Source organism: Prionailurus viverrinus, chromosome B3 (genome assembly GCF_022837055.1).
Source record: "Prionailurus viverrinus isolate Anna chromosome B3, UM_Priviv_1.0, whole genome shotgun sequence".
Classification (NCBI taxonomy): Eukaryota; Metazoa; Chordata; class Mammalia; order Carnivora; family Felidae; genus Prionailurus; species Prionailurus viverrinus.
In genome coordinates, this window is record NC_062566.1 from 130,749,429 (window position 1) to 130,893,607 (window position 144,179).

The 144,179-nt window shown below is 44.7% G+C and overlaps 2 protein-coding genes across 11 annotated transcripts in view; both read right to left on the bottom strand.

The window, feature by feature from the left end:
• Window positions 1-252: 252 nt before the first annotated feature.
• FBLN5 (fibulin 5) lies at window positions 253-84,846 on the bottom strand. 7 transcript variants are annotated; one of them, XR_007153264.1, is made up of 12 exons: window positions 84,672-84,846; window positions 80,035-80,089; window positions 78,026-78,077; window positions 73,867-74,121; window positions 27,760-27,882; window positions 24,563-24,679; window positions 21,187-21,306; window positions 16,660-16,782; window positions 15,614-15,740; window positions 12,397-12,592; window positions 4,022-4,634; window positions 253-265 (listed from the first exon to the last, which is right to left on the bottom strand). XR_007153264.1 is itself a non-coding variant. In XM_047863979.1 (12 exons), the coding sequence occupies exons 2-12, from the start codon at window positions 83,871-83,873 to the stop codon at window positions 4,473-4,475; spliced, it is 1,347 nt and encodes a 448-aa protein (XP_047719935.1). In that variant the 5' UTR covers window positions 83,874-84,058; window positions 84,672-84,747; the 3' UTR covers window positions 3,662-4,472. The 7 variants fall into 7 exon arrangements, 5 of the variants coding, with proteins under 5 accessions (XP_047719935.1, XP_047719936.1, XP_047719932.1 ...); XR_007153263.1 differs by having other exon boundaries at window positions 3,734-4,634; XM_047863979.1 differs by lacking the exon at window positions 253-265 and adding an exon at window positions 83,857-84,058 and having other exon boundaries at window positions 3,662-4,634; window positions 84,672-84,747.
• Window positions 84,847-98,381: 13,535 nt separating this feature from the next.
• TRIP11 (thyroid hormone receptor interactor 11) overlaps window positions 98,382-144,179 on the bottom strand; it is a 66,059-nt gene continuing 20,261 nt past the window's right edge. For 2 of the 4 annotated variants that reach the window (XM_047862053.1, XM_047862052.1), the window contains exons 7-21: window positions 142,690-143,055; window positions 139,499-139,539; window positions 138,833-138,919; window positions 135,325-135,537; window positions 131,768-134,788; window positions 130,746-130,886; window positions 129,296-129,489; window positions 124,979-125,142; window positions 123,361-123,464; window positions 118,729-118,828; window positions 107,180-107,261; window positions 106,257-106,371; window positions 105,727-105,843; window positions 104,279-104,423; window positions 98,382-101,869 (exon numbers count right to left, since the gene is read on the bottom strand). In XM_047862053.1, the coding sequence (XP_047718009.1) occupies window positions 101,649-101,869; window positions 104,279-104,423; window positions 105,727-105,843; window positions 106,257-106,371; window positions 107,180-107,261; window positions 118,729-118,828; window positions 123,361-123,464; window positions 124,979-125,142; window positions 129,296-129,489; window positions 130,746-130,886; window positions 131,768-134,788; window positions 135,325-135,537; window positions 138,833-138,919; window positions 139,499-139,539; window positions 142,690-143,055 (5,111 nt within the window). In that variant the 3' untranslated portion in view covers window positions 98,382-101,648. Of the gene's footprint in view, window positions 101,870-104,278; window positions 104,424-104,459; window positions 105,444-105,726; window positions 105,844-106,256; window positions 106,372-107,179; window positions 107,262-118,728; window positions 118,829-123,360; window positions 123,465-124,978; window positions 125,143-129,295; window positions 129,490-130,745; window positions 130,887-131,767; window positions 134,789-135,324; window positions 135,538-138,832; window positions 138,920-139,498; window positions 139,540-142,689; window positions 143,056-144,179 lie in introns of those variants that run through there. The other 2 variants (XM_047862054.1, XM_047862055.1) reach the window with 2 other exon arrangements.

The window sequence follows — 144,179 nt, forward strand, 5'->3', positions numbered from 1 at the left end:
GAACTTCAAGAACAAAAATATCAGTAAGAAGGAACAATCTGTGTATTTGTTTGTGGTTGATGAACATTGGCCAATTCCAAAATAATGAAAAGCTTTAAAAAATGTTTGCTTTTTTTTCTCTTCTAGAAAAGAAAACATTGTGTTTCAAAGTACAAAGCGTATCAAAAAGAAAGAATATTTTCACCCAACATTGATTCTGTGTTTTCTTGCCATGTATGTAACAGTTGTAAGCAGAGGCATTTTATGCTAAATGTCAAATGTGTATCTATAGATGTTCATAAGAACTTTTGTTGTGTAATCAAAAAGAATGAAACCTTGCCATTTGCAACTACGCGGATGGAACTGGAGGGTATTATGCTAAGTGAAATTAGTCAGAGAAAGACAAATATCACGTGACTTCACTCATATGAGGAATTTAAGAGACAAAACAGATGAACATAAGGGAAGCAAAAATACTATAAAAACAGGGAGGGGGACAAAACGTAAGAGACTCTTAAATATAGAGAACAAACAGAGGGTTACTGGAGGGGATGTGGGAGAGGGGATGGGCTAAATGGGCCAGGGGCACCAAGGAATCTCCTCCTGAAATCATTGTTGCACCATATGCTAACTTGGAAGTAAATTTCAAAATTAATTAACTAATTAACTCATTTTAAAAAGAAGACTTTTTGTTGTGTAAAGTAGATATGTCTTAGTAATTATTACATTCTAATCAAAATCATTTTGTTGACACCGCTAAAAGGTACCTAGCACATTGTATTCCAGTTTTGTTCCACAGGCTGCGTAACCCTGGGGACACTCTCTTATCCATGGACCGGACCGGATCTGTCTTGTTCACCTCTCTGAATCTAGAAACTAGAGGAGCCGAAGTTGGGTGGCTCGCCCAGATGAAGAATTTGTACCCATTACAGTAAACAATCAGGTCACAGAAACACACCTAAAACCACCGCAAATGAAGTAATCAGACCTCCTTAAATGTTTTCACCATCTGGAAAAATCACACCCCAAGGGCCAAGACAGTTACCTAAGAACATTTCTAAGTACATTACCCAGGCCTAGAGGCAACAGGTAGGTGGATTCCATGCCAATTAGAAAATGTTATGATTGGCAAGCCACGATGAAACTCTAAAATTGCAGTTTAATGGAAATGCTGGCTGTCATCCCCAAAGTACATTTCAAGGAATCACCAAGCTTTAGAATTAGAGGCAGCTAAATGGAAGTTTTCATCCATATCGAGCCCAGAAGATTAGGAGGTAACACAAAGATTGGTGCAGGTGTCTCCGCTCTTAATCCGGTGCCGCTCCCACCACAGAACCCTTCATCCTTCAGGATCCGACGGAGCGGTCCGGAGCGGGGCTCATATAACAAGTTCTCAGCACCGCTCGGGGATGGGTCAAAGCTGACGATCGACCCCGATGGAGAGCCCAGGTATCTGAGCCGGAGGGAACAGCCAGCCCCATCAGACTCCAGAGAAGCACAATGCTGTGATTCAAAGAGCAAGCTTATCCCCAATCTTGTGAAAATAAGATTTCCCAAGGGGTGGGTGAAACCGACAGCTTTTCAGGTTCTGGGAGCCTCTAGAACGGTTTCCCAAATGTTTGGGGTTGGGCCTTACAGTCAATACACACCTTGCCCCGGGGCGTTTTTTTGTCCCTTAATTTTTAGGCCCCGGTGTATTTGAAGGTAAATTGATCCCACATGCTTCTGATTCATTTACACTGAACTCATCAGGCCATGTTTGGAAAGAGCGATCTGAGGTCCAAGAAGCTCTTTCAGCCTGCTTTTATGAGTCTCTCCGTGCCTTTTTTTTTCTCAGAAGCAGGAAGCCACGTTTTGACGTGGACAAATAAAATGCGAGCCCCGGAGACTCGGGTCCGGTTCCAAATGTGGCACCTTTGACACCAATGGGTCCTCGAATCACCAAGAGACAGCCTTCCTGCCTTCTTTTTCTGACATTAAGGAAACCTTACCCTTGTGCTGTGTCGAGCCGAAGCGGGTAATTGAGAGCTGCCCGGTGCCGAGCTCACATAAACTGTCAGTGTTCTACACACACCTTTTCCTCGTCACCTAGGCCGCCCACACGAGGGGAGTCCCAGGCTCGGGGCCACCTCCTGCTCTGTGCTCTGCAGGGAGCTGAGCCGGGCCTGCATGCTGGCACGTCTTTAGGAACCTGTCCTGATTCTTCCGAGCTCTGCACCCGAGGCATCGATGTTGTTAGTTAACGTCACTGGAAACCGGCTGCCCAATGGGAAGGTTCGTTTTAATTAAAAAATAACCACAGCTGGGCGGCGACTGGGTCGCTCAGTCGGTTAAGTGTCCGACTTCAGCTCACGGTTCATGAGTTCGAGCCCCACATCAGGCTCTCTACTGCCAGCACAGAGCCTGCTTCGGCTCCTCTGCCCCACCGCCCACCTCTCTGCCCCTTCCCTGTTGGATCTCTCTCTCTCAAAATAAATAAACTTTGAAATTAAAAAAAAACACAGCTGGGAGCAAAGTCAGGTGCGCAGTACGGGTGAGAGAAATGCTCTCTGGGCAAGGGAGCCAAATATACTATTTCCTCTGCTAAAGAAACTTTCAGCTAATCCTAGGAACAGGCACAGTTCCTGGCACCCAGTAGTTCTTTAATAAATATGCTCCCAACGAGTAGAATGGGAATATCTGTCCATCTGTGTTGTAGACTGAACCTCATCAGGGAGTACATGCCCTCCTCCGGAAGCCTCAGGTCAACCCCTGGGACGGGACACAAAGGCAGCTGTCCCCACCTGTTCTCTAACCCGTGACTTGCACTGTTGACTCTCTCTGTCCCCTGCCTGGGGTTCTGACTCTTGAAAGAAAGCCGTGATCAGGAGTCCCTGATCAGGAAATGGGCAATGAGCCCTGCAAATAGCTGAAAAGATGTTGAGGGCAAGGTGACCAAGGTTGGGCCATATTTGTCCCCCTCTCTTTATAGGGTTTATAACAGTGCACTCTGAACTCTGGCTGTTTACTACAGTTTTTAAAAGTATCGATGCCGGGCGGCGCCTGGGTGGCTCAGTGGGTTAAGTGCCTGGCTCTTGATTTCAGCTCAGGTCAGGTTTTGATCTCACGGTTTGTGAGTTCAAGCTCTGAGTTGGGCTCTGCACTGACTGTGAGGAGCCTGCTTGGGATTCTCTTGCCCTCTCTCTCTGTCCCTCCCCTGCTCTCTGTCTCTCAAAATAAATAAGTAAACATTAAAAAAAAAAAAAAAAAAAAGTCAGTGCCCGGGCCCTACCAAAGACCAGTGAAACCAGAATTTCTGGGGGCAAAGCCTGAGACATCAGGTTTTTCTCTTAAAAGTTCCACGAGTCATCCTACTACACGGCCAGGGTTGAGGGCCACTGATTATAAAGTAAGGTGACTACATTTCGGCTCTGGAAGGGTACCTGGAAATAATCTACATGACAGAGGGAACAGTTAAAGAACAACTGTTCTCAAATGAACGAAACAGGATTCAGGTTGACGCTTCCTCTTACCTTCCCCACCTCCGATTCTCTGCCCCCTACTCACCATCAGGTACCTGAGTTATAAAGGACCACGGAGCTCTCCAGGGAGTTTTCAAACCAGTGCACAATAAACGGGTTCAAAGAAGAGCCAGCCCCACACGCTGAATCATCTACGATGTCAGAATGAACCAAACACAAGATCTCTTCAAATATTTAATCAGTTTAGAGACCTCTGCCTTCCAGCCCAGTTGGGTAAAAATTCTAAAGAAAACATGAGTAGGGGGTCCTCGAAGAAAACACCGGGGTAGAGAATGGAGAGGAGACTGGGTTTGGGAAGTCAGAACATAACATGTGTCTGAAGGCCTTCTTAAGGAATTCTACCACTTATTTAAAAAAAAAAATACTCAAAATGCACAAGAAAGGATTAGACAGTTATACAAATGTAAGGACAACTAAACCTTCTCTCGTGGCTGAAAATACCACACATGGTTTTGAAATAGACTCTGTGAAAACCCTTAGATCCTGCTGTGGTTTCTTTCCGCAGCCTTCTCTGTGCATACAAGAAGCAGCTAGCTACACCCCGCGTCCCCGTGAGCAATCCGGGCCTCGGCAAAGAAGCAATCAGCGACAGACAGCAAGAAGGCGTGGAAGAGGTGACAGGAAGCCGTTCACAGTCTTTGAACGCGGACTCAGACCCCAGCGAAGCTAATCTATTTCCTTCGAAAAATATGAAAATAAACTGACAGGCCTTGAAAAATCACCGTCGATCTCAGGTCAGGGCGCTGATAATACTTTTCGATAACTGCGTCGTAAGAACTGGGGAAGCATGTCCTTCAGAGCGACGGGTCTACAAGGGGACAGGCAGCGTCAGGACATTCGGGGCCGACTCCTCGGGAGGCGGTCAGCAAGAAAAGCGTAACATCTGTCCCACGTCACCCTCCCTCTCGTTTCTTCTCTTCTCCTGTCCCTGGGTGCTGCTGAGAGGCAGTGTCACAGACCCCAGCCCGGGGCTCAGAACGGGTACTGGGACACATATATCCGCAGTCGGATCACGGAGCTGCCTCTGAAGTTGATGACCGTGTTGACCGTGATCATTTCCAAGTCCAGCTGTATGTCCCGCGGCCCTTTGATGGGGCGTGTCATCACCAGGGTGGCACTGATGGGGCCCGTTTGCTGTGGACAGAACCGGGGATACTGGTTAGAGAAAGGCTGGCCGGCGTTAACAGGGCAGGTGAGCCGGACTCCAGAAGCTGTCGAGCAACAGCAGAGAGGGTTGGGGACAGCTGTGGGTCGGTCGGGAGGCGGGGTGCCCCACACGACCACCAGGGCAGAGGGCCGGGTGGTCCGGCGGCAGCCTCCACCGGGGCTCCCCCCCCCCCCCCCCAGAGCACTGCAGTCGGACTGGCATCCCCTGACGCCACGCTCTCCCCTGGCCTCTGCCCACGTCCCACCCGGCTTTTTCCTGCCGACCCTTCAGGTCCCACCCGAAATGTCACTTCCTGAAGGAGCCTTCTCTGCTTCCCCCAACTGCACCCACTCTACTTTCCATCACCGTCCACCCTACTTGGTCTACGTCTGCTGTCTGAGTCCCTGCCAGACTGCGAGCTCTGTAAGAGCGAGGACGGGGGTCAGGTTTTTCACCACTGAGTGTCCCCAGAACCTGGCACGGTTCCTGGCACACGGTCAGTGCTCAGTGAATAGATCTGGAATGAAAGAAGGAATAATTGATGGAACTAACTGCTTGTCACAGGGCTGTCACTTCGCTTCTCCGGGCCTCATCCTCTAAAATGAGGATTTGTAGGGGCACGTGCGTGGCTGTCGGTCAAGCATCTGCCTTTGGCTCAGGTCATGATCTCACAGTCCGTGGGTTTGAGCCCCGCGTCGGGCTCTGTGCTAACAGCTCAGAGCCTGGAGCCTGCTTTGGATTAGGTGTGTGTGTGTGTGTGTGTGTGTGTGTGTGTGTGTGTGTGTGTGTCTGCCCCTCCCCCACTTGCACTCTGTCTCTGTCTCTCTCAAAAATAAATAAACATTTAAAAAAATTAAAATGAGGGTTTGTACCAGATCAGTAGTTCTCCAGTCAACACCTGCCAATGCACCCAGAACACTTTTTCTTAAACTAACAATTCCAGGGACCCATTCCAAGATTTGCTGCTCAAGTGGGTGCTTGGATGAAGCCTGGGGAAACTGGTTCTGATGTACAGTCCGTGCTGGAGCTCCCATTAGACACTCTAGTCCCTTCCAGCTTCAGCACTCTGTGACCCTACTGCTGTAGTCCTAACGATTCCCTCCACTGAATCTCTCTCTAAAACTTTTGAGCAGCTAGGGAAGGAGGACTGACATCCACTGAGCATCTACCACGTGGGAGGCACAGTTTTCAGCAATGCACCTATTTAATCCTTATAAACGTGCTGAAAGGTTCTATTACTCAAAGGGTGGTCCCTGGACCAGTACCACAAACATCACCAGGGAGCAGGTTAGAAATGCAGGATCTCAAGCCCCACCTCTGGCTTACTGAGCCAGAATCTGTATGGTAACACAATCCCCAGGTGATTTGCGGGTACATTAATAATTGAGAATGGCTGGGACTCCTGATGGCTCAGTCGGTTGGTTAACTGTCTGACTTCAGCTCGGATCATGATCTCACGGTTCGTGAGTTTGAGCCCCTCATCGGGCTCTGTGCTGACAGCTCAGAGCCTGGAGCCTGCTTGGGATTCTGTGTCTCCCTCTCTCTCTGCCCCTCCCTGCTTGCACTCTGTCTCTCTCTCTCTCAAAAATCAATAAAAGTTAAAAAAATTGTTTTAATAAATAAATAAATAATTGAGAAGTGCTGATCTAAAAGCACAGGACCCAGTCTGGGGACCCTGCCTGTCCTACTAAAGGTATGTCTCATTATTTCCCCATTTTATAACTAAGCCAACCAAGGCCCAGTGAGGTTAAGTCATGACATGGGGTCACCCATGACAGGTAAGGGGAGGGCTGCGGCTTGACCCCAAATCCCAGGCCTCTTTCACTGCACAACAATTATCAGAAGAGACTGCTGTGTGTTTCATTTCTTCTCCCTGGAACCATCTTTTAGGAGAGATGCTCATGGGTCAGTGCAGTGGACAGAGAGTGGGCTCCTGGGGAGGAAGTAGCATGAGAGAGCATGGAGCGGCCGGACAATCGCTCCCTATAAGCCGCAGAGCCCAGCGCTGTGCCCAGAAACTGAAAGCAACAGGCTTGCAAAATCAAGCAACTTGGCCTAGTTCAAGCCACACCAGGTATTTTATCTGTCTCCATAAAGGGAGGGCTCCCCATAAAGATCTGACATCCCCAAGAGTATGACAAGGGCGGGACGGGCAGGCAGGTGCCAGCCAGGTACCGGGACCTCCCCTGTCCCCTGGACTATCAATAGCCTGACAGCCATGCAATTTCCTCTTGGCATCCGCTCCCTCTGTTCCCGTCAGCATCAGCGCAAGTGGTGCGTCCTTACACAGAGGATCGCTCAGACTTCCTTGTCAACTCTTGCAAAACTTGAGAGCACTGGGCCAGCAGTGCTGGCCACACAGGAACAGCCACACAGGGAAAGCCACACAGGGAAATGCCCATGGCATTTACGTATACGAATATCTCACCAGCTTTCACTGTTTGCATGAACAAAGGCCAAGGACTGAAGACCTTGAGCCGTGGGCAGCCCTTGGGAGGGAGGCCTGCAAGGCTCGTGGTCATTGGTACGAAGCAATGACAGGGGCAGTGGGTATGAAAGCAGGCACTGGGCTATTTTGTACATCTCTTATTTAATCCCCATACCCTACAGTGTGAGTAGGTGACATACATTACATCAGGTCACCAAACTAGCACACTGGCCCCCAATCCTGCTCTGACCGCTAGATCCTATGACAAGGTCTCAGTACATCTGAATTTCCGGACGATTCCGCTGCACTTACTCCAAGGAAGAATCGCCACTTTGCATTGTCAATGTTTGCCTGGTTGTTTGTCCCCTCTCCCCACCAGGGTGGGCTCCTCAAGGGCAGAGGTCACATCCTGTTTGTTCCTGAACTCTCGGCGCCTGGCCCAAGGCTGCATACGTCCTGGTGCTGAATTTATGTTTGGTGACGGAAGAAGAACGAATGCCCAGCACCCGTGCAGCCGACCGCAACGGCGGCAGGGTGCAAACGGACCACCGGATGTGTGTTTCCTTGGCCTTCCTCGGACACGTGCGGGGGTCTGTTCTAAGTCAGCCTGTGGGACAGCACCGTCTGACTCGCGGCCAGCAGGTCAGCTGCCCGGGGACCTGCCACCTGATCCACACATGTCTCATGGAGTAAATATGCTCCTCCTTCTGGCCCTAATTGCATCCTCGAGTCACCTGGCCAAGGCCAGTCACCAGTCCAGGGCTCAGGGTGAGGCAGGCTGCCGACTGTGTTTGTGAAAGGCACATGTGTGTAAGCACACGTGCCTGTGTGTGCACGGGGCCACGTGTGGCTTGCCCGCTGTGTGCTCGCGACACAATCAGTGACCTTCCGTGTGGAAGAACCTGAATTCTGGCCGCCAAGCCGCACCTCCTGCATGATGCTCCTGTCACCAGCTCCAGAGCCCAGGAGCTCACAGCGTCCTGAAAACAGCGGCCGTCACAGCAGAAACAATGCTATCAGCCCAAAGTAACTAACCCTTCCTGAACACCATCTACTATTACTAGATGTTAGAGCAGACCTTTCCTGTTATCTCAATTTCTGACCCCACATCCTAAAGAGAAGGTAAGTGTATGCATGGATTTCGATACCGGCCTGCCCAGGTTCGAATCCTGCTTGGCTGCTTCCTGGCTGTGAGACCATGGGCACGTCCCTCAGCCTCTCTGTGCCTCGGTGCCCACGTTTATAAAATTGAGACGGTCACGCAGGCGCTGCATCACAGGACTGTTAGAAGGATGAAGGGAGCGATATATGGAAAGCACTTGGTACATGCCGAGCGCTGTATAGGATTTGCTGCCTTCCAGGTGGTTCCTGTAGCTGCCATATTGGATTTGCAGAGCGGTGGCCCAGCCAGACCTGTTTCTCTCACCTTCAACATCATGGGGCATTCAAGACACTCACCAGCCCCCACCTCAAGCAAGAGGGCGGTTTGAGAGAACCGTTCAGGGATGTGGGTCCTTTAAGAGTGCAGAGAGAGAGAGAGAGTGGGGCGCCTGGGTGGCTCAGTCGGTTAAACATCCGACTTGGGCTCAGGTCACGATCTCATGGTCTGTGAGTTCGAGCCCCGCGTCGGGCCCTGTGCTGACAGCTCAGAGCCTGGAACCTGCTTCAGATTCTGCATCTTCCTCTCTCTGCCCTTTCTCTGCTCACACTCTGTCCCTCTCTCCCTCTCTCAAAAATAAACAAACAGTAAGAAGAAAGAGTGCAGAGAGCAGTGGAGAAGTCTAGAGACGACAGCCAGCCCGGATACCTTGAACCATGGTGATGTAAGGAGCTGCTGGGGACCTGCCTGTTGGTGCATCTGCTCCGCTGAGGCCACAGTGGCCCCTCCCCACCCGCAGAAAGTCTGTGTGAGACACAGCACTGGAAAGAGGGTGCAAAGGTTTGGGGCGGCTTGTAGCCAACAAGGGGCCCTACTGGCAACAATCCAGTAAGACCCCGGTCCCGTCACCCTAACGCTCCCCTCCGTTATCTGCACCCCCCGCACCCAGTCCTGGAGAAGGAGCCTAAAACAGCACGGTCAGTGTGGGGAGGGGAAGAGGAAGCTGGCATAGGGGCCACCCCCACCCCACCCCTAAGCAGAGGAAGGGGAGAAACATTAAACACTGAGTGAGGGACAGAAAGGTGGACATTTCCACTGAAACCAGCTTATTAGACTTGATATGAGAAGGAGACAATTCAACAGTAACTCAAAGAACCTGTCAGTCCGAGGGATTAACCTAGATATCACCCAGGTGTGCACAGGTTGGAGCCAGCAAGGTGAGAAAAAGGTTACTGAATGTTTCACCTCTGCCAAATCCTACCTGTTTGATCAAAACAGTCATTCTGTGTTCCAGGCACTGAGCTAAGCAGATGATCTCATCTAATCCCAAGGTAAATACTATTGTTATCCCCTGTTTACAGATGTGGAAATTGAGGCCCAGAGAGGTTAGGTAATGGGCCCAAGGTCACACAGCTGGTGAGTTGGTGAGTTGTAGAACCCGAATGAAGTGGACCAGCCTGGCCCTGGAGCCCACAGAGAACAACGACGTGCGGCCTCCTGATGATGGGGCCGTGCCTTGGAGGCTGGACGTGTGGAAGGCCCACCTTGTCCAGCAGATTTCTCCTTGTCTTCCTGCCCCATGCCCGTGGCTTCACAGGGCACCCAGACGGAACCTGTTTTCTCTTCCCGGGTGCAGCCAGGAGAGATGCCAGGAACCACTTCCCTGCCCCTAAGTTCCTTCAGCCTCAGAGTCCTGACATCCTCTTCTGAATAAATAGTAAAGAATTAGGGCCCAACTCAATGTCCTGAGAGGGCGCAAGCATACAGCTCGGCTTTGTGGGTTTCAGGGGTCCCCCAGGGGCTGTGTCAACCTGAGTCCCAGAGGAAGCCTCCAGGAACGATCCTCCCTCCCATCCACGCCACCTGTAGGACAATCTTCTTCCCCCGCCATCACTGGCTTTTACAAGCCAGCCACCCGGGGAACATTTGGGTCTATAGGGATTTTAGCAGGTGGTGTTCCAGTGAGCGACACCTCACTCAGGCAAGGCCACCTTCTGAGGATCTTGTTTTCTGCGTGGGAGAAGGGAAAACGCGAGGCAGGTGGAATCAGTGATGGAATTTTAAATCCCCCAAAGGGACATCTCTGTGCCCTATGATTGGGACCCGCTGTGTCTGTACAAATGACAGAGGCCAAACTGCAGGAGGCCGCTGGGCTAGGCTTGTGCTCCCGAGGGCAGCAAGACCACAGCAGCTCACAGATATGGGTTTCTGCTGGACAGCGGAGAAAGGACAGACATAAACACAGCTCTGTCTTTCTCATCTCACAGAAGTTCCTCTGCCTTCAACTCAGTCCATCTTTTTCCAAAGCCTCTGACCCTGTTGCATTGGCCTACAGATGCTGGCTCCGTTGACTGAGTTACACATGTGACCCGGTCCCACTGGGGTCTTGCCAAAAACTATCAGTGAGGATACAGGCATGATACCAGCCCCTGGAACCTTTTCTAAACTGTTCTCACCGCTGCTTCTGAGACGTCCCTGTTTTTAGACAGTCCCAGCCCCAGAAGCAAGGACTGGAAGGTTCGGCCAGGATGTAGGGAGAGGGAGGTAGAGACCTCAGATACAGGGTCCTTTCACAGGACTGCGACCGGCTCCCTTCAAAGTGGGTAAACTTCCATGGGCCCGTGGCTCCCCACGATGCCCCTGGAGGACCACAAGCTGCATTTGTTTCAAATGCAGATTCCTGGGCATAGTGGGCTGAAGGCTCCCAAAGGTATCAGGCCCCAATCCCTGGAACCTGTACTTGTTACCTTATAAGGAAAAGGGACCTTTGCTGAGGAGATTAAGTTAAGGATCTTGCCATGGGGAGATTATCCCGGATTATGTGGGCTGGCCTTAAATCCGATCACATGTGACACACAGAGCGAGACAGGGAGGGTTGACACCCACAGAACCTGAGGCAGTGTGACCACTGGAGGCAGAGACTAAAGTGACGTGGCCACAAGTCAGGAAATGCTGGCAGGTGCCGGGAGCTGGTGGAAGCAAGGAATGGCTTCTCCCCTGGAGGGGAGATGGCTCTGTGACACCTTGGTTTCAGCTCGGTGAACGTGATTACAGGCTTCTGGCTCCCAGAACCCTGTGAAAATAAATTTCTGTTGGGTTAAGCCACCGAGTTGGAGTAATTTGTCATAGTAACCACAGGAAGTGGATACCCTAGGCCTCAACCACGGTCTTCTGAGATAGATTCTCCGGAGAGGAAGCTCTGGAATCCACTTTTTGGACAAGTGCCCACATTCACACTGAAATGTAAAAAACATTGCTCTAAACCGGGGGTATCCAAAGAGGTACATTCACCCCAGGGCTGCAGGAGATGGAGTGCAATAGCATAAGGGTGCGGGATTATACGTGTATAACACAGAAGTGAGGGGCGCCTGGGTGGCTCGGTCAGGTGAGCGTCTGACTCTTGATTGTGGCTCAGGTCATGATTTCGCAGTTCGTGAGTTTGAGACCCACGTTGGGTTCTGTGCTGACAGCGTGGAGCCCGCTCGGGATGCTTTCCCTACCCCTCCCCGGCTCGAGCTTGTGCTCTCTCTCAAAATAATGAACTTAAAAAAAGAAGGGGCAAATACATTTTAGGATGTGTATTCTAAAATTTTCTCCTGATGTGGATAAGTCAGTGCTATCCAATCAAACTTTCTACGATGATAGAAAGGTTCTCTATCTGCGCCGATACAGCAGTCACAGGTGACCACTGAGCCCTTGAAATGTGGCTTGTGCTACTTTTTAATCTTATTTCATCATAATTCATTTAAATGTAAAGAGCCACAGTTGCACAACACAGGTGGGGGGGGCCCCACTTCCGTGAGGCACGTTTTCATATTCACCACAACATAAGTGCCGGGAGGGCAGAGATCTGGGGAAGCTGTGCTCACTGCTATATTCTCAGTTTCTGGAAGTGCGAAGTAGGTAATAAATACCTTCAGATGAGTGGATGGATAACTGGCTATGTGAGTGACTCCTCCAGGCAGGAAAACGAGGGAAGACTGCATCTTGGCCTAACTTCTCATTGCACTGACGAGGGTCCTGAGGCCCACGGGGGGAAAGCAGCTTTTACAAAGCCATCTAGAAAGTAACAGGAATCTGGACCTTGAAGTCCTGACTCCCACCCACCCCCTCTTCTCTCTTCATACCCGCCCCTCCTGGCTGCTCTCCGAACTGTTTCTAGAAGCACGTGCCAGGTGAGACAACACAAGCATCGTTAAAGACGGTGACGGTGCCCTCTTACCCGCATGTAGAATTCTCGGCCCTCATTCCCAGACTTGATCTGGAAAATGTAATAAGCCCCAGGGTAGCGGGTCGTTGCTTGCATTTGGAAGATGTCAGCAGGAACGGAGCGTCCCGATACCACATCCATATCCCGGTACAAGATGGTAAAGGGCTGGTCTCTGCAGCCAGGATTCTCAGCAGGACACATACAGCGGCTGTTGGGGAGGGAAATCATTTGAGAACGCGATAAATCCTTTCCAGATGCTCGTTAAAACGTTGAAAAGAGGCCACCCCATTTTTATCATCTGAATGCTGTCACTGGAGATCCTCTCTGCTCCTGGGTCTGGTGTAAAAACTCACCAGCGTGTACGTGAGCTGTTTCCTAGAGAATGGCCTATTCTGACCAATCAGATCTTGTGGCTTCCAGAATATAAACCTTAGATGTCTGCCTTTCAGAACACTGGCACGTTCTCTAATGCGCTTCACATTTGTCATGTATTTATTTGGCAAAATGCGTCCCTGGTCACATAGCCCTTCACTTCCCCAGACGTACACACTCGTGAAGAAATTTTAAAAAGTGAGAAATGCCATTTAGCTTGACAGGATTTGGGGGGTCCTTGTACATTCTCGATGGCACTTAACACAGTCTGGGTAGAACGTGACTTAATCTTTCCATTTGACAAACAAGTTAGAACTCACTATGTTTAAGGCACAACATCAGACATTTTGGAACTGCAATAATAAATACGATCCTGACCTCAAATGGTTCACCTTCTAGTAGGAGAAATAAATCACGGGCACAAATATCTCTAATACAGAGCAGCTAATTTGAAAGACTAGTAACAGTGTTGTCATCATATGAAATCATGGACTCTCTTTACCAAGGAATGCCTGTTGTAGACACCCCGTTGATTTCTCCCTAACCACCCCCATCTCTCACCTCATCCCTGAGACTTCCCCTCTAGGAGTCAGAGCTGAGGAGAATGGGGAGGTCTATAGATATGTGCCTTGCTGGGCGGAACCGGGAGTCAGTCTTGTCTTGTTTCTGCTGCTCTCCCCAAACTTCTGATCTATCTTCAAAACTTACTGGTTGGTTCGATCTCCAAAATATAGTCCAGATCCAACCACCTTTCACCATCTCCTCTGTCACAGAACTGTCATTCAGGCCACCACCGTGTCTCTCCTGGACCTCTGTGATGGCCTCCTAATAGGTCCGTCTCCCTTCAATCCATTACACAGCAGCCAGAGTGCCCATCATCGAACAAAGATCAGATTCTGTCTCTGTCCTGCTTGAAGATCCTCCAGGGGCCACCCCTTCTAACTTAAGTAAAAACTGAACAAAGTCTGGGGCGCCTGGGTGGCTCAGTCTGTTAAGCGTCTGACTTCAGTTCAGGTCATGATTTCACCGTCCATGAGTTCGAGCCCTGTGTCAGGCTCTGTGCTGACAGCTCAGAGCCTGGAGCCTGCTTTGGGTTCTGTGTCTCCCTCTCTCTCTGCCCCTCCCCTGCTCGTGCTCTGTCTCTCTCTCTCAAAAATATATAAACAATAAAAAAAAATTTTTTTTTAAACTGAACAAAGTCTGGCCTCTGTCAATTTCCCTCAGATCACTGCCCACTTCACTCACTAGGCTGCAGCCACTGAAGACGTTCCCTGAAGACGTCAAGTTCACCACTGCCTTGTGGCCTTTGCACATGCTGTTCCCTCTGCTCTTCCAGTCTCTGCCAACATCGACTCATTTTCCCATCCCAGCCCAAATGGCGTTTCCTCAGAGGAGCTTTTGGACTCCCCAGTCTAGACCAGCTCCAGCCCTAATGTTCCTTTTATAAATTCCCGTTCCTCCTGCTCACAGCACCCATCCCAATCTACGATTATGCATTCATTTACGCGACAACCGGCTGAATGCCTTTCTCCTCCACTAGCATAAGAGCAAAACCATCATGCCTGGTACTGTTTGCCACATGATAAGAGCTCGACTAACGTTTGATAAAGGGGTGTATAAAAATCATTTGTAAAGTTTGGTTTTCTGAAGGCTGATCCAAATAGCCAAGTCAAACTGTCCCGGGTGCCCGAATGGCCCCTGAAAATGTCACGTGTCACACAGAAAAGAACTGCCTCCTAAATTAAGAGGCCTGGAGGAGGGCGTGATGGCTGGCAGCTGAGGAGGATCACAGACAGCTGGGGGGAGATGGCACTAGAGCTGAGATCTGGAAGATGGGGCGGATCTGTCCCTGTGGCGGTGGAAGAAATGCCTTCCATATGGCAGAAAATGGGTGCGTGAGAGGCGGGAGGCTGGACGTTCCAGGATGTGGCTAAAGGTGAGGGCGAGTCCTGCTCAGGTTGGCAGGAGCACAGGACCATGAACGAGGAAATGAGCTGGAAGGGGGTGGCTGGAGTCAGCCGAAATGGGTCCTGGAGGCAGGCAGCTTGCAGCGGCACGCCAGGGACCTCACGGGCAACACGAGCTCAGTGCTGTCATTGAAGCCGTCGACTCCCTGGCTCCAGACAAGCGCGGCCTGGAGGACCCCAGAGAGAACCAGAGAGAGTGGACACTTTGCTCCGCCACGTAGGACCCTGGAACCAGACACCAAAGGGTTGCTAGAAGCACGGCTCTGAGCAACAAGCCGAACTGTCCGTAACGGACCCGCCTGCCCCTGCTTCGTCCTCTTGGTCCGGTTTTTGTTCAGAGCAGGAAGCGCACGGGTAAGCCACGAATTGCTCTTAGATGCTGTCTTCCTAGAGGCCACGGCAGGTGTGTCTGACCCATCCCTTTGTCTCCAGCGCAAGGAGTGGGTGTTGCTCAGGGGGGAAACTGTGTGACTGAATGAGAGGAGGGCCCGGGGCATCTGGGTGGCTCAGTCGGCTGAGGTCACGGTCTCATGGCTCGTGAGTTCCAGCCCCACGTCGGGCTCCGTGCTGACAGCCGGGAGCCTGGAGCCTGCTTCGGATTCTGGGTCTCCCTCTCTCTCTGCCCCTCCCCTGCTCACGCTCTGTCTCTCTTTCTTAAAAAAAATAGGAAAAAAAAAAAAAAGGAAGAGAGAAGGACAGAAGGGGTGTGTGTGTGTGTGTGTGTGTGTGTGTGTGTCTGTGTGTGTCTGTGTGTGTCTGTGTGTGTCTGTGTGTGTCCAGCAGGCAAGAGGCTAAGTATCCTGATTCCCTGGCAGGGGCACCCTCCTTTCCCACCACACAGGCAGCTGAACCAGACCCCTCATCACATTCCCATTTCCCAAATGACTTACTTATCGCTGATCCGAAGATAAGGCTCCTCACAGCGGATGGGGTCAATGCACTTGAAGCCCCCTTGCAGATTGTAGCAAGTCTGCTGAAGGTTACACGTGTGGTTTCTGTGCTCACACTCGTTGATATCTGAAATGAGGGGTAGACAAGGGGCTGAAGCAGGACAGTGCTTCCAAGGTGCTGGGCTCCTGGCCAGGTGTCGGGGGTGGGGCGGCCTGGGTCTTTACTAGAGAACCGCTCTGTCCACCACGATAGCGACCGGCCACGTGTGGCTACTGGGCCCTTGAAAGGTGGCTAGTCCGAACTGAGATGCTGGAAGTGGAAAATACACACAGGCTTTGACAACGCAGTACCAAAAAGAAAGTGATAGCTCTTCAAAAGTTCTTACATGGAGTACATGTTGGAATGATAATATTGTAGATGTATTGCATTAAATAAAATACATTCTTATAAGTAATTTTTCCTATTTTCTCTTGCTGTATGGCTCCTCTTTGTAGCTGACTTTATATTTCCATTGCCCAGGCCTGGCCATGGAGAATTCTTGCCTGGTGTTCCAGTAAGGTAGATTCAAGAAGCTGAAATGGGTCAACGGCTCAGCCACCAGCCTCTCCATTGGCCCCACAGGGTGACCATGAGCCTGGGAATCAGCCCAAGTGGCCAATCTGAAGAGTAAGACCTACCCCTTCACCATCTGGGGGTCCTGACCCTTTGGGGGACACAGCAGTCTGATGTGTGAAGGTCCCCTGCCATCCATTTTCTAGGAAATCAGTAGAGAAACACTAACTGGGCTGCCCTCCAGGGCCCATGAGAAGGGCTGGACCGTGGTCCGTGAAGGGGGCCAGGCCACAAGGAGTCTTGGGGATGCAGAGATCTGCCTGGGGGTGGGGGTGGGCCACACAGCCTGGCCACAGCCTGCCACTCTGGGAGCCACCGGAACCTACTCCTGCCCTCATCCCTGCCACCTCCCCCAGGTGAAGACCTCCAGGTGACCCCTTGAGCCAGCCCCACCTGACACCTCCCCCAGCCAGGCCCCCCTGGACAGCCTTACCCTGGCAACTCCGGTTGTCATCCAACAGAATGTAACCAGGGGGACAGGAGCAGAAGTACGTGCCGGGCTGATTCACACACTCATGCTGGCAGAGGAACTCAGAGAAGCTGCATTCGTCCATGTCTGGGGGTGACAAGTCACACCTGCTGTTTATAATTAGACCACCTGGGCGTGGGGGCTCAGCGGTTGTCTCCTCCGACTCCCACACGCTCCTGATGCATATGACAGCTTTGTGGCTACCAGGTTGCCATTTTACTTCTCGCACACTCAGGTGACAGGGAGCTCACTACCTACTGAGGAAGCCTACCAACAACGGGACAGCTCTAGCTGCTAGAAGATTCTTTCCCCCAGGGAGCTGAAATCTGTCTCCCTCAAGCTTCCATCACTCCTCCCTCTGGCTCAGCTGCGTCATCTACTCACGACCGACTTGTTTTGCCCAACAGGCACATGTAACTTTCACTTCTGAAGGGGGGATTCTTTTGCCCATCGGAGTTTTCTACGGGCAGAGCTCTTCCCCCAGAGCCCCCAAAACCCCACATTCCCTGGCCCCCAGCCTTCTGCAAGGGCAACCTTACCAGCGCTGATCGCCCTCTAATCACCCCGAAGTTGAGAAGCAATATGCTTCCGAAAATCCCAACTCAAAGGGACACATCCAGGAGGCCGGGGGATGCGCATTGCGGCGAAAGTTCATTGTGTTCAAAGACCTCCTTGAAAGAGAAAGCTCTGGAGGGGCGTGGGGTGGGCCAGCGTATGGCCCCTGGCTGGCCCGCCTGCCTCAGGAGGTGGTCGGCACGTGGGAACCTGGAGCTGGGCCACTCCCGGGCTGCAGAGAGGTGGCGACACGGAGGAGCAGCCATCGAACACGCAGGCCGGGGCAGCTGATGCAGAAGAGGGCGTCTTAGAAGGGCCAGCCCTCCTCACACATGGAGTTTGGCAGCAGAGCCCCATCTGAGCCTCATTCGTCGAGCGCGCCAAAGAAAACATGTTTTTCTTTCATTTATTGTTTCCCGAAAACTTGCTTTCACCAGCTTCCCCATGTGACATGTCCTCGGATTGCTCTCTCGCTCACAGACCGCCGGTGGCCGGAATGACCCAGGGACGGTGTCCGGGCAAACGAGGCGGCTTCCCCACCTCGGGATAATCCTGGTGTCGCCTAAGCCTCTCACGTCGCAGGAGGAACAACTCCTTCCCAGCTCTCCCAGGGGTCTCCGGGCAGTGGGCTGGGAGCCGGCAGAACCGGATGTGCATGTGGAAAGTTAAAGCACGCTCATGAGGTAGGACGTGCTTCTGTCCGCCCCGCCCCAACCCACCCCACCCCTGCTCCCCCGGGGACCTCGTAGGGTCCCAGGCCTCGGGCCCCAGCCCATCACAACAGACCGTAGATTCTGCTCATACCTCTGGGAGAGGCGGGAGTAAAGCCTGAAGCTGTCAAGCGCTTGCTATGCACCAAGTGCTGGCTTAAATCCTTCCCATGTCTCATCTTACTATTTTTTTTTTTTAAGATTTTACTTTTAAGTAATCTCTACACCCAACACGGGGCTTGAACTCACAACCCAAAGATCTGAACTCACAACCCAAAGATCAAGAGTCGCACGCCCCGCAGACCGAGCCAGCCAGTGTCCCATGCCTCATCTTATTTAATCCTCACCTCAGCCCTATGAAGGAAGTGTTATTATTAGCTACATTGTACAGAGGAAAAATGGAGGCTTACCGAAGTCAGGTAACTTGACTAACGAGTTAGGTAACAACTTACACATAAGGAGGAAGCAGTAAATCTCGGACATGAAGCTAGCCAGCCAGCCAGCCTCCGGCTCCTACACTGGTCAACACCATGCTGTGGTGTCTCCCTGAGCGATCCCACTCAGGACTTAAAATCGGTGGATTTGAGGGGTCCTAAGGTCGGGGCCTCCCCTGAGCAGGACTGGCCCCAGGGCAGATGGAGAGGGCAGCACGTGCCCTCACCTCCTGTTGGCTAGGGAGGGTCCCTAATAGGCCCACTCAGTTTATCTTGGGGTCTGCAATCCCCAGACTTTACTAGGGCTGTGGCTCCAATCTCCACCAAAAAAGCTGAAGTCCAAGCCTGGTTTCTGGCCAGGAGCACCCTTGAGGCCGTTTTTCACTCGTGCGAACCCGCCACGGTTTCCAGGATTAGCTCAGTTTAGCAAGTCCCCAAGAGATAAAGGGACACAGCCAGGAAAGGGCTGGTGCTGTACAGAGGGGCCACACTAGCTGTGACGGCACCGGGAGTCACAGTTCCTGGGGGGAAATGAGAAGGAAGGAAGGAAAGAAGGAAGGAAGGAAGGAAGGAAGGAGGGAGGGAGGGAGGGAGGGAGGGAAGAAGGATGGAGAGAGGGGGGAGGAAGAAAAAAGAAAAGAAAGAAAGAAAGAAAGAAAGAAAGAAAGAAAGAAAGAAAGAAGAAGGAAGAAGGAAGGAAGGAAGGAAGGAAGGAAGGAAGGAAGAAAGAAAGAAAAAGAAAGAAAGAAGGAAGAAAGAAAGAAGAAAGAAAGAGGGTAAGTAGGAAGGGACAGAAAACAAACTCCCTGTGTCCCACTGTTATCCCGAGCCAACCTTAAAGCCTGAGGTGGCCAGGAGTCACTCTAAGTCTTAGGAAAGTGGGCACTTCATGGTGAGTGTGGAGGAGAAGACGGCCATTCAGGGTAAAATGAGTCAACTGAAAATCCCTGCCAAACCACCGAGGATGTAAACTCTCTGAAAAGCCAGAAGTCTCTTACACTGACAGAGAAAATAAATCAATACGGAACGATGCTTAGGTACACCGTTTTTTTTTTTTAAGTTTATGTATTTATATTGAGAGAGAGAGAAAGAGAAAGAGAACCCGTGGGAGAGGGGCAGAGAGCAAGGAGGACAGAGGATCTGAAGCAGGCTCTGTGCTGACAGCAGAGAGCCCGGTGTGGGGCTCGAACTCACAAACCATGAGATCATGACCTGAGCTGAAGTCGGATGCTGAAATGGACTGAGCCACCCAGGTGCCTCGACGCCAGCTTTTTTAATCTTTAGGACCACATGAGTGACGTGGCCAAGGAAAGCACTGAACAGCAGAGCTAGAATTTGAACCCAGCTCCATCTGGCTGTAGTCGCTCTACCATACCCCCTCCAGAGATGGTCAGTATACACCTGTGGATGTGCAGGGACTTTTGCAGAAACAACTAACCCCATCTCATGATGCTAAACTTTCTCCCTCTTAGTCCCTTGGCCCAGATTCCCCCAAGGAGTGCCATAGGAGGAACTGAAATCTAGGAAGAAAGTAGCTTTTCATGCCTGAAGGTATGTTATTAGTTTCTGGGACTGACATTTAATCCGTCTGAGGCTCTCTGTAACTGCCTCCTCACGGCTCTGGCTTTCCGGGCCCCAGGGAGAGGTTGCTCGTTTGTTCAGAGTACTCTGTCCCTAGAACACCCCGGACCTCAGTGAGGCTACCACACAAGTCCCATTCATGACCTGGGTCAGTTCCTGTCACAATGAAACCCGGGATTAGGAAACTTTCCATTCAGTGGGACAAAAAGATTTTCACGCCCTAGGGTATGGTTCGCTTATTTTGAAGAATACGGCGAAGCAGCGTTAATTTGAGCCGTGCTAATTCACAACGGCTCATGATGCCAAAAGTCGATGCAATGGAGTTTACTTTAATCCAGTATTTACCAAAAAACAAGGAAAGAAGAAAAAGAAGGAAGAACGAAAGAAAGAATGAGCACATACGTGGCTCTGTGCAGGATGCTACATGGATTTATAGGAGTAAAATGTCATCCCCGTTCTCACGGAGTTTGCAAGAGTTTACAACTTTCTTGTCACAAGGTTTTAGTAAGAAAATTGTAATGGAGTCTGCAAGAAAGCCCTGGCAGAGAATCGTAGCTTCTGGGTCTTGGAAGGAATTTGTAAAAGGTCAGCGAAGTCACCACATCTATGTTCTCACAAATTGTTAAGAATTAATTCATTCAACATTCAATCATTCATTCATTGATTTGAGGACTCTTGATTGTACGCGTGCTATGTGCCAGGCCTGGAGTAGGAACTGATTCGTTATTTGTAGAGATTTTAGAAGTTCGCAAAGCATTTTCACTTACGTATATGATCTCATTCACTCAGTGCCCCTGCCAACCCTACCCTGGGAGATATGCTATTATTCCAAGTCACTTCACTCTACAAGTACGATGTATGCGATCCCCAGGACTTGTCAGTGCTGGGTAGGGATAGATACTTCAAACCAACACACAACATTGGGTCACTCTTTTCCCTCTTCAACCCCATGTCAGACCCTAAAAGGCAGCTCCGTCAGATTTTGCGTTAGGGGTCAAATGACAAGGGAGGGGACTCCACTCCACCTTTCAGGAAGTGACTCATCTCTGCTTTGTGTGGTTGTGACCCCACCACACTAAGAAATGTCCCCAAACTGGATATGTGTCTGTGAAATGAGAGGAAACACCTGTAAAGGAAGCTCTTGTCCTCTAACCCCCCCACCCCTGGACCCCTAATACAGATGGAAGTCTCCAAATGCCAAAGCCCATTACCACTGCAATGAACACCGTCATCCTCAAGTTCATATCCTGGGTCACAGCGGCAGATGAAAGAGCCATAGGTGTTGACACAAGTTTGCACGCATGGGTTCTCAGTTGCACATTCGTTCACATCTACGGGAAAAGAAAAGCACGTCACTGAGCATTCCCACAACAGAACATCCCCAATGACCAGGCAGAAAATGCACCGGCAACAAAATCTACCGGCGCTGGGAGACCAGATTCACAGGGGCCAAGTATCTCCACCCAAGATCTGTCACATTCAGAGCTCAGACCCCAGAGCTTTCACCGAAGGACCAGGGTCTCCATCCACATGCCCCTCCTTGCTCACAAGTTGGGAAGGGCAGAAACAACTTGTACATACACCATACCCATGCATATGCATGTACACACACACCCCTCCTAGTCAGTCTACTCCCCAAGGCTCACCCACAGGAATTTCCAGGCAATATCTGCTTTGCCCTCTCATCTCCCGCATTATATCACCGATTCCCTCTTCTCTCACTACTGACTCTAAACTTTTCAGTAAACAGGTAAATAACCATGACAACTCTAATAATAACTCTGTGATTGCTACGGACCTTATTATGTCCCTCCCCCAAATTCATAGTTTGAATCCCTAACCCCCAATGTGACTATATTTGGAGATGGGGCATTTGGGAGGTAATAAGTTACCTAGAGGCGGGGTCCTCAGATCTCACACTTACTCAATCCCTACAACAACCCAGCTTTAGGGCCACTGCCCCATGTTACAGGTTCAGGGGGTTAAGGAAGGGACCACAAAGGAGCAGGAGGAAACTTTTACATAATAGAGTATTTCATCACCTTGGGCGTGGTGATGGCTGCATGGGGGGATACATACATCAAAGGTAATGGAATAATGAACCTTTAATAGTGCAGGTTATTGTACACCAATTATACATCAACAATTTTAAGGTTGTTTTAAGGTTAGGAGATGCGCCCAAGTTCCCAAGCTAACAGGAGCACAGCTGGAGCCGGAACTTGACTCCGAGGGCTTTCCATGATATCAACAAACTATTCTGCACAACTCATCGGGGTGAGGGGAGGGGCAGGAAGGAGCCCTTTTCTGCACTGGCACTGGCTGACTTGATTTAAGCACACCCTCTCCCAAGCCCGACATGCCAATGACCAAAGTTCCAGCTGAGAGCATTTCTATCCCCTTCAAAGTCCAGGTAAACCTCTCAAGGCTCTGAATAGAGATTTGAGTGTTTTCAGAGTGAAAAGCCTTCATCGGCAACAGCTTGAGAAGCTTTTCTTAACGGGGAGGGCTAATCCCATGCCCACACAGCGCCTGCTTCCTGGTATCCTCAGAGCTTTCAGAGGGGGAAAAACAGGGCTCTGCAGGGAGGGTCCACAAGGTACCATTCTCCCCAACAGAGCTTGGAGGCTCTGTGCCCTGGCAGCCTGGAAACACCATGGCGGTGAGTCTTTGAGTCAAGTCCAGGCAGGACGGCACCGCCGAGTATTAGGGCCGGTGTCCTTGGCTCCCGGCCACTCGCTGACCACGCCAATACGAGTGAGCTCGGGTCTTGTCCTCCTGCAGCTCTCAGCTGCCTCTGCAGAGCAACAGGGCCCACAGGACGCTGCCCCCTGGGTCCCGGCTGCACTTGCCTGCCAGCCCCCAGGATCCACACATGCACAAGTGCCCCTGTGAATCATGTGGAGCAGGCCACACCCCACTCTGACTTGCTGGACGGGAAGGCTGAAGCCTCGGTTCTCTCAACTCTGCCACCACCTGGCTGCGTGACTTCGGCCAAGTGGCCTCACGTTTTTGAGCTTCGACTTCCTCATCTGCAAGGCATGGCCACACACACCTGCCGAACCTGTCCCCTAAGGCTATTGCTGGGGTTCAGTGAGGTTAACAGAGGCGTCACTGCTTTGAAGAGCGCACAGCAGCCTTCCTTGCGTGAGGCATCAGGACAAGAGCTCAATGGCGTAGGTAACATCCTGTACACCCGTGGCCCCTGCTGATGCAATATCCCGGTGGCTGGGTGCCCATGTCCAGGCTTTACCACACCACGGCACCTGGCACGTGCCAGGTGTATTATCTGCTCCTTGTCACAGGCCTGTCCCTGAGAGGCCCTTTTGGCTCTGCTGAGCACGGCTGTTCCTTGCGAGATGCTGATGCACCTTGCCAGCCTCTGGGGGAAACCTGGGCGGGCGCTACCACCCCCTGGTCTGTGCACAGAGAAGCCCGCGGCTGCCTTATGTCACTCGTCGCAGCGGCAAGGGAGCCAGGCGGCCTGCTCCCTGCTCCGGTGGGAGAGAAGGGCCCCTGCTCTGTCGGGAGAAAATTACCTCCCCTGGCAAGAGGAACACAGCCGAGACTTCTTGGAACAATTAGCAGAACCAGTTCTGGAGAGAAAGACTTACAAAGAATCCAGGATCAGACCCTTTAAGCGCTGAGGCCTTCCTGTTTACTCAATGATTTAGATATGATTAAATGAATGGAAACATGATATCCCCCGACTAGCTGGCCAGGAGCCTGCCCGCCAGACCTCAGATGGTGTGACAAGGACATGGGCCCTGCAAAACCTGGTGGCGGGCTCCAAACAAAGACCTCATTCTGAGGCCCCGGCACCGCCTCCACCCTGGATGGAGGGGCAGCTGCCAGGGACCGGAGGCCTGGGTGGGGGCCGGGGCGGGGCCGGGGGCCGGGCAGGACTCGCACTAATTCCTTGGGCCTTGGGCCCCCAGTCACTTCCTGAGCAGAAGAAACTGCAGTAGGCATGCAGCTTGTTTTTCTTATCAGTATTTGAAGGGATCCTATAAAACCCAGAAAATGCCCTTGTTTCATTCCGGTTTTGTGCGAAACACTGCATCGGAGGAGGAAATCATCATCCCCCCTGGACTCTCTGCTAAGGAACAGGCCCTCCCAGCGTAGGCTGTAGGCAACATTGAAGGGAGAGGCATGAAAATTGCCCGTGAAAGCCCTGCACAGAGTATGCGTCTATATGGGAATGCATCGGAGGTCAGATGCCCTTTCTGACCACCCCTCTTGCGCATCAGGAACTGAACTCAGGCCACCGGACATGCGTGAAAATTTCTGATTAGCCTGGAAAGCTGGCAGGCCAACTTCTGGGAAGTAGACTCACAGAGAGAAGCAAATCCGTGAAAGCACAAGCCCCAACTGATGGATGACCGTGGTTCTCATCTCAGCCATACTCAGAGCACTTTTTGAGATATTTCCCATAACCTCCGTTCGGATCTCAGGTTTCTGTAAGCACCCAGGAGGGGCACACGGTGACACCAAGTAGGAATATGCGCCAATCACGTAAACTGTCAGATTCCGAAGAAGACAGCGTCTCGTGCTTTGCATCGTGTGCAAGTTATCATCTGCATCACTTACCTTGGCAAGACCTTCCATCCTCATTGAGGGTAAAACCGGGGTTGCAGGTGCAGGAATAGGATCCAGGAACGTTCGCACACAGTTGCTGGCAGTAGCCATAGCGACATTCATCAATGTCTGGAAGGAGAAACGCTAGCAAGGTGAGACATCTCTCCTCAATCACCAGTGCCACACCCGGCATCACCATTGGCATCATTATGGCCCATCTCTCCTGGAGCAGGACCGCCAAGGGAAGGGAAGGGAAGGGGAAGTAAAGAGAAGACAGTACCGACCGGCTGAGTGTTGGGGGTGGTGATACCCTCCGGGGCTAAGGCTCAATCTACCTTTCTAACCTTTCCTGCCCCATCTCAGTCCCATGAACACCTGAACCCGAAAAGCTATAGAAGAAATATCTGCTTAGGCTGGGATGTGGGGCAAGGCAAGCTCCGAGATTTTTATCCAACTCCAACATTCAATGCTAAAATGTATCCAACATGGAGAATCAAATCTAGGATTCTATAGCAACCACCACTGCCCTGGGAAGAGACAAGTTGGCTTCAAGTGTAAGAGGAATCCATAGCCTCGCTCCCATAGGCTGTTTGCCAGCTCTATTAACAATAAATCTGTCTCGGTGTGCCTGGGTGGCTCAGTCAGTTAAGCGTCTGACCCTTGATAGCGGCTCAGGTCACGATCTCATGGTTCGTGAGTTCAAGCCCCACATCGGGCTCTAAGCCGACAGCATGGAGCCTAGTTGGGATTCTCTCTCTCTCTGCCCCTCCCCTACTCGTGTTCTCGCCCACCCTGCCAAGTAAATAAATAAACTTAAAAAAAAAAAATGCAATGACTCTGTCTCCCTCCCAGGAACAAGAGTGAGTGTAGGCCAGGAAAGGCAGGGCAGCAGGGCCGTCTAGAGACCTATGAATCCAGTAACACGAGGATGCCAGAGTTCGCCTTGGATCGCCTCCTTGCACCAGAGCAGACATAAAACTCTGGATAAACATGCCCCTTCCGAGCCATGGCTGGCCTTTCCTGAGCAAGCGGCTCTGTGGGTGAATGGATCCTTTTAGCAGAGCTGGGCAGTATGCCCTCCCTGCTGACATGTACCAGTCAATGGGGAGCCTGATGTCATTGGGAAAGCACTTCCCAATACTCCAAGTTAATGGGCTGATGGGCAAGAGAATTCCCTCCTGTGAGATGGGACGCCTTGAAAGAAGCCTATAGGTGGAGACCAAGTCCCCACCTATACAATACCTGCTGGGACCAGCTGATCCGACTGTAGCCGTAACTGGTCCTTACTTACCCCCACCTCCCCCAAATGTTCTCTCCTGGGACCCCAGTTCCTTTGGAACCATTGTCCATCCAGGGCTCTGGAGACCAGCCCAGAATCTGTCTCCGTACCTGGTTTCTACCACCTACTGCCAGAAAGGACCCCATCTCCATCTTACCTATTGTTCAGTTGTTCAGCCCACCTCAGAGCCTGTGCCCTGCCCTTGTGATTGAGTCATCTCTGAGTCGCAGCTACTTCTAACCTGGCCCACCCCACTGCCCATGGAGAGCGCTGCAGATCCTGCTTGGAAAGCACACTGACTTGTGCAGTTGCTGGGCCCAACTTTCCCAGGGTGCACTGGGACACGCCGCCAAGGCCAGGGAGGCAGCGGTGGGGGTTAGGGAGTGGGGAGGGCATCCTCTGCCCAGGGGTACCTTGGAGAAAAGGCAGCCCCCAGCCCCTCATTTTTCTGCAAAAGCAATGTCTCCAAAGGTGCACAGGATGGGTGGTATATGACTGTGGAACTTGGGTTTGGAAAGAGAAAGAATTTGGCCAGGAGGAGGCATGAGGTCAACCACAATTAGGAAAGGCCTTCACTTCAGATGTGAAGTGTGAGCGGGTTGCACATGTGGCACCGCGTTAGGCCCCCAGGAGCATGTCTCCCTAAGCTTCAGGCCCTGGTGGAAGAGAACAGCCCTCCCAAGGAGATAAATGTCCCAGTTACCTGGCCCCAAGGGCTCTAGGACGGGGCTTGTGTTCCCATCACCTGGGCCTCTCCAGCGCCCCCTTGTGACGGAAAAAACTGGCCTGAGAGGAGCCAGATTTTAGACCCAACTCGCCTTGTTCAAAACGTTCCCCCTCTTTGAGTCTCAGTTTCCAACTCTATAAAAGTTGGATGACATAATATCTAACATCCCTTCCAGCTCTGAGAGCCGACATATTAAGTTCCTGTACAAATAACTCACTCACACTGATCTGCTTATGTTCAAATCAGTGGCATCAAATTTTCCAGAATAGCTGAGGTTGGTTAAAACGCACAGCGACCCTCATATTCACAAATGCCATGTGCTGCCAGCGTTTTGGTGCATGGCTGGAAAAGAGAACAAGCCAAGTCCAGTCTGGCTTATTGGCCCCAAAGATGCTGCAGACAGAGCTCTAGAGCAGACCAACACTCAAGTCTTAATCAAGAGAGTCTTGGAAAAAAGAACCCTCTTCTTTTTTTTGTTTCCATGATGTTGTTTGGATTTGCTTCTCAGCTCCTCCAGGACTGACTTTTGGGCAACAGAACAGTGTCTTAGAGAACTTAAACTGGTAGGGCTTTTCCAAGAAAACACAGCATAGAAATCACACCCTAGAAATAGAAATTGAAGTGACAGCTAGAGATTGCTATGAATTCATTCACTTGGCTAAACCAAAAAACCAGAGCGGAAGAAAAGAAAATCACCCTCCAGTAAAAATAAACAGAGAGATCATAGAGCAGATGCCAATGGTAAGGGACAAAATTCTCAATTGGTGACGACTGAGTCCTTAAGAGTAGAAAGACCACATCTCATGGGGTGGGTATTGGGAGGGGGTGTTAGAATCTACCGAGCCACATTTGAGACCTGGAACATTTCTGTGACTAAGAAGTGTTCCCTTCCCTTAGCAGGATCTCTAACTAAAATAGAATAACCCTCACTTCCACAAACTTCCTGAAGGCAGGAGGCAGGTCTAGGTAAAATGAATACGAGCCCTTAAACATTACAGTCAAAAACTCCGGTAGTGGCATTTGACCATGATGATCACAACTGGTTTGAACGGGCAGTGCTACACGCGAGCTGAATAGCCTTCTACCTCTCCCGCCCCAAGAAAATCCCACTGTCCGTGGACCACCCAGTTAGGCCCCCATTTCACAGTACCCCTGGCAACCATTCACTTCCAAGAGTCTCTGTGAGCCCCAGAGAGCTGTTACCTAAGCACTGGCCTTCCAGAAGCCAATAGCCATCGGTGCAGGAGCAGGTATACCCTCCTTCGGTGTTGATGCAAATCTGAGTAGGATTGCACTGGTGAGAATCCGTTGCACACTCGTCCACATCTGTAACACAGACATATTCCAAAGAATGTCACCTACGTTTATCCAGAGCTCTGGAGCCACCAGAGTTGCCAGCTGCTTGCTTGTCCTTCTGGGAAGAAGGTGATAATGTCCATGAGTTACATCCAAGGAAAGGATGCACCTCCCTGATGGATACCATTAGGAGACACTGACCCTTTTGGAGGGAGTAGACCTAGTCTTCTCCCCAGAAATCCATGAAAGAAAATAGCCAAGAAGAGACCACACATCCTTGGGAACTCTTCTGACATCCTGTCCCATCACTTTCTGAAAGCAGGTCACCTTGATAATAACCATTACTTGATTTGGAAACTCATTTTGTCTGGGGCACCTGGGTGGCTCATTCGATTGAGCATCCAACTTTGGCTCAGGTCATGATCTCACCGTTTGTGACTTCAAGCCCCACATCGGGCTTGCTGCTGTCAGCCTGTCTGTGCAGAGCCCACTTCCGATCCTCTGTCCCCCTCTCCCCACCCCTCCCCACTTGCACTCTCTCAAAAATAAATAAAACATTTAAAAAAAATCAATAAAAAGGGGTGCCTGGGTGGCTCAGTCAGTTGAGCAGCTGACTTCAGCTCAGGGCATGAACTCAGGGTATGTGAGTTTGAGCCCCACGCTGGGCTCTGTGCTGACAGCTCAGAGCCTGGAGCCTGCTTCCGATTCTGTGTCTCCCTCTCTCTCTGCTCCTCCCCCGCTTATACTCTGTCTCTCTCTCTATCTCTCTGAAAAATAAATAAACACTAAAAAAAAATTTTTTTTTAATCAATAAAGAAAAAAGAAACACATTTTGTCTTAGGCTTATTCATGCATGTGTTAAACAGGGGTCTGTTGTGTACCTGCGTGAGAAACACCTCTGAGAACAGAAGAAAAACCAACATCTCCTGCCAAAAGAAGCTAGTAGTAGAACCACTTGATTGTATCTATCCACGAAAATCCTTCGGCCTGGGGCTCCTGCACCTTCACGAAGCTTCACGGAGGCTTCCGGCCTTCCCTCCGCTCCAGAGCTCCTGGGACTGATCTCTTGCTGCCTTCGGCTCAGCACTGGAGTTCCCTGCATGGCTACATGCCCATGGCTGTCCGTCTGGCAGTGGGCAATCAGCCCCTTCTCCTTAATCAAGAGCTTCAGAGCCTAGAGAGCAAACTACATCCACGGTCACATCCCTCAAGACCTCCGACGTACACACTCAGCACTCAAAACTGTCGTAACTGCAACAAATCCTCCTGCCCTTTGTCCCCGCGCTGCACTTTACGGGGGAGCGCTCCCGACGCCACACTCTCACTTGGATCTGGAGAAGGACACTTTCCCTAAACATTCATCTGTTCATTCCCGGCACAGGATCCACCGAGCGCCCTGGATCCGCCTGGCCCAGCACCAACCCCTCTCCTCGGTCAACCTCCCCTCCCTGTCTGTACCTTCGCAGGGCACCTTCCGTTTGCTTCCCTTATTACTGCACTTGGGGTTTGCTCATCCGCATCTTCCCCTGCCTCCTCCAAAGGGACCACGCACGGTTGGAAATAATATTAAAAGGTACTCACTGAGCACGTGCGGTGTGCATATGTGGTATACATATGTTACGTATGTCGTGTGCACATGTAGTCGGCGTGGGTCATGCGTGTACGTCATGTACATACGTAGAAGGCAAATGTAGTCTGTATATGTCGTGTGAGTGTGTATTGTATTATGTGCAGATATGACACCTCACATACGCTACCGTATTTATTCTCACCATTGCCCTATGAGGGGGCCTCATGACGCCCATCTCACAGATGGGAAAACTGCACTGATAGAGCAGATAAGTACCAAGCCAAGAGCTGAGCCCAGCTCCCTTCCCACCTGACTCCAAATCCCTCTATGCAGCTATGGCAGCGGTCACACTACCCAGGCCCAGGCAGCTTCAGAAGGGAGCTGGCAGACTCGGAAGAGGAAAAAGGGCTGGGGAGAGGAAAACTGGCTGCCTCGTGACATTGCAGACTGCAGACTGTGGGGGGCGCCTAGGGCCCCAAAGTGTGAATTCCTTGAGGACAGGGTTTTGTGTAGGACAGAGCTTTGCCGGCTACAAGCGCGGAAAGTGGGCACGAGGGACTCCGTGAAACCTTCAGCCAGGTAAGCGACAGTTTCTCGGGGTCAAGCGACACCACCGTGATCCACCACCCACCTGTGACAAGTCAACCCCAATGACACCAATCGATCCCCACCCTGCCCCAGCCCGCCAGGTGTCTGGGCATCACGTGGATTCAGGCTACAGGCCGCTGAAAGCCACGGCCTCCAAGAACCTGGTTCCAAGGTGGTGGCCGCCTCCACTCCACCCCAACACGTTGACGATGTGCAGCCTCCGTGGCAAAAACCCAGCTGTTCTTGGCTGCAGGAGCTCATGCCTCTGCCCTTGGCCTCCCTTCCACCCCCAGCTCTGCCCACCCAGCAAAGCCTCCCAGGGAAACCAGTGAATAATGCTTGGCGAGCAGCCACCCCTGCTCAAATCCGCATCGAAGACTATGATAATAAATAATGCCGCTATCGGCCAGTGCATATTTACATTTTTCTGGCGAGGAGTGATGGATGGCAATTGTACCCTGGGAACAACATCGCCTTAGGAATTCTGCGCTCTTTTTCCTGCCTTGAGGGGATTAAAGGGTGAGCGAGACCCAAGGGGAGAAGAGCCATTAGACTTGGTGGTAGCAAGTTCCCAAGACTCTGTGTTTGTGCGGCTCGCGACGCACACAATGGGCCGGCAGACTCCCCGCAGAGAGAAGCCGAACAGTCGCCAGCGGACCAGACGGCTCAGAAGGGCACACGGCACCTGAACACGCACAGGCGCGCGCATGCGCAGGCACGCACACGGACATCCGCAGCTATGTTGGCCTGAAACTACCTCTTTAAAGCTCATTGTCTTAACAAAAAAAAGAAAAAAAAAGCAACTCCACCACTTTTACTGGGTTAAAGAATTAACTTCGTGATGCTCCACTTCTGTTGATGTACATTCGAAAAACTGTATTTTCAACTTTCACTCGCTCACTGAGTGGATTGTCTATACATATGTATTTTCGAGAACCCCATAAATCCCTGGAGCTCTTGGAGGGTGCGTCTTGTCTTTATACGCTCAGAACATACCTGGTGTAATGCCGTGTCCATAGTAAATGTTCAGTAATTATCTGGTGAATGAATGAACGAACACACGAATAATGAACATCAATGCCTTTAAGCCCCGACAAGTTTCCCCAGCCAGCGGCCGATGAGACCATTTTGGTGTGTGGACTTTAAAGGCAATCAGCAATCAACCCCACCAAAAACCCCCATCGGTTTACACACCTGGTGGAGCAGAAACTAGAATGTTCTCGCTGCGAGGTTCCACCCGAGGCTGAAAGACTCATCACACATTCCAGCTCACAGCTGAATTGCTTACATTAAATACATTTGACTTAAATAACAGAAGGAAAAATACGTTGAACCACTCCAAGGACATTCTTTGGCAAAGCTTCCTTTTCTGCATCAGTGGAAAAGTACAAGTTACAGCAACCTGAGTAAAGTGTCATTATCCGCGGATGCGAATCATGCCTGCTATTTCCTTTCCTGTGTGATATTCAGGAAGAGACTCCTAAGAAAGAACGCCGGGTCCATTCAGCCATCTATTCACTCATTCACTCATTCATTCTTTTTTTCTGCTGTGGCTGTGTGTGTGTGTGTGTGTGTGTGTGTCCTCCCAAACCTCCAGGCTATTTGGGAGAGCCGGCCTTGAGTAGAGCCCTCTAGCCCCATCGTTCCCGGAAAGAGACTCTGCTTAGAGGCCTCTGTGCACTCTCTGCCTCACTCCTGGGAGCTGTGGCCCGGTCAGCTGCCTGGGCACCAGGAGGATTCCACCAGATCAACCGTGACTCGTCCCTCCCCAGGCGGGGCAACATCCACCACTGTCCAGGCAGCCCGTGCCCCAGCCACTGGAGGAGAGAGCTCGCTCACCTCTCCAGAACCTGGCGGCAGTTTGAAGCCCAGAACTGTACCTGCCCGGGAAGCAACTGCCCTCTGCAGTGAGTGGCACAGCTCTGCTGACCCGTGCAGCTTTGTCCGAGCCGTCGCCTCTTCCTCCCGACATCCCCGGAGTGGCCTTCAATGAAAACATCCTCAATCTGAAACAACTGCTCACTTGGGAAAGTCACCAAAGTCAGTCACCCCCTTGACCCCCTCTCAGGAGGCTGCAGGCTGCACTGGGCTCCCAGGCCTTAGGACAGAGGCCCGCATATTAGGGACACTCACTGAGGACTTCATATGGCCAACTATGCCCCACGTCCCCAGCCAGACAGACAGCTTCACGTGGACAGGTGTGCTGAGACAGTGTGAATAAAGGATGTCTGCCAAGTAGAGTCGAGGAAGCAGATGGAGGAACTGACCTCAAGACATCAGAAGACCACTGGCAGACGACCCAAATGACAAAAAGAATGTGCTCCTTCAGGCTGACTCAAGAAACACCAGGAGGAGGAGCCACAACTCTTAGTGTTAACTCACAGGTTATTATATAAAGAGATCTAAAGGCACGCATAACAGGCTAAATGTACTGCCATAAATTGTGTAATAAATCGGTTTGTGTACAAATACTATGCATATGGGAGCATCTGGGTGGCTCGGTCAGTTAAGCATCCAACTTCAGCTCAGGCCATGAGCTCACAGTTCGTGGGTTCGAGCCCCACGCCGGGCTCTGTGCTGACAGCTCAGAGCCTGGAGCCTGCTTGGGATTCTGTGTCTCCCTGCCCCACCCCAACTCTTTCTCAAAAGTAAATAAACATTAAAAACATTAAATAATATGCCTATGTATGCCAGCTATTTATTGTTGTATATTTATTACATTTCCACACTTATTCCTAAAAGTTAAAGGGAAAATACTTAAACTGTGTTCATAGTACATGTTCTAACTGAAATTAAAGGTCTTTTAAAAAACTGGAGGACAAAACAAAACAAAACCCAACGATTCATCCATGCCCACGGGGAGAACATTTCCTAAGCCATTCTGCCCGCACTAAAGCCGAAGAGGAAAAAAGACCGAAGGGCCGAGACCTCCCCAGAAAGGGCTAATGGGTAAAAAAATAACTTCGGGGGGAGGCAGAGCTGGATGTAAATCCAGGCTCCTGCACTTGATAACTAAGTATTACTGAGCAAGTTCATTAGTCTCTCACATCCTCAGGTGTTCTGCTAAATACAGTATTTGTGCACAGGTCCTATCACCACTGGCTGGCACATAGCAGGTGCCCAGGAAATTCTAGTTTCCTAAGTGAGGCGCTATTTCTAACAACTGTGAAAGATAGCGGGGAAGCATGGCTCCTGCCTCCACAGGCTTTGTTCTGGGATCCACCAAAGACACCAAGATGACAGCACTAGGGCTCAGTAAGACATGATTAGCCCAATGGTTCAACCATAGCCACAGCCGGGGACCCCTCCCTGGTAGACACATGGCAGGCGATTGGGACAAGAGTGAAAAAAGGTAGGGTACATTCCTTCATGGGGTCTCAGCTTCCACCTCTGCACTTTGGCATCTGTGGGTCCATCTATGACTCCATAATCGCAGACGTCCAGAAGCCTAGGGGTCTTTGTGTCTTGCTGAATTCCACAGCTAACTATGACCAATCTCTACACCATCTACGACTCTTCCTTCTTTCCATGTCTTCTGTTCTCCAATACTGTGGACAAGCAATGGGTCATTCTTGTGAACCTGTGTATACAACCACAGAGGAATGTCTCTGTTCTTGTGTGAGAACGGCCATCAGCCAAAAGGAAACATTCTCACTGGGTGACACTGGGAGAAATCGTCCAAAAGAGTTTGGAAGACTACACCTTTTCAAAGGCCTTTTTTGGAAACGGCAAAATCATTTCCTGGGTAGTAAATTTTTACCCAGTGAAACAACATGTTTTCCCAGCCCATTTTTGTTCCTTCCTTGCTCAAGCTAATGGGGCTTGATAAGAAAGAAAATAACAATGGCACATTCCTACGCCTCCGATTGAAGCCAGTTTCAGGCCTGCTGCTGGGCTGGGTCAGTGCCATTTTTCAGCAAGACAAGCCCAGCCAAGGCTGGAAGCTACACAGGACCTACTTCCCAAACACCTGCTTAATTAAAGACCTCAGCGTTTGAGAACTCGCTTGTTGAAATCCAAGGACATCTGCACTCCATGTGTCTTATGGGTCCTGGGCAATAGTTAGGAACCAGATCTCTCTGTGTTTACAGCACTTTTCCCAATACTTGATATTAAGCTTAGAATACAAAGCTTGCTCATATGGTGCCTCTAATTAGGCAACAAATATGTGCTCCGTTTTTCTAAACGACAAAAAATCCTTTCCTCTTGGATGAAACCAGCTAGAAGGCAGGTTTCAACTTCTCTGTGGATTCTATTTTTCTACCCATAAAGTGAGAGCTGGGAGGAGAGTTCTGGAAGGCCCCTTCTAGCTCTGACCTTCTACAGGAAAAAAAAAAACAAAAAACAACTATGCAACTAATGGAGATCACATTGTTTGGTCTTGGGTAATTATTTTCATCAGAGTGCTTGGAAAACATCAGCTGACTTTAGCTGCTTTCAAAATGGGCAGTGAATTGGCCAAGCCCATTCACCTTTTGCCAACGTATGAATGGTCGCTGCAGTTGGGGGGGGCAGGGACCAAGGAAGGGATGACACATATCTTCCTTCTTGAGTGCCATGCATCAAACTGTCCTGACAGTAAGGAGCCAAGACTGCTTACTACCAGCCTAGACGTGGTATTTTTTTTTTAAAGGGCATGAGGCTTTAGTTATTACCATGACTGTAAACCAAACAAACATGGCGCTCGAACTAGATTTCCACAGACTAAAATTCGTGCCATTTGCCCATCAACAGAGAAGGACTTTTGAACCCGTACAAGCCAGCAGTTCCCAAACCTAGCTACCCAAGAGAATCACCTGACTCGATCAGAATGCCTGGGGTTGAGGCTTGGAAAGCTGTTTAAAGTAAGCTGTGTGATTCCAGTGCAAAACCACGTCTGGAACTTGCACACCAGACCAACACTTCACATACTTTGATGTGCATACGAGTCAGCGAGGACCTTGCTAACATGCAGGTTCCAGTCTGGCAGATTCTGCACTTCTAACATGCAACCAGGCAATGCCAATGCTGCTGCTGGCCCAGGATGCTTTGTTCTGTATCCGTGCAACCTGCTCAGAGTTTAAGAGGCTGTTCAAGAGAGGCTAGGAGAGAATTTAAGTGTTCCAATACCAAGCCAACAATTCCTCGCTGGATATTTCTCTAAGATCAACCCTGCGGGTTACTATAGTATTGTGATTTTTAGAGTCTTATTAAACAAGTTCGTAGCACAGTCTAAGCCAGGCAGGATGCTTTCCTGGTGTACAGAAACATCCATGATTCAATTCCACCCTGTAAGTGCTGGAGCGCCTACTGCTGCGATGCCTTGGGCGAAAGCACTGTGCGCCTTCCAAAGTTCTTCCCCGCTTCAGTTTGCCGGGGGTGCGTGATTTCCTAGGAGTAAACTCAATTTTCTGAATATTAACTAAGTTGTTAGAAATAGTGCCCCTAAAGCGATGACAAAAAGTGCAAAAGATGCCAGTTAGAACAAAGGACGGTGGGGGACCTGGGTGGTTCAGTTGGTTGAGCGCCCGACTTCGCTCAGGTCGTGATCTCACAGTTCATGAGTTTGAGCCCCATGTGGGGCTCCATGCTGACAGCTCGGAACCTGGAGCCTGCTTCGGATTCTGTGTCTCCCTCTCTCTCTGCCCCTCCCCCACTCATGCTCTGTCTCTCTCTTTCTCTTTCTCAAAAATAAATAAACATTTAAAAAAAGGAGAGGAAGAAAGGACGGTGTCTTTCCTCCAATGCAGACCATCCCTTTTCCACTGTCTAGGAATCACAGCTCTTAAATCTTAAAATCTCCATTGTGTCCTCCCACCGTCTCCTCCTCCTTGTCCCCTCTGAGCCTACTCCTACCCCACATCCTGACTTCCTTGTCACCCTCAGTGTCACAGTCCATGATCTCCTTGTCCCTGAACCTCTTCCAATGCTGTCTCAGTTAAGGGCATCACTGTTTTCTAGTATCCTGGGCTAGAAACCTCAAGCATCCCTACAATCTTTCCCTAACTCCCTATTCTCACACAATTCTCCTTCTGGAAATCTTTCAAATTCTCCTCTTTCTTTATGTCACCTCAAACACTTCAAGGCTTCACTGTCTTTTCTCTGAATGATCGAAATAACTTCATTACTAGTCTGCGGGCTTCCAGTCTCTCCCCCTCGACAGCAAGCTAAATGCAACCTCCAGAACCATCCAAGACACAAAAATGACCATGTGTCTATACTCCTCAAAATTTTATATCGCCTCCTGAGAAACGTCAGAGCTTTCTTTTGGCACCTCAGCAACATAGCACACGAAGCCTACTTTCATACTCAAACATGTGCTAAGAACATCTAGCTTTATAGCACTTCATATTGTATTACATAGTTAGCTGTGTATGGCCCAGCTCCCTCCACTAAACCACGAGCTTCTTGAAAGTCAGAACTGGGTCTTATTCACATCTGCATCTTAAGCTCCCAGCACAGTGCCTAGCATGATGGAAAGTATGGAAATGAATTCTATTTGAGTGAAGGTACTTCGTTTACTTAGAGTTTCCTGAAAGCAAGAGGGGAAAGTCAGTTAGACCACAGGGCATCAGAGGAAACCGGTTCCACCATCCATTCCTCTGGTGACTTGTATCTCATTCCCACGGGTTGAAGGATATCTGGCATCCAGCTTCAACTCCGGCAGAGCCTTAGGCCTCAGCCTGTAGTGCCTGGGGCTTTATTCCCACCCCAGTCTTTGCCCAGGGCTGATTTGAGAGCATTCTCCACCTCTAAAGGCTTTGACACACCATGCGCTTGGCCCAATGGAGTAAGTTACATTTCCTCTTTCCTCTTAGAGAGCTGGATGTCCGGTCAAGGACAAAGTTCATTTTTAACCATCACAAGAAGGAGGAACACCAGAGAAGGGAAAAGATACATGTTCATTCTGGCCTGAAAATGGGCACCAAGCTCATAGGGGACAACCAGGAAATCCTATCCATTGTTCAGGCTTGGGACAAAATCCTCAGCCTGGCTGCCTATGAGAATACCCAGGTGTGCAAACTCACCCCAAGGAATGAGTCTGTCGTCAGCAACACACATTCCCTGCCAGGTCACTTTCAGAACACGATAACGAAATCTGCATGTGTTTTGTTCCCCACTCCTGAGGTCAGGAACCCTGCTACAGCTTCTGACATTTGCTTTCTTATCTCTGAAATGGGGCCACTACCCCTGCCCCCTAGTGCTTGCAGGCTAATGGGGAAGACTGACACTGAACAGAAACAGATGTGTGGAGGGCATTGCAGAAGGCTATGAGAACATATAACTGGGAGTGTCCCAAATCTGGGAGGTGAGGGCAGGTCTTGACACTGGACGATGATGCAGAGAAATGGTTCCTTCACACACATCTATTCCTGGAACCCCAGGACAAGGGAGGGAAGTAACAGATGGCTCCTTCAACATAACAAATTACAAGCAATAGGCCAATAGGTGATTAAGAATATGGACATGTCATCCTGGGAGCAACCCACTAGGTCTCCTCTCCTGCCCCCACCCCTCCACCTGGTTCCCCATCTCTAACAGACAAGCCCAGCGCATCAGAGAATAACTGTTAAGGCTACAAATCAAGAGGAAGTGAAACCTTAGGGCACAGGAAGAAGAAGAAGAGGTGACCATAGGGGAGAGTGTGCTAGGGGCGCTGTCTCCTGGCTGAGGGGGGCCACGTATCCTGAGAGTCTGGAAAGGAGGGCCCCACCCCAAAAAGCACAGACCTGAAGTAGCCACACATGTTTCCCACCACCCTTTGGCCTTGGTAAGAGCTGAATTATATCACTTGAGACTAAAATAAATATTTGAACTAATTGAACACTTTTCAGGATTGCTTGTTTACTTAGCCAATGGAATAGGGGCTCTCCTTTTACATCCACCCTTCTGTGGCCACTAGCAGATTCTGGATTGCTTTAGTGTGGAAGGCAATGAGACGAAGGAGCTACATGTGGGGCCAACCAACTAACTTACTTGCCAGACCACTTTAGCACCTCCCCACGAAGAGCACAGTGCCCAAGTCCCAGGGTCAATAAAAAGCTAAACAGGATTCGTTTATGCCACATACATTCACCACGAGCCAGTACTGCTATAGGTACTAGGCATTCAAAGATAAATGACATGGGTCACATATGTTTACAGTCTAGTAGGGAATAGTTACGGGAGCAGATAATTCCAATTCAGTATGGTCGGTTTCATAGCTAGAGCAATGAATGGGGTCCCGTCCAGCAGGAACAGGCTTCCTGGAACAGAAGATATTTGGGTGGATCTAGACAGGTGATGTAGCAGAGGTTGCCACAATTGGATACTGTCCTCCGATATCCATTCTCCCAACTAAAGACTGTATTTTTCAGCTTCCCTTACAGTGAAATGTGACTATGTGACTAAATTCTGGCCAGTGAAACACAAATAAAAATATATGTAACAACTTCTGAGTCATGCTTTAGAATAATGAGCGTGGAGTCCTTTTGTCACTTCTCTCCTCCCTCTGGGATGTAGGTGTGATAGTGAGGGCTAGAGCAGCCACATTGGATCCAGAAGTGAGAACCACATGTTGAGTTTGGCCAAGACACCCTACCATCCCTGAACCACCTGCCTCTGGACTATACCATGTGGGAAGATGTAAATTCTCTCTTATCTAGACTAGTATGTTGAAGGTCTTTTTGTTATAGCAGCCTAGCTTGTACCCTAATACAAATGAATAGGAATTAGCCCAAAAAAGTAGGTGGGCTCTGTTATGGTCCCATCCCACTAAACCCAGGGGTGGATGCACACTGGCCTGGAGTTCCCCTGTGACCCTCCTCCAATAAACCTAAAGGAACTACAAAAAGGGAAACAAACAAAGCCCAAAGCTAGTAGTATGAAGGAAATAATAAAGGTCATGACAGAAAGAAATGGTACTAAAAAAAAGAAACTAAAAGTTGATTCTTTGAAAAGACAAACAAAAGTGAGAAACCTTTAGATAGACTCACTAAGAAGAGAGAGGGGACTCAAGTAAATAAAATCAGAAATGAAAGAGGGGAAGTTACAACTGATACCAAAGAAATACAAAAGGTCATAAGAAACTACTATAAAAAATGATACATCGGGGCGCCTGGGTGGCTCAGTCGGTTAAGCGTCCGACTTCGGCTCAGGTCACGATCTCGCGGTCCGCGAGTTCGAGCCCCGCGTCGGGCTCTGGGCTGACGGCTCAGAGCCTGGAGCCTGATTCCGATTCTGTGTCTCCCTCTCTCTCTGCCCCTCCCCTGTTCATGCTCTGTCTCTCTCTGTCTCAAAAATAAATAAAAACGTTAAAAAAAATTAAAAAAAAAAAAAAATGATACATCAACAAGTTGGACAACTAGAAGAAATGGATAAATTCCTAGAAACATGCAGTCTTCCAGGACTGAATCATGAAGAAATAGAAAATCTGGATAGACTGATACTAACAAGGAGTTTGAGTCAGTAATCCAAAACCTCCTGACAAACAAAGTCAGGATGACTTCACTGGTAAATTCTACCACTCAAAGAAGATTTAATACCTATCCTTCTCAAACTCTTCCAAAAAATTGAAGAGGAGGGAACACTTCCAAACTCATTTTATAAGGCCAGAATTACCCTGATACCAAACCCAGAAAAGAACACCACAGAACAGATTACTACAGGCCAATAATCCTAATGAACATAGATGTAAAACTTCTCAACAAAATATTAACAAATTGAATTCAACAATACATTAAAAACATCATACACCATGATCACATAGGGTTTATTCAAGGGATGCAAAGATGGTTCAACATTTGCAAATTAATCAGTGTGACACGCCACATTAACAAAACGAAATACAAAAATCATATGGTATATCATTAGACGCAGAAAAAGCATTTGACAAAATTCAACATTCATTATGATAAAAGCTCTCAACAGCGCAGGCATAGAGGGAATGTGACATAATAAACATAATAAAAGCCATTTTTGACAAACCCACGTATAATATCACACTCGATGGTGAAGAGCTGAATGCTTTTTTTGTGAGATCAGGAACAAGACAAAGATGCCCACTTTTGCTGCTTTTATTCAACATAGCATTAGAAGTCCTAGCCAAAGCAATTAGGCAAGAAAAAGAAATAAAATGCATCCAAATGGCAAAATAAAAAGCAAAACTGTCACTATTTGTAGACAACATGATTTTATATATAGAAAACCCTAAAGACTTCACACATGAAAAAACTACTACAACTAATAAACAAATGCAGTAAGGCTTCAGAACACACTATCAATATACACAAATCTGTTGTATTTTAATACACTAACAACAAACTATCAGAAAGAGAAATTAAGAAAGCAATCCCACTTACAATTTCATTCCAAAGAATAAAATAACTGGGAATAAATTTAACCAAGGAGATAAAAGACATGCACACTGAAAACTACATGACACTGATGGAAGAGATTGAAGAAGACACAAATAAATGAAAAGATATTCCATGGTCATTGATTTGAAGAATTAATATAGTTGAAATTTCCATATCCCCCAATACAATCTATAGATTCAGAGTAATCCCTATCAATATCCTAATAGCATTTTTCACAGAAACAAAACAAAACAATCTTAAAATGTGTGTGGAACCACAAAAGATCCTGAATAGACAATGCAATCTTGAGAAAGAAAAACAAAGCTGGAGGCATCACACTCCCTGATTTAAAACTACATTACAAAGTTATAGTAATCAAAATGACAAGGTACTGGTATAAAAAGAGACATGCAGATCAGTGGAACAGAACAGAAAACCCAGAAAAAAACCCATATGTACATGGTCATTTAGTTTATGACAAAGGAGGAAAACAGGGAAAGGACAGTCTCTTCCATAAATGGCATTGGGAAAACTGGACAGTTACATGCAAAAAGAAAAAAGGAAAAGAAAGAAACTGGATCACTATGTGACACTATACACAAAAATTAACTCAAAAGAAATCAAAGGCTTGAATATAAGACCAGAAACCATAAACTCCTAAAAGAAAACATAGATGGTAAGTTCCTTGACATTGCTCTTGGTGATTTTTTTTTTTTTTTTGGATCTGATTCTAAAGGCAATGACAACAAAAGCAAAAATTAAAAAATGAGTTATACAAACAAAAAAGCTTCTGCACTGGGGCAGCTGGGTGGCTCAGTCAGTTAAGCATCTGACTTCAGCTCAGGTCATGATCTCGCAGTTTGTGAGTTCAAGCCCCCTGTCAGGCTCTGTGCTGACAGCTCAGAGCCTGGAGCCTGCTTCAGATTCTGTGTCTCTCTTTCTCTCTGCTCCTCCCCTGCTCCTCCCCTGTTTGCACTCTGTCTCTCTCTCTCTCTCAAAAATAAATAATAAACATAAAAAAATTTTTTAAAGACACTTCTGCACAAGGAAAACATCAACCAAATTTTTTTAAAAATTAAAAAAAAAGCAATCTACTGATGAGAGAAGATATTTGCAAATCATATATCCAATAAGGGGCTAATACCCAAAATATATAAAGAGCTCATACAGCTCGATAATAAAAAAAAGCAAATAAACAATCTGATTTTTTTTAAATGGGCAGAGGATCTGAATAGACATTTTTCCAAAGAAGATATACAGAAGATGAAAAGGTGCTCAACGTCACTAATCATCAGGGAAATGCAAATCAAAACCACAATGAGATATCACCTGTCAGAATGGTTATTATCAAAAAGACAAGAAATAACAAGTGTTGGTGAGGATGTGGGAAAGAAAAGAACCCTGGTGCATTGTGGGTGGGAGTGCAAACTGGTGCAGCCGCTGCGGAAGATAAGATGGAGTCTCCTCAAAAAGTTAAAAATAGAGCTAACATATGAACCTTGTCTACTTCTGGGTATTTATCCAAAGAAAATGAAAACACTAATTCAACAAGATATTTGCAACCCTCTGTTCATGGCATCATTATTTACAATAGCCAAGATAGGGAAACAATCCAAGTATCCATCAGTGGATGAATGGATAAGAAAGTTAAGGTACACACACACACACACACACACACACACACACACACACAGGAATACTACTCAGCCATGAAAAAGAATGAAATCTTGCCATTTGTGACAACATGAACGGACTCTGAGGGTATTGCGCTAGGTAAAATAAGTCAAAGAAAGGCAAACATGACTTCACTTATATGTGGAATCTAAAAAACAAAACAAGTGAACAAACAATACAAAACACATAGATACAAAGAACAGACTAGTGGATGCCAGAGGAGAGGGAGGCTGGAGATTCAACAATGAGAAATGAGAGAAGCAGATCAAGAAGGACAAACTTCCAGTCATAAAATATACAAGTCATGGGGACATAATGTAGGGCATGGTGACTATAGTCAATAATATTGCACTGCATACTATGTAACTGTGACAGAGGGAAAGTAGACTACTTGTGGTGATCATGTCACAGGATACACAAATACAACATCATTACGTTGTACACCTGAAACTAATATAATGTTATATGTCAATTACACCTCAATGAAAACTTTAAAAAAGTAAGTGAGGAATGGCATGTGCAAAGGCACAGAGGCACGAGAGGCACAGGCCATTCAGGGAGCCAAGAGCAGTTAAAATGGGTGAGCGCAGAGAGTGCAGGGGGATGAGGGACAAGGGCCCATTTGTAAAAGGGTCACATGCCATGCTAAGGATGCTGCAGGAGGAGGAAGAAATGGGAGCAGAAAGAACCAGAAAGGGGGAAATAAAAGGAAAAAGTGAAGAGACAATGAGGAAGGAAAAACAAGAGAGGAAGAATGAAAACACAGCTGTCCTCTCCCACATGTGGGTACTTGTGGCTCTCAATTGACTGCTATGAAAGTCCTAGCCCTTGTAGTTCTGCAAAACTTAGCATTAAGTTTTATGGATTAAAAAAAAAATTTTTTGAGAGAGAGAGAGAGAGAGAGAAAGAAAGAAATAAAGTGCACGTGAGGTCAGGGGAAGGACAGAGAGAGAGAGAGAGAGAGAGAGAGAGAGAGAGAATCCCAAGCGGGCTCTGTGCTGACAACACAGAGCCCAACAGGGGGCTCAAAATCACGAGCTGTAAGATCATGACCTGAGCCGAAATCAAGAGTCAGACGCTTAATCGACTGAGACACCCAGGCGCCCCCATTAAGTTTTATGTTTTGATGAGCTCTCTGAGTTAGCTTAAACAGAACAATTTGACTTCCGTATTGAACACACACACACACACACACACACACACACAATAAGGTGAGCCCAAAAAACTGTGGTCCCTGTTTCTAAATGGTTGGTAAATGCTTTTTTCATTAGACTTAGTAGCAGTCGTGAAGGAAACTCTAATAAAAAAACAATAAAAATAAATGGCCTAATGTAACTCCCTGGGGCCACCACATTTCTCTGTGCCCCCTACCACAGACTTCCTAGAAGTTGTCTTCAATCACTGCTCTTCTCCACACCTCCCACCCTCTCTCTAAGAGAGACTCCCATCAGACTTCCAGCTTTTTAATCCCACTACGGACTCTCTCGCCAAGGTCACCAATGACTTCCACAATGTCAAATCCAATGGCTTAGTCTTCATCCTTCACTACTTCTCAGCCTTATTTGGCACAGTCAACCTCCCTCTTCTTCCTTAAAGACTTTCTTCCATGATCCCACCGTCTCATGGTCTGGGAACTTCCCTAAGGTTATCCTGATAGTAAGTACAGGACACAACTCGGGCCTTTGTATTTGAGCCCAGACTGCTCTCAACCCTCACACCCTGGCTGACCTGCAGGCTTGCATAGACAAAAAAAGTCAGTATTGGCTGAACCAAAAAATGCTGCTAAAAATATTACAATTAGAAAGAATTTAGGAATCATCTAAGCCAATATTTCTCTACCTGGACTGTACATTTTTATCACCTGGGAAGCTCTAAAATATATTATAGAAAAGGGGCACCTGGGTGGCTCAGTCAGTTAAATGTCTGAATCTTGATTTTGGCTCAGGTCATAATCTCACGGGTCATGAGTTCAAGCCCCACATAGGGCTGTGCACTAACAGCTTGGGATTCTCTCCCCCCCCCCCCCCTCTCTCTCTCTCTCTCTCTCTCTCTCTCTCTCTCTCTCTCTCTCTCTTTCTCTCACTATCTCTCAAAATAAATAAATAAACTTTAAAATATATTATAGAAGCCCACCCCAGACCAGATAACTCACAACCCCTGGGGAGGTCCAAGACAGATTTTAATGTGAAGCTAAATTAACTATTAGCTCAATGGTGTGCATTAGGAACACCTGTGAGTCTTGTTTTTAAAAGTCAATAGAACTCTTGACTCAAGAAGTCTAGAGACAGTCCCAGGAGTCAGTAATTTTAACAGGTATCCCAGCTGATGCTGGCACAAGTATTCACACTTGCAGAAACACCGGACTAGTTCAAACACAAGACAAGTGGCTCAAAAGCAGGACCCACACTGTATTGAACTTTGCAGCCCCCTACTCTAAACACAGTGCCTGGCACAGAATATTCATTTAAAACCTAGTTGCTCACATTACACTGATTGGGAAGGAAGGAAGGAAGGAAGGAAGGAAGGAAGGAAGGAAGGAAGGAAGGAAACAGAAGGAAGGAAGGAAGGAAACAGAAGGAAGGAAGGAAGGAAGGGAAGGAAGGGAAGGAAGGGAAGGGGGAAGGAGGGAGGAAAAGGAAATAGCAAGTGTTGGTGAGGATGTAGAGGATCCGGCCCCTTGTGCACTACTAGTGGGAATGTAAAATGGTGCAGACAGTATGGAAAGCAGTATGGTAGCTCCTCAAAAAATTAAACATAGAATTACATATGGCCCAGCAATTACGTGTTTGGGTATATATACAAAACAATTGAGAGCAAGGTCATGAGGAGATGTCTGCACACTCATGTTCATAGTAGCATTATTTACAATAGCCAAGGTGGGGGGAAGCAACCCGGATGTCCACTGATGAATGGATAAGCAAAATGTGGCATATATACACAATGGAATATTATTCAGCTTTAAAAAGGAAAGAAATTCCAACACCTGCTATAACATGGATGAACCTTGAGGACATTACACTAAGTGAAAAAAAAGGCCAGTTACAAAAAAGACAAATGTTGAATGATTCCACTTCTGAGATATCTAGAGTAGTCAAACTCCCAGAAACAGAAAATAGAAGGGTGGTTGCCAGAGGCTGGCTGGGAGGAGAGGGGAATGTAATGGGTAGTTCATTTTTAATGGGTACAGAGCTTCTGTTTTGCAAGATTTAAAAGTTCTGGGGACTATATCACAACAAGGTGAATTATACTTACCACTTGAAGCATACACTCAAAAATGTTTCAGATGGTAAATTTCGTGTTATATGTTTTAGCCTCAGTGAAAAAGTTAATACCTATAAATCAAGGCATATTTATTCACTGGATTTCATTCTAAATTTTATGAGTTGTTTCTACCCAAAGACATAGTCCACTGTGATGTGAAATAAAATCTCAGTGAAGAAGCACATGGCAGTTTCCTGAGCAGCTTAACCCTCATCCCCAAGAGCCCACATCTGCTCTGGAGCCCTCTTCTCCACAATGGAATGGAGACTTGAGTCTCCCTGCAAGGGAGCAGAGAATCCCGAGAAAGGGGCTAGAGTGAGAAAGATGGAAATGTAGACGAGATAAGGAGGGAGGCAGGGAAGCAGGAACAAGACTGTTACATCGTGCATCTCAGACCTCTAGTAACCCAGTTCAAAGGAAAGCACAGCTTGGTGGGGATACAGGCTTTAGGGTTAGATCCCTTTCAAATCCTGCTGCCCCATTGTTTTTGGGTGTGTGGTTCTAAACAAGTATTTTTGCTTGTTTTTCTGTTTGCTTCTAGCCCCCAAAAGCCTTGGTTTCCTGGCTTTTCCCATGGTACACAACTCCTGGGGTTTTGTGAGGATCCCACGCAAAGAAAGCCTTTAAATCAGTGCCCAGCATAGGAATGGCCCTGGGTCAAGGTTAACTGTTACAGCTTCGTGTCAAGAAGTAGGAAGAGGAAGAAAGGGAAGACGGGGAAGGAGTCTACCTCCTAAAAGGAAGGGAAAAGAAGGATCAAAAGCCAGGTTCCAGTCCAGAACCTTCCATAGCTCAATGGTATCCTTCAGGTAAGTCTTTCTCAGCCTCTGAAAAGTGAGCTCTGAGGTCTCTTCTATCTGGAAAGGCTGATGAATTTGAATCCTCTATGCTCCAGATGAGTTTCCTATGGTCATCACTCACTGTCAACACCTCTTACCTATGCAGAGCTAAGGAGGCCCTCTGGAGGACACAAGAGGAAAAGACATAAACAAGGCTAGGAGATGCCCACAACTTGCCTCTGCATGCAAAATAAGGACAAGGACTTTGTAGACCAGACTATTCCAAAGGAGGGAGAAAACTCAAGGTAAGAGGGTGACCTGAATGAGGAAGAGCCTCTCACCTGGTGCCACTTAAAAAGTATGGGGAGCACAACTGACTTACTGGCTTTCTGGTCAACCCCATGTCAAGTGTCTATTACAATATATAAACGTTATCACAATGCACAACCATTGTTACAGTATATGAACACAGTTGTCATATGTGAGTGTTGCTGCAATACGTGAATCTTGTTATAATCTATAAATATTGCCATCTTTCCTAAGATTTACTCCAAAATAAGAATGTTCTAATATTTCCCTCTACATTTCTTTCAAGACCTGTTCAATAAGCATCTTCAAAAGGCTTCTCAAAAGCTTAGGAAGACAGAGAAAGTAATGATTCACTCTCTTCACCTTCATACACCAAAGCGGTATTGATTCAAAAAGGAGAAAGTGAAAAAAATTAAGTTTAAAAAAATTTTTTAAATATTTTTAAAAGGAGAAAATGTACTCATCAAAACAAGGAATGTACATTCATTCATTCATTCATTTAACCAATATATATTGACTAGTGTAGAATGGATATGTACTTTTTACTCTTTGTCTTCAAACACCCTTTTACAAGCAGAATTCACTCAAATGTTTTTATCTACTTATATTCTCTTAGGTAAGTCCAAGGTGTTACCTGTCTGTTGTTTTAAGGAATAAAAATGAGGTGGATATAGAGTGCCTGGGTGGCTCAGTCAGTTAAGCTTCCAACTCTTGATTTCGGCTCAGAATAAGATCTCATGGTTTGTGAGTTCGAGCATTAGGCTCTGGCAGTGAGGAGCCTGCTTGGGATGAGCTCTCTCTCTCTCTCTCTCAAAAATAAATAAACATTTTTTTTTTAATGAGGTGGAGATGGTCAGTGTATAGAACAAAAAGTACAGATCAGGAACTCAAAAACTCTCACCACTAACTAGGTTTAACATCCATTTTGCCATTTCCTAAATGGGGGTATCATGCCTAATTACTTTCAGGGATTCAATGAGATAAGAATTTTCCTTGCAGAAAATGTCATTTTACATGCATTTTTAGAGACTCTTACCATCAGAGAGGAAATGCTTTCCTCCAGGTAACAAGAGACACAAATGGAAAACCAAGTATCCAGTGCTATTACATTTAAGACTAGCCCTGATGGTCTCATGATACCAATTCTGCAAGCAGCCTTTCACCCACCCACTCAGTGTCTGCTTCCTAGGCCACAGGAGGAAGGGAGCAAGTAGGGTAGAAGACAATTTTGGAGGGCCATTATATTTTTGGTGCTTATTTACAAGGCTACTTTGGAATATGGAACGGACAAACTGGCTAAGCAGAAAGAGGTAATTCCTTGAATGCCTGGTCACTAGACATACATTCATCTGTCATTCATTAGATCAGCACATTTACCAAACAATTTCTACATTCTTGGCATTATGTGAGGTGCTGTGGATACCACAGTGAATAAATCATGTTCCAAACAAATTTTGCAGAAATCAGTATCACGCAGATCATATTCCCTAGTGACAATGCAATAAGTATAAATCAATACCAAAAAAATAAATCAAGCCCCACAAATGTGTAAAATTTAAAACTCGTCACTAAATAAATCATGAGCCATAAGAACTAATCACAATAAATCAGAAATTTCTTAGAACTTAATGGCAATGAAAATGCTACAGATCCAAACTTGTAGGACACAGAGAGAAGTATTTAGTCTTCAATGCTAATAACATTAGGAAAGAAGAAAAGCTTCAAATTAGTGGGCTAGGCATCCAGCTTAAGAAGTTTGGAAAAGAACAAAGAAATCCAAAAAATTAGAAAGAAGAAGATAATAAACAAAAGAGGAGGAATTAATTAAATACAAAGCAAAAAGTGAAAGAAGAAATAGAGGAGATCAACACAGCCAAAAGTTGGTTTTTTGAAAATGGCTAATAAAATGGATATGACTTTCGATAGTTTTTGAAAAGAATACAATACCAGGAATGAAAATAGCAACAGAACTACAGATTTAGTTGCGATTTACAAGGTAATACAAAGAATGCCCCCCCAAAAGTTCGTGTAAATTAACCTGAAAATTTAAACAAATTCTTACAAAAACATAACTTTGCAAAACTGACTCAAGAAGGAATAAAAAGTTCCAATAGTCCTATAACTGTTAAGGAAATTATATCAGAAGCTAAAAATCTTCCCATAAAAAACCTCAAACAATTAAAAGCCAAAAAACAAAAACAAGAGATCTGGTGATCTTTAGGCAAATTCTAACAAACTTTCCATTAATACATCATTCTAGACTTCCAGAAAATAGAAAAGGAAGAATATCTCACTCTGTCAAGGTAATATATTGATACCAAACCCAGCAAAAGTAATTTTTAAAAAGGAATGTCACAGCCATTTTATTATATAATCATTGAGGAAAATATCCTAAACAAATACTAGCCAAATAAATCCAGCAGTATGTTTTAAGCAAATTATACTTTATCATGACTAAGTTGATTATCTTAGGAATGAATGAAAGGTGGCTTAATAAGAAAATCTATCAATGAAATTCCCTACAGAAGCAGATTTTTAAGCATATCATTATGTCAATAGTTGTAGGAAAAAAGCATTTCATAAAATTCAACACCCACTAATAGTTAAAAAAAAAAGAAATAAAACTCAGCAAAACTCATTTTTAATGAGGGGTCATTAGACACAGTTCTGATATCATCAGAAAAAACACAAGGATGCCCACTGTCACCACCTATATTCAGCATTATTCTAAAGGCACCAACCAGTAAAGACATGAAAAATATATTAAAGGTATAAAAATTAGAGAAGAAACAAAATTCCCATTATTCATAGTGTGATTGTCAAAATAACCCAAAAGATTCTACAAATGATTGGAAATAATAAGAGAATTTCACAATCCATCTGGATGTAAGTTCAATATTCAAAAGTAAATAGCATTTCTATGTACTAACAACAAAAAGGAACACTGAATTCTTTAAAAGATATCATTAACATAGCAACAAATAATATAAAATTCCTAGGAATGAATGTTCCTTGCACAAATATGTGCAAGACTTGTTTGGAGAAAATTATAAGAGCCTACTGAAAGATATTAAAGACGGTAAAAAGGGAAGAAACAAAGTGGAGGAACCTGTCTTATTAGATAATAAGACTTATTTTAAAGCTATGATAATGAACACTGAGTCGTAGTGGTGCGCAAATTGTCAATAGAAAAGAACAGAGAGAACAGAAAAATACAACAGGTGTGGACTTGAGAGGTAAAACAGGAGCCATTACAAAGCAATGGAGAGAGAAGGGACTATTCAACAAAAAGTGTTGAGGTCACTGGTCATCTTCCATATGCAGATAAGCAAAATTGGATTTGGCTTCTCACCATATACACAAATAAAATCCAAAACGATTTTTTAAAAAATCCAAACAACTTCAAGATTTCTATGTGAAAGTTTTAAAAGACAATATATGAAAATATATTTATAATTTTAAGGTAGGGGAGGATTTCTCAAACAAGCCCTCCCAAAAACACTAACTATGAAAGAAAAGGTTAATAAGGGGCTCAGTCAGTTAGGCGTCCGACTTTGGCTCAGGTCATGATCTCATGGTTCATGGGTTTGAGACCCATGTCAGGCTCTGTGCTGATAGCTCAGCATTCTGGTTTGTATTCTGTGTCTCTCTCTCTTTCTGCCCCTCCCACATTCATGCTCTGTCTGTCTGTCTCTCTCTCTCTCTGAAAAATAAATAAACATTTTTTAAAAATGAAAAAAAAAGAAAAGATTAATAAATTGAACCACATTAAAACTGGAAATGTCTGTTGCTCAAAAAACACCATAAAGATACTGAAAAGATAAGCCACAAATTGGGAGAAAATATTTGCAACCTATACGATTGGGAATGGATTAGTATCCAGATATATAAAGAGTCCATACAAATCACAAGAGAAAAGAAAAAGGAAAGAGAAGCCAATAGAAGAATGGGCAAAAGATATATGATCGGACAATTTCACAAAAGAAGAAACACAAATGGCCAATGAGTATATTAAAAGATGATTAACCTCATAAGTGGCCCAGGAAATGCAATTAAGAACATGAGGAATAAAACATTTTACAACTACTAGATTGGCAAAAAATAAAATAATGTCTGTCAATACCAAGGGTTGGTGATATCGTAGATCAAAAGAAGCTCTTAATCACTGCTGATTAGTGTGTAAACTGGTATAACTATTTTGAGGAACAATAAAGCATTCTTTTGTAAAGTTGAAATCCCGTAACTTATAGCACAGGTGTATGGAATCCAGAAGAATATCCACAGCATTATTCTTTGTAATAAGAAAAAACTAACCACCACCTAAATGTCTTTTGACAAAGGAGTGAGTCAATACACTGTGGTATAGGATAGCCTTACAGTGAAGAAACATACAAAGGAAAAAGTAAACTGCAGCTACACACAGCAACATGGATGGGAATCTTAGAAGCATAACGTTAAACGAAATAATCCTCAGAAGACCTTGGAAGGAAATGCAGGGGGTGGTGGAGAAGACCACAGGTTCTTAGGTTGGCTGCTGGTTTCTCCCATATGCATGGTTAATAAGCTTCTGACTTGCATGTGTTATGCATACTTTTGTGTCTCTAGCAAATATTGCATACATCCTTTCCACAATTCAGCTCGTGGTGTACTAAGACAGACTGACAACAGCTATAATACATTCTGATAAATAATGGAGCAGTTTTTTCAAATGCTCTGGAAGAAATTAGTCTTGTAGATTTTTTTTTAAGTTTTTAGTTAAATTCCAGTTAGTCACCATACAGTGTAATATTAGTTTCAGGTGTACAATATAGTGATTCAATACTTCCACACATCACCCAGTGCTCGTCACAAGTGCCCTCCTTAATCCCCATCACCGATTTCACCCACCCCCTCCGCCTCCCCTCTGGTAACCATCAGTTTGTTCTCTACAGTGAAGAGTCTGGAGGCGCCTGGCTGGCTCAGTCAGTGGAGCATGACTCCTGACTTCAGGGTTGTGAGTTCGAGCCCCACATTGAATGTAGAGATTATTTAAAAATAAAATCTTAAAAAAAAAAGAGCCTGTTTCTTGGTTTGCCTCTCTAGTCCTATAGATTTTATAAGAACTGGAGACTCTACTGCATCACTGATAATACTGTGAGATAGGCTGGGCTGGGGCTGTTATTCCCATTTTACAGAAGAGAAAACTGAGAGTCAGAGAGTTTAAGACATTTGTCTAAGGTCACACAGCTAGTGAGGGGCAGGGCTAGAGTCAGACCCAAATATCCTGGCCCTGGCCCTGAGGTCTTTCTGTAGATGCTTCTCCCATTAAACACTTGCAGGGAAGATTCTAGTCTATTTCTGATTTCTCAGTACTATAGTCCTAACATTTTCAGAAAAGCATTATTCAATTGCTTAAGATTTTCTTTCTCGGTCATGGGCAGTGGCGCATCCCTGGGCCATCATCCCAATTTCAGAAGCCCTTAGAAGCGATCCTGCACTTTGTAAGTGACCAATGGGACTTTTTTTTAAAGGGTAGAAGTTAATGAGTCTAATGAAACACTTCTCAGGGACTATATGGCTACATACAGCCATGCATCCTATCTTTTGAGCACCTTCTGTCGTCGTATGTTCTGTATTCATTCTCTCTTTTAATCTTCACAGAGAGGCATTACTTCATCTTACAGACAAGAAAGTCTAAGCTGTTTCCAAGATTTACTACAATAAGAGGCCAGGGGGATAAAGAAGGACCAATAGTAACGCACATGTGAGCATAGGCATTTAGAGGAAAGTATCACCACATTAAAATAAAATGGGATCAGAAACACACAGGTGCTTTGATGTGGAATGATGATAATGATGATGATGGTGGTGGTGGTGGTGGTGGTTATACATGGTAAGAATCTATCATTCTTTGTTTTTTATTCTTTGTTTTTCCTGAGGACAGCGGCACAAAAGATTCAAGCATGGCACTAGGCATTTCTTGACTCAAAACATTGGAACAGCCTGATATTTACTTTTTTTAAGTTAAGTTTAGTTTATTATTTTTTAAGTTTCTTTATTTTTTTTTGAGAGAGAGAGAGCAAGTGCACGAGTGGGGGAGGGGCAGAGAGAGAGGAAGAGAGAATCCCAGGCAGGCTCCATGCTGTCAGCGCGGAGACCAATGCGTGGCTTGAACTCATGAACCATGAGATCATGACCTGAGCCAAAGTTGGACACTAAACCGACTGAGCCACCTGGACACCCCCAAGCCTGATAGTTCTATAAAGAGGATTCATGGTATTATCTCTCTAGCAATTTTTAATGGAAGGAGGAGTTAGTTGCCTTTGAGGGGCCGCGTGGGCACCTGCACACCTGAGGACAGGTGGGTAGCCCAGACGACAATCCCAGGCCCCTTCCTTCTTCACTGGTGACCATCCCTCGGTGTCACAGACGTGTGACACAGCTCTTGCCCACTCGACATCCAAGCTCCCGTCCTGTGGTCACAGCACCCTGATTTTCCTTTGAGGAGCCCCCTCTCCCCACTTGCAGCACATGTGTCCCAGGTTGCTTTAGCTCCACTGCTGGCCCCAGGGATGGATCTGTGACGCAGGCAAAGCCCCACATGTTGCCGGTCACAGCGATGAGCCAAGCTGGCTGCCAGAGTCCGACCACATCCTTTTGCTGGAGTTCTAGGGATCGAGGCATTCTCTCTGGGTTACTAAACCGATCAAACAAAAGCCTGCAGCTGCCAGGGGCTACCTCGTGAGAGAGCCTTCCCTGAGGATGAAGAAACCCTTGTATTTGGAGACAGGAGATAAAGACAGAAAAATACCCAAGTCCACATGATATCACTTGAACCCTTCGATCCAACCATGACTGGGGCTAATTCCACTCACGGCCTTCTCAGTTATGAAAAAATAAAGTATATGGGCATGTTGGGGGGGGAGGTGTGTGCATGCATGCATATGTGTTACGTTATTATTTTTTTGTTTTTGCTTAAACCACTTTAAGCTGGATCTCTGTTACTTGCGATCACAGTCAATACACATAGTATAATCAAATTGCCCTACAGCTTTACTGAACCACAAAGTCCTGATATTGGCAGTCACTGCCAAAAGCCAGAGCACCAAGAGTAATAACTAATGTGTTTTATTTTAAAAAGCAGATATCGAGAAACCTGCTGTGTTCTGCAAAATCTCTGCAGAACACATCAGTCTAAAGCAGTTCTTCCTGGGGCATCTGGGTGGCTCAGTTGGTTAAGCATCCAACTCTTGATTTCAGCTCAGATCATGATCTCACTGTTCATGAGTTTGAGTCCCGAGTTGGGCTCGGCGGGGACAGTGTGAAGCCTGCTTGGGATTCTCTCTCCCTCTCTCTCTCTGTCTCTCTCTCAAAATAAATAAATAAACTTTAAAAAAAAAGATTCTCTCTCTCTCTCTCCCCCTCTGTCCCTTTCCCCTGCTTGCATGCCCTCTATCTCTAACATAAAAAATAAATTTAAAAAATAAAGTAGTTTTTCCCAACCATTGTCATGTCAAGGCACAGGGAACATTCTAGAAATGGGTAAGGCACAACCAGGAGAGCAAAGGTGGCTGGTCCAAGGATTCAGGCGCCCCATCAATCCCTGCCAACCATCCTCAAAGCTGAAGGGACCAATCTCCAGGCACACCTATCTCCCAGGTGCCAGTTGGGAAGTCTTACTAGAGGAAAGTCAAAGTGGGAAGGGGGGAACACGCTTCAAAACAAACCCTCAAATGAGTCTTCTCTTAACAAGATAGGTGACCTGCCTTATCTGACAGTACATTCCTCTCCCTTCATACCCCATTCTGGAACAAAGTGCCTTTAAATTATTAGCGTCGTTTTTCAAAATCAGCCTGCCAAAACCCAGCTGTTTCTGCACAGTCAGGCTTTCTGGGGTGTGTGGCTGTGGGTTCGTGGGAAGGACCCCTCGCTCCGCTGCTGCTTTTGCTCTTTACAGCAGACCCAGACTTTCAGCCAAGAAACAAGGGGACAGAAGGTCACCGGATTGGGGGTGGAGGGAGGAGTATCTATAGAGCTGGGCCCAAAGAATGCCATTATTCAAGAAATGATTGAAGAGTTTCTTCAAGACTGGCCAAAGGAGTCATTCTCTTTGAACTCTGGGGGTTTAAGAATGCTGAGCGTCCAGTCTGCAGATTCCTCTGTTGACCCATTGTGGTCAGACAAAGATAGAAAGGCAGAAAGAGCTTCTTTTCTTTATAAATCCAGGAGCTTGATTTTGTGGATGAGTGCACAGAATCTAAGGAAAGGCATGTTGTTGTTGTTGTTGTTGTTGTTGTTGTTGTATTAACAGCCGCATCTTTCTGTGTATCCACCACTTACTACCCAACGTTCCTGGACAGCTGACCCATCAACAAGATCAACAAACGATATTGAACACGCTCTATATGCAAGACAGGAAGTAAAGGATGAGGAGAGAGATACAAAGGTATCTAAGACATGGGGCTTTCAGACCCGGAGCACAGACACATTTCTAATTAAGTCTAAGGTAGATGATGATAAATACCCCAACAGAGGTACAAGCAAAATGTTCTGGGAACGCAAGGTAGGCTGGGGAGGAAACCGCAAGGGGCTTGGGATGGATGAGGCGGTAGATGAAATCATGTATGGGCTGGTCATCAAGGATAAGAAAAAAGAATGGCATTCCAGTGGTCTCTGTCCTCAAAGCATCCTCCTGAAGGAACAGGACTCTGTCATACGTTATGGGCTGAATTGTATCCCTTCCAAATTCACATGCTGACGTCCAATTTTGTCCCTCAAGATTCCTATATTGAAGTCATAACCCCTCGTACCTCAGAATGTGACTGGATGTGGAGAGAGGGTCTTTAAAAAGGTAATTAAGTTAAAATGAGGTCATTAGGTGGGTCTTAATCCACTGTGACTGGTGTCCTCATTAGAAGAGGGAATCCAGACACAGAGATACACATAGAGGGCAGATGATGTGAATACAGCCTTCTCTAAGCCAAGGACAAAAGTCTGGAACAGATCCCTCCCTCACAGCCCTCAAGAGGATCCAACTCTGCTGACACCTTGATCAGACTTGACGCACTTCTAGCCTCCAGAACTGTGAGAAAATACATGTCTGTTGTTCAACGCCCCAGGTCTGTGGTATGACAGCCCAACTAAACTCATACATTTTGTGTGCTTCCCTCTGTCCCTGAACATCTCCCACACCGGAGACTGCCACCCAGCCTCCCCAAGGGAAGCAGACCACCTCGTCCTCCTCCTCCCTTGACTGTTCTTAGGGTTCTTGTTGATAAGACCCTATCAGTGTGTGCGTGCAGCTCACTGCACTTGATTCTAGAACCCCATACACTCTTCCTGTCAGTAGGCTGCACTGGAATGTGATCCTGGCAAGCCTTCCCTCCTCATGAGAGCTAAAAGCCAAGTTGTACTATCTACTGTTGTCTTAATACTTTCTATTTTATTAACCCTGTTGTGGCTTGCCTGCCTGCTGATGTACCAGGGTTTCCTGCCTTTTTACTCCCCCCATCTTCAGAAGGAGAAAATGAATGCTGGCAGACAAATGTGCTCTATTTACGACTCTTTATGGAGCGCGAATGTGGAAAGAACAAAGCTCTATAACTTACAAAGATTAAGCTTACCTGTCCATGTGGCTTGGTTGGGGGCAAATTCTTGTGAAACCAGACTCTGGTTAAGGGAGCTGAGGCCTCTGCCATGAGCTCATTTTAAAAAGATAGTTCATTTCATGCCCTCACTCACCTTATCCTGACAAACACTAGCCTGACCAAACTGCTTAGAATATAAAAGTGAACACAGGCAACAGAATCAGAGATCCCAACATTGTTGAGCTAAGATCCTGCATCGTTCATTTGTTACCCACAGCACCTCACCACATGAGTATCTAATCTTAGAGATCGCCCTTCTCTTAAAGAGGATGAAGCCCAAAGTCACTCAGTTTCCATATCCAGCCTCTTCCCACAGCTAAGTGTCGTTCCCTGGGAGTAGGAATCCAAAGACTTTGGGATTTATCCCAGTTCTGCAAATGAGAGGTGACCCTGGGCAAATCACATCTCATCCCTGGTCTCCAGGTGTCCCAACTGAACCACAGATGTCCCTTCTGTGCGTAGACTTTCTTGACTCCCTTGGGCAGACTTAGTTGTACCCAGGGCAGCCATGCGGTAGTCTCCCCAAGAATTGGCAGCCTGCGGGGCACCTAGATGGCTCAGTCTGTTAAGCATCCAACCTCGGCTCAGGTCATGATCTCACGGTTCATGAGTTTGAGTCCCACATCGGGCTCGGTGCTGACAGCTCGGAGCCTGAAGCCTGCTTCAGATTCTGTGTCTCCCTCTCTCTCTCTCTCTCTCTCTCTCTCTCTCTCTCTCTCTCTCTCTGCCCCTCCCCTGTTCACACTCTGTCTCTCTTTCAAAAATAAATAAACATTAAAAAAAAAAAGAATTGGCAACTTACCCCCAACACACACACACACGCACACACACCCCATTTCCTGTGGGTCCTCGAAAGAGCCCTGCCCCCAACTGGAGGGTGAAGTGTCAACCAAACCCACCGTCAGTACTCTTCTGGTCACAGTGATACCCTCAGGGGGGTCTATAACCACCTCAGATCTCATCTCCAGCTCCCCATGCCAGAAAAGATCAAATGCTATCCTGAAAACCTAACTCCAGTCTGGCAAAGCCTCAGCTTTGTTCTTTTGAAACTAAAGGGTAGGAGGAGGCCTCAGACACTTGAGGGTTCTGAAAGCACCAATTTGGGAATTATGAGAAGTGTTCTGTGCAAATCAGTCATAAAATTTTAATTCACTTACTCAAAAAGTTCCCAAGAGGCTCACAGCTGTGGCGCCTTGGCTGGGCCCCCTAGTTTGTTAGAACATGGTGCTGACAAGCCCAAGATCAAGGTTGCTTCCCTTTGTGCCAATCTGCTCATCACAGAAGAAAGCCTGGAGCCACAGTTACAACCCACACTCCCTCATTTGCCCTGACTGCAGCTTGTTCTCCTGTAATTTGTCTTAAGACAGAAGAGTGAGGATACGTGAGCCCTTCCCCACCTGATGGCAGGTGAGGTGAGCGTCAAGGTTTAAGCACAGCACCAAGAGGGGCAGACTTGGAGACCCACACCTCGCCAGATGTCCCATGGCTTTTGGCTGGATTTCTGACAACCCTCCTTGAACCCAGAGAGTCCAACTCGTTCACCTGGGAATTTATGAAAATTGTCCGTGCAATCTTTACTAAAATTAATATCGACCTTAAAAAAAGCTCAAGCATGGGGCACCTGGGTGGCTCAGTTGGTTGAGCGTCCGACATCAGCTCAGGTCACGATCTCACAGATTGTGAGTTTGAGTCCCTCACCGGGCTTGCTGCTGTCAGCGTGGAGCCCACCTTGGATCTTCTGTTCTCTCTCTCTCTCTCTCTCTCTCTCTCTCTCTCTCTCTGTACCTCCCTGCTCCTGCTCGCACTCTCTCTCTCAAAAATAAATAAAACATTTAAAAAACTTAAAAAAGAAAAAAGAAAAAGCTCAAGCATGAAAAAAGTTCAAGAAAAAGGTAACAGAGGAGACGCCATCTGACTAAGTCAATTCCAGGGTTTCTGTCAGTGTTTGACTTTCTCCCTTACTGAGACTACAAAGTCTTCAGTCAACGCTCACTTACCAAATACTTGTCAAGCACCAATGACAGGCCAGGAACTAGGGGTACGGCAGAAACAAAGTAAGAGGTGGGACAGATAATAAAACAATAAATACATCCATGACTCAGAAACAAGATGTGTGCCCATCAGTGGATGAATGGACAAAGAAGACGTGTGTGTGCACGCACGCATGTGTGTGTGTATACAGGGGAATATTACTCAGCCATAAAAAAGAAAGCAATCTTGCCATTTACAACATGGATGGACCATGAAGGCATCATGCCAAGTGAGATGAGTCAGAGAAACATGAATACCCCATGATCTCACTTATCTGTGGAATCTGAAAGAACAAACAAATGAAACAAACCCAAGCTCATAGATACAGAGAACAGATTAGATTGATGGTTACCACTGGCAGGGGAGCGGCGTGGGCAGAATGGGTAAAGGGGTCACAAGGTACAAACTTCCAGTTTTACAGAGTAAGTAAGTCACGGGGATGTCATATACAGCATGGTGACTAGACTCACTACCATATTGCATATTTGAAAACTGCTAAGAGAGTAGATCTTAAAAATTCTTATCATGGGAAAAAAAATGCTGTAACCTTGTTGTGATGGATGTTAACTAGACTTATTGGGATACGATATAAATAGGGAATCATTATGTTGCACACCTAAAATTCATATAATGCCGTCTGTCAGTTACCCCTCAATAAAAATTAATCAATTAATTAATTAATCAAAAGTGGGTCATCAATCAGTGGTGCTCCAAGTGTGGTCCCCAGACCAGAAGCATCAGCATCACTTAAAAGTCCAGGACTTAACTCAAAGCTACTAAATCACTAGGAGTGGGACTCAGAAATCTGGTTGAAGTTCTGCAGATCTTGGGGCGCCTGGGTGGCTTGGTCGGTTAAGTGGCCGACTTCGGCTCAGGTCATGATCTCGCTGTCCGTGAGTTTGAGCCCCGCGTCGGGCTCTGTGCCGACGGCTCAGAGCCTGGAGCCTGTTTCAGATTCTGTGTCTCCCTCTCTCTGACCCTCCCCCATTCATGCTCTGTCTCTCTCTGTCTCAAAAATAAATAAACATTAAAAAAAAAATTAAAAAAAAAAAAAAAGAAGTCCTGCAGATCATTCTGTGCACACTCAGGTTTGTGACAGATAATAATGATAAGGGCTGTGATGGAGAGTGAGTGCAGAGTTACTTTGGACCGGGCGGTCGGGGAAGGGCTCTTTAAGAAGGTGACATTTAAACTGAGCTGAGACCTAAAAGAGGAGAACGAACAGTAATGTGAAGAGCCAGAAGAGAGTTCCAACAGAAGGAACAGCAAATGCACAGGCCCTGAGGTAGGGAGGAGCCTGATATGTCTGAAGAAGAGAAAGGAGGCCAGTGTAGCCTATAAATAACAAAGAGCATCCCATCCAAAGAAGACCTCCAGATGGCCAACAGACACATGAAAAGATGCTCAACATCACTCATCGCCAGGGAAACACAACAAATCAAAACTACAATGAGATATCACCTCACACCTATCAGAATGGCAAAAATCAACAACACAGGAAACAACAGGTGCTGGTGAGGATGTGGAGAAAGGGGAACCCTCTTTTGTTTTAATTTTTTTTAATGTTTATTTATTTTTGACAGAGAGAGAGAGAGAGAGAGAGAGAGACAGAGCATGAGCGGGGGAGGGGCAGAGAGAGAGGGAGACACAGAATCCGAAGCAGGCTCCAGGCTCTGAGCTGTCAGCACAGAGCCCGACGTGGGGTTCGAACTCAGAGACCGTGAGATCATGACCTGAGCTGAAGTCGGACGCTCAACCGACTGAGCCACCCAGGCGCCCCGAAAGGGGAACCCTCTTGCACTGCTGGTGGGAATGCAAATTGGTGCAGCCACTCTGGAAAACACTGTGGCTGTTTCTCAAAAAGTTAAAAATAGAATTAGCATATGTTCCAGCAATTGCACTACTAGGTATTTACCCAAAGAATACCAAAATACTGATTCAAAGGGATACATGTACCCTGATGTTCCTAGCAGCATAATCTACAATAGCCAAAGTACGGAAACAATCCAAACGTCCATCAACTGATGAATGGATAAAGGAGATGGGGTACATATGGACAATGCAACATTAGCCATAAAAAGGAATGAAATCTTGCCATTTGCAACAACATGGATGGATCTAGAAAGCATAATCCTAAGTGAAGTAAGTCAGTCAAAGACAAATACGATATGATTTCACTCATTTGTGGAATTTAAGAAACGAAACCAGTGAACAAAGGGGGGGAAAAGAGAGAAGAAACAAACTCTTAACTATACAGAATAAACTGGTGGTTACCAGAGGGAGGGAGGTGGGGGGGCGGGGGTGAGAATGGCGATGGGGATTAAGCAGGGCACTTGTAATGAGCCCTGGAGAGTGAGTATGGAAGCACTGAATCACTGTTTATACACCTGAAACTAATATCACACTGTATGTTAACTAACTGGAATTTAAATACACACTTTAAACAAACAAACAAACAAACACAACCCACAAAGAACATCTTCTGGGAGGAGTTGGGTCTGAAAGTCAGCAAGCCTGCCCTCGGTCAGCCTCTCCCACGGGCGAATGGGGGGATACTGGGACAGTCACGGAGCCTTTCCAAGTAGTCTGTAAAATGCGGAAAACAACATCGAGCCTGCCTAGCGGGCTGTTGGAGGATTCAGTGAGTTAGTGGATATGGGAAGGCGTTTGGAAAAGCAAGAGGCGGTGTTCAAGTGGGAATTATCACATTTAAGGGAGTCGATTAAGGATATAACCTCAGAATCCAGCCTCCCACAGTGAGAAGCCAACAGACCACAAGCCAGCGCCACCTGGTCCCTGGCCAACGCCTGCTCTCCGGAGCTAAGTAAGATTGAGATGATTCTCTAAAAAGGGTCTGTTTCGGAGGGCTGAGGTGGGGGATTTCCCAGAAAGGCCTGATTGTGAAACTCTCACATTTCCATCCCACTGGTCAGTCTAAGAGGACGCTTGGCCTCATGAGGAGCTTGTGCTGGACCCCAGCTGCTTGCAAACTCCCCCCAGGTGTTACAAAGGCACTGCCAGATTTCTTACGGAACCAGGCCACGTGCTTTCATCACGGTCAAAGCTGATGTCGTCGCCGTCCGTGGATGCCCTTTTTCTGGAGGGACTCGGAAAAAGGCTCGTCTCTGCCTCAAACTTACAGGAAAGCTCCAACCAGGACTCTGAGAATGTGGAGGTGACATCATTATGAGACGGCCCAGTAAGCAGTCTCTGGAGCTTGGACGAAATACAAAAAAAAAAAAAAAAAATCACTGCCTCGGATGGAAAAGATGCTATCTTCAGCATCTACCTGCTTCCAGAAGCCACCCTTCACCTGGTTGTTGTAAGCACTTTCCTGAGTGGTCAGGGCCAGAGAGAGCCCTAGAGACTGGGTTCCAGGCCTTCTCGTACAGATGGGGAAGTGGAGCCCAGAAAGGGAAGGGACTGGAACCACCACCGCCCACCGAACTTGTTGTAGGACTAAGGTCATAGACCCCAGCTCACTGGGTGCCCAAACCAGGAAGCTTCTTCAAACAGAAGTCACACACACATACATATTCAGAAACCAGCGTTCACGGAATAAAGCCCAAGCCCTTGGCCAGGCATTCAAGGCCCCCACGTCTAATTCCTGCCAACTTTCTTAGCTTTATCCCTCACTCCATGCCTGCCCCACCCCCAACCCACATCCACGCTGTGGCCACACTGGGTATCAAGAATGGGCGGGTGACCGACGGGCTCATGACCGAGGCTGGCCCCTCGGTGTGGTGGCGTGGTATTCCCGCCACCACGTCTGCACGTGTGCTGTTTCCTCAACCCAGAAAGCCCTTTCCCATCTCCCACACGAAAGCCCCACTCCATCCTCCAAAGATGCTCTTAATGGCATCACTTCCATTCCCAGAGAGGAAATCCTGTTCCCCCTCCAGCACCTGGCAACACTGCTTTCGCCGCTTCTCACACTCTGACTCGTGTAAAGACTCGGATGATTTACGTACAGCCACGCTCCCCAACCCCTACTCACCTCCACTCAGCTGCGAGATCCTGAGGGCAGGGACCAAGGCTCATTCATCTTTGCAAACCCTCTGAGCACTTGGCGCCTGGCACACAGAAGTGCTCAGTGAGCGTCCATTCAATCAAATGAATGCACAGCTATGTTGCACCTGTCCTTATGGAAGACTTCTATGACCACCAGCCAGGACAACACAGCACTGCTAACCTGCTTTGGATGCTGTCCCATGACATCAGGCGATAATTGACTAGTATGTGTTGGGTTCCCCATTTCCTACCCCACAACCATCCCACCCCAACTTCCGGCCACCGTGTGCACTCCCCAGGGCAGTGATGGTACCTGATTGATCTTTGGCTGCCCAGCACAGACCCCAGCACATAAATGACAAATGAATAAAGTCCATGAGTGACAGGCGAACCTATTTGGACAACTGAGACATAACCAATTTCCCTTGCTCATTTGAATCCTACACATACGATTCACCGCGTAAGCTTTCCTGCTTGTTCAACAAATATTTATCAGGTGCTAAAATCACAACAAGTTCCTGCTGGATACAGAGTTGCTAAATAAATAATCACAAACGTCTATTTATCGTAGTTACGGAGAATGAGCCAGGGTACACAGTACAGGACGCTGTAGTCATTGCTAAGTTCGCCCTGAGTTCATCACTTGCACTGGTGGCCCTGTCTTATCATGCTTCACTGTGGTCACAGTGACCACAGCAGAGATGGCCACCCCTCACCCAGCTCAGATGCAGAAAACAGATGATTTGTCTTCCTCCCCAATGGGAATGAAGCAGAGTCTGAGTTTTTGTGTCTTTGCATTGCTTAATATACCCCCCCCCCAATTATTATCCCCTGCTTCCCATGGGAACTGTTGACAATGCCAAGTTCATACTGATTCCGGATGCAAAGTCTGTTCTGTCTGACCTCATTGATTCCTGGGGGATGTGTTAAGACCTGTGAAATATGTGAAGCTCATAAATCAACTCTGGCTGGGGTTCTGCAAATGTCTGAGCTTGAAGGAAAGTCAGACGGCACTGACAAGTCCCCCCGGCCCTGACCCGCCCACCGTCCCCCGGAGTCTGTGGATGCTGGCTGCCTGGGGCAGGGCTCAGCACTGGCTGTCCCCATCTCCCCTCTGGCCCAGCTCCGACAAGCCGGAGGGGAATGGGAGGTCAGTCCTTGACATCCAGTCTGATGTCTGAGGCTCTCTGGAGGGAAGGAATCCTGTGAATGTCCTCTCCCTGCCAGCCCCCAAGGAGATGGCCCCAAGACCCCTCCCCAGGCATGCTTCTCTGCCTCCAAGACAAACAGGAGCCTCAGGCTCAGGGGTGTGCCCCGAATGAGTGATGAGAGGTTGAGTTAGGAAATGAGTGAAGGCTCCCCTCTCACTGCTTGGGTTTAACAGTGCTCACACTCTCGTCCTTCGCTCATTCATTCATTCATTCATTCGACAATCACTTGTTGAGCGCCCACCCTGCCAGATGCTGTGGATAAACAGTGGCTCCTGGTGTGATGCCTGCAACTGAGGAAACCTTCCAGCACCACCCCCCCAGTTACTGCATCCACTGCCCCCAATCCCCTCCCCCACCCACGTCCTGATGAGGGCACATAGGCACCTGCCCGCCCTCTGTCACACACCTGGGGGCTGCTGGGAGCCCGTGAACATTCTGCCTCCAAGGAGGGCAGCTGGCCTGCTGGGGAAGGTTGTCCGACGAGGGGTCAGCCCGGCCCACCAGCACTGCCCCGGTCACAGCCTGCCAGCCATGTGGTCTGGAGTCCGCCTCTGTCTACATGTCCACGTGTCCAGAGAAGCTGGCAGCCAGACAGCAGAGAACAGATGTACCCATGTCACTCCTTGGCACTTCCAGAGCTGAGAGGGCCCCAGAGAAGGGATCAAAGGCAGCCTCTCTGGAGGCTCGGTCCAACTCTTGACTTGGGCTCCAGTCACGATCTCACGGTTCATGAGTTCGAGCCCAGCATCAGGCTCTGCACTGACAGTGCGGAGGCTGCTTGGGATTCTCTCTCTTCCTCTCTCTGCCCCTCCCCCGTCTCAAAATAAATAAACTTAAAAAAAAAAAAAAAAGGAAGCAGCCTCCCTGGTTCAGTGGAGTCAGGGTGGAGAAGGGGGGAGGTATCAGTGGTCATAATCTAAAAGGCAGCCCCTCTCCTCCCTCCCCTTCAATGCTCCCTCCTCAAACTTCCCCACCTGGGACAAGCAGCCCGCTGTCTCACCCGGTGCCTGGGCGAGGATTGGTAAGATGTGAAGCACCCAGAGGTGCTGTTCCTACAGGGAGGGTGGGGGTCCGGGCAGTGACAGCTGGGACTGTTTAGGGAGCACACCTGACCATGAGACACTCGGCATATCCTCTGCTAATAAGCTTCAAAACAACCCCACAAGGGAAGTATTATTACCCCATCTCGTAGACGGGACATGCAAAGGGTTTAACACCCTGAGCTGGACAACGGCGCAAGGAGGGTATTTGAACCCCAAATATCTGAATCTACAGCCCATGCTCTTGCCCCCCCATCGGACTATCTCCCACTGCTCTTTGGCCTAACGAACCTCTCCCTCCAGGTCCTTCGAGAAACTAAACATCTCCTTTCTTTCCCCAATAGCAGATATTACAACTTGAGCCTTTCAGAGGATATTTACATGAGGCTGTGGTCAATAACATTAAATGTGATTGCTAACGTATTGTTTTAATCAGTTTCATTATACTCGTGCACATGCTCTCTATAAAACTAAGGTTTTGCATCCATATGATATTTTTGTTTCTTTGTGTCATTTAATCCATTTCTGATAGCACAAAGAGCTCCCAAATCACTCTGTTTCTTGCCTCATGCTGGGGTAGGGACAGGAGCCACAGATGCCCTTTTGACACCATGCACACAAGCAGGTAAAAGAACATCAACAGAAGCCGCCAGTGTATACAGAACCTATACGAGTGATTCTGTTCTAGAGTTGGCCAGTGGTGTTCAATCCACTTCCATCAAAAGGATATTTGAGAGGCACCTGGGTGGCTCAATTGGCTAAGCGTCTGACTCTTGATTTCGGCTTGAATCATGATCTCACAGTTCATGGGTGTGAGCCCCACATTAGGCTGTGCGCTGACAGCATGGAGCCTGCTTGGGATTCTCTCTCTCTCTCCCTCTCTCTTTGACCCAACCCCCCTCCCCCTCTCCCTCTCCCTCTCCCTCTCTCTCAAAATAATAAACTTTTTTTTTTTTAAAGGATATTTGAAAAGAAATCTACAACTAGCCTAGAGGCCCCTGGGTGGCTCAGTCGGTTAGGCATCCGACTCTTAATTTCAGCTCAGGTCATGATCTCACAGTTCTTGAGTCTGAGCCCTGAATCAGGCTGTGTGCAGTGTAGAGCCTACTTGGGATTCTCTCTGTCTCCCTCTCCTGCTGTTCCTCCCCCACTTGTGCGCTCTCTCTCTCTCTCAAAATAAACCTTAAGAAAAAAAGAAATCTACATCTAGCCTTGATGACAAAAGATATAATCACCTTCTTCCACTGCAACACATTTGGACACATCACTCCTCTATAGCAGCACCATAACACGCACCTCCCACTAACTTAAAACACACACGGCTCGATGGTCTGCTCAGCCCTGGCCCTGACAGGTAACTGCGCCCTCCTGCCCTCCAGCAGGCACTGTCTGGAGACCCGGTCGTGCACCCACCTTGGCCAGAACCATCAAGAGCAAAGCTGAATCATCCGACCATTGAAAGTTCATACTTCTTCATCCTCTTGCAATACCGCTTGCTTTTCACACACAACTGGCTAATTCCAGCATGGAACATAATTGAAAGAAATAGGACCAGACCAAGGAACATAAGGTGAGAGCCAAGACAAATTTGTAGGTCATTGAGAAATTTGCTATGCCGGGCACTGGGGAAGTGCCTACCACACGAAGGCACCGAGGGCTGGGCGTATCCCACTGTGGGTGCCCACCCAGCACTGAGGCCGGTCAGTGCGCTGGACCTCGCCGCGGACTAGGGCCGGTTCCCAAAGGCGGTGACAGCTGTAGGTGGGAGGGACTCCCTCACAAATGGAGAAGAGACACAGTCCTGCCAGATGTCATCGAGCACGTGTGCTGGTTGAAACACGACATAGAGAAGGGGGCCACATCACTGAGCAATCTGGACGAGGACAAGTTAACGGAAAATCCAGACTATCTTCCTAAGGACTGGGAAGATTTGGAAAAGCAGAACATCCTCAAATTGGAGGAACCCTGAGAGATCATCTCATCCAAGGAATTTAAGCCTTTTGTGTGTATCTCATGAACCCATTTTACAGACTGATGAAGCCCACGGACCCCTGCTCAGAAGAATGCTTTGAATTGCATGCAATGAAATTCACAGGATTACAAAAGAGACCAATTACATTGAAAGGCTTATCAAAATATTTTTTAAATGGATGTGTAAGATAGTAATATATACGCTTCCTTATCAGTGCATTGAATAAGATTGGACAGCAGCTCTAATACCCTGTACAATTTTGAAGTAGCAATAAGTGAGAACAAAATTTCAAGATATGCCAAATATTTCAACACGCGTCAGAATAACTGCTACAGCTTTGATGTGATGTATAAATACCGTGTTTCTTTTTTTTTAATGTTTTATTTTTTGAGAGGGGGGCATGAGTGGGGGAGGGGCAGAGAGAGTGGGGGACAGAGGATCTGAATCAGCTCTGTGCTCTATGCTGACAGCAGTGAGCCCGATGCAGGCTTGAACTCACAAACTGTGAGATCATCACCTGAACCAGAGTTGGACGCTCAACTGACTGAGCCACCCAGGCACCCCTATTTAGTTCTTATCAATGTCCTTTATAAATGTCCCTTTACCACATGGTCTTTATAGGCTTTAAAAAAATTTAGGGGGTGGGGGGAAGGGTTGTTTTTAAACAGAAATTCAAACAATATGGGAATTATATTGAAAAAATTAAGTTTTAAGATTTCTTTTTTTTTTTTTTTTTTTTTTTTTTAACATTTATTTATTTTTGAGACAGAGAGAGACAGAGCATGAATGGGGGGAGGGCCAGAGAGAGAGGGAGACACAGAATCTGAAGCAGGCTCCAGGCTCTGAGCTGTCGGCACAGAGCCTGATGCGGGGCTCGAACTCACGGACCGTGAGATCGTGACCTGAGCGAAGTCGGACGCTCAACCGACTGAGCCACCCAGGCGCCCCTTGTTTTAAGATTTCTTTAAATGCAGTCCTAGCTAAGAATAGACAGATGGAAGGAAGCCTTTGCAAAAAAAAAAAAAAAAAAAGTGTGGTTCTGGGACCAGCAGCGTCTCCCAAGGGCTTATGAGGAATCTGGAACCTCAGGCCCCACAGCAGACCTGCATTTCCCAGGAAAAGAGCTGTCCTGATACTTCCCAGAGTCCCTTCTCTGCTTAGGTCTCCTCGGAGGCCTCTCATGCCAAAAAGTAGCTAGAATCCAACCCTCAACCCTCTGAAAGTCACGCACTATTAAACCTAGTTCCCAGGGGAAATAACAAACGCTAACAGAATAACAGGATTAGGGATTTGAAGCAGGAGAATTCATAATGGAATGATTAGATCTGAAATCATGAAAACAATCATCGTAGTAAGTGTTACTAGCCCTCACCACACACCAGCCTCCACGCTAGACCATTTATATGCGTATCTCACTTAATTCTCACAAATATCCTACCGAAGTTGGTACTGTCATCCCCTGTTTACAGACGGAAAAACTGAGGTTCAGAGAGGCTCTGCTGCTTGCTCACTGTCCCAGCCAACGACCGGGAAAGACCCGAAGCGAGAAGGGACAGCCTGAGTCAGGGGAACAAACTTGCTGAAGCCTGCTTCACAAGGACGGCTGAGCAAACCCAACTGTGGAGCCCCTGCCTCAATCCTGGTCCCCCTTCTTCCCGGGCCAGCCTAATGCCAGTGCCCTCAGCAGCTGAAGAACCGAGTGGCCTGTGCTTCCTCTATTTTCCTTCTGGTTTGATCCCTGAGGACTTGGTTTCACGTTACAGCCCTACATAAAAGCCCATATAAAAAAGAGGAAGAATGGGGCACCTGGGTGGCTCAGTCGGTTAAACGTCCGACTTGATTTTGACTCAGGTCACGATCTCACGGTTCGTGAGTTGGAGCCCCGTGTCGGGCTCCGTGCTGACAGTATAGGGCCTGCTTGGGATTCTCTCTCTCCCTCTTGCTCTGCCCCTCCCCTGTTCATGCTCTCCCTCTCTCTCTCAAAATAAATAAATAAACATTAAAAAAAAAAAATAGGAAGAATAGCCTGCAGGAGCCCCTGCATTGGGAGCTAAGTGAAGTTTCTGTGTGCTCTTGTCCTTGTCTTATCTGCTGGTAATAACCATCATGTTGGAATGACTTCTCATTGTTTTGTTTCACAGTTTAAATAACTAGGTTTATTCGCTGGCATCTCGAAGCAGAATCTGACTGAAGTCTCATAAGGGGCCGAACTGGGCAAAGTCCCGAAAGGTCTGCAAGGTGGATATGTACAAAGCTCGGTTTTAGGTCATTTTAAAGGTTTTCAGGAATTAGGCTCTTTAAAGAATTCAGACTCTGTGAATCTTCCTATAGGTTATCATCTCGAGACCCTAGAATCTTTCCTGATTAACACGGACCATGTGATACTCCGTGCAGACACGGGACAAGGTATTTTTGTATGTTCTCTGCAAGTTAGACCTTGTTATGCCCATTTTACAGATGAGGAAACTGAGACCCAAGTCTCACAGCCAGGAAGCAGCCAAACTAGGGTGGGAATCAAGGCCTATCTGATGTCCAAGTTCCAGCCCTGTCCATTCCAGAATGCACAGCCTTCCCATCTCTGCCTTCTCTTACACATCTCGGAGACCTATCACAGGACACCTAGTATTTCAGCCACTTCTTTTGCGTCTAATCTCTCTTCCTTGACGGTAAGCCCTGGAGACAGCCCCAGGGCCGTGCCCAGACACCCTGTCCCCTTGGTGCCCAGACCAGAGCCTGGCACCAATAGATGCTCTGTTTACACTGGTTACATTCAACACTGGCTGAATAAAAACTGGCTGGCCTTCAAGAGAAAGCCTCAGGCTAGCACCATCCATCTTCCAGAAGGATCCATATGTGTCCCTACCTGCCTGCTCGTGCGCTTTGATCAATGAGAAATCCCCGGGGCCAGGAGGGAGAATAAAGGCATTGCTCCTAATTTCACAAATGACCACAAGATCTCCTGCAGTCCCTGGGGTAGCACGGCTCCAGGAAAAGGCTGCTAGCTCAGTCGCAGAACATTTCGTGAGCATGGTGAAGTCACCGACGAAGTCCCTAAATTTGCCACTAAGCCAAGTTAACTGGCAAAGCGAGAACCAAGAATGTCCACCCAGAGAGGTGACACGTCGAGCCCCAGTGGGGACACATAAACAAGTGACATCCACATTCAGGGACCTTGGTCAAAGGTCTGAGGCAGTGCACTATGATAGGAAGGTTGCTGAGTCGGGGTTCAAATCCTGGGTGCTCCGGCTCCACAGCCCAGCTCCCCTCTTCCTAAGGCCTCGGCACCCACGCTGTCAACCCCATCCCAGTCTGCTTCTATGAGGTCCTTTGGCCAGCTCAGAACCGTTGCTAGTGTTTGATTTTACCTTTTGTCCGCGTCTGGGGTGCACCCAGGTAGGTATAACTTCCCCGCAGCAGCACGGGGGTCTCCTGGCCGACTAACCATGTCCATGTGGCTCTCCATCGCTAGAGAAGCAGGCCACCGATCTCCCAAGGGTCCAGGATCTGGAGGACACATCCTAACCAGCCATGAGTCCCACCACCCTCGTGGAGGTGGCTCCAGGGCTGAGCACCCCCAAGCCAAGATGCCAGCTTTCTGGATGACACAAAACACTTTCTTGTCGCATGGGCTGCAATTCATGGGTCACCGTTCAGTCTACAAGTGTCCCGGGTGATCCAAATTCACAGCTAGGGGTTGGGGGACTCAAATCTGCGGCCAAAGTTTGTTCCAGAAGAAGCAAGGTCTAGTCACCTCCAAAGCAGAACCCAAAAGAGAGAAGTCAAGAAGGAAACTCAAGGGCACAGGAGACCTGTACACTGAGCCTGGCCCTGTCTGGCCTGCAGAAACAGGTCACGGTCCAATCTGGGCACAAGGGAGGAACCCACTTCTTTGAAAATGGCTCCAAAATGCAGGAAAAGGGAAGCCATGGTGAAACTGTCCACTTGTGTTTCAAGCAGATTGTCTTATAGTTTATGAGGAGCAACCAGGGCATAAAGGGGACAAAAGATCAGAGTGTTGCCTATAAAGCGGTTTGCCAAAAAAATTTAATTTGAACTGGATCAGGGCTCCAGATCTATTAACAGTTTACAGAAAAATAGAACGGATGAAGGAACATGTTATAAAAACGTGGTGAGCCAAATGTCAAATGTAAGGAATTCTACAGGACAAACCACCTCTTCAACTACGCAGCAAGACAAACAAAAAAGATTAAGAGCTATTACCCACCCAATGCAATTTGTAGACCTTACTTGGGTCTGATTCAAACAAACCAACAGAAAAGAAGACATTTATGCCACGGCCCAGGAAATCCGACCACCTGGATACTTAATGATAAACAGGAATTAAAGTTGATTTTTGTAGGTTTGATAATGGCCTTGTGGCTATTTTTTTTTTTTAAGAATCTTTTGTCTCAAGGGGTGCCTACATGACTCAGCCAGTTGAGCATCCAACTCTTGACTTTGGCTCAGGGCAGGATCTCACGGTCATGAGACCGAGCCCCATGTGGGGCTCTACACTGTGTGGAGCCTGCTTGGGATTCTCTCTCTCCCTCTCTTTCTGCTCTTCCCGTCCCCTCCCTCTCTCTCTCTTGCTCTCAAAATAAATAAATAAATAAATAAATAAATAAATAAATAAATAAATAGTAAAAAAGTAAAAATAAAGAATCTTTATCTCTTAGAGATACATTCTGAAGTATTTAAGGATGGAGTTATACGATGCCTGACATTTGCTTTAATTAATCCACTGGGGGAGAATAAACACCAGCAAGGCTGGTCTGTGCTGAGAATTACAGCAACTGAGTGATAAGTAGGTAAGTGTTCATTATGTTCTCTGTGCTTTTGTCTAGGTTCAGGATTTTATAAGACAAAACTTTTAATTACAGAAAAAAAAAGGCAAGAGAAAGCCCTCATGTTTAATCAGGGCTCCAACATAGACTCTCTGGGAGGCTTTAAACAACCTTAACCTTGCTGAGCCTCATCCAGAGCCTGAATGGCTTCAAATCCTGGCTCATCCCCGTTTGCCTTGACCCGATTTCCTAACCTGTCTGTGCTCTGGGCCCTTACCAGTATGACAGGAATGATGACAGTCCTACCACGCAGGGTGGAGGTGAGGAGTAAACGTGTTAATTCACATGTAAATATTCACAGCGCATGCAGCACGGTGGAAGTGTTTGCTGTTACTACTGATGCTACCGGTGATCACTCTTATTATTTTCATCTCGACGGGGAAGAGAAGACTCTTTTGGAGAGGCTGTCCTCCCTCCTAGGACACCAAAGGTCCAGAAATGTTTCCCAGCTCTTCCTGATGACGCTTCCTCCACAAGCTCAGACCTACATTCTCCTCTTCTAGGAGGTGAGAATTGTGTCCTCACTTCCTCCACTTTTACTGACAATGTCCCCTCTTGGTGCGTCTCCCCTTGGCCCGTTTTCAAGCCCACCTCTCGCATTCTTGTTCCTGGAGGGTACAGTGGGCGGAAGCAGCCTCCCTTCCCCACCCCTTCTCTCGCCCTCTCTCCTGGGACGCCACCTCTTACAATGCCCAGAAGGACCTCTGTAGATCAGGAAACGGTGGGGTGGAGGGAGGGGAAGTTAGAAAGAACTCAGAACTTATGAATGCATAAATGCTGAACTTTTTGGAAATGGATGGGCCCAGTGCCAGTCCTCGCCAGGGCTCCTTGATTCTATTCTTTTTACAAAAGGGCCATTATGAAGGCTCTGCATCTCCTGTGTGACAGGTTGGGAGCCATAAAACTGCATGACGTCACAGGGACCAGGCGATGAATAGGTTTCCCAGCCATGTCCTTATTCTCAAGGGCACTGGGATCCTGGAAAGAGGTCCGTGGGAGGGAGGGGGCCACTTCAGGGGGCCGTGCACCAGTCCCAGCTGCTCCACAGAGGGGCCTCCACGGCCCCCCGCCCCCCTGCCCCAGACGTCAGGCAGAGCACCCTATATCCCAGCCACCCGAGGCCGCCTCCCGAAATCCTGGAGCACCTTGGTGGGTTACTGTGCCCCCGTCCTCACTACAAGTCAAAGCCAGGCACTTGGCGCATCGGGCCCCACAGGACATCCTGGAAGAGGAGCACCGCCCCCCAACCTCGCCTTCTGCACATTTCCTTTTGGAACCATTTCATTTCTACCAGACAAGAGAATTCGTGCGGCCAAGTTAGGAAACTGTATGCTGGCAGTCAGGCCAGCGGACTCCCAGCCTACCTGTGTCATTACTAACTTTTTGGAGTCCCTGTTCCCTTTCCTATAAGACGAGGAGGCTGCAGTTAATTGTTGAAGTCCTTTCCAGTTACAACGGTTCTGCTTGTTTTAAGGAAGGGCGTGCCACTCCCTCCACCAAACCGTGCCCGTGGCTCGACTGGGACCCATACTCTTTGCCTTTGCCCACTCATCTATATTCAGAGTGACCATCAACCAGCTCTCCCCTCCCTCTCCCCCATCTCTCTCTCTCTTTCCTTCCCTCCCTCTCTCTTTCTCTGACACACCCACACACACACACGTCCCTTGAGACCAGTAAGAATGGAGAAGTCTGGGTCCAGGTGTATCCAATTTCCCCTTGCAGCTCTGAAGACACTCATTTGCATACTATTTCCATGCATCCAGATGGACATGGACGCTCATTTCCATGAACGTATAGAAGACGTTACAAAAACCAGCACAACTTCTCTGACAGCTCAATATACTTCTGAGCCCTGAAATGGGACCAATAAAAGTCTCACTAGGTACACCAGTGGTCTCCTGAGGCTTTGGGGTATAGGAAGAAAGTACTAGAACTTCAATGCACACTTATTTTTATCACATCCTCTAAAATGTTGTTTTAATGTATGCTTTATACTCTTCAAACCATATTAGTATACTAGGATATGTAATACGCATATCATGGGGCTCCAGGCTCAAAAAGATCTTATATATGGGGTCCATGATCAGAAAAGGCTGGAGCCATCATCCCTCTAGACCATCCACCAAAGCTGGAAGCAGTTACAAAGCAGTTACAAAGGTTTTGGTCCAACCATCAAAGCTACCATCCAGGTAACCCTCCACCAAGACCACACTGGCCATAGACACCAAAGAGGGCATGGGTCCAACCACCTGCCAACCCCCTTGGGGCCTCCTGGCATGTGGTGTTGCCTTCCCCGCAGAGGTCTACTCTTGCTGTGAGTTCCCATAACTGAGGCTCATTTAGGCCAAAAGAACACGGGCGCCCACCCAAGGAACCCACTCTCTTTCCAGAACAGTTGGCCATGGCCTTCGAGACTTCTTTTATTTCAAGAGCATACATTCCATTCAAGGGTGAGGGGTGTTTGAAGAGAAAGTGATGGTCTTTCTAGATCTTCTCTCTGGGATTCACTGAATTAGACCAGATGCATTTACTATTGGACAGAGAAAACATACGCTTGGTCTTTAGACAGATGATAGACGAAAATAAAGAAAAAACAAATTGGCTTTCTGGAGAACTGTCACGTGACTAGGGTTGGAAGGGTTCCCAGAGACACAGGCCGCTAAGAGTGAAGGAACTTTGTAGAAGGTAAGTCATTGTTTGATGGGTTAGGACTTCATCGTTGCCGGATTAGGACTTCACCGGAGCACAGGGCACAGGGAGCCTGAGATGCTGGGATACTCACCCACACACTGGTTGCTTTCATCCATCTGGTATCCAAAGCGGCATATGAGAGGCCTCGAAATCGTGGGGTAGTTTGGAGCTGATAGCGGTGGGGCCGCTGCTGGGTACGGACCTGAGTAGGGGTTCGAGTAGGGGTTCGAGTAGGGCCCTCGGTACACTGGGTTTGTTCGGGGGATGCATAAATACCCGCCATTTTGGTTAACACACATCATGTCTCCTCGGCAGGCCTCAGGGATGGTCCGGCATTCATCAATGTCTGGAAGGGCCACAGAAGAGGATGAGAGTTAGTGGCTCCCTGGCCACACCGTGCATGGTGCATATTGAAGCAAAGGACCCCAAAACACTCTTTACCCCAGCACCTGCTCCCAAACAGTGAGGGCAGACCATGGCTCATCACCGCAGGCATTCCCAAATCACCTGCTCCCAAACAGTGAGGGCAGACCATGGCTCATCACCGCAGGCATTCCCAAATGTTGGCTAAAGTGAATCAAGTTGGCCAGTGTCACCCAGAGACCACATCACAAGCTGGACCACATCCACAAAACCCAAGCAAACACTATCAATTAACATAAATAGAAGGTGACAGTAGCAATGAATATATAACTACTAAAATAAAGAGTGTTTTATCTGTGAGTGTACCATCTAAAACCATCTCTGGTGCTCCCATGTGCCCATAGGACGCTCGGGAAACACCACGATGGACCTAATCATTGTTCCCACTTCAACTCCAAGTGACAGCTGGGCAGGGGAGAGAGTCCCTTGCATCAAGGAAGACAAGGCTTGGCTGAGAGCTAGTCACTTGTTAAGAAAGTGGAGGCTTACTTGGAAGTCAGCTCACACCGGGCCACCAGACGGGCCTGTTTCCAGCCCAGGCTGGTGTCCCACCCGGAGCAGGAGGTAGGTTCCCTAGAAAATCAGCCACGCTAGGCTGGCACGGGGGACGCCTGGCCTCTGGCTCCAGCACGGGCAGCCCACTGCCTGAACCCGCACGCTGGGCCCTCTCACCATCCTTGAGGTCGTTCCATGGGGGAACAGAGGCTGGGGGAAAGACGCCTGGGTCCCAACGGCTCACCCCAGCTGGCTCATCCGAGAAATGCACCCCAACTCTCAGCTCAGGAAAGGGTAATGTGGAGGCTCAGCTGCCCCATTCTCTAGCTGTAGGCCTGAGACCCTCCGTAAGTCTGAAGGGACAGAAAAAAATGGCCGCTGCCCCCTCTCACGCCTTGGCCCATCCTTGTCCCCCAGCACCTGGACTCAAAGTGCAAGCCTAGATTTTCCAGGGTTCTCACCACTCGTCATTTTTTGGAACCATCTATCGCCCCTCCGGTTCTCAGCTGATGTGAGCTCAGGGAAGACAAATGATCTGGCTTCAGTCAAATGTAATTAAAAAGCTAAATTCATCCCAGAGGTGGGGACAGGTGGGGCTGCCTTATTATCTTTTGACATATGCTATGCTCCACCCACAACAAACTATGCTATACTCAACGTCCTTTCCACCCTGGTCTTTGCTTCTGCCGTTCCTTCACCTGGAATGCTGTTTCTCGGGATCCTATTCGTCCGTCAGTGCCTAATTCAAGTGTGGCCTCCGTGAAGGCTTTCTTTACTGACCCCTGACATAAGACCTCACTCCCTCCCCTACTTTTGCAGGGCCCATTGCTGTCACCTTAACTTTGCAATGGCTTTATTCCACCATGTACAGAGTTCACTCCCGTCTGGGTCTGCCTCTCCCACTAGATGACGTACTAGGAGGATAGCCCCCGAATGTCGATCCTAATCCTCGGAACCTGTGACTATATCAGGTTACCTGGCAAAGGCGAATGAGGCAGCAGGTGGAATTAAAGCTGCTAACCAGCTGGGCTGACCTTCAGACGGAGGGATTACGTGGGTGAGCGCAGTGTAATCACCTAAATCCTTAAAAGCGGAAGAAGAGGAGGCGAGAAGGGTTGATGATGTGGAGATGTGACGATGGGAAAAGAAGAGATCCTAGAGCCCGTGAGGGACTTAACTCACGGTGGTGACTCTGAAGATGGGCGAGGGGACCATGAGGCTGGGACTGAGGAGGCCTCTTGAAACCGGGAAAGGTCCTCTGCTGACGGCCAGCAAGGACACAGGGGCTTCAGTCCCACAACCACCAGCTTAATTCTGTGGGGCTGTAAACTGGTGCGGCCACTACACAAAACAGCATGGAAGCTCCTCAGAAAATTAAAAACAGGGGCACCTGTGCGGCTCGGTCGGTTAAGCGCCCGACTTCAGCTCAGGTCATGAGCGCGCACAGTTCGTGGGTTCGAGCTCCACGTGGGGCTCTGTGCTGACAAGTCAGAGCTTGGAGCCGGCTTTCGATTTTGTCTCTCCCTGTCTCCCTGCCCCTCCCCCCCTTGCAATCTGCCTGTCTCTCAAAACTAAATAAACATTTACAAAAATATTTTAAAAAATTAAAACATAGGGGAGCCTGGGTGGCTTGGTCGGTTGGGCATCTGACTCTTGATCTCGGCTCAGGTCATGATCTCACAGTTCATGGGGTTGAGCCCCATGTCAAAGGATTCTGCTTAGGATCTTCTCTCTCCCTCTCTCTCTCTCTGCCCCTCTGCCCCGCTTGTGCGTGCTCTCTCTCTCTCTCTCAAAATAAATAAATAAACATTAAAAAAAATTAGCAACAGAACTACCATATGACCCAGCAATCCCAATTCTGGGTATTTATCCAAAGGAAATGAAAACAGAATCTCAAAGAGATGTCTGCACTCCTGTGCTCACCGCAGCACTATTCACAACAGCCAAGGCCTGGAAACGAGCTAAGTGTCAGCAATGAATGGACAAAGGTGGGTTTATAACCAGATACATAGCTTCACACACACACACACACACACACACACACACACACACACACATATTTATACACACACTCAATGGAATATTATTCAGCCATGAGAAAGAAGGAGATCATGCCATTTCCAGCAACGTGGATGGCCCTGGAGAGCGTTATGCTAAGTGAGATTAAGTCAGGCAGAGAAAGACAAACACTGCATGATCTCACTTACATGTGGCATCAAACAGAGCTAAACCCATAAAAGTAGTGAGTAGAAAGGGGGCTGACGAGGGCTGGGGGCTGGAGAAGGCCGGGAAAGGGACAAACAAAGAAGATGGGTAAGTGCCCCCATACAGTCACGTGCAGCACTGGGAGGACAGTGGACAATACTGAACTGCATGCCTGCAAACTGCTGAGGGAGCAGATCTTAAATGTTCTCATCATAAGAAAAGAAACGTCATTACGTGCTGTGATGGAGGCGTTAGCAAATGCTGTGGTGGTAATCATATTGTGATACAGAAGCATATCAAATCAAGTTGTGCACCTTAAACTCATACAACGTTAGGTGTCAACCATATCTCAATTTAAAAAAAAAAAGGGGAACTGGGGCGCCTGGGTGGCTCAGTCACTTAAGCATCCGACTTCGGCTCAGGTCATGATCTTGCGGTTCATGGGTTTGAGCCCTACATCGGGCTCTGTGCTGACAGCTCAGAGCCTGGAGCTGCCTCGGATTCTGTGTCTCCCTCTCTCTCTGCCCCTCCCCCACTCATGCGCGCGCGCGCGCACGCGCGCGCGCGCGCTCTCTCTCTCTCTCTCTCTGAGATAAATAAACATTAAAAAAATCAAAAGGAAGAAAGAAACTGAATTCTGCCAACAACACACATGAACAAAGGCAAGGATTCTCCCCTAGAGCTTCCAGAAAGGGGAAAAGCTTTCCTGGCCCCTCGATGTTGGCAGGATCTACCAAGTGCTACCCCTGTAGCACTTCTGACCTACAAATAATATAGATAACGATCTACAGATGAGCTGTAAGATCACTTTCTGTCGTTCAAGCCTCTATTTGTAGCAATCTGTTACGGCAGCCACAGTGGACGAATACAGATGGAGAGCCCCTCGGGGACGTGCCCAGTTCTCGCTCATCTTCGCCCCCCGCAGGCCTCAGCCCCGGGCTGGGCACACAGAAAAGGATGGATAAAAGGGCATTATTGACTTCAAGCATTCTGTGGCCCTGTTTTCTTCCATAATCCAGGCCAATACAGATTTGATAACATCGAGCAACAGCTGGGTAGTAAACAACCCGGCAGTCAGTCTGTCCCTGAACGCCCCACCCGGCACAGGATCCTCAGTGGCCTCATACCTAAACACTGTCCTGACGAGCGGTCCAGATCGAAACCGTTAGTGCATTGTTGCTGCAGGAAAGGAGAGAGGAGAAAGAGGTAAGGCCAATTTCTTGGCTGTTTTTTTCTTTTAACTATAAAAGTATTACAAGGACATCACAGAAAGTTCAGGAAATGAAGTAAAGAAAAAAAAGCATCCATAATACCAACACCTGTATTATAATACCTATTTGCCTGCTCTTCGTTGGAATATTTTCTTATAATCATTTTACACTTAGCATTCCCCTTTAACCGCCACCCCACCCCCCCAACACACACACGCCATTGCCTCAAAACTCCCAATTTTAGCAGATCTGGGACCATTTCCTGCCCTAGCTATGAAGAGCAGTGATAATCACACCTAATCTGCCTGATGATGAGCCACATTCCGTGTTTGCATCTTTCTGGGAATGGATAGGACTGCTTTTAAGGGCAATCACTCTCTCCCTCTGGGTGCCATCCGACCTCCTCTCCTCCAGGCCCGCTGTGGGTGCCCTGCCCCCTGTGAGATGCCCTAACCTAATCCTCTAACCTAAACGCTACACAGTGAGGCAGTCAGTTTTCTACGAAAACTAGAATTGGGGAATTCTCTCCACTTCAATCTCAGCAAGACAATTACACAAAGATGCTTCTAGAAATAGATCTCAACAGTCCCCACAGGGTGCGGTTTTCACGGGCAACTTGAGTTACAACTTTATGAACTTCGGAAAGTGTCACGGGGGCCGACAGTAGGCCTCTGGGGAAGACCCTGGAGACAGACATTTTATAGGAGTACAGGGAAAAGGAATGTTTCCGGCTACAGGAACCCCGTCCCTGGCCGTCCCTGAGCTTTCAGGGGTTTGGCTTCTCTGAGCTCTGGGCTGGTTTGTGGAGATGATGGATTTGGCTGGCATTCATGGGAGTGGGCTCAGGAGTATTAGGTCCCTGGGGCAAAAGAAAAGGAGCAAATGAGCCAGGAGGCTGTGCCGTCCAGCTTGGGAAACCAGGGGACCCAAGTCCAGCCCTGGATCATCAACTAAGCACCAGTGGGGGGTTCGATTCCGCCAGCCCGCCTGGCTTCAACTTCCTACTCCAGCCGCTACTCACCAGACAACTTTCGATGCCTCCACATCCTCACCTTTAAATTGGGGGCAACAGTACTCACTTCGGGGTGGTTGTAACGACCGGAGGTGTTGATGTATGCCAGGTGCCCAAAGCCCAGTAAACACAGTACTGGGACCATCACCCTCCCCGGGCCTGAATGTCACCACCTGTCACCATGAGGCTGGGTCAGAGGACTCCAAGGTCCTCCCAAGATCTAAGTCTCTGTGACTCTTCCTTAGATCCTTTCCATCCCCAATAGCCTGAATCCATTTCGAAATTCTTAACAGGAAGGGAAAGAACATTCCCCCACCTGCCTGTGGGCCCTCAGCCCTGCTCAGTGAGGCCTTGAGCCAGAGACAAAGAGGCTGCTCTGGGTTTTCAGGAAGGATGTGCCCACATTCTCAAAGGCTGACACAAATGTGGCTTAATAAAGTCTGGGCGCTACAGGCCTCCGGGGCCTGACTCCGCCACCCTCCACACTCCCGCCAGGGGGCTCCGCCCAGAGGTGGGTCCTCTGCCCACCTCCTCCAGCCAGAAATGGGTCTGTGGAGACACAGAGACTCACGTGGGCACCACCGCCCTCAAGGACTACAGCACCTTTGACTTTTTAACATTTACCATAAATCGAGACCCAAGGGACACAAATAAGGCAGCAGATCCGATCAGAAGTCCTGGATTGGGAACCAGGACACTGAGGTCCCAGCCCTGCCATCTATAAAGTACGACCTGGGGCAAGCGTCAACTTCTCTGAGCCCGGCTTTGATCTCTGTACGACCCAGAGCTCAGCTTGAGTGAACTGCAAAGCCCCTCCCAGCCCCACAATCCTAGGATTCTGAAATGCGTGGCTGGACACCCTCACCCTGATTTTTAGCACGCTTCTAGATAATACACAAAATAAAAATCATACCTGTGCATTCCCGGGACTCGGAAGACAGAGAGCCAGAATGGTAACGGTGAGTATCCTGCAGAGCAAAAAGCCGGTATGTCAATGCCCAAGACACTTCCAGAATCAAGGTCTGGGGATAAACATGGGTCTCATGTTGCCCATGCATTTGCAACGGTGACTCCACCGGGGGCTTATATATGGTGCTCCAGAGGTCAAAGTGGACTCCAGATGCCCCCAAGCACCCCAGACAGAACCTTCCTTCTTCTACTGGCTTCATATGTTGGGATAATGTGTTAGATAACTTTTTTTTTTTTTTTTAGTAAAAGGTTTCGCTGCTTCAAAGACAAAACTCTAAAACCCACCGCTGTGGCACACACTAAGTCCTGACCAGCGGCCTGGTCTTCACTTCTGACACGAGGAGATCTGCCTGAGTCTTGAACGTCTTTATTCCGAAATGGTTACAGAGAGAACAAGCCTCAAAGGATGCAAGGAAACTGCAAATGTGAAGCACCTGAGTTTCTATGGAAGAGAGGGGTCTCGCGAAAGTCGCCTAATCCCAGGGCATGTGTCCCACGGGCCCCGATGGCGAAGAGGGGCTGGGGCACCTGGGCAGCTGGGGGAAGAATGAACACAGAGGCAATGCTTGGGAGGAGGAGTCTGGAAGCCCCGGGTCAGGCTGGCTCTCCATTCACAAGCCAGCAAACCTCTCTGAGCTTGCGAGTTCTACCCTTCACCAGCCACAAGCTTCTGTCCAATAAAATCATGGTCACCAATATGCTTTCAAAACACAAAATAGTGGGGCGCCCGGGGGGCTCAGTCAGTGAAGCATCCGACTTCGGCTCAGGTCATGATCTCACGGTTTGTGAGTTCGAGCCCCGCATCGGGCTCTCTGCTGTCAGCGCAGAGCCTGCTTAGGATTCTCTGTCTCCCTCTCTCTCTGCCCCTCCCCACCTCAAAAACCAACAAACATTTAAAACATATACAAAATAGATACCACCTCACATCCATCAGGACAGCTGTAATCGAAAGAGCAGAAAACATGTGTTAGCAAGGACGTGAAGAAATTGGGGCCCTTGGGTACTGTTGGTGGGGAGATGATGCAATCTGTAGCCGTGGGAGCAGCGCCCCAGAATATTAGAAATGGTTTTACCATATGATCCAGCAATTCCACTCCTGGGGAAACACCCAAAAGAAGTGAAAGTAGGGACCTGAAGAGATATATGTACACTCATGTTCATAGCAGGTAATTCACGACAGCCCAAAGGGGAAAACAACCCACGAGTCCGTCGACAGATGAATGAATAAACAACATGCACATCAGGATATTATCCAGCCTTTAAAAGGAAGGAAATTCTCACACCTGCTGCCACATGGATAAACCTTGAGGACGGTATACTAAGTGAAATAAGCCAGTCACAAAAGGATAAATTCGGTATGATTCCATTTTGACGTAGAACAGTCAAAATCCTAGAGACAGGGGCGCCTGGGTGGCTCAGTCGGCTAAGCATTCTGACTTCAGTTCAGGTCACGATCTCCCAGTTTGTGAGTTCTAGCCCCCCATTGGGCTCTGCGCTGTCAGCTCGGAGCCTGGAGCCTGCTTCAGATTCTGTATGTCTCTCTCTCTCTCCCTCTCTTAAAAATAATAAATAAACATTAAAAAAACTTAAAAATCATATAAACAAGGAGCAGAATGGCGGGTGCCAGGGGCTGAGGAGAAGAAGGAACGGGGAGGTAGCGTTTCTTGAGGACAGAGTTTCAGTGTTGCAAGATGGTTCTAGAGATTGACTGCACAACGTGAAATGTACTTAACGCTACTGAATGTATGCTTAAAAATGGTTACAATGGCTTTTAAAAAAAAATCTGTGTATGTGAAGGGCTTTATTTATTGCTATTGGTGCTATTAGCGTTTAGTTCAATAGTGATTTCTCTGGGCAACCACCACTTGCCAACACAGACCCTAGACGGAAGAGCTCCCAAAACTATGACTCAGTTGCTGCCGTGGGGAGCTGGTTGTAGAGCCACTCGATAACATCTCTACGCTTTGTATAGAAGGACACTGGGAGAAACACCCAGCAAGCACCATAACAGCCAGGCTCGAAGCAGAGACAGGAAGGTCAGAGAAGGCTTCCTGGAGGAGGTGATCTTGAAGACCTGCTCCTATCCATATACACCTCCTGTTTAAAATCGCTCCCTTCATGAAAAGAATGTTCGATACATTATAAAGCTCACTCAATCCATGACACAAGGCCCATCTTGATCAGCAACACTGGGTACTTGGAGGGTCCCAGGATTGAGGTGACATCCAGAGGGAACAAAACCCTGATGTGGTGCTAGAAGACGCAGGCCCGCTTCCTTCCTCTGGTCCCTGATCCAAAGAATAAAGACCCTGAGAGTCCACACGCTTTCATTTCGTGTAAGTGCCTGTGTGAGCCAGGTTCTAGAACGCCGGAGACAGCTCTGACCTTATAAAGTGCAGAGCCAAATCCAAGGGTTTTTTGATATTTGCGACGGCCAGATTTATATCTGGAAGGAATGAAAGAACAATAACAAATTTATTTTCCAAGCTGTATGTTATGAATTTCAATGTTTTCCTGTTTCTTCACATGAAGTTTCCTTTCGCTTGGTTATAAAACCCTGTCTCGTTTATATTGGAGACAGAACAGCCTGACTGAATGCAGTGGGCTCCAAGAGCGAGTGGAAAAGCCATGCTAACCCCATTTCTCCCCCTACTCCTGCCTGCCTGTTCCCTTTGGCCGGAGGGCAGCTCTGGGACAGGGCTCCTCTGAGAGGTCCAGCCTGCAGCCCAGCCTCCTGGGAGAGCCACCGCCAGGTCCTGAGGGCCAAGTCAGTTCCCGGCTGATCGAGAGGGTTTTCCGAAAATGAAAGAACCCACACCCTTCTGCTCCCACGGTCTCTCAAATAGTTACACCTTGTCACGAAGAACTCCAGAACACTCGAAAAACTATAGGAGTTCTAGGGGAGCCTCTGAGGTTCCCAACTGGTCCCCGGAACTTTCAACATCAGGTGGGTCCACCCATTTTGTGCACCAGCCTAAACTGCAAGGAAAGCCAGAGCGACCAACGGTATCTCAGGGCTGTCTGTCACAGAAGTGCTGGTGGCCAGGACAGGCATCACACACACACACACACACACACACACACACACACACACACAGAGTTCATGTGTCTAAAGCAAGCCACATTTTCAAGAGTTCCATAGATAAAAGACTGTGCAGATATAATCTAAAGTTCTTCAAGGTTGAAGGCTTACTTGACTGGAATTGCAATTTCCTTAAAGAACAGCAAAACATTTGCTTACATGTATTTCTGTCTGTAGTCCCCGCTTCTCATTGGCTTGAAACTTCTGGGTCGCATGCCCTTTGTGAATCCCACACAGACATAGAGCAAACCCAAGTTGGGGATGTCCAGCTAGCCCGGCGGCTTGTCCAACAGCCAATGCGACAAAGTAACTGCTAGTAATTGCTAGCGAACTAGCAATTGGCCCCCCAACTTCAGAAACAGATATATATCCTAAAACGGCTGCCCGTTGGGAAAAGAAAGGAGAGTCGGGCTCCGAGGGTTCTGCAGCTCTCTCCGGGTCGCGGACTTCTGAAACCGTGTTATAAAATACCCACCCCCGAAAGAAGGCTTCAAGATGGAAATTACAAAGGCGCAGCTTTTTATAATTAACAATATCATTGCATCACTAGCTAATGCCTTTTCCAACATCCTGACACAGCCTGAATCCCAGCCATAGCCATTTTCCACCCCTCGGGTTTTTCAGTAAGCTTTCCAGACCCTGGAGGAAAAAGTCCTGAGCGGGGAGGGGGCGGGGGGGACCTACCTTTTTAATCCTGGCATGTCCAAGATGCGGGAGCGGCAAAGGGGAAACTAGAAAGCTGGCAGCGCCGGACCTCGGAGCCGGCCCTGAACTTCAGCTCCCTCTGGGCCCGAGCGAGCGAGCGTGGGGCTGGCCGGTGTGTTTATTCCAGGGGGACGAGCCAGTCGTGGGGAGGACGAGGGGAGAGCCTGGGTGCTCCGAGCCACTGGAGAGCCCACAGAGAAAGCACCTGGTTTTGCTTAGCCCTTTTCAGTAATTCAGCATTAAACCAATTGGAGGAGGAATTTTAAAAATGAACACTTCATTTTCTAAGTATGTTAAACAATGCAAATGGGGCCTCAGTCTGGACACAGCTGGTTCAGATTACAGCGCTCACCAACTGGCTAGACTCCTCACAACAATCTTGGGGCGTCTGCCAGGACCCAGCGCTGGGAGGAGAGCCCTGTCCCGCGCCCCGCCGGAGCAGCCGCACTCGGGCTCCCCGCATCTCTACCGGAGGCGATTGGCGGGCAAGTGCAGGGGGGGGCGGGGGCGGCTGGGAGGGCCTGTTGACCCTTTACTTCCCACCCCGCGAGGACGTCCCTGCCGGGCTGGGCCGGTCAGGCCGAGGCGGTGGCGGGTGGCGGGTGGCGGGTGGCGGGTGGCGGGTGGCGGGTGGGGGTGGGGGGCTGGGGGCGGTGGCCTGGGGACGCCCCTCCTCCGGGAGACGGATGCCTTGAACTCACGACAAGCACGGCGACGGGGACCAGAATCTTATCAAGTATTGGGAAGCCAGACCCAGGGAAGCGGAGGCCTGGGGGCAGCGACAGGAGACTCACGGTTTTCCAGAAGAAGGGGTGGAGAGCACGACGGGGTGGGGAAGAAGAGGAGGATGGGATCTGGCCGATGCTAACGGGAGACAAGGAGCTTGTGCAAAATGCAAACCTTCGCGAGGACGCTCGCCCCGCCCCGCCCTCACCCCCTGATTCTGGAGGGGCATGTTCTGACTGCAGTGAAAATATCCAGAGACCGTGCACCTTACACGTCCTCAATGTGACATCTCAATCCAGCTGGGAATTTTTTTAATTAAAAAGAAAAAAAATCCTCGACTCGAAAATGATTTTAACGAGTGAAATAGAGATTTGAGAAGACAAAAAAGGACAGGGAAAGCAGAATGATGGATAAGAACAAGAGGCATGATGTTAAGTGTTTTACATTCGTTGTATCGGTGGTTGCGAACTATTCCTTCCTTCCTTTCTGGTTTTAAGCATTGGAATCTTTCTGTGGAATGAAGTCTTCTCAAAGACACTAGTCTATGAAAGAGGATGGTTGGATCGGCAGTAGTCCAGATTGCTCCTCTCCTCCCTGCATCTCCCCATGGGCCCCTCAACAAAGCCCTACTTACAGCTGGGAAGGCACTGATGAAGTCCTTTCTCCTCACCTTAACTCCGTGCGGTAGGGATTAGTATCTCCGTTGCAGTAGAGTGAGATGAAGAGAGGTTCCTTAACTCCCCCATGGTCACACGGCTATTCACTGAGACAGCTGAGACTCCAAAGCCTACATAGTTAGCCTTCCCAGAGGCCAATCTTTTTAGTGAATAAATGGAATCCTACTCTAAACATGCATTCGGGGAAGCCTGGCTGGCTCAGTCAGAAGGGCATGCTACCCTCGACTTGGGGGTCATGAGTGTGGGCCCCAGGTTGGGTCTAGAGATTGCTTAAATAAAAATAAAAACGTTAAATTTTTTTAATGTTTTTATTTGTTTTTTTAGAGAGAGAAAGAGAGAGAGACAGAGCGTGAGTGGGGGAGGAGCGGAGAGAGGGGGAGACACAGAATGCAAAGCAGGCTCCAGGCTCTGAGCTGTCAGCACAGACCCGACGCAGGGCTCGAACCCAGGAACTGCAAGATCATGACCTGAGCTGAAGTTGGACGTGTAACTGAGCCACCCAGGTGTGCCAAAAACTTCAAAAAGTAATAAAAGTAAGAGTGCATTCAACAACAAATAGCAGAATACTAATAGTCCTTGAAGCTGTGTCCATTACGCTCTCCTATTTACTTTGTGTATGTTGAAAATTTCCCATGACAAAACATTGTTTACTTCTTTTTTTAAGTTTATTTATTTATTTTGAGAGAGAGAGAGAAGTGGGGAGGGGCACAGAGAGAGGCAGAGAGAGAATCCCAAGCAGGTTCCCCACTGTTAGCACAGAGCCCGATGCGGAGCTAGAACTCGTGAACCGTGAGATCACGACCTGAGCTGAAACCAAGAGTCACACGCTTAACCAACTGAGCCACCAGGAACCCCAATAAAACAGTTTTTAAAAATACATTTTATTGGGCCACCTGGCTGGCTCGGAGGGAGGAGCACGAGACTCTGGATCTCGGGGTCGTGGGTCTGAGCCCCACGTTGGGTGTAGAGATTTCCAAGGTTGTTCACTGATCCCACTTGTGAAAGTTTATAAAGAGCCTTAACATCCTTCAGTTGGGTACCAACAGGGTTAAATAAAGTAAGGGACTTCCCAAACTGGACAATTATGCAACCGACAATAAAAGCCAGGTAAATAAGCATACATACTGAATGACTCCTTTTATATAGAATTCTGAGTGAGGTAGTGATCGGGAAGGGCATTTCTGCTGATAACATTCGAATTATCAATCTGGGTAACTGGGTACACAGTATACGCTTAGGACTTGGAGGGTCTTATGTATGTTACCCATTTTTTTTAAAGGACTAAACCAGCTCCTTGCATGCTAACATGGAAGGGTTTCCAGTAGAGTCAAACTGGCAGAATGTTAGTGATTTCACATAGCTTCATCTAATGTAGCAATACGTAGAAAAGCAAGTTGTAGAACTGTATAGAGCGTGCCACCATTTGAGAAAAATATATCCACAAGTTCTTGCTTGTATATATAGAGAAAAGACGTTTCCTGAATGATAACCTGAGAAACTGTTAGCATTTTTTGTCTTCTAGGAAGGACGTTTGGTAGGCAGCTAGGGCAAAGAATTAAAAGGAAAATTCACTCTCCCCTGCTCACCTTTGGGTAAAATTTGAATTTTGGACCACAAGCATGTATTACGTATCCAAAATATGAGGTTACTTTAATATACACATATATTCTATTTATGTAGAGCTATTTGGGGGGTAGGAGAGTTTTAAATGACTTAGTTCATATGCCTCACTTATTCTATCAACCTTCTTTTTTTTTTTAAGTTTATTTATTTATTTTGACAGAGATGGAGAGAGAGAGAGAGGCAGAGAGAGAGAATCCCAAGCAGGCTCCGCACTGTCAGTGAGGAGACTGATGTGGGACTCAAACTCACGAACTATGAGATCATGACCTGAGCCAAAACCAAGAGTCAGACGCTTAACCGACTGAGCCACCCGGGTGCCCATACTATCAACCTTCTGGAAGGAAAAGGAGGGAGACAAAATCAATATGCCTGTTGTCTACATGAGCAAATTGAGGATCTTGAAAACAAAACTTTCCAGGCATCCATCTTGGACCAGAGATTGTTTCCATTTAAAACTCTAAGTTTGGAAGAGGGAAGAGAGTTAGGGTTGCAATGAAAGGCTTGGGTCTTTGTCCTGGTTTTGCCACCTACCTGTTGGGTGACCTTGGGTGAATCACTTCACCTCTCTGCATCTTGGTTTCCTTATCTGCAAAATGGAGATAACAGTTACCTCTCAGGGTTGATGTGAGAATAAAATAGAAGTGAGTTATCCTCATGAGTGTCACTGTGCCCAATTCCTTACCCTATACAATCCCCCCCAAAATATCTTTAGTAACCAGCAAATTATCAGCTTCCACGGACAAAGAGAATCATAACCTCATAAAACAGCCCAGGTATCTATTGAACAGCTCAGATTGTTAGAAAGTTCTGTCTTGAGTTGAACTCAAATCTGCTTCCCTATATGCAACTGCCTCCATGGGTCCTAATTCTCCCCTCCACATGGGCTACTCACCTTCTACCATCTTCTTTTCATGAAAACAGCTCCACCTCTTGCCAGTGCTGGTGTCCCCCTCCTGGGGGCTGAGCACCCCCCAGTTCTTTCAGCAGCTCCTCACAGGTCACATGACCCTGCTGCTGCCTACTCCAGCTTCTCCTCCAGTGGCTGCATCAGCCTTCTGGCTCGTACTGAACTGACATCAACAGAAACAATCCGTGATACACAGGCTGCTTACCACCTTCGCTTTCATCCTGTCCTTGGACTGCCAGTCCTCCTTAACAGAGAACAAGGTTTTTCATGGGCCCCTCTTAAATTTTCATCCACTGTTCAAGATCTTTTTCTTTAAAAAAATTTTTTTAACGTTTATTCATTATTGAGAGGCAGAGAGACACAGAGCGTGAGCAGGGGAGGGGCAGAGAGAGAGGGAGACACCAATTCCGAAGCAGGCTCCAGGCTCTGGGCTGTCAGCACAGAGCCCGACGCGGGGCTCGAACTTCACAAACTGCGAGATCGTGACCTGAGCCGAAGTCGGATGCTTAACCGACTGAGCCACCCAGGCGCCCCTCAAGATCTTTTTCAACATGAATTTTACTATGTAAATTATTAAGTATCACCCCAGCTTTGACAACTATGTTATCTGCTGACTGTGACTTACTTGACTTTATCAGAGTTATGAATAAGTAATTGACCAAGACAGGTGCTGGAATGATGTGCTCTGTCCAGGTTGGCACCGACACGCTTCTCTTTCTTCAACATTTTGGGGCCACTCCACTGGTGGAAGGCCACCAGCTTACCTGTCCCTGGGACCCTTGTTGGCTCCTAGAGATCACCACTTCCCTAAGTGGTTTTCCTTTTCTTCGTTGCTGCATAGAAATCCCAATATCTGCCCCTCCTGCCATCATCAAAATCAGGTACAATCGCAACGATGAAACAACCTCACAAAATGTACATTGCAGTGAACATATGAGAGTTTATCATCTACTGAGTGGGACCTTCCTGGCTCCAATGAGGGTCAATATCTTCACTGTGCCATAAATTGGAAGACAGATGGGCTATTTTTCTTAAAAAAAAAAAAAAAGACGATATTAAAATTAGGGGGGAAATTCACAAAATTATACATTTAACGATATATTTTGACTATTAATATTAAATTGTTTAACGTTTTACTGCCCCAAATAATCACATCACAATGCCTTTCTGGAAGCAAAAGCAAAACAGGGAAGAGGATGTTATTGAATGTCTAGACTCCACACAAACCCTCTCCTTTGACCCCCTTAATAACCCTGTAAAATAGGAAACCCTGCATTATGCAGATGAAGAAAAGACCCAGGGAGATTAGGGCCCTGTAGACAATGAGCAGTCCAAATTCCAGCCCACACCAAGCCTATTTGGCTCCAGGGCCCTCATTCTTTCCAGTTACTGAGATTTGCTTTCTCTGACTTGCTCCTTACATGGCTGCTTCCCTCCTAGATGCCCACAAATGCTTAGAACTCCATGGTCCCTCCCATCATTACCTTTTCTTCTTTTCTTAGCATTCGTAAAGGCTCTCACTTCTTACATTATCCAAACTTGGCCCCAAACAATCAGAAAACTAGAATAACCACCAGTGCCCAAGGAAGGCACAGGTCTTCCCAAATGGTGGAGGGGGAATTTCTATTGTCCTGATGCCCCTGAGTCCTGATCTCCTCCTCCTCTCTTTCTCAGCCTCCTCTGTGTGTCAGCCGCCCCCTCACCACCTAGTCCCACCTTAGCCCTCCGACTTCCCGCCATGCCCCACCATTCGCTCAAAATGGTACTTCCTGAGTTTTCCAGTGATCTCATGGCAAATGCAATGACCTTTTCTCCATTCCTGACGGTTCCTTTGACCCTCTGAAGGATTTGAGCATAATGACCTATCTTCTCCTCTCCTGTCTTGAAGACTTTAAGTTATCCTGGCTTGCCCACTATGAGTCTGCATTTTCTCCGGCCCCCTCTCTTTCTCCTCCTCCCTAACCAAAGAGTCCCCCAAAGTTAGATCCTGCTGCTCAACTCTTTCCCACTTCCGTCCTGGGAATAGTCCCTGGTCTCAGACACAGGTCCCATAAACTGTCAGCATTATGCAGATGACTCTTGAATAAAGCCCTCTCACAACCTAGCATCTCTCTTGCTCTGCAGACCCAAATGTTCAACTCCTTATGGGCTCTTTCTCCAAAACCATTTCCTCTCCTGACTTATCAGGCATCATATCAAGGTAATTAGTTCACTCTCTGTGAACTAATAAATAAATGAGTCAAAAGGACTCCATCCTAGTGGTTGTTTTTGGTTTGGGGTTGTTGGTGGTGGGGATTTGTGTTGATTTTTTTTTAGATAGAAATACCTTGGGGGGGGGGGGTGCCTGGGTGGTTCAGTTGGTTGAGAGTCCAACTTTGGCTCAGGTCATGATCTCACGGATCATGGGTTTGAGCCCCACATCAGGCTCTGAGCTGTCAGCACAGAGCCTGGAGCCTGCTTCGGATTCTGTGTCTCCCTCTCTCTCTGCCCTTCCCCCACTCATACTCTGTGTGTGTGTCTCTCTAAAATAATAATGGTAATAATAATAATAATAATAACTTTAAAATATCCCTTTAAAGCACCAGAGATTCAGGCTCCAACTACCTTGTGCTTGGCAATCTCTAGAGTGTTGACCTCCCTCTACTGGGTCCAAAATGGCGCACCACCATCACACTCACATTTCAGGAAGCAGGATAGAAGTTGAGAGAAGCACCTAGCCACAAGGGACACTGGCTGATGTAGCCTGTGTCCTGAGAGATCACCAACCAATTCACCTAAAAAATCTGGAGTTCTCTCACTGTGAAAGCAGAGAACAGACATCAGAAGGCAAGCAGCAGCCTCTGCCAGAAACCCTAAGGGGCATCACTTGCTCTCTCTACTTTCTTTGCCTATTTCTATTTCTAAAGTAAAGGTAGTTCTCCATTGTCATCTATGTTACAAATACTTCCCTCAGTTTGTCTTTTGCCTTTTAATCTAATGAAGTTGTCTTAATGTTTATTTTGTGTGAGAGAGCAAGCAAGGGAGGGGCAGAGAGAGAGGGAGACAGAATGGAGCAGGCTCCCTGCCGTCAGTGCAGAACCCGATACAGAGCTTGAGCCTGCAAACCGTGAGATCATGACCTGAGCCAAAATCAAGGGTTGGACGCTTAACCAACAGAGCCACCCAGGTGCCCCTAATCTAATGACATTTTTTAAACCCATACATTTTACATATTTATGTAAAAAAATATGGATGTCTCAATGCCATCCTTCATGGTTTCTGCCCTGTGTCATGTTCATGTTAAGCATATAGTGAGCTTTTAAAATATTGGTTCTGCAGGCGCCTGGGTGGCTCAGTCAGGCGTCTGACTTCGGCTCAGGTCATGATCTCGCGGTGTGTGAGTTCGAGCCCCGCGTTGGGCTCTGTGCTGACAGCTCAGAGCCTGGAGCCTGCTTCGGATTCTGTGTCTTCCTCTCTCTGCCCCTGCCCCACTCACGCTCCGTGTCTCTCTTGCTCAAAAATAAGTAAAACATTTAAAAAACAAGTAAATAAAAATAAAATATTGGTTCTGTTTCTCTGGAGAACCCTGACCAATACAGGACCCTAAGTAAAATTTTTAACTTTGCTGAGACCTTCAGGTTTCAGCTGTAAAAAATGGGGCAAAAATCACAACATAGTAGCTGTAATGAAGATACGTTCAAAAGTACCCAGCAGGTGCCAACGCACAGCAGGCCCTCAATAGAAGTTTTGGAACTCCCCCGCCCCATTTCTCTATAGTGGAAGTAAGTTTGCATTGGCCAAGGGAGGGCACGAGGAAGAGTCCCCACCAGTCTTAAGAATGTTAAAAAGGACGTTGCCTGGAGGGGGTGACCGAGTCCTGAAACTTATAAATCATTTACTGTAACCCCCTAATTTTACAAATGGAAAAACAAAAGCCAAGAGAGACTAATTTAATGAAGATCGTAGCATTAGAGGCAGAACAGAAATTGGAACCCAGATTTTCAGGGTTTCTTCTCCTATCACATGGGGTCTCTAACTGTACTTTAAGGTAATGAACTTGTTGAAGGATGTCAGAATTTTCTGTACATGCTTGGGATTCTCAGGAAATTCAGCAAATTGTGAAAACACCTGGGCTTTTCTCGTGGATTATTTTAACTGGCTATGGTTTAAACATGTAACCATGTGAAAAATATGGGATATCTACCATAAAAAAGACTTTAGGCAGGCACACCCTTTGCCACGGAGTCCCAGAGTCATGCTCACGAAAAATGGCTAATGGCAATCTGCTATTTGCCATCTCTATTTCGTTTTTGTCTATTTGTTTCCTGACACTTAAAGTGACTTGAGTTTAGGGGCAGACATAATATAATTTTATGATGGCATGATGTTCAAATGACCTCATTTCCTATTTATAATCCACATAAGATTATCGGTTCCCAAATTCTTCAATTTACCAGACCAGTAAAATCAACACCCTCAAAGAGAGAACGATATTACCGGTCAACTTTGAATTTTGCCAGAAAAAAATAAAAAACACACATGACTGTCACATATGTCATCATACTGCATGAAAGAAAGGACTTGTAACACCAAATGTAGCCTTTGCAAGCCTACGTATCCAGATGGGATGTCAAATTTTAACAACACGCTGTGGGAGAATTCAGGAACAGAAGCAGCATACATTATTCCATCATCTCCATTGTCCCACACAAAGTAACAAAATTGGCTCCTTACTTGTAACAGTTTTAAGACATGCTGTGCGAGAACGCTTTCAAAATAAAAACAAGGAACAAAGTGGCACAAGATGAAGCCGGAAGTGACAGACCCAAGTTGATAATCATGGAAGCTGGTACTGGGTACATGGGCTCGTTTTGCTGCCTCCTCTGCTTTCGTGGGTATGTTCAACATCTTCTCTAATAGAAAGTTTAATTCCTTAGAAAATATTATGACGTAATGTTGGGGTGCCAGGGTGGCTCAGTTGGTTGAGCATCTGACTTCAGCTCAGGTCATGATCTCACAGTTCCTGGGTTCAAGCCCTGCGTCAGGCTCTGTGATGACAGCTCAGAGCCTGGAGCCTGCTTCCGATTCTGTGTCTCCCTCTCTCTCTGTCCCTCCCCCGCTCATGCTCCGTCATTCAAAACGAAATTAAAAAAAAAAATATATATATATATATATATATATGACATAACGGTAAGATTTGATAAGGCTGGGTTATGAGTATGCAAATGTTTATTCTGTATCCTCTGAACATGCTTTAGTTTTTTGTTTCCATACTTTAATGTTTGTACTTGCAATCACTGCTTGCAAGATTTTGTGGGCTAAATCCAACATTTGAACTTTTAACAGTTGGTCAGTTTCTTCTGACTGCTTTTTTCCTGAGCACGGGTCATGCTTTCTTCTTTGTATTACTCACATTTTCTTTTTTTTTTTTTTTTCTTTTTTATTTTTTTTCAACATTTATTTATTTTTGGGACAGAGAGAGACAGAGCATGAACGGGGGAGGGGCAGAGAGAGGGGGAGACACAGAATCGGAAACAGGCTCCAGGCTCCGAGCTATCAGCCCAGAGCCCGACGCGGGGCTCGAACTCACGGACCGCGAGATCGTGACCTGGCTGAAGTCGGATGCTTAACCGACTGCGCCACCCAGGCGCCCCTACTCACATTTTCTTTTAATTGAACTCTGGACAATTTGGATTATATTGTAGCCACTACAGTATTCTTTTGTATTTTTTCTGATATTTAAAACTTGATTCGATTGAAACTGAGGAAATCTGTCTCCCCCATGGGAGAGTGCAGCTGTGATGTCTCTGCTGTTTTTATATTCTTATTTCTGTCCCGTGCTCTGCTTTCCAGAGGTTGCCCCTACACGGCTTAATGGTCAGCAGAGACTTCGCTCATTAAACACGTTGAACCCATGTGGCTCCCATCCATGGCCAACGGACCTGTGTGGAGTGAAAAACGCTCTAAGACCAGGTCCTCCACGGCTTTCTCAGTTCCAGAGTCTCCCTGCTAAATGTCCAGTGGTCGGCTCCTCGCCCTATCTGGAGTTGCAATCTCAAGACTAGCAAAGCTGAGTTTTCTCCAGTTTCCAAGTCACAGTTTTTGCACAGCCTACACCTCCCACCATGAGTCCCTCCCCTCAGGCAAGAAGGCTGCTGGTTTGCATGATTGGCTTGGTGTTGGGAAAACTGGGGAGAAGCGGGGGGGGGGGGGGGGGGGGGGGGGGGGGGGGTTGGAGAGCCAAACCTTCCTTCCCAGGCAGGAAGGCTAGAGACTCCAGGGGTTCTCATCTGAAGCTCTAGATGTTTTTCAAAAATCAACAATTTTCAGTTTCTTGCCTGCCTTTGGTCAATTACCAGGGCCCCAAAATGGTTATTTTTTGATCATTTTTGTTTCCTTTTTTTTTTTTTTTTTTTTTTGCAGAGAGGAATTATTGGCTGACCTCATCACACTGCCATAGCCAGATGTCTCTAAATATCCTTATTGTCTATTCTTAAGTGTTTGAAATATTTGGCACACACACACACACACACACACTAAAAGATGACAGTAAAAAATTATTTTTCACCAAGTAAAACTAATGTCCAAAGGGAAAAAAAATACAAGTGAAAAGACTTCCAAAAACAGAAGTCTTCATTTCTCAAGTTGCTCTGTGGAGCATTGATTTTTTACCATCACCGATATTTTTCAACACGGGGGCTACAGTTGGCAAGGGCAATTGCAGGGAGAGTGGTGTGGTTGAACACACGCATCTAGACTACCTCTAGTTAGTTAAGTCTGCACGTGGTATGGTAAATACTTCAGGGAAACGACTTTGAAATGATTCCAAACATTTCCAAAGACTGCACATTCCATGTAAGTTTTCAAAAATAAAAAACTACCTCATTAGTCTAGAACTCCATCACCATCACCCTCTTTTTATTCAGGGCCAGTGCCTGAAAACCCCTTTTATAAAAGGGATTAACGTGTTAACTCACAATCACACCGCTGTTCTTTAAATACACTTCAGTGGAAGGAGCTGCGAGGCAAATTTAAGTTACGTTGTTTCCAAGCCTTTTCTTTAAAGGAGATGCTGTTTCCCTTCACCACCTGGGATGGACCTTGTCCTCTAGGAAGTGTTTCCATTTGCCCTGGGTTGATTCCCCATTGCTAGAGCAAAGTGTCTCACAATATAATGTCCAGCATCTACATACCATATAATTTTTTTTAAGGTTTTATATTAAAAAAAAATTTTAATGTTTATTTTTGAGAGACAAGAGAAATAGAGAGAGAGAGAGAGAGAGAGAGAGAGAGAGTAAGTGGGGGAGGGTCAGAGAGGGAGACACAGAATCCGAAGCAGGAATCCAGGCTCTGAGCCATCAGCACAGAGCCCGATACAGGGTTCAAGCCCATGAACTCTGAGATCATGACCTGAGCTGAAGTCGGACACTTAACCGACTGAGCCACCCAGGCACCCCTAAGATTTTATTTTTTAAGTCATCTCTACACCCAACATGGGCCTCAAACTCAAGACTCTGAGATCAAGAGTTGCACACTCCACCAACTGAGCCAGCCAGGTGCCCCTAAATGCCGTGTATTTTAGAAAAAACAGTGTTGTTGCTTACCTACATTTTTAACAGACCGAAGATATCCAGGAAGCAACTTTACCAATATTTTCAATTGACGTTTAATTTTTGAGTGTTGGAAATAGTTAACGCTGAGAGTACTCTTGTAAAAACAGTCACAGACGAAAATTATCAAAGTTATAATATCATGATAGAGCAAATTATCCATTTCTTAACCCCAGGAGGGCTAAAAGACCAATGCACAGTAATAACCAAGTTATTGGTTCAAATATTTGAAAACCAACTAAGGTTCAAATATTTGCCTTAAGTTTTATTTATTTAACATTCTTCAATTTTCCTTTATCTCCAAAACAAATACTGTTGTAATTATAATGGATTATTAACTTACTGGATGTATTAAATTATGGCAAAGGCATGCTGTAAAACCCTCAGATATATCATGTGTTCACATGACCTAAGTCCCAAGGACAGGAAAACAAGGGTCAGGTTAGTAACATTTTATATCCCATGAGAACTGGTTAGGGGAAGAAATATTTGACTTTTATCTGACATTTAATTTGCCAGCTTGCTTTCTTCTAGAGCTCAACTCTTGCTCTAACACGTGCTTAAACACCATTCCCCCTGCTCCTGTCTGCCTGCCCGTGAAGCCCCCAAGCACTTGGTATTCTCCCACTTCTCCAGTGATCTGGACACGCGTCTGTCTCTACCAGTTGACTGGATTTCTCATGCCTCAGACCCTCCCCACCCCATCATTTTCAGCAGATAAACTCCTTGCCAACCTCACCTAATTCCCACAACTTCCCTCCACCCTGATGCACCTGCCATCTGCCTCTGCTCTTTCATCACTCCTGTCCCAATAAAGGCATCTTTCCTCTCTCCCAACCCTCAAGAGTTCTGATTCTATCAGCTCCCCCTTCTCAGGAACTCTCCACACTGTCTTCAGCCTCTGAGCTTAACACAACTCTCCCTCCACCCCACTCCTCGCCTACTCATGTCCTCTTTCCCCTTCAAAGTCTGACTTCTCCGAAGAGTTGCCTACAAACACATCTCCATTTGCTCATCACCTACTCAACTCACTTGACAATATGGGTTTTCTTTCTGCCACTCCACTAACACTGCTCAAACTCAAAGCCAACTTCCAGGTCCCTAAATCCAATGGATTCTTAAAACTTATCTTCCCAGTGCAGCAAGCACTTCATACTTTTGATCTCTCCCTACCTTCTTGAAACAACCCTAGGCTTCAGTAATACCCCACTCCTGATATTCTTAGCCACTTTGGGGCAGTAATAATCACAACTTCTAACATCTGTGTAGAACTATAGATTTTGTAAAGCATTTCCACAAGTGGTACATGTATTCATTTAATATTGTGAATGAATGTGTCATTTGATCATTTACTATGTGGGTGTTATTTGAGAGATGAAAAAAAAATCAATCTCATAGCCAAGGCAATTTTGTTAAAGGTCGCAAAGAAAGGGTCAATCAAAATCAGTACTTCATCTCTCAACTTTAAAAGCCATGCTCCTTAAAGACATGAATAGACACTTTTCCAAAGAAGACATCCAGATGGCTAACAGACACATGAAAAGATGCTTAACGTCACTCATCATCAGGGAAATGCAAATCAAAACCACACTGAGATACCACCTCACCCCTGTCAGAATGGCTACCATTAACAACTCAGGCAACAACAGATGTTGGCAAGGATGCGGAACAAGGGGAACACTTTTGTGCCGCTGGTGGGAATGCAAACTGGTGCAGCCACTCTGGAAAAAAGTATGGAGGTTCCTCAAAAAATTAAAAACAGAAATACCCTACGACCCAGCAATAGCACTACTAGGAATTTATCCAAAGGATACAGAAGTGCTGATTTGAAGGGGCACATGCACCCCGATGGTTACAGCAACACTATCAACAATAGCCGAAGTATGGAAAAAGCCCAAATGTCCATCAACTGATGAATGGGTAAGGATGTGGTATATAGATACAACGGAATATTACTCAGCAATCAAAAAGAGTGAAATCTTGCCATTTGCAACAATGTGGTTGGAACTAGAGTGTATTATGCTAAGCAAAAGAAGTCAGAGAAAGACATATATGATTTCACTCGTATGTGGCATTTAAGAAACACAACAGATGAACATAGGGAAAGGGAAGGAAAAATAAGATAAAAACAGAGAGGGAGACAAACCATAAGTCACTCTTAAACACAGAGAACCGAGGGTTGCTGGCAGGGTGTTGGGGGGGGGGGGGGGCGTGGACTAAATGTGCGAGGGGCGTTAAGGAAGGAGGGCACCTGTTGGGATGAGCACTGGGTGTTATATGTGTAAGTGGTGAATCACTAAATTCTACTCCTGAAATTGTTATTACACTATATGTTAACTTGGATTTAAATTTTTAAAATCTTTTTTTTTTTTTTTTTTTTTAATTTTTTTTTCTCATTTTTATTTATTTTTGGGACAGAGAGAGACAGAGCATGAACGGGGGAGGGGCAGAGAGAGAGGGAGACACAGAATCGGAAACAGGCTCCAGGCTCTGAGCCATCAGCCCAGAGCCCGACGCGGGGCTTGAACTCAAGGACCGTGAGATCGTGACCTGGCTGAAGTCGGACGCTTAACCGACTGCGCCACCCAGGCGCCCCTAAATTTTTAAAATCTTAAAAAATAAATAAAAGCCACGCTTCTTCCAATACTACCATCACACGAACAGTTAACAATACTCAAGTGCCGCATCTCAGGAAAAATGAAGACATAACTGATTATCTTGCAGAAAAACCAAGCCCCGAATGAGCAGATTACCTCTGAAAGAAAATTAAAAGGCTGGCTAAAACCTCTCAGATCCTTTCCACACAAAATCCTCAGCATCTATTAAATTGTTCATACTTAACATTTCCAAGGCTCACATAGTATCCTAACAGCCACATCCGGGGAACACTTGAAGACATTAGCTTCCGTAGTTCATCAACTGCTGCTATAAACAACATGTGTAAGTCATTTCTCCCCCTTCTAAAGAAAAAGTCAGCAGCTGTTTGCTAAAAAAAAAATTTTTTATTGTGGATAAAGACATTGCCAACTTACATATATCATTTTTATTTGGAGTATTTTTTTTTTTTTTTTTTTTTTTTTGCCTTGCAGTGCTCCTGAGAAATTCAGAGATGCATTGACTTTAGCTCTATAAAACACAACCCAATATTAAGGTTGGGTTGTAAATTTCCCACACTTAGATATTTCCCTAAAAACCAAAAGACAACTTATCAATTTTAATTAGAGAAATCTTAATAAGTTAAAAAGCAAAGACTGGAAAATAATCACAAATGTCAGAACATTAAAATACCATTACTTTTTCCATAGGAATATAGAAAATAAATATCAGTTATACTTACTTGATATTTACAAAATTAAAGATAATTTTCGTTGATGGAAGACGTTTTCAGTACTTTGATATATGAAAACCTTTGTTAGCTTTAAAAATCAGATTCAAATGCTTTAAGTTTGACGCAATATGGCACTTCCCCACTAATTCTTATCACTCCCTATCCCTGAAGACATAGTTTGTTTTCCATCTACTGACTGGATAAGTATTTTGAGTCTTTTGTCCCCCTTTCAGTTAACCATTAGAAGGTTAAAATACACAGGAGGCTTTATTTGCAGGGGATAGCTGAAATTGGAATTCACTAGTTTTAAGAAAGTCATTCCTTCTCCATGTTTTTGTTGTTCTGGTCTTATTTCCTTTGGTTTTTTATTTTTTTCTTTTAAACATCAATAATGGCAGGGACTGAAACTCGACCAACCATGATACAGGACTCTATTAAAATCAAATTCAATGGCTGGATGGCTTTTCTACCGTATTATAGTGGCTGAAAACCATTAGGAATGTTGTGAAAGCCTGGCAGCTAAAGCAAAATTCAACCACAAATTCTAGTAAGTTTACAGAGAAGTAAACAATAAAACTACTGTAGTTAAAATATTGCAGTAAAAATACTGTTAGCAATGGCCTCTTGCTAACATTAGAATGATAGGCTTCATCATCGTATGGTTACTAAGAAGATTCCTTGAGCAGATGGTTCATCTCTGACTCAACTTCGTTTCAGAAAAGTGGATGAGTTAAGTCTGCTTTGGATCAACAAACACTTAGTATGCATACCAGTGAGCTATAGTTTCAACCGCGATACAACTGAAACATTAGGTACTACAGCTTGAGGACAAGGTCACATACTTATTTAAATAGCAGCCATGTAAGGTCATGCTGTGAAGTTTAGATATGCAACCCACCCATAACAGCTTTCAAACTTACGTTAAACAAGGGGTGGGAGGCCAGGCTGTTTTGAGCAGGGAAGGAAATACTCAAAATGTCATAAAAGGCATTTAAAATATGATATGTTATTTAAATATGCACCATGCATCTCCTTTTCAAATTAAAAGACAAAGCTTTTTTGCGTGTTCTGTTTCTTCAAAATGAAGGATCATGTGTCTTTTTTTTCTTTTAACTTAGAAACTTTTATTTCAGATGCTCCACACTGAAATGAAACTTCAATGGCAAGCAGCAAATAATTTAAGATGGCCAGTGAAAGTATCTTTGGAAAGATCATATAAAACCCAAGGGTAATAATTTCGTAAGAAATAATAATGGGCAAAACGGACAAGAGGCAGTCGCCCAGTCCTAACATAGAACCTGGACGACAACTTCCTTTAAAGTATACTAAATCAAGAACGGCAGTGTAAATACATTAGCTCAGGAGACAGGTGATGTTCCGAAGCAGCAATGTCTCAGCTACTGCACATTTCAGAGAAACAAGTTTTACCCATCTGTACGCGAAGACTTCCAATCTTCCAATCTAAATACAGTACACAAAGTATACAGTTAATCACAGCAAAATTTACAAACAATCAAACTGAGCTCTGGCCAGAGCCAGGCCTATTTACATATTTGGATTAGTATTATTTTCACCTTTCCTTGTTACACAGATGTTTCTATGTTAAAGACATACTGAAACGTACAAAATTTGCAAGAAATGTCTTTAAATGTACAACTTCAACAACTAACACAAACATGAACGTCTTGATATAATTAAGTTCCAAGTCAGGGACTGAATCTTATGACGGGTTTATAAAAAATTAAAGACCTACTCCCTTACTCTTAAGTTCCAAACACCTGGTGCTGGTGTTGCTGCAGTGACGTCACTACCTTCAGTGACCGTGAGGGTGAGAGGACAATGGAGAACTACTGGATCTGCGTACCCCTCTCCCTTCACACCTCGGACAGAGGCAGGAGGTATCATGTTTAGTGATATTGCTAATTATAGGTACCTAAATGCAGCCATGTGACTTAACACTCACATGAAAGTTGTGTGTCTGTGTGTGAGGAAACGGTTTTAAGAGGATACCTTGGCTCATAAAACTAAATCCTATCTCCGCAGTATGTACTCATGTCAAAAAGGAACAAATTACCCATACGGGCAACAACCTGGATGGGTCTCAAGGGAAGTGCGCGGAGTGAAAAAAGCCGATGTCAAAGGTAACAACATACCGCAGGAGTCCATTTACACAGCCCTCCCGACGTGCCAAAGTTACAGAGCTGGAGAGCGGTCGGTGGTTGCCAGGGGTTGGGAGGGGATGTGCGTAGGGAAGGAGGTGGCCACGATTATAAAACATCGCGGGGCAGCACGAGAGACCCCTGATGAAACTATCTGGTCTCTGTACTGTAGTGGTGATCACGTCAATCTACACCTGGGATAAAATTGCATAGAACCAAACAAACACACATTCCACCTCAGGACACCTACAACCTCCCAGGGACAACCGTGTTGCTGGCCTGTCGACACAGAGCCCTCTCAAGATGAATATATGTTTCAGCACTTACAGAAAAGCCGCTACTTATTTTCTTCTGCTGCTTCTTCTTTTTCTAAGTCTCTTGATTATCTTTAAAAGATAGACCATGCGTCTCTAACTTAAATGAGCTTGAAAATCATAGGAAGAAGGAAAGAGCTGATATAAGCTACTAGAAATTTTTATCTTTATCTTTTTTATTATTTGTAAATTAAAAAATAAAATGTTTCTAGCTTAAATTAAAGGTCAAATCAGAGAAGGAAAACAGCATGTATTATAGCAAACACTTCCTCCTGGGACACCTGCAATTTCTAAAAGCAATAAGAATATTTTTATTAAGTTTAGAGAATATACAACTGCGAACAATTACATGACTTTCTCCAAAAGGCCACTTTGTGATAAAGTACACACACGTAGTGTTCATGGTTTCTTTAAAGTGCCACGTGTTTGTCTCTGGCTTGGGAATCATCTACTGCTTTAAAAGGTCTTTCAACACAACTCCAGCACTGTTGTCGGGTGACACTGGCAAGGGTGTAAACGTGGGCAACACATCGGAGATGGGTTTCAGGAGCAGATGCCCAGGCCCACCAGGTCCAAGTCCCGCCGGGTTCATCAGAGGCACAGCCGCAGAGCGGGGAGCCAGGAATGGATTCACATCTGTTCTTCTACCAGATCTAGATTCTGTGCCATCTACATGATAAAACACAAGCTGTTTAGTCGCCTATATGTGATTTGGTTAACGGTGTACATGTGTTCTCGGTTCCTAGATTGGGCCCCCAAATAAATTTAATTCTTACGCTGCTGGGTTCTGGATCTGCTAAGCAGAGTCTACGACACATAGAGGGTGAAAGAAGACAAACAGCAAGAGAGATGAACGGACAAAGAACAGGGAAGGGATAGGAATACCTATATATACAGCTAATACTTTATGAAACGCATTAACATTGTTGTTTGACACTTAAATACCACTTATATAACTGATAAACTTCATTTCCTTTAAGAACTGCCTTTTAGAGGGCGTTTTCTATGTTACGATGCACGCAAATTTTGTAACTACTTACCATAAAGATGACAGACTTGAGAACTTGTTTTCCCCCAATAATTATGAAGGCCATGAAAAAAACTGGCACCAACACCACAGTGGTAACAATTAGATCTGACATTAATTTACCCAAAGAAAAACAAGATATACATTATGTTACCTGATCCTCCTCTTTTTAACATTCAAAGGTTTGAAACAATTCTTCCTTAGATTATTTCTCTATAAAGTTAGGCTGAAACTAGTTTTTATGGGAAGAGGTATTTGTTTATGCCCTGATGTCTTGGTGGACAGAATTCCGCTTTGTTACCCGAGACCGCTAACCACGTCACTGTTAAAAGACAAGCACCACTCAGCAATGGGAAACTCAAATGAAGAGTAACCTCTAGAACAAAGAAAGCATTGAGACAAATTCATCAAATCAACTTATCATCAAGTAGCCTGGGTCTCCAAGCTTTACTTCCGTGTGAATGACAGCTTTCCAAACTCTGGAAAAGCTTCCGGTGCCCCTGAGTAAGCTCTGACCCTTGCCACATACTTCTGAATCCAGGATTAAAGAGTAGTCTTGCTTTTCTTTAAATGCAAACCCTATACCAGCTCAGAACATCACTAGCTTTGGTCTCTGATCGATCCAAACCAAGCTGGGAACATAGCCTGGTAAGTGGAGAGGAGGAGAGAAAGAAAGAGGAGGAGAGGGAGGGGCAGAGCAGGGAGCAGGAGATCTTGCCGCAATGAATTTTGGAATCCACGTGAAGACACTACAACCTAGTGTAGCAGGCAGAAAGCATTTTTTGTAAGGTCTTGATGACTTCTCACTAAATTTAGTAGCCAAACCTTTTCTCAAAACAGATTTTACCATTTCTCTTTTTATCAAAGTTCAGGAAAATAGAAACAGTCAGCTAAATGACTTAAGGCAATTTGTTTTGAATTTCAGAATATAAATTCTTTAATATTTTATTCAAATTTACGTATCTGATGTGATATGAACTTGGGTATATAATAACACACACCTTTATAGTCCAACTAGCAAACAAGTTAGTCTGTATTAAAATATGTAGACTTCAGATAAAAGAGAGACTTTCTAATCAAGAATCTGTTTATAGTCTAATGGATTATACTTCATTTTCAAGAAAATTTCATGCATGCCAAAATAGGGATATAAATATAAATAAGACCCTTATGACCTAGTGGGATAGAAAGCTATGCATACAGATCATACAACCACCAGACCATTTGCTTCTAGGCAGACCGTTTAACACTAAAGAATACTTTCAATACATTCAACACATAAGAATACATTTCAGGGGCGCCTGGGTGGCGCAGTCGGTTAAGCGTCCGACTTCAGCCAGGTCACGATCTCGCCGTCCGTGAGTTCGAGCCCCGCGTCGGGCTCTGGGCTGATGGCTCAGAGCCTGGAGCCTGTTTCTGATTCTGTGTCTCCCTCTCTCTCTGCCCCTCCCCTGTTCATGCTCTGTCTCTCTCTGTCCCCCCAAAAATAAATACACGTTGAAAAAAAAATTAAAAAAAAAAAAAGAATACATTTCAATACAATACATTGTACTTTCAGTACATTACTGTACTGCTCTTATAAATATTATTAACATACCACGGTTTGGTTATTGAGTGTAACATTTAGATGTCCACAGGGAAAAAAATCTTTAACTATAAACTACACTTTTAACTCTAATTTAGCAATAAGTATCCTTAGTAGGAAGGAAAAACAGGTGACCAAGCAAAGGTTTCACCAGCTCTTCCAAGTTCTCTACCAGTTCACCAGCACTTCCAAGAAGAATTCAAAGTGGCTTATGCAGAGAGAAGAATTATTGCAATATACAAAAGAAAAATACTCCACATTGTTTAAGCTAATCCAAGCCAATTAAGCATCAGATTGCTGTAAGAAATATGAAGCAAAATCTAATGCCTTACTGGAATGTTGGGAGAAGTCACTGTACATTTTCAGAAACACTAAAAATTTAGTTAATATCACTATAAACCATAATTATATGTTAAACATTCAATTTTTTAAACTGTAGAAAAACTAAGTAAGTATCTGGTTTTACCTTTAAAACTTTCTGGCACATTTGTAACTGCCTTTCTCCTTCCTGGTGAATCCAGAGGTTTCAGATCATGAACAGAAAGCTTTGGTGGTGGAACAGATGGGTGAGATTCTGTTTCTAGAAATTTAACAAAAAGTTCTGAAAAAGACTAAGGAAACAGTATTTGGGTTAATTAGGCAGATATTATAAATTACATATATTATATATTATATTTCTACAATTAAGAAAATGTACCAGCTACTCCAAATATCAAAAAACAAATCATGCCTTCTGAATCATTTTTTTGTAAGTAATATGAACAATTAATGAAACAATTGTTTATATGAACAAATAAAACTACTAGCGCTTTAGTTACAGATCAATTAAGATCTTTAGCAATGTAATCAATGATGTTTGATCAAACACTTGTTACCAACCTCACAGTCATAATTAGCTACCCGATGGCACTTCAGACATCAAGCCTTAAATCATTTTAATAACTGTTTACATGGACATGAAACACTATATTGATGGAAAACAGTATTAAATAGTCATATTTTTCTAAAGTAACATCCAATCGATGAATACACAGCAGCAGCTCACCAGTAAGATTATCAGATTAACACAATGTAGTTGTAGACTTTTCCTTTAAAACAAACTTTATGCCATCCAACTTAAAATAGGGTATTGTTTATCTTCAACCAACTCTGGGTATATCACCTAGCATCAGTTTCCTCTTTATTAAAAAACAAAGTAAAATAAGAAAACTCCACATTCTGATTCACAGAGCTACTACTCAATTTATTGTTTTTATTTTTAAATTTTTTTAGTTTTTGTTTAGTTAAGTACTCTCTATGCCCAACGTGGGGCTCAAACCCATGACCCTGAGACGAAGAGTTGCATGCTCTAAGCCAGCCGGGCAGCCCGAGCTATTCAATTTATCAATATTCATGAAGACCAGTAGGCACTATGTTTTCATGTTTATTAATGCCTCCTCCTGCCAAGATGTAGATCTGTTGAGGGGAGGTGCTTTGTCTTCTGGTTTGCTGGTGCATCCCCCAAGCTGAGAACAGTCTGGTACAGAGCAGGTGCTCGGTAGTAAGTGTTCAAGGACTAGGTGGACACAAACATGCATAGCCTCTGTCTTTAAGAATCTCGTCATTTAGTAGCAAGACAAATGGCTGTGTGCCTATAGCAGCATGATCAAATACAAAGAAAAAAAATACTTAGTACTTTGAAAAATAAAAGTACCATATAAATAAAAAGTTAAAACGAAACATATATGCAATAAAATTCTTTAAACTGGCTTATGATCCTTAAGCTAATCTCTCTGGAGATCTCAGTTTCCACAATTCCAAAATCAAAGGTCTGTATAATAAAATAATGGAAAAAAGAAATCTGTTTTTTGCGAATGAATGTGATGTACAATCACTGCACCACTCATATTCAGCAAGAATAAAATTGGCTCTTACACTGTTAAGCACAGATTGCTGATTTGGTCTCAGAGGTGTGTTGGGGACGCTTTTGGATCCTCCTCCAAGCCATCCAGTCATCCACCTGGTAACACCACCCTGATCTTCATGAAGCAACTGAAAGATTATTTTCAAACAGAAAAATGTTATCAATACAAGAAAAGAAAAAACTATTTTTACATGACTTCAGATGGTAGCGAACTATGCTTTTCAAGTCCAATTCCTAGTAAATGTTTCCTATTGAGAGAGGCTACCAATACAATAAAATGTCATCCCAAGCACTATCTCAAGTAAAAGTTGAGGACTGCCATGTCTCAAAATTTCAGCCCTCGGATAGGAGACGTAGTTACGGAACTAACACTATACAAACTGAACAAATTCACCTCTTCACTATAGTATGAAACGGTTCCATTTGCACGTTACTGAGAAAAATGAAAAGTTACATAATATTGAGTAAAGAAGATAATTTTAAATGATGCCACTATGTGAATTATGAATATATTCAGAATGACTTCCAATTGTTTGGTTACCTGCTCCATTTCCTCCCTCTTGATACCCAGGATGCTTCCCATTAATCGTAACACCTCATGGCGCTGATGTTTTGGTGTATGGAAATGTCCAATGAAGAGGTTTCTCATTAGGACTCTGTGAAAATAAAGGCAGAAACAGCTCAAGCTAACTCAACACTTATCCTAATACTTAGTGTACCCAAACAATAAACACTAAACATATGAATATTTAATTATACTTAAGCAATTGTTACAAAAAACACTAAACGATAAAACGTTTTAAAGTACTTAAAAAAAAATCTTGACAAGTCTAACGGAGAATATTTCCAACAACCTAAAAAACGGATACCTTTTAAAACATCATTTATTACCCACTCATTTTCTCTGACAAATAAATCAATCAACTGAGACAGCGCCTAGGTAAGTAACTTTCGGTGCCTATCTGGGCTCTACGGTAAGATACTTAGGATTTCTCCCTCCCCACCTTAAGTGGTGACGACACTCCTTGTGCTTAACAGTTACGCTTATACCTCCCCACTCACGTTTATTAAAAATTTGCTAATAATATCTAAATCTTTAAAACATTAATGACATGTTACATATATACCTAGGTTTCAGACAAGGTATGTTTATTTAAGGACAGCTAAAGAGAACTAAAAAGAATGATAAGAATAAAACTTTCTATTTTCTAAGTGCTTCATATTATGGTGGTGTTTTAACTCTTCCATATGGTTTCGAGAAAAGTAATTTGAGCTGGGAGAAGTCTTTAAAAACCAAGAGAAGTGAAGTTATTCTACTGACTCCTCATGAAAATGACTTACATCTCATCACCATACAAGAAAAGGCTTTTAAAAAACTTAACCACATATAAACATCTACATGTAGAAGCTATTTTCACCATAAAGGTAATCTCCATAAGATACATAAAAGTTAATAGAGCATACTTGTCCACTTTTCCTTCTGTGCTGTTGACTAAGTTCATCAATTTCTTTTGTACATCGTCCAGCATTTCTTGTCGGAGCTCATCTGTTTTAAAACATGTGAATAAAGAGAGTCGTTAACGGATTAAAATAGCCTGGATGAATATATAATGAGGTTTATAACATCTTTCCTGCAAAATCTGCACACATACACTTACTCTAATTAGTGACATTCAATTATTTCCATCTCTTCTTGGTTCAGGAAACTAGGCTTTCTGGTATAGAAATTACCTAGCAGCCAGAGTATGCACTAATTCACATGGTTTATCTGCCCCCCCAAATCAATTGTTTAATAGAAAATTTAAAAACCAAAAAAAGGGGTTTCATTCTCTTCAGAAACTTAATAGCAAAAAAGAGATTTTTCACCACTGCTTCCTTGTATAAAACATTTCCAGAGCCACTCTTTAATGGGAAGAAATGGAAAGGACAATTTTAGATTTTCCTTTTTCCATTTTCCTGGCTGGACTGGTTTCTGGTGAGCTAAGAAGAGTATTTAACACAACTAAGAGCATGGCTCGGATGCAGCTCCTAGGACAAAGTATTCTGAGGCACAGAACTTGCAAAATACAATTCAGATCACTGGTTCTAACACACTAATCAAGATGACTGTAGCTTATACGACTAATTCAGAAGGATGCTGGACTACTTTATAATTCTCATTTATTTAAAAAGGAAGCAAAATCTGTAAAATCTTGGTGAAACAGCTGGAATCCAAGCAGTATTATAGGCAAAGTCTAGAATTACAACAAGAGTACCCTGTTCATATATCCGGCCGTGCCATGGGGCCAACGATCCCCAGACTAAGGAACGCTCGGCCACGCCCATGGGGTGTTGATACCTGCCACCTGAGATATGGAGAGTTTGAGCTGAAGGAGATGCCTATCCAAGTTAGATGACAAGTTTGGATCTGAAAGAAATGAAGAGGCGACTGCTTTGCAGCAGAGCTCTACTTTTCGAATCGAGAAACACTCCAATCCAAACACTGGACTCCGATCTCTTTCCACAAACCTACTCTTTGAATTATGCTGCATTTTCCAGGTAGTAGCTGGATACAAGTCCCTTGTCAGATACAGAACTTGTAAATATTTTCACCCATTCCATGGGATGTCATTTTGCTTTCTTGATGGCATCCTTTTATTTACCAGAGTTGTCAATTTTGACGAAGTCCAATTTATTTTTTCTTTTGTTATTTGTGCTTTTAGAGTCACATCTAAGAAATCAATGCCTAATTTAACATCACAAAGATTTACTCCTATGTTTTCTTCTGAGAGTTTTATAATTGTGACTTTATTTTTTTCTAAATGTTTTTACTTATTTTTGAGAGAGAGAGAGGCAGAGCATGAGCAGGAGAGGGGCAGAGAGAGAGGGAGACACAGAATCCGAAGCAGGCTCCAGGCTCTGAGCTGTCAGCACAGAGCCCGACGCGGGGCCCGAACTCACGGACTGTGAGATCATGACCTGAGCCGAAGTCGGACGCTTAACCGACTGAGCCACCCAGGCACCCCCCCCCCTTTTTGTTAATGTTATAATTGTGACTTTAAAATGCAGGTCTGTAATGCATGCTGAGTTAATTCTCACGCACGGTGTGAGGTAAGGGATTGATTTTGTTCTTGTGCATGTGGACATCCGGTTGTTCCAGCACCGTATGTTGAAAAACTATTCTTTTGGCACCCTTGTTGAAAACCAATTGATCATAAAAGTACGGTTTACTTCCAGACTCTCAATTCCAACTATGCAACCTCTACCGATGTTTTTTCTTCTACTTGAAAAGCTCTTTTCCATCAGCACCTCCATATCTAAGGTCCTAGGGTCACTTCCTCAAAGTTTCATCTGAACCCTACAGATTAGGCCAGGTCCATCTGCTTTATGTTTTCATTCTGCCTTGCACAATGCCTAATGTTCTGATTTAGAGTACTAAACGCATATACAAAAATGTTCAGTTTAACTGTTTGCAATGGCTTGTGGTCCTTCTAAATTGCAAAAATCTAAATTGCAAAATGTAATTCATATAATAGGCTAACTTTACCAAAATAGAGATGGTTGCCATAACCATATTATAAAAGCAAAGTTTGTGTTCGGAAAATCTACTACAAACGTTTCCTTTCCTGTCTTACCAGTAAGGAATTTAAGCTTGGACATTAAAACGAGGGAGAGGGAGAGGGAGAGGGAGAGGGAGACGGAGAGGGAGAGGGAGAGGGAGAGGGAGAGGGAGAGGGAGAGGGAGAGGGAGAGGGAGAGGGAGAGGGAGAGGGAGAGGGAGAGGGAGAGGGAGAGGGAGAACAAGATTATTATTAAAGTTTGAGTCAGTAAAAGATTTTGGATTCTCAACAGGCACATATATACAATGAACACATGGTACTCTTTGGGCCCTAACACTGCATTCTGAATGTAAATAGAATTCTCAACTATGAACAGTAAGTAAACTAATCTCGTGTCAATGTTCTGAATCTATCATCCCACTCATGAGCTAAAGCAAGAGCCAGAGTAACAATGAGCACAGTCTTCTGTTTCACCCTCCCCCACTATGGAAAGGTAGCAGAAAACCAGAGGTCAAGCTTACCTCCACCTTTCTCGTCTCTCATATTTCCCTTCTCCTATCTAACTTTTTCTAAAATTAAGGATTTTTTATATTGATTATATATCAAAATTATAATATTCTGGATATACTGGGATATATAAATTATGTTGCTAAAATCAACTTCACCTGGCTACTAAACATTATTAAATTATACATGTGGCTTGCATTATATTTTTATTGGATAGCACTGCTTTGGAGCATAACCAGGATATAACCACTATAGTATATCGTCTCTTATTAAAAAAACAAAAGAAAGATAAAACTGAACGACAGACATCTTCAGAGTAATATGCACAAAGCATTGATTCTGATTAAAATTTTAGTAAAATTAGAAAAATTTAACCTTGCTCTATAAAAAACAGATCAAGAAATCTGTCTTAATAAAGTTCAAATCAAAAATATTTTCTTGATGAAAATTCATCAAGAATGGTTATAATTCTGATTAAAATCTCTGTTCTGAATGGTAGGGTCATAACATCCTCATGGCCAAAATAATAGGGTAAAAATTTCTCAAACTCATCAGAATATTAAGTTAGTCCTAAACTAATGTGACAGAATTGATAACCCTGCATATGCTTGCAGGCACGCCTGGAACGGTTCAAACTCATGTAGTACTTTCAATGTATTCTGGTATTTAAGTCTAGGAAAAGACCCTCAGAATTTTGGGGGAGGGCTTGGAAGAACCGTATGAACTAGGAAAGGTTTACGACAGAAAGGCAATACCGACTTCAAAGGCCCCTATGGACTTCTCTCTTTCTCGAGGCACCCTTATTTTCCTCCCATCAGAGATCCCGAAGACTTCTCCACAAAAACTGAACACTAATTCAAACCACAATTTGAAATCAGAACTGTATTTATATGGGCAGACAAAATAACGGTTATTCAGAAATGGGTTTTTAGCCAAATATAATATCCCTGTGAAATAATCTAACATGCCAAAATAATTCTTTGGAAGTTGAAAACAATAATAATAATAATAAAAAAAAAGGCAGGGGGATACACTTGAGAGTTGAGCAATAAAGCAAGTGAGATTAGTCTAGTTTAGGGGAAGAATTACTCTAAGTATAGGAGATCCTCAAACCTGCCAGATCACAGCCTCTTCTCTGTGAATGCCTAGAGAGGACACCATGGTCTTCATCACTTGACTGACCATCAAAATTGAACACAAAATGTAACTGACTACAACAAATCGGCTCATTGTAACTTTACATTTTATTTGTGATGAGTAACACTGCACTGTAATACTATCTTCACAGCACATCGTAAAATTAAGTCACACTCCTTACAAAGTCATTTGGCTATTGCATGACTTAGCTCTCTTGGACAAGACTCAAGTCAGACTTTTTAACAGTCACCTGACTGAGAAAAGTGATTGGAACAGGACTTGAAGGTCAGGAGAATATATGAATCACGGTCCTGTAATAAGACCTGGATAGGAACCACGGTCCTGTCACCGGGGCCAGACTTTGTTGCCTATTTTGTAAAATATGCATGCTTAATCTCAAAGGATTTTGAATCTACTAATTAAATGTGACTTTTCTAAACAGTGAAGTGCTATATAAAGCATTAGGACTCATTCATCTGATTTCTTAAAATAACAAAATAATCCATCTTTTAACCTACCCCTAACCAATACCAATAATGTATCACTTTGGTTATATTAACATCGACAATTTTGCCTCCATTTTGTCTTATCCTCTTTTTGAACCAAGGCAAAGGAGCCAAGCGAAGGAAGAAACAAATGTTAGATTATTTCATTTACAGGTGTGTTGGTAAATAAACTGAGTCTAGTGTCTTACTTGCACTACACTACCTAAAAAATAAATTTAAATCTAATACATGAAATTCAATATAAGGAAACGTAGCCTCTTTGTTTAATATTTAATTAAATATAATTAAGGCAAAGGCTAGAAGTTAGATGGTCTTTTTATTACAGAATGTCAACTTAACATACAATCATTTTCTTTATAACACCAAAGAAAACTTTTTAAAGAAATCTTATATTTAACACGTGAAGTTGAGACATACTACATCTGCTTTGTCTTTTAACTCCATTCTTTTCAACCATATGATAGAATTTTAAGGTCTAGATAGAGTACATGGCAAGTGCTTTCTCATTCCATAACTGTAATCACTCACTGATGAATGAAAAGTAATTTTTGAAATTCCACTTCCTCGCAATGAACTCACAGGAAAAGAGTTTTATTAATACAGTATAACCTCACTAATTTGAATTTCACTAGATCAGAATCTGGACTACACTGAAATAGCAACATTGAGGTCTCCTGGATTATTTGTACAATTAAATTAGAGTTACCATGTGCATTTAAGAGATTTTTTTATATAAACGTCTTTAATGGAACCAGATCAAATTTATTTTCCCCCTCTACCCCCCTTCCTCAATCCTTCAGTGCGAATTCAAGTAATTTGTACTGCATTTTTCCATATCGAAACAAAAGTTTTTCAAAAGACAATACCGTGAATCAAGTTACATATTTTCACTTTAAAAGGTTCACACAGACTAGCCAAATCCCAAAAGGGCGGGCCGCAATTTTGTCAGAGAAAAGTAAAATCATGATAATAATGTTGCCACTTACTGAGTATCATCATCACTATAGAAAACAATGACAAAAGGCTAAGCGGCAGACTGAGCCTCAACTCCGTTTCTGAAAGTTCCCTGTTGTAAATGAGCACTGACTCAATCTGGCCCCCAAAAATGCTTTTTCAGCCCACACAGGTTGTTTTAAATTCAGTGTCACATAGAAAACTGGAATATTTCACACAAAAGTCTGCATTTCCAGTGTCTCTTGAAGGAGCCGGAGATTTGGCAGCACCGGCCTACATGCCTGCATGGCGACAGTCGGGTGGAGCCTCCGTGAGGAACTCTCCGATTCAACACTGTCTCTCCTTGGTCCTCTTTGCGCTTTCACGTGATTATGACTTGGCCCCCAGTTTATAAGTTGTGTTTGTGATCCACACTTACAGTTTCGTTTCTCCACATTAACTACCCACTTCCACCTCCGCCTTCCCTTTGGTCATTACCGGTCACCAGATCTTCAGCCAGTTTCAGGTATATGAATTCCTCCCTCTGTCTAGAACGCTCTTCCCCAGCTTCCTGCCTGCTTAGCTGTACCTATTAGTCACTCAGGTGAGGTCCGGTATACTGTACCTTCTCCACCCTTCCACATTACCATCATCAAGTAGTATGAATTGTTCCTTCCTTTTGAAATCTGTTGCCTATTTGTGATTACATGCAACCTCCCCCTTCGTGGCTGACTATAAGCCTCCTGAAAGTACCAGTCCCCTGTCTTTCTCTCTCCAGTGCCTATCCTGGTGCCAGGTACACAGCAGGAAACAATGAATTTTTGAGAAGTAAATGCGAGACTGATTCATTTTTCTCTAGAAAGGGAGAGGATCTGGGAAGACCAGAACACAGGACAAAAAAGAATACATGATTTATGTTCTGAATTACCCCATCCATATGAGGGAAAATACACAAAACACATTAACTCAAAACATTCTCATCTCTACACAATATACTTTTCCCTTTGTACTTAGAAGAATTAATAAAACACACATTTAAAAATATGACCATTAAGTTTAAAAGGGCTTATTTACCTAATTGATACTAACTTTTTTCTTAACTAAAATCTTGGCATTGTCTAGTATACCCCCAGATGTTTATATCATCACAAATAATTTTTTAACCATTTATGGCAATTCAGAAAACTGCATCTGGTATTTCTTATATGTTTCCTCTAAAATCACCACTTCTGCCAAAAACATCTATAAAGAAATCCCTCAAAAGGTTTGGGTAACAAAGCGTCTGGGAATGTATTTGGCCTATGTTCAACAGGACATTATATGTTTTCTTGTATAAATCATGTCCTGGAAAACGGAATGTCTTTATTTAAAATAAAAACTCTACCATCTAGCACCATAAAGGTAGTTCCATGAAAAACATTTTAAATCTCTTTTATATTTGTAGCTTTAAAACCTATTTTTATGCTTCATATTACAATAGGTTTATTGGGACTCATTTTATACATTCTTTTAGATTTCCTTCAAAAAAAAAACCACACAACTACACACTGTAATTTTCCATTCTCAACTTATACATTTTTTCAAAAGCAGTCACCAAAATTTCCTAAAAAATTTTTTAAATGAACCAAAACCCTTGACAACCTCATCAAAGAAGATGTATAGATGGTAAATAAACGTATGAAAAGATGTTCCACATCATTCGTCTTCAGGGAAATGCAAATGAAAATAACACGGTATCACCACACACTGTCAGAATGGCCAAATGCTGCAACCCTGACGACAGCAGGCGCCAGTGAGCAGGAGGCAGGGATGCAAAGTGGTGAGGCCACTCTGCAAGAGTCTGGCGCTTTCTTACAAAACTAGACATGCTCTTACCATACGCTGCAGCAACCACACTCCTCAGTATTTACACAAAGGAGCTGAAAACTTACATCCACACAAAATCCTGCGCTCGTAACTTTATAGCATCTTTATTCATAATGGCTAAAACTTGGAAACAACCAAGATATCCTTCATTCAGTGGGTGAGTGGATAAATAAACCGTGGTGCATCCAGACAATGGAATATCATTCAGCGCTAAAAACAAATGAGCTCTCAAACTATGAAAAGACACGGTGGAACTTTAAATGCATATTACTAAGTGAAAGAAGCTAATCCGAAAGGGCTACATACTGTCTGCTTCCAAATATATAATTTTCTGGAAAAGGCAAAAACTATGGAGGCAGTAAGAAGATCAGCGGTTTCCAGAGGTGAGGGTAGAGGGAGGGGGAAAGAGACGAACAGGTGGAGAGCACAGAGGACTTTTAAGGCAGCGCAAATCCTCTGACACTATCATGACGTAATTCATTACACATCTGCCCAAACCCTTAGAATATATAACACATAGAATACATAACACCGGGAGTAAACCTTAAGGTAAACTGAGGACTTTGGGTGATCATGACGTGTCACTGTAGGTTCATCCTTGGTATATAAACCCAAAAAGTACCGTTCCGGTGAGTGATGTTGATAATGGAGGGAAAACGGTTACATGGGAAATGCCTATACCTCCCTCTCGATTTTGTTGTAAACCTAAAAGTGCTCTAAAAGATAGTTTTAAAAAAACAGACACCAACAAAACAAACTTAGTTACGGGGTCCTTTAAGGCGCAGCCATAGACAGGCAGACATACCAAAAGATATTTCCAACGCTAGAATCTAAATTTGTATTGCTTATGAAAACTTCTTTTTCTTCATGTATCGTAACATTCACCATCCTTCTGAATAACTTATCAAAACAAGAACTATTTTGTGCTTTCTACTTCAACTCTATCCCATCTTTTCATTTAAGCAGGAACTGATCTCAAGGATTAAGGTGGAGAACAAGAAGTGAAAGAAGGAAAATGTCAAATCTGGCCATAAATACAGCAAGATCACAGATCTTTTAATAGCTCAGCTGTAGTCTAGGTTTCCCCAGGTGCACACTTCCCCGTGTCTGACAATTCCACAGAAATTCTGAACGCTGATCAGAACAGTTAATGAAAGACACTGTCGTCCTATTTGCTTCACAGAGGACCAGGGCCGTAAGTTTGAAAGTCAGGAATACAGGATGGTGTGCAAAGTAAGTCTTTGGAACTGTATTGAACAAAAACACTTGCAGGTAAAATGCTGAAAGAACAATTTATAGAAAGAAGGAAAGCAATAGATCTTCTACCAGCCAACATTCTCTATGAAAATATAGCACCTATAGGATCATAGGGTTTCCTTTCAATGTTATTTTATGGAGAAAGGGGTCACACTAGGAGGGCAAGGGAGAGAGACGTTCTTACATTTTGGGGGTGAAACCCTACTACTAGTTTAGGGCTCTGCTCAAGATCCTTCCCTCCACAGAATGCCCTTGACCCTCAATGAGATTCTTAGAGAAGAAAATACACATTCTTTTATGACCACTGCAGCACATCACTGTCTTACTGTGTGAACCTATTCTGCATCTACGCTACATGTTACTTAACTAAACTCCTTGGAAGAAAGGATCCTATCTAGCATCTCACACAGCATCTAACATGAAGCCAAGTCGTCGGTTCTCATTAATTACTTAATGCCTGATAAGGCAATTTCATACATTTCACACAAGGCCTGCAAATACCCGGAACCTAAACCTACTGTTGCAAGTACCTAGCACTAACAGTTGTGACTCTAAGAACGACTGAAATCATCAAAGACCTGCTGCTTTCATACTGGTGTTATACGTAATAGCTCCCTTTTCATACGTTTGACCAGAATGAATCATCTCATCTCTGGTAGCAAGAACATAACCAAGCATTTTGAGGAAAATACCACTTTTAAGGTGAGTTTCCCAATATTGTTTAAATGTTGAAACTGCGTATCAACTAATCATCAGTCTACAGATGTTTAGAAATAAAACAATGCTTTGCTTCTACAATTCAAGTCTCTATGTACTTTCTTGCAACAAAAGTCAATCTGTCTTTTTCAAAATTGTTTCTCCTGGCAAATATTTTCGCTGTCTGGCCAAGTTTTGTGTTAAAAATAAAGTACAGTATTACAACATCAATCAACATTTAAAGTACTTAATGATCTATGAAAGAAAATATACAGTGATTCTTTTGAAACAACCAAGCCAATCAAGGTCTTATTTATATTATCAAATCAAGAGTGCAGCTTTGAGAAAATAAAATCACATTTGTGTTTACAGATAGAAAAGCAATATTAAGCACTGAGGTAATAAAAGAAAACAGACTGTTAAGAAGAGGCAAGATGTAAATGGCGAGAATGACTTAAAGACACAACAGAACGGTCTCTTCACTCCCCTTCCCGTCTGTGCAACACTGGCCTCCTGCCTGACCTCTCAAATACCTGCCTGACCTCAAGCATAACCAGAGCTTTCCTGAAGCTAATATTTACTCCACACAAAATGAGTCCAAAGTTCCTACACATTCACACTGCATGACTGCATGGTAACTGTAACTTTTTACATCAGTAGGGACCGAGGCCACCCAAGCTTTGTCAGATATAATCTGAACCTGATATATTCTACTACTGGGAGTTTAAGTAAGTGTCTGAACAAGTCCTAAGTAGCACAGGGACTCATACTATTTAGCAACTACAGTAAGACACAGAATCTTTAATCTTACCATCATCTGCTGGAAATGACTCAGGTAGATACCTAAAAGAGGATGCGGTCTTAAATATTACATGGCAGCATACCATACAGCACTGGCATGTCCGAGACCAATGAGTTGGCTTAGAATACTGCTTTTTCACTTCCATTAGTCCAGCGCTACCCTAAGCTGTCAGTTCTCTGGCCAATCCCTGGGGTACCCAGTGTGTCCTCTCTGGGTTGGCCGTATGTCTTCAGATAATGCTACAGTTGCTCTGGCATTTTCCCAATAGATATGGCCTTCCCATAGGAGCGATCTTTTCAACATGTAGGGCACAATATAGAGGATGCTGCCCTATCTTTAAAGGAGACGGAGATATACAGAACAAAATAGAAATCAAACTATAAATAACCATATTCCTGACAGGACAAAACAAAGTAACATGGAAAGATATGAACTTTGGTCAAGGGCAAAAAGATCAGAGTTTAAGGGTTCAAATCTCAGTTCCTTTGACTTATAAAATGGAACTCGTATCACCTACTTTACAATTGCTTGTGAAGAGTAAATAAGAGAAGACTAAATGTGACAGAGTATATGTTACATAAAATGTTCATGATGCTCAATCTTGAATTGTTTCCTGGCTGTCCAGCCCCGCCCCCTATGAGATTTAGAGCTCCAAGGCTGGCCAAGTTCAACAGAGCAGACACAGGACATTCAGTTGGGCAGTGATTTGCCTCAGAAATCATTATCTTGAGGACAACGACCTCACATCATGTAGCTTCCTGTCTTTTATATTCCTAAAAATCTCTCATCTGCTGTCTGTCGTTAGATTTAGGACAACTTCCTTTGGCTTGGCTCGTCCTTTGGTACCCGTGCTTCGGTCGTTCCTGCCTGCCTGCCTGCCTCCTTAGTGGCCGAGTCGCTGTTTCTGTCAGCCGGCAGTGTCTCTTTCTGCTGTGCCATCTCCTCCTAATTTTGCCTATTTCTAATTTCTATTTTACATTGATAAAACATTCTGAGGTACTTAATTCCTTTAATTACGTGCCTTGGTGCTACCACACCCAACCCAGATACCTAAAGGTGGTACATTTCTAGGCTCCACGGTCACCTTTCTGATAACCTTAGATCACCACCTACTGCAGGCAGCCCTAGAATAGCTTCAACTCTCCGGGATCCCTTAAATCAGAGACTGAACGATGAGATGCCAACTTAGTCAGCAGTTAGACTCAATAAAGCATTATGAACCCCCTGATTACTTGAGGCCCAACTGACAACCCTAAGCACAGGACTCACTTTAGGGAACTGGCAGGGCTTATCTTATAAGCATCACACCACTATAATAAATGAGTGTCTATTTGTAAAGCATCATCCATAATCATAAAAGGTTAGTTATGGCCGGAGGTTCAGTTCACAAGAAGTTACTCTTTGGCTCGAGAATACTGTCCTAACACGTCCAATGGCTTTAGGTAGGATGAACACAGAATGATCAGGGACGCCTAACCATAAAAAGTCAGGTCAGTAAAATCATTTCCCTTGATGACCGACAGGGTGACACCCAACACAACTGGACTGCCTCAACATCCAGGAAAACTAACTGGACAGGCAAGGCCAACTTTTGGCTCTGGTTTCACGAGGACCGTATTAAAACTGAAGCAAGCTGGTCGCGGGAGATGGAAATAGAAGTCACACCCAGTGGAAGCTGGTCTCACTCAACGGCACCAGTGCCTCTGAGAAGACTACACCTGATTCAGCACTAGTGTTGCCAGGAAAAAAAGGAAAAGAAAAAACACCTACTTTGCTTTTTAAGTTCTTCAATTTGTTCTTCCTTTAAATCTAACTGTTCTGTAAGTCTCGATGCCGAATCCAACGCAGCATTTGCTTCATCGAAACGCTCCTGAGGAAGAGAGAAGTTCGTTAAAAAGCAGCCTGGACGAACTACTTCACAAACTACACGGCTGGAGGACAGTCTATCAACCCTCTTCTATTCAGCTGATGAAGTTGTACCACTGTGACCTCAGGCAAGTTCACACGGTAAGTATCAAAGACAGAACTGGTACTTCACAGCACAATACTAGCTCCCTTAGTAAGTAAGTAAGCAAGTAAGTAAGTAAGTAAGATGCTACTAAAAGATAGTATGGTGACAAAAGGGGGAAAAAAAGCAACAAGAAGAGAATAAAAACTACAAAAAGCAGATATAAAAAAAGTCAAGAAATGTAACAAATGGTCTTTTTAATTTCTGCAAGCCTGATGAGTATAAAATGACATGTCATTACTTTATTAATTTTTATTTCTCTACTAGTGAATTTGAGCATTTTTCCATGTTTATAGGAAATTCACAGTTTTTTTTTTTTTAATTAAAAAAAATTTTTAATGTTTATTTGCTTCAAGAGACAGAGAGCGAGCAGTGGAGGGGAAGACAGAATCCCAAGCAGGCTCCACACCATCAGCATGGAACCTGATGCGGGGCTCAAACCCATGAACCGCGAGGTCATGACCTGAACGGAGGACCCAGGCTCCCCCAGGGGTGCTTTTCTGTGAAAACTTCTTTGCATACCTTGCCCATTTCTCTACTAAACTTTCTCTTGTTGTTTGTAAAAGCACCTTGTAGGGTAGACGTGAACCCTTGGTCACCAGTGCTACAAGGATTATTTGCCAGATCTGTCATTTGTCTATTGACTGCATAATACCTTTTGCCATGTACGAGTGTTTAAACCGTCTATAGTAAACATGTCCTATTTTGCTTTCACAGATTCTGGAGTTTTAGTCTTGCTTAGGCTCCTCCTTGCCCCTAGACTCTACATGTGGTCTTCCAGGTTTCCTTGCAAAGTTGTTTTAATATTTACACCTTCCAAACAGTGTTTCTCAGTAGGTGTGCTTTTGACATTCCTGGCCCCCACCCACTAAATGCCAGAAGGCCACAACCAAAAACAGCCCCAGGTTTCCAGCACCACTCCCAGTTGAGAATCCAAGCTTTAATACAATTGGAATTTACTTTCGTATATGGTATAAGATAGGGATCCAATTTTATTTTCTTCCATACAGACAGCCAGCTGTGGCAACGTCATGTATCAGTTGGATAACCTATCCTGTTTCCATGAAGTTGAAATTAGTTTAGGGCTTGGTTTTAAATGCTCAAATGTATCCTAAGCTCTATTTCTGGATTCTCCTTCTGTTCTACTCATCTAGTCAATATTTGATATTTAGTAAGCAAGCCCCTCCTTACTGTTGTTGTTTCACACAATTTTCTTGGCCATCTAGAGTACTCGCCCGTGTAAATTTCAGGTCAACTTTCACCTTCTTGAAGAGGGACAGTGTTTTTGATGTGTCATCTTAGATAGACGACAGCCCCCAGTTATGCAATCAAACATAATCTAGATGTTGCTGTGAAGGTATTTTGCAAATGTAATCAAAGCCCCTAATCAACTGAATTTAAGGAAGGCATTTATCCTGAATAATCAGGGTGGACCTGACTGAGCTAGTTGAAGCAAGGCTGAGCCTTCCCTCAAAAGGAGAAAAAATTCTTGCTGTAGACTGCAACATCAGCCCTCTCCATGGAGTTCTGTCCTGCTTGTGATGTTCTTTCTTGACCATCTGTGGAGAATACCTTTGGCCTATGCCTGTGGGTTCCAGCCTGCATGTGATGGGATCTTCCCATTGTGACTACCAACTCCCATAATCACACTGCCAATTCTTTAGAATAAACCTCATAGGTGTGTACCTCTACATATCACATATATCACTGTGGGGGTGTGTTACACACCCCACACCCCCTACTGGTTCTGCTTTTCAGGTTGAACCCTAACTGATACACAGAGGGACTGAGCTAAAGATGTTAAATAAAAAATTTAATATTTGAAATCCACAAAACTAAATTTAGTATAAAAGAAATTTAAATAAACCTTCAACCCCATAATTTTTCAACCCCATAGCACCTCTATTTAAGAAATTATTAAAGCTCAAAACTATGCTAAGACTCTTTCTAAAATTAACACTTAGACTTCATGTATATGTATTATCTACCATTTGTTTGGGTTTTATTTCACTAATTTCAGCTCTTATTTTTACTACTTCCTGCATAGTTTTTGTTCGTTTTCTAAGTATATGTTACATTTTAAACTTAAAAAAATAAACGAATAAAGCTGGTTTAAAAAAAAAGATCTGGACTTCTGACAGTATCAAGACGTGATTCTCTGGACCCACTGGAAACAACTCAAAGTGTTAGATAAAATATCTGTTTAAATGTATTAATGAGCTGACCAGGAAGTAAGCATAAATGGCCAATAAACATATTAAAAGATGCTTGATTTTGGGACGCCAGGGTGGCTCAGTCAGTTGAGGGCCCAACTTCGGCTCAGGTTATGATCTGACAGCTTGTGAGTTCAAGCCCCGCATCTGACTCTGTGGTGACAGTTCAGAGTCTGGAGGCTGCTTCAGATTCTGTGTCTCCCTCCCTCCCTCCCCCCGCTTCTCTCTCTCTCTGACCCTCCCCCGCTCACTCTCTTAAAAATAAAAAAAAAATTTTTTAAGATGCTTGATTTCATTAGCAGTCAGACAAATAAAAATTAAAACCACAGGAGGACAGCCCTTCCCACCTAGTCCGTTGGCAAAAACTAAAAATACTGAGAATGCCAACCGTTGCTAACGACACAAAACAACTCTCCGGCACCACTGGTAGGAATAACGTTAGCACAACTGCTTTAGAAAATAACTTGCCATGACTGAATAAAGTTGAAACTGCCCACACATGTCTCAGGACTCAGCAGTTGCAATCAAGATACAGATAAGATAGCAGATAATGGCAATGTCCTTTATCAGTAAAATGGATAAATAAATTATACATTCATGCAATAAATGCAGCAGTGAAAACAATAAGCCATGCACCCACAGGAACACACAGTAAAATGGCTAAAACTCATGAATATGATAGAATACTAAGTGAAAAAAAGCAACTTGCAGATTTATTGAATTTACATACATTTCAAAATTGCATTTATACAGAGTTCAAAACTATGCAAAACCATACAGTGTACTATATGGAGATGCAAACATATGTGATAACCATACAGAAAAACAAGGGGTGTTAAGCATAACGTTTTGGACTAGTGGTTCTCTCTGAAGTAGTAACGATGGGAGGAGATATGGAGGATGCATCAGGAACTTCCAAGGACAACATTTCTTTCCTTCTACCGGGTGGCAAGGGGTTATCTGCAGTATTGCTATTCTTATATTGTATATGTATTATCTAAATACTGTTCTGCAGCCACTCGGTAATTAATAAAAATTTCAAAACTTTATGTCTTCTTTTATTAGGAATTTAATAGACCTGAACAACATATTTACTACTAATAACAGGTAAACAAATCTTATTACTTTCCACCAGCTATCAACAAAGTCTACTTATAACTTAGAAAAGTTCACCTTAAATTCTTAAAGTTAATCACTTTCATGTCATCTCTCTTCATGGGGGTTCATTTTATCTATATTTTATATATGATTCTTGTACATATGAAATCTAATAAAGATACTTTATTGTTATTTTTTTATTTTAGAGAATGCACACATGCATGTGAGCAGGTGAGAGGGACAGAGGGAGAAAAAAAGAGAGAGAGACAGAGAGAGAGAGAGACAGACAGACAGAGAGAGAGAGAATCTTAAGCAGGCTCCATCCACACTCAAAGTAGAGCCCAATGCGGGCTCAATCCCACGACCATGGGATCGTGACCTGAGCCAAAATCAAGAGTCGGATGCTAAACTGACTGAGACACCCAGGCACCCAAATAAAAGACATTTTAAAGGATTATGCTGCAGAAGAAAAAGATCTAAAGGATAATCTACATTATTTTAATCCATGTGAAATAAAGTGCTCAATGTATCTAGTTGAAAAAAGAAAATTATAGTTACAAGTGTAGATTAATTTTTTTAGCGTCCCCTAAAACATTCATCTATGCTAAAAAAAATTAAAATTTCCACCATCTTGGGGTGCCTGCATGGCTCAGTTGGTTAAACACCTGACTCTTGACTTCGGCTCAGGTCATGATCTCATGGTTCGTGAATTCAAGTCCTGCATCAGGCTCTGCAATGACAGTGCACGGAGCTTGCTTGGGATTCTCTCTCCGCCCCACCCCTGCATGTTCACTCTCTCTCTCCCTCTCAAAAATAAATAAACGTAAATAAATAAATAAAAGTAAAAATAAATACAAATAAAAATTCCCATCATCTTACATGTGTTTTGTCTCCTCTAAACTCTAAGTCACACGGAGAAAACCCTGAATAGCCCATCCATCATTAGGCCAAAACATAGGGTAACAAGTAGCCACTCAAACAACATTTACTAAAATTAACTGTTTAGGAGATTATTTCTAAAACAAAAACTCTACAATTGTTCATGAATAATAATACATACAAGAGAAAATTATTTTGACCAACCTGTAATGACATCAGTTTTCCTTCTAAATGTTCTGCCTTTTTCTTCCATTCAGCTACAAGCTGTTTGTGCTTTTCTAGTTCGGCAGAATACATAGCTTTTTCCTCTAAGGAGAAAAAAGTTACATTAGTATTTGGCAATTATGTGATAAAATTAGCATTTTAAACCACTTGAAAAGTTTTTTTTAACATATATACTTTTATTTATCTTTGAGAGAGCGTGACAGAGAATTTGAAGTGGGCTCCGTGCTGACGGCGAAGAAGCCAATGCGAGGCTTGAACTCATGAACCGTGACATCATGACCAGAGCTGAAGGCAAACGATTAACCGACTGAGCCACCCAGGTGCCCCCAAACCACTTGCAATTTTAACAGTTCAACAAAAACAGTTCAAATGTCTCAACAAGAAAATTATATATGCCCTAGTTTTTACTCTGCCATAAATCCTTCTCCACTTTGTCCATCATGCAAACTCTTCCCTCTTTTCAGAACGCCACTCAAATATCTTCTCCTTGGCAAAGCCTTCTCTATGGCCATGTAACTCTGTACACATGTCCATTCTAGTTAGGTATAGCCGGCCTAGATACTTCTTATTTTAAAATTCAAGATTTCAGGGCGCCTGGGTGGCTCAGTGGGTTAAGCAACTGACTTCAGCTCAGGTCGTGATCTCACAGTTCGTGGGTTCAAGCCCCGCATCGGGCTCTGTGCTGACAGCTCAGAGCCTGGAGCCTGCTTCGGGTTCTGTGTCTCCCTCTCTCTCTGTTCTTCCCCTGCTCGTTCTCTGTCTCTCTCTGTCTCTCAAAACTAAATAAATGTTAAAAAAAAATTTTTTTTTTAATAAAAAAATAAAAAAATAAAATTCAAGATTTCAACCATGAGTAAGCCTGAAGATCTACATGTGTATGAATTTAAAGGTGTACTTAGGCACAAAATTATAACCCCTGTTACTTCATAAGCCTCATATCCCCTAATCACCTGCCCCTCACTAGCAGTTAATTCACTGCCAATCACTGCTGAATGTATGAATAAACAAACGGATGGGTACAATGAAGGACCTAAAGGAGGTACATTTGAGGATGGTGGGTAGATATGAAAAAGCATATTTGGTTATCAGCATAAAACTGCTCTCTGGTCATAGCTACCGTGTCTCCAGAAAAGTATTTTCCACCCGGACTAGAAACTGTAGTTACCTCAAAGTCGAGATGAATGACTGAGAACAAGCTAATCAATATTCAAAGGACAGTGATTCCCAATGATTAATTCTCTGAAGCATATTTAACCTCTGACCAGTATTTCAAAGCTTAAGCATTGTTTCTAGTGATCCTTTCTTCATCACATGATCATCCTTTCTATGTGACTTCATCCTTCCCCAACTCTCACCTTCACGGATCATATGATACCAAAACATGTTTTTAATAATTACCATATGGAGTTCATGTTCTCCAGGCCTAACCGTAAAAAGTCTACATTGACTTGTTGACGGCTACTTATTTTTTCTTCCTACAAGTGGGTAACCTTTCAAAGACTTCCCCATGCCTATTTTAAAATAGCACCAAAATAAGCCCAAATTCCCAGGAACTACAATAATTTACCTTCACTGAAAGCCTGACCGCACAACTCACCTTGCTGGAAATGCTCTAGCACCATCTGCAGGTTGGAGAGCGACAGAGCGTACTGCTTCACTTGCTCCCGAGAGACGGACAGCTGCAGGGCGGTTTCGTCCCTTTGCTTGGAGACCACATTCAGCTGCTCCTGCAAGGACTCTACCTGCAAACTGGCTTGATGGCTTCAAACAAAAAGAATGCAAGTCAAGTTGTTTCTGTTTACTTTAACCACATAAAACAGCTTCCCTACTTCCAACCGAGCCACCCAAGTGCCTCCATTTTAACCATTTTTAAATGTGCAGTTCAGTGGCACTAAGTATATTCGCACTGTTAGGCAACCATCACCACCACCATCTCTAGAACTTCATTTCCCCAGGGGACGCTCCACATCCGTTAAACAGTAACTCTCCACTCCCAGCAACGATCATTCCACTTTGTCTCTATGAATCTGACCCTCCTTACATCTTATTGCATTAAACTCATGTTAGATTTCAAAGAAACTTGAAGAGTCCCTCTGATCTTTGTTCTCCCTGTTTTGTTAATTCACTCATTCTTCCCATGAAAATGACTTTGAACAAATGGCAGTCATTTTAAAGATTAGAAGCTGGACTAAACAAGAAGCGTCAGTATAATAAAAGTTTACAAATAAGCTGGACTAAACAAGAAACACCAGCATAATAAGAATTTACAAATAGCCTGCAGCTTTCATGTTTCCAGGCTAAAACTCTAAGATGTAATTTACCATAAAATTTTAAGTTGCAGGGGGCCTTGGAAGTTATTTTGTCCAGCTTCCAACCCAACAACCAATGGATTCTGACACCTCCCTGGCTTTTGACACTTGCACTTATGGTGAACTCACAACTTCCCAAAGGCTATCCCATTGACAAAATTTTCTGATTACGAGTTAATTCCCTTTACTATCGTCTTTCTTTCTCCTTACATTAAATAAAACAACTCCTACCCCCACCACAAATAATCAATCGGAGATTCTGAAGAGATTTATGTAGCACCCGCCCAGGCTTAGGTCATTGATGTACTTCCTTGACGTATAATGATTACAAAAAAAACAAAAACAAAAACAAAACACTGCAATAGCCTTTCCTGGGTTTTTAATATCCAGTTAATAAACTCTTATTCAAGAGCAGTCCCTTAGAGCCCACTAAGGGGCAGCTCACTTTGAAGAAACTTTACACAACTGCACCCCCTTGTGGGAAGAGTAGTAAATTAATAATTAGGAGACTGAACTCTACCCTCAGATGTTCCCGGACTTTATGCAACGTTGCTGGTTAGCATATCACTCAACAGTGATTTTAAGGATGAGATGAGCCATGATGTCACTCAAAAAGTTAATAAATACCAGGTGTTACTATAGTTAGGTAAGGGCTCAAAATACTACAGTCTGGTTTATAGATCTGAGTCACTCATTCAACAAGTACTACTGAACATCTATTAAACTACATGTAAGAACATGTGCTGCGGGAAGGTACAAAATAAAGGGCATCATCCTTACTCCCAGTGACCTTACATTTCACTGGATGGGCGAAGACAGAAGATGGGTCAACAATGACCTGTACCCTAAAGTAAAATAGAAGTGTGCTACCAAAGACTCAAACGAAGCACTATGCAGATTCACAAGAAAAACATCACACCAGGGTTTGGTTTTGAATTGGAGGAGTGGGATGCTAAATGAAGCCTTTTTCATGAAGGAAATGCTATTTGAAGAGGTGGGATTAACAGAAGTGTTAGGAATCAGGCCCGCTCTTCAGGTGGAGGAACATGAAACGAAAAAGCAGAAGAAACAGGAAAACGGTAGCCCTAACTAAAGGACTAAGACACTTTGGCTGCATGGAGATGACAGTGCGAAATTAGGCTAAGGTGGCAGAGAGCCCAGAGACAGCGTGCACGTGCACAAGCAGTAGAGGGAGAGAGAATCTTTTTTTTTTTTTTTTAAACATTCAGGAACTTTTAGGGCGCCTGGGTGGTGCAGTCGGTTAAGCGTCCGACTTCAGCCAGGTCACGATCTTGCGGTCCGTGAGTTCGAGCCCCGCGTCGGGCTCTGGGCTGATGGCTCGGAGCCTGGAGCCTGTTTCCGGTTCTGTGTCTCCCTCTCTCTCTGACCCTCCCCCGTTCATGCTCTGTGTCTCTCTGTCCCAAAAATAAATAAAAAACGTTGAAAAAAAAATTAAAAAAAAAAAACATTCAGGAACTTTTTTTAAAATATTTATTTTTGAGAGAAAGAGAGAGAGAGAGAGAACGCATGTATGTGCGTGTGTGAGTAGGGGAGAGGCAGAGAGAGACAGGGAGACAGAATCCGAAGCAGGTTCCAGGCTCTGAGCTGTCAGCACAGAACCCGACATGGGTCCCGAACTTACAAACCATAGATCGTGACCTGAGCTGAAGTCAGATGCTTAACCGACTTAGCCACCCAGGAGCCCTGAGGGAGGGACAATCCTAAGCAGGCTCCATGCCCAGTGCAGAGCCCAAAGGGGGGAACTTAATTTTACAACCTGTGAGGTCATGACCTGAGCCAAAATCAAGAGCCAGACACTTAACTGACTGAGCCACCCACATGCCCTCAAAACTATTTTACTTAGAGAAAAATAAGGGCCCGAAAATTCGAAGATTATCAATTTTATAGTCTGAGGATGTTTTCCCATTTCTGCCAATGTGAAACACATGCACAAATGTTCACTCATTGTTTTAGTTCTCATCTGAAGTAAGTCTTTCTGAAACTAAAGGTACAATAGTATTCCCTGCAAAGGTGGGGAGTTCGTCTCAAAGTGTTGCCTCTACTGGCCTACAATCTCTTCGCAGACAGAGGTAATCTGTGATCTCCTCAGATCTCCCTCAGCATCATACACAGTAAAAAAAAAAAAAAAAGAAAGAAAGAAAGATGTATTTACCACTAATGGAAATATACATGGACATGATTTTCCGGAAGATTATTTGCCAGTACATCTCAAAAATTTTAAAAACGCCCTTTGAACCAGAACTGCCAGTTCTCAAAATTTATGCTAAGGAACTCACTTGTCATCAACACAAAAATACCTATCTTGGGATATCATGGCAGCACTCTTAGTAATTTTGAAAAGTTGAAACATTTCTAAGTGTCCAATAATAAATGACTGGATTAAAGAAATTATGGAAAATCCAAATAATGGTATACGATGTAGCCATAAAATGGTATTGCAGAAACATGTGCTTTGTGAAACAAGGTTTAACTCATATTATTAAGTGCAAAGGTTACAAAACAGTATGAATAGTATGATCTCAACTTTGTTTTAAAAATACATATATAATATGTACACACATGTACAAGAAGCATGCGAAAGCATAAAAAAAGGATGATCTCTGGGTGGGTGGGACAGTGACTTTATGATCTTTTTGGTTTATGAAATTTCCCTGAAGTGGAAAATATGTTTTGGTAATAAGCAGGAAAAAAAAAAAAAAACAAACCCACACCTCATTGAGAGAAAGAACATTTTAAAATATGTTAAGCAGGGAATCAATCATGCGGATGTAATGAGGCCTCCGTAAAAACTCACAAAGAGAGGGCTGATGAGCGGTGGGAGATGTGGAGAGAGGTGCTTGTTGGGAGAGAGCTAGAAGGTCTCTCCCAAGAGAAACCAGGCCTTACCCTACAGATCTCTTCCACCTGGCAGCTTCTGAGTTAAAACCTTTTATAATAAACGGCATTCTAGCAAAAATAAAATTTTGGATAAAAACAGAGGTACGGAGGGACCTAGTAACTGAAAATTTCTAACAAACCAAGAGTTAACTCATACTGACCTACTTCTTCACCCTGCTACTTCTTTCATTCTCTCCCTTCTAATATCCAAAACCTGCTCAACCTTAGATCATTTGATTAAGAATAAAATCACACAAATCAAATTAGTTCTTTGGGAGCCTGACAAAGCTAATTAAAATCAGTCAGAATTTAAGTCTAAACTCCTAAAATGATGAGAGGCAATTATCTCAATAGTTAGATTCAGAGAGAGCTAGTACACTTATCATGATAATAAAAATAAAATGTTTTGGTTTTTTGGGTTTTTTTTGTTTTTTTTTTTTAAAAAGGGGGGAAAGAAAGATTCAGAGAGAGCTGTCTGAATGCCAGATACGGTCAAGAGTTCCACACCTTAGTGTAAAACCCACACACATACTCTGAGCCTGACCTTGGGCAGGTTACTAAACCTCTCTACCCTCTGTATCTTCATCTGTAAAATGGAGATAATGACTCTGTATGAACAAAATTAGGTAAGTTAGGGAAAATGCTTACTAAACCTGACGCTCAAGAAGTGTTCAGTTAACGTGAGTGCTATGAAGGGGAAAAGTTACCTTGCATTTTCCATCGCATTAGAAGATGAAACTAGCTTTTCCTCCAATACTGTGACTTTTTTTCTCAGTTTGGCCTCTCTATCTTCTGCAGCCAAAGCTTCACGGGTGTAAGAATCCTCTGATTCTAAAAGATGGTTACGCAATCTCTCTAGCTCCTGGTTTAAGCGTAATTCTTTGTCGCGTAAATGTTGAACCTAGGCAGAGGACATGTCTTTATTTTTCTTCTATAAAGTGTTCCCCTCTCCCCTCTACAAGCCACTTTGTTATCAGATCTTCTGCCCATTACTGAAGCCTATCAATTATATACTAACTTCTCATACTGTAAGATGTATTTGTATTAGAAAAAAGTCTAAATTCACCTTGAATACTCATCTGGAAGTTTTACTTTGTAAGATCTCATCCCCTGTGGCTATAATGGAAATGGAATTGTGCAAAGTACTGGGTTCTTTGTGACAGATCACCTTTTCAGTAAAAATCTCATTTTTACATACGTTTTGGGTGAGAAATTTTTAATTTTTTTACACTGAAGTGTATTTAACAACGTTATACTAGTTTCAAGTGTATAATACAGCGATTCAACAACTCTACATTCTACTCTGCTCGCCGTAAGTGTACTTATCTGACACCATACATTACAATATTATTGACGATACTCCCTATGATGTATTTTACATCCCTGTGACTTATTTACAACTAGAAAATTTTACCTCTTAATCCACTTCACCTAATTCGTCCCTCCCCTCTAAAAACCACCAGTTTGTTTCCCATATTTATGACTCTGTTTCACTGCTTTGTTTTTTTGATTCTACATAAGTGAAATCACATGGTACTTTCTTTTCTGCATCTGACCTATTTCTCTTATCATTATACTCTCTAGGTCCATCCACACTGTTGCAAATATCAAGATCACATTCCTTTTTATGGGTAATATTCAACTGTGTGTGTGTGTGTGTGTGTGTGTGTGTGTGTGTGTGTGTTGTATCACATCTTCTTTATCCACTCATCTATCGGTGGACACACTAGGGCTGCTTCCGTACCTTGGCTATTGTAAATAATGCTGCAAGAAACATAAGGGTGCATGTATCTTTTCTGAATTTGTGTTTTCATTTTCTTTGGGTAAATAACCAGTAGTGGACTACTGATCGTATGGTATTTCTATTTTTAGCTTTTTGAGGAACCTCTGTACTGTTTTCCACAGTGGTTGCACCAATGGGAAAATTTTATTTTATATCCAAGATATGCCATGGTTTTCACTTTTGGAAACTGAAATAAAATGCACTCCGGGAGATCAAAATCAGACCACAGCACATCAGAGGAAGACTTAGAAAAGAAATCATCTAAGAGAGAAATTAATTTTAATGGATAAATCATGCTGCTTTAGCTGCTTTTCTTACTTAAAAGTTATTAAGCTTATTGCTTAAATCACGGTTTCCTTAAAGAGAAAGCATACCTCGTTCTGTAAAGCAGTGTTTTCCATTTGTTTCTGCTTCAGGGCCAACATGACCTGGTCTCTCTCCTGTTGAAACTTAACGGTCTTCTCTTGCATCGACTTAACTGCATTTAAAAGCTGATTTAACTCCCCAGTCTTGCCCTTTTGGAAAGAAAGTAACTTTCACTTTAAGAAAAATACAGAGACATTTTCTTCATTAAATAATTCTGAAATATAGTTAACCATGTCAAGGTCATCAAAAAACAGAGTCGGAGAAACTGTCACCGTCTAGAGGGGCCTGAGGAGGCGTGACTCTAGACATAATGAGGTGCCTGGGTGGCATCATGAAGAGAAAAAAGACTTTGGGAAAAAAATTCTAATGAAGTATGAACTTTAGTTGGTAATAATACATCAATATTGGTTACTTAGTTGTTACAAATGTATCATGGTAACTCAAGATGTTAACAAATACGGGAAACGGGGTTTGAGGCATACGGGACTCTACTATCTTGGCAACTTCTCAAATAATCAAGGTATTCTGAAAGAAGAAGTTTATCAGAAATGTTTTTAAAAGAATTCAAAAGACACAATCTCTTCAAATTTACCCCGTGAACAACAAAGTGCTCCCAGATCCCAAAATCCCTCAAGAGGGGATGAGTATGTGCGTGTATGCTCATTCACTGGGCACACACACCCGTCACTAGAGAAAGCACGAGTCACTGGCGGTGAAGAGATGGGAAAGTCATTTCCACAGTTCTGGTTTCTGAGGAAAATTATTAATTGCTACTAAGCTCTTTTTTTTCCTACTTAAATTCACCTGTTGCTAAAACATATTTGGAGAGACACAGTAATTTGGGGGAGAAACCCTCCAGGTACCTGTGAGAAAAACTCATTTAGAACGAATCACAAGAGCCTGAGATGAGTATTTCTCAATCAACAACTTCACATTCCCCTTCAAAGACAATTATCAATGAAGCCAATTGACCCGCTGGAACCCCTCCTCCACCCCAATTCTCTCCTACAAAACTCCACCCCCAACACACCTGCTCTTTTTCTTTCAGTAGCTGCTCAAAAGCAAGAGCCTTTTCCTTCATTGAATGGCACTCAAACTCTTTTTCTCGAAGCATCATGGAGAACTTCATATTAGTCTCCTGTAAAGCTTGATATTCCATTTCCTTTTCCCTGGTTGTTTCTACTATTTTTTCATTTTCCTCTTTCAGTTTACAAATGTCCATTTCTAAAATCAGCATCCGCTCCTTCAGGTTTGTTACCGCCTGCCTCAAAAGTTCATTTTCATTCACTTTGTTAGTGAAATTTTCATTCAATGAAAGTAACTGATCGCTTTTGGCTTTGATTAAGAGGTCTTTCTCCTTAAGGGACTTTTGTAAAACATCTTGTTTCTCCTTTAGCTGCTTAATTTCTGAATCGGTCTGTTCGTGTTCTTTTCTTTCCAGCTCTGAGGAGGCAGCAATCGAATCGGACAACCTGTGATTATTTTCCTGGAGCGTTTTAATTGTTGCATCTTTTTCCTGCAGTGATTTTCTTAGTTCTTCCAGCTCTCGTGTAGAAGCCTCGCTTGATGGGTCGGGCTTGACTGTTCGAAGAGACTCTGCTGACTGGGAAGAGAGCGATGACCCCGAGGACAGCTGAGGCGAAATAATATCAAGTTTCCCTAAAAGAAGATCTTTGGTGTTGCAAAGCTGCCCTATGCTGTGCTGAACTTGTGCTAATTCCTGCCCAAAACTTTTGAGTTTGGTTTCATTCTGTTCGTAACTCTGGATCAGGCCAGTGTAGTCCACTTGTAACTTAGAATTATTATCGCTGTCAACCAAAACTTGTGCCTGAAGCTGATGCAGTTCTTCCTGAAGTTGGGCGGACTCGTGCTGCATATTCTGGACCGTGGTCATCACCTGCTGTTTCCACTCTTCCATTTTCTTTACTTGCTGTTTCAATTTGTCGCGTTCCTGTAGGAGCTCCTCGAACTGGTTACTATTGACACCTCCGACCTCGTTACCAGTGCTGGACGTTTGTAAAACTGTTAACAGGGTCTGGCATTTCTGACTCAAGGCATCTATTTCAATGTCTTTTTCTCGAATGATACGTGATAAATTCTGCACGGTTTCTCTGAACATATCTTGACCACCACCTTCAGATCGAGCGGCCAATTTTTTATTTTCGTCTTGCAGCTTCACAAGAGCTGCTTCTTTGGCAGCAACTATATCCATCATTTTGTGGTATTCTGTTTTCAGCTGGCTATTTTCCCTGGTCTTCTCGCTCAAAACAGCTAATACTTGTTCCCGCTCCATAGCATAGGCCTGCAGCTGCTGCTGAAGGTAAACGACATCCTGGGTGTAGGAAGCCGAAGAAATTCTAGCGTGAAGAGCTTGTATCTCCACGTCCTTCTGCTGGATGATCTGCGTTAGCTTCCCCACCTCATCTTTGGACAGCTGATCGATCTGTTTCGTTAAGGATATGTTCTTTTCATTTAGGAGCTTAATCTCCAATTCTCGTTCTTTTATTCCTTTCACTAATCTCTCCGTTTCAGCTTTAGATAAATCATGCTTTTCGCCGCCATTTTCTATATTGAGGCTCCGTACTTTTGTTTCCTGAAACAGATCAGAATTCTCTGTTTGAACATCCTGCCTTTCTTCATGCAACTGGGTTTTGATGTGTTCAATTGTTTTGTGCAAATTCCTAATCTCCTCGTCTTTCTCCAAAAAGAGCTGGGTGTGTGTGACAGTCATTTGCTCGTGCTGGCATTTAAACTCATCCATTTCCTTCTTCTGTTCCTCTAAAGACTGAAGCAGCTGCAGTTTACTCTGGTTTTGATCTTCAATCACCTTTTGATGATGTTTTATTTCCTCCTCGAGATTACCCTTTATCACATTCAGCTGCAACACTTCCGACTCGAGCTCTGTGACGCTATCGAGGGGCTTAGGCTCCGCCACAGGTGCAGCTCGACTCTGCTGGTCCCGGAGTCGTTCCAGTTCCTCTTTCAGATGATTGTTTTCTTCTTTCATGGACCCAAGGCTTCTGTCTTTTTCCTCTATGGTTTGCTTTAAAACTTCATTTTTTCTTAAGGCCTCAGTATGTTTATCTAATTCCTCCTGAAGCTCTGAACCTCTTTCTTTAAGTTTTTCAATAAAAATTTCCTTCTCGCTTAGAAGCTGTGTCAATTGCTTCCGCTCTTCTAGACTAGATGACAAAAATGCCTTCGTTTCCTTACAATCAGTATCCATCTGTTCAAGGTTCTTTTTGAGTTCTGCTATTTCAAAGTCTTTCTCTCGACTGAGTTTCATTAACTGCTGCTGTTCCAGCTGTAAAGCAGAGGTACTCACATCACGTGCCTTTGATAGTTCTTTAATCATCTGCTCATACTTATTGGCTTCTTCCAACCGCCTCTCTTCAGCCCGACTCAATTCTGCTTCTAACTGTCCTTTTTCCATTTTTAGAACCTCCACAATAGTGTTTCTTTCCAGAGAAATCTGATTGCTACCAGCAATGGATTCCTCCAACTGACGTCTTACATCCTCACACGCTAAAGCCAACTTTTCATTTTCCATTTTGAGATCAAAGGCAACTTTGTTTAAATTGTCATTGAGCTGCTCTATTTCTGAAAGACTTTGCTTTAAGCTTCTGACTTCGGCTTCCCTTTCTTTAAGTAAGTCAACCTTAAAATCACTGCCAGAGTCTCGATTTAGAGATTGAGTTAACTCATCCCTGACTCTGGAAAGCTCTTCCTCGTTTTGTTTAATATGCTCCTTAAGTCCAAAGTTCTCCTTCTGCATATTTAAATTACTTTTTTGTGATTTATTTAGCTGATCTGCTAAATCTTCTACTTTATCCTCAAGCTTCTGTTTGGCTAAGTGCAGATCATTCAGGACCAGTTCACTTTGAACTAACTTTTCTTTCTGCACATCCAACTCTTTAGTCATGTTCCTTTTATCAACTTCAAGTTGATGGACTCTCTTTTTTTCATCATTTAGATCTTTTTTCAGTTTACTAATGATGTTGTCTTCCTCATTTTGTTGTTTTGATAGCTGATCTTTCATCAGAATCACGTGCTGAAAAAAAAATAATTTGCATGGTAACGTTACGGCATTCTCTCATTTTGGTCACCTAAAGAAAATTTTGTAAAATGTCATAAATAATAGAAGAATAATCTTCAGATATTTCTAATCCTTCTTAAAACAATACTTTTTAAAAAAATCTCAACAAAGGTAAATGGTATATGTTGTTCATCTTCAACTCGTAAAACACTGAAGCAGGAGTCAATAAACTACAGCCCAGGGCCCAAATCAGGCCTGTCACCTGGTTTTGGAAATCAAGTCTTATTGAAACACAGCCACATTCCATTGTTTACATACCACAAGGACAGAGTGGAGCACGACCGAGAGCACTAAATGGCCTGCAACACCAAAAATATTCACTATCTAACCCTTTCCAGAAAAAGTTTGCCAACCGCTATGACTAGATTATCAATGAAGCAAAATACCGATTAAATCACAAATTTAAATCACACCCATCGCTTTTGCCTGTTACCCCAGTGTTCAGTCTACTGAGAACAATGTGCTACCACGTTGTTTTTAACATCATGTACCTGTGTGGCTTCTTGGTTCTGTCTGTCTAATTCCTCTAGCTCAGCTAGCAGTGTTTCCTTCTCGGTAAGACTCTGACTCAGTTCCTGTTCTTTTGCCTCCAAAGTCAGCCTTAAATTGTGTAATGTGGAATCCAAATCCATGTCTCTTCCAGTTGTACTTTTAATTACTTCATATTCATTGTTCAATTTTAGAAGTGATGCCTGAAGTTCTTCCTTAAATGACAAGAAGGGAAAAAAACAACATACACTGTCAGTTGGAAGAAAACACCAAAAGATTACTTCTATCTATGCATCTATATCTATGTCTATATCTATATCTACCTATCTACATACACGCGCACGTGCACACACACACACACACACCCCTTGGGAATCTATTCCCAGATGCTTGTGTCAGAAACATCACTGAATAACACTTCAGCAATGATATAGAAAATTCAACAAACCAGACTTCCCTCACGTGCAATTTTATGTGCACCTTCAGGCCGGTATTTCTATAAGATCAGAAATAACATCGGACAAGATGGAATGGCTGTTTAAGTTTCCAGTTCCGGCTTCCTCTTTACCCAAAAACTTTCCCATTTGGGAGCCTTCCTGATTCCACCCCCCACTGCTGTCTTCTCTTCTGTCTGCTCCTTCCCTCCCACCACACACAGTTTTTAAAACGTCCCACATCTTCTGGGCCTCTGCACTTCCTTCCCCTAGCGGCCAATCACCAATAGCCACAAACTACATAAACATCTATAAAATTCAATGCTCATTCGTTCTAAAGTTTGTCCTCTCTAATTAGAACACAAAAGGCTTCTTTTCCCTCATAAAAGGAATTTCCCTTATTAAGGGGTCCTGTCAGAACATGAAACTTTTGTATCATCCAAGAAAGCAGACTCCTTCCTTCTTTTCCCATCTAACTTGAACACAGACTAGGTTCCCCTCTTGCAAGCCTAACATCCCTAAAGATCTATCTATAATTTTTAAACTATATCTTATGGTCTGTTCTACTGGTATTTAATGCTTTTCTTCCAAACTCCAGAAGTAGAACAGTCCTCTTCGCTTCAACACTTTCAACCTTAGATTATGATATCTGTGGTACAACAACTTTAGAATCTTCTTTCATTGATAGAGAAAACTTAAACTTCTTTTTTTTTAAGGTTTACTTATTTATTTTGAGAGAGCGAGAACAAGCAGGGGAGGAGAAGACAGAGAGGGAGAGAGAATCCCAAGAAGACTCTGTACTGTCAGCATGGAGTCTGACGCAGGGCCCAAACTCATGAACCCCATGAGTTCATGACCTGAGCTCAAACTCACAAACCCCGTGAGTTCGTGACCTGAGCCCAAACTCATGAACCCTGTGAGTTCGTGACCTGAGCCAAAATCAAGAGCTGGACGCTTAACCCAATGAGCCACCTAGGCACCCAAGAAAAATAAAACTTCTATGGAATCTACTTTAAAGTAAGAATCTCAAAATTCTACAAATAGACTACACATACCTTACCAGGAGTTCAGCGAAAACTAGAACAGCTGCCTCATGATTCCCATTTCTCTTCCAATTCAAAAGTTTATTCTGAACTATAGTTGATGAAAATAGCATTCTCTTGTCTTTCTAGATTTATATGTCAATCAGGAGAACCACAAAAAGTTTTTTCAGGTAGACGTTATGAACATACACAGCCTTGCAGTTACATTTGGCATTCTTTTTTTCTTTCTTAGCAATTAAAAAAAATTTTTTTTAACTTAAAGTTTGTTTCTTTGTTTATTTACTTATTTATTTATTTTGGGGGGGGGGGGAGAGAACGAGTGCAAGAGCCAGTGGGTAGGGGGCAGAGACAGAGAGAGAGCGAACCCTAAGCAGGCTCTGCATTGTCAGCACAGAGCCTGATGCAGGACTCAAATTCATGAACTGTAAGATCATGACCTGAGCCGAAATCAAGAGTTGGATGCTTAACCAGCTGAGCCACCCAGGCGCCCCAGTATGGCCTAGCATTCTTTTTAATTTTTTTTTTAACGTTTATTTATTTTTGAGGCAGAGCGAGACAGAGCATGAACAGGGGAGGGGCAGAGAGAGAGGGAGACACAGAATCTGAAACAGGCTCCAAGTTCCGAGCGGTCAGCACAGAGCCCAACGCGGGGCTCGAACTCATGGACCGTGAGATCATGACCTGAGCCGAAGTCGGACGCCCAACCGACCTAGCCACCCAGGCGCCCCTGGCCTAGCATTCTTAAGCAGTGAGTTGATCCCTATCAGAGATAATGAAAGGAAATATTATGAAGGATTACTTAACATCGAAAGAAAGGAGCAAGAGGGACCAGGAACGGCTGCAGAATCCGAAAGTATCAAGAGAAGGTCACAGACCCTATCAGGTATGTGCAGAGATCTGCAAACTACAAAGTATACCTGGGCCAATTAGAGAAAGGAGTAACTGAAAGAACAGAATGCAAAGGGAGGAGAAAAGAGCAAAAAAATTATATATACAATACAGGAATAAAAAAAGACTGGGAGACACTACTGGCTCTTAGTGGGTAGAAAGAGCGGGGGGACAAGGACCCCACAATGCATACGACAGTACACAGAGCTAAAAATTTTCCTGTCTACATGCCAAAACGTCCCTTTGAGAAACACTGCCTATACACTAATGTGGAAGGACGCTGAAAACATGTTAAGGTATACATGAATATATGTATAGTATGCTAACAGTTTTTTCAAATCTATTTAAATAATCATACATACTTAGGTGTAGTCTGAAAGGATGGACATATGAGAAACTGTTAAGAAAGACTTCCTTTGGAAAACAGGCCAACCAAGGGAGGTGGAAAGGATATTCCCTTTGTACTGTCTAAAGTTTTTCGGTATGAATTACCGTATTTGTACATCAGTGAGTATGTGTTACCTTTTAAAAATTAAGATTTTAAATTGAGTTAAGACACTAGCCTATAAATGAATACCAGCCGACAACTACCCTCTGTTTAAACACCTACCTTAGCCAAGGAACTACCCCCAAGTAGTACAAACATAAAAATACCTCTCCCGATACCCAACAGTGCATTATAGAACCTCGTTCCAACCTTGCTTCCAATATACACAAAGACCTTATTTCTATCAGTGAGATCATATCCCCTTTATCTCTTACCACTAAGAAACTCCTGTCCACAACAGATACGTTCTGGGACGTATCTGCAGCTACGGTTTCTGTAAGATGCCAGTCCAAGCTCGCGACCCACCTGTGTATGTTGCTGCTATCAGGACTTCATCAGAAACCAAAACAGAGCCTTTATCTTTTCTGCTCCTATCTGTAGGCCTACTGGCTTATCTGTGTGTAAACGTAAACCCTGGCCAGCCCTCATACTCTGAACCTTGCCCAAGTACTTGAACCTGGTCTGACAAGCATCAATGAGATCAGCTTTATTCTAAGGCCTCTCAAGACCTAAATGCTCCATTTATATAAACTGGCCCTTGGCTTGATCTGTAATACACACAATATTTTAATTCTGGCCCCATTTTTATCGCACCCACCTTTTCTTGACTCAATAAGGACTTCTCTTTTTCTAAAATTTCAACATGCATTTTAAGTTTCAAATTGTCTTCAGTGAGACTGTTATCCTACAAAACGTTAAAACAGAGTTTTCAGATAAATTTCAGGTTTATAAAAAAGTAGGCAAGCCATACAAGTGTGCATTTCAACTCAGCATTTCTCTAGTGATATATAAAAATTATAAGCATACAACACTAGACCATCTAAAGCCAGTCACTCATTTTACAAACATTCTTATAGATATTTTTTAATTTATTTAAAAGCATACACAAATATACACAATACATAAATACATTTACAAACTAACCTGGAATCATTAGCACTAGAAACAACTCTAAATTCCTTAAGGGAAATCAAAATGCATTCCTCGGTTGGTGGGAAATCTGCTTCCACTCATATACGTAATATAATGTCTGTCAAATTAATCTTGAAAGTGATATCCTGCATTTTCCAATTATGTAACTTTAAAATTATGACAATTTATGATTCAAAAAATTACCGTTATCAGCAAACGTAAAATTACTAGGATGCAAGTTCCCAGGGTAAGTTCACGTGAATTTGTAAAAAACACAAAACAAGCAACTACAATAATCAAAATACTTTTTCTCGATAAAAGCCAGAAGGTTTTTCTCTTAGCATTAGTTTACCTGGTTTAAAATACTCAGTCTCATAATTTCATTTTCAGCATCTGCAAAAACAAAGAATCTGACATTAAAACACTTCAACTTCTTACCTATGTAATACACTCAGAAATAAAGCTCATTTAAAATAAAGTGTATTTATAAGCACAATCAGCAAACCCTAATGGTACTTACTGAAAAGTATTTTTGTTGTTTTACATTTCTATTTGACTATACTATAGAATTCATAACATAAACGCCAGTTAGAAGCTCCATTAAAATGTAATTCTATGAAACAGTACAAGAAGTAAGTAGAATCATATCTGGATGAGTCATAAGTTATTGCCTTGATAAAAACACTAATAACAATGTTTCAAAATGAGTTGATTAGCTTTTGTACAGGAAAGAGTAAAAGGACTGAGACTGAGGGGAAATGGCTAAAAACAAGAATACATATTTACACCACAATAATACAATAATCTCTCGATTCTTTATTTTTTAAAATTTACTTATTTATTTTGAGAGAGAGAGAGCAAGAGAGCACAAGAGTGAGCAGGGGAGTGGCAGAGAGAGAATTCCAAACAGGCTCTCCACTGTCAGCACAAAGCCCGACATGGGGCTTGAACCCACAAACCGTGAGATTATGACCTAGCCGAAATCAAGAGTTTGACACTCAACCAACTAAACGACCCAGGTGCCCCAATTCTCAATGTTTACAGTGACTTCGAAATGACAGGGGAGCCTGGGTGGCTCAGTCATTTAAAAACCTGACTTTGGCTCAAGTCATGATCTCATGGTTCTTGAGTTCAAGCCCCATGTCAGGCTCTCTGCTGTCAGCACAGAGTCCACTTCAGATCCTCTGTCTCACTCTTTCTCTGCCCTTCCCCTGCTCATGTGGCGCACGCTCTCTCTCAAAAATAAACAAACAGTAAAAACATAAATAAAGTGACTTGGACATGACAACAGATAGAAAGGCCATTCAAGCCGGTATTATGGATAGATCCATATATAGAAATAGTTCTGGAAGAACACAAAGACAGAATACTTTAAGTCCAGCTGAAGTGATTTATTCAATGTTCACTCAGATAATACTGAACGTTTACTGTGAGGTCAGTTGCTAGACAACCAGATGAAAACCTTTAGTCCTTGCTTGCCTTCAGGGAGCTTTCTATTCAGAGGAAAGACAAACAAGTAAACACGTGACCACAGCACAGTATGATACAGGGAGCAGAAAGGACAAACACCTGCTCGATCTGGGGGTGGGAGAGGGGTGAGGAGGGCTAGGAAAGCAGCAGGATAGTATCTCCCAGTAGATACGATACCTGCAATGAGTTGTAATGTACTTAAGAATTAGCAGAGAGGAACAGAGACACGCCACAGAGCAGCAAATGCAAAGGTGACAGACCTAATAGACAATAACATCATCGGCTTAAGGAGATGTATTGTATAGAAAGTTCAGTACGGCTAACGCTTAGCACGTGAGGAGAATGGGAAGAACTGAAATTAAAGGGGGAGACAGGGACCAGATCATGAAAGACATTTTATGTCAAGTATGAGGTTTAGACTTTATCCTGAAGTTCACAAGGGAGCCACAAAGTATTGCAATCAGGGAAGTAAACTGTTTTGAGTTTCTGAAAAACCATCCTTGCTGCAGAAAGAAAAAAAACTGATTCAAGGAATCATGGAGACCAGAAAATAATAACAGCTAACACTTCTGTAATGCTTACTACGGGATAGCCATTGTTCTAGAGAGAACTCTGCAGGTAGTAACTCAGAGAATCCCCATTACTACTACTGTAACTATGGAAGACAGTATCATTATCCCAACTACACAGATGGAAAAACAAAAGCATAGAGATGGTAATTAAATTGCCCAACGTCACTGAATTAGTGACAGAGCTGGATTCTAGCACAGTCATGTACTTAACTACTGTGCTATTCGGCTCCATGAAGAAACTACTACAGTTAATCAGGCAAAAGAAAATTGATCGGCTGAAGTTATTCAGTGGCATGGAAACTGGAAAAAGAGGAAGGACTAGGGCAATAGGTTTGTTTTTAAAGCAAATGAATTCATCTGTGTCACCCAATATGTGGAATAAACAGATACATTTTGAAAAAAGCAGAGATACTCTGAAGTCAAACAAGAAAGAAGTCTAGATCCCTAGTCAACAGCCTTCTCTTTGCCTTCCTGGCAGCTCCTAGAATGGAGGCACTTGTGAGAAACCCTAGAATGCCTCTGAAAGAGTACCAAGCCAGAGATGCTAAGGAAATAGAACCTTCAGGATATGCTAGGTGATGACTTCAAATTCTCTGTTTTGGCGAACTGGTAAATGCCACCAATCACTAAGGCTGGGAGAGGAGTAGGGGGAGGAGGGGGAGGAGGAGGAGGATGACGAGGACACGGTGACCCTGAACCTAACTTTAGTATGAATTTATAGACTTGGCCATCCAGGTCAGGCACTCAGGATAAACAACTAGGCAAGTGAGACAGATTGGAGGCGGGGATCGGGGAGCAGAGCACCCAAGGGCTAGAAACACCCTCCAGAGCAAGAATCAATCAGTTCATAATGTGAGAGTTTATATTGTGAGAAGACAAAAATGCAAAATAAAACACATCTTTGCAGCTAAAGAGCTCCTATTATGTTTTCCTGGCATGAACGAATACTGGTGTTTGGCCTATTTCATTCAATAACTTATTTTTTCTAACACAGAACACAGGTATGGTAATGAAGTACCAGCTTCAGCATGGAAAATGATAAAAGACCTATGGTTATCACTCTTGTGTCTGCTTAGATACAGGACATCATTTCAAAAGGTGATATAGAATTTTAAAAAAGGGAGGCTGCATTCCCTAACTGGAGGGTCTGGACCCTAATGAGTTCCAGAAAGTATTTGGTTCTACACAGATTAACAGAAATACACCCACACCTCCTCCCAATAAACAGCTACTAAACATTTCCCAAAAATCTACACTGCCTCCTAAAGCAATGAGTCCCCTGTAAATACTTAAGGATGAGGCAGGGAGTGAAGCCTTTTTAGTAGAAAATTCCTATTTGTTGTCCGTTAATTATGGCACTGAAGCGAAACCAACAATTCGATTCAAATTCTACACAGTCGTTTCCATGACTCCTCCATTCCCATACAGTACTCAGTGTGCCTCTAAAACAACTGGTACGCAATGAAACACCCATCATCAACAAGTTCCAAACATTTTATACCAGACAGTGCCCGCTGCAGTTTGAGCACTTCCTCTTGCACCGATTCACCCTGCGACAGGATTCCTTCTCTTCCTGTCACAGCATCGCCCTGCCTTACGGCATCAGGCTGCAATTTACTACATTCCTGTTTCAAGTTTTCACACTCTTCCGTTATCTGTCTGTTTTCAATGTGCAGGCGTTCTTGTTCCTTCTTCAAAACATCTCTGTCAGTTTCTGCAGAAGATAATTTTGTATTTATGTCCTTTATTTTATCCTCAAGTTCTCCAATTTTTTTTGTAGACGCTACTTTCTCAGTTTGTAGATCCTGAATAGTTTTTTGCATCTCATGGATTTTCAAGTGATCAGTGACTGCAATTCCTGAGCCACCTAGAACAGGAACAGAAAATCAAGGACAGCAAATGTCAGCTACCAAGAGATTAGTAGCTTGCTATATACAGCTACGAGATTGAACAGACGTGAGGACCTGAAAATCTTTGGAAGTTAAGACAACGAGATACCATTACACTCCCATTAGAACGGCCGAAGTTCAGAACATGGACAACACCAGATGCTGATGAGGATGTGGAAAAGAGCTCTCGTTCACTCTTGGTGGGAATGCAAAACAGTAGGGCCACTTTGGAGGACAGTTTGGCAGTTTCTAACAGAATGAAACATACCCTTACCATATGGTTAGCAACTGCACTCCCTGGTATTTACTCAAAGGAACTGAAAACTCTTACCCACGTGAACACCTGAACAATGATGTTTATAGCAGCTTTATGCATAACTACAAAAACCTGGAAGCAAAGAGGTCCTTCAGGAGGTGAATGGATAAACTGTGGTACATCCAGGCAATGTGATACTATTCAGCACTAAAAAGAAGTGAGGGATCAAGCCATGAAAAAACATGGAGGAACTTTATTTTTTTTTTTAATTTTTTTTTTTAACATTTATTTATTTTTGAGACAGAGACAGAGCATGAACGGGGGAGGGGCAGAGAGAGAGGGAGACACAGAATCGGAAGCAGGCTCCAGGCTCTGAGCCATCAGCCCAGAGCCTGAAGTGGGGCTCGAACTCACGGACCGTGAGATCGTGACCTGAGCCGAAGTCGGACGCCCAACCGACTGAGCCACCAAGGCGCCCCAACATGGAGGAACTTTAAATGCACATTACTAAGTGAAAGAAATCAATCTCAAAAGGTTACGTACTGTATGATTTCAACTATGTGACATTCTAGAAAAGGCAAAACTATAGAGACAATAAAAAGATTGGTGGGGAGGGCAAGTGGGGGGTGAGTAGGCAGAGTAGAAAGGGTTTTAGAGCACTGAAACTACTCTGTATATTATGATGAATATGTGCATAAGTTTGTCCAAACCCATAGAATGTACAATACCAAGAGTCAACCCTAAGGTAAACTATGCACTTTGAGGGATCGTGATGTGTCAATGTAGGTTCATCTTTGGTGGCAAATGTGCCATTCTGCTAAGTGATGGTGATAGTAGGGATGGCAT

Bases quoted from the DNA above. Each gene is read 5' to 3' on its own strand.
- FBLN5 (XM_047863976.1), bottom strand. From the start codon at position 84,832: ATGCCCCTCCAGAATCAGGGGGTGAGGGCGGGGCGGGGCGAGCGTCCT. The intron at 80,090-84,671 runs GTGAGTCTCCTG...TTTGCTCTGCAG, and splicing joins ACCCCTTCTTCTGGAAAACC to GATACTCACCGTTACCATTC. The intron at 24,680-27,759 runs GTAACAGCTCTC...TTCTCCTTCCAG, and splicing joins TCTGGAAGGCCAGTGCTTAG to ACATTGATGAATGTCGCTAT.